Below are 121896 nucleotides of genomic sequence, written 5' to 3'. Positions count from 1 at the left end.
GGAGGCTTGCAAGCCGAAGAACACCATCCCAACCGTGAAGCACGGGGGTGGCAGCATCATGTTGTGGGAGTGCTTTGCTGCAGGAGGGACTGGTGCACTTCACAAAATAGATGCTATCATGAGGAACTAAAATGATGTGGATATATCGAAGCAACATCTCAAGACATCAGTCAGGAAGTTAAAGCTTGGTCGCAAATGGGTCTTCCAAATGGACAATGTCCCCAAGCATACTTCCAAAGTTGTGGCAAAATGGCTTAAGGACAACAAAGTCAAGGTATTGGAGTGGCCATCGCAGAGCCCTGACCTCAATCCTATAGAAAATGTGTGGGCATAACTGAAAAAGCGTGTGAGAGCAAGGAGGCCTACAACCTGACTCAGTTACAGCAGCACGGTCAGGAGGAATGGGACAAAATTCACCCAACTTATTGTGGGAAGCTTGTGGAAGGCTATTCGAAACGTCTGACCCAAGTTAAATAATATAAAGGCAATGCTTCCAAATACTAATTGAGTGTATGTAAACTTCTGACCCACTGAGAATATGAAGAAAGAAAGCAAATCTGAAATGAAGAATTATCTCTACTATTATTCTGACATTTCACATTCTTAAAATAAAATGGTGATCCAAACTGACCTAAGACAGTGAATTTTTACTCTGATTAAATGTCAGGAATTGTGAAAAACTGATATTAAATGTATTTGGCTAAGGTGTATGTAAACTTCCGACTTCAACTGTACATCCACAGGTACACCTCCAATTGACTCAAATTATGTCAATTAGCCTATCAGAAGCTTCTAAAGCCATGACATCATTTTCTGGAATTTTCCAAGCTGTTTAAAGGCACAGTCAACTTAGTGTATGTAAACTTCTAAGAGAACCTGGCTTGAATTAACTGCTTAACCCATGAAGTTGCATTATATGCTAATTAATTATCCTTCAATGACCATTTAATTTACCTGATTTATTGATCAATCGTTGTGATGATATTGTGTAAACTGTCACTTCTGTTTTCACTTTGTCCCCCCACAGTCTGAAATTGCATTTTTGTCCCCACCAGTTTTATCATTGGAATGTGATTTTTTAAAAACGCAAAAGTGTGCTTTAGGACCATGCAGACACCTCCGAGCAGTCGGATAGGCTGTTTGGAGTGTTTATCCGACCAGATAAAAAATATAAAAAATAAGCAACAAGGCACGAGGGTGTGTGATACAGTATATGGCCAATATACCACGGCTAAAGGCTGTTCTTAGGCGTGACGCCTAAGAACAATAAGGTGCCTCATTGCTATTATAAACTGGTTACCAATGTAATTAGAGCAGTAAAAATAAATGTTTTGTCATACCCGTGTTATACAATATACCATGGCTGTCAGCCAACCAGCATTCAGGGATAGAACTATCCAGTTTATAATTCATATATATATGCCCCCCCCCCCCCCCCCCCCCCCACACACACTTCTTAAACCAAATTTGCGCCTCTGTGGGCACTATTTTTTATCAGGGCTTCTGGTTTAAAGTGTAGTGCACTATATAGGGAACACATCTAACCCATAAACATGGCTGTGAGTGTGGCATGTCTGGGTTTAAAGTTACACTTATTTTAAATAAAATAATAACATTTGCTATCCCTTCTCTCCGTCTCTCTTTTCTCTCTATCTCTCTTCTAATTCTCCGACCCACTACCATCCAACCACAACATGTCAATTTAATATAGTAGGCTAACCTAATATAGTAGGCCCATCGTTGAATACACAACTGCATCAGAGTGGAGAGGAAATTATATAAAAATTGGGCTTGTTTTTACTGTGATAAGGAAACCTATTCCCTCAGTTTAGAGAATTCAATGTCATCTACCTCGCGCTCCTGGCTAGAGAGATGCCAATGATTGTGATGCTCGCGATTCCGATGCCACACTGGATGTTACATCGGAGGAAACAAGAGAAAAGGAGTTGGAGGACAATAACGTGTCGGGGGGTGTGGCAGTGATGGAGAGCAGCGGGATCAGGAGGGATGGAAAAGGAGGTGGGATTTGCAAACCGGATAGCGCGGTGACATCATCTTGGAAAAATGTGTGTGCGCGAGTGTCTGCGAAACAACGGTATCAGACAGCGCGTGTGACCGGGAACGACAACCGAGAGAGAGAGAGAGAGAGAGAGAGAGAGAGAGAGAGAGAGAGTAAAGAAAAGGCGTTTCCATCAACGAACCGGCAAAACTGTGTATCCAGACAACCGGACGGACGGATAGAACTTGCCTGGAACAAAAACAAACCACTTATCCACACTAGCCAATAGAATTTCGCCATAACAATTGCTTTTGTAATCGCTTTTATATGTTTATAAAATAAAATCCATCACTAGACGGCGTCCCAGAGCTGACAACATCCTAAACCAACTAGCCTACATTCTGGATAGAGGAGCTGACTGAAGAAGCCGATTTTGCAGCGAGATTGTGCGTCAATCGAATACAAATCACATTTTGATAACTGGTAGAGAAGTGAACACTATCTCACCCACAGAACAGGGCATCTCTCTTCGCGGACTCATAGCCTACACAAAGCCCGGGGTAAGCCAACACATGCTTTTAATATCCTGGCTTCACTCACTATTTGTATGGGAGGTTATAATGTTGGCGTGTCATTGTATGCGAGTGTGTTTTTTCAGTTTTTGCTTTTTGAATTTGTCATTATTCAATGATATAATAATGGTTGTATGCTACTACTTGATTTATCATTATTTTGGCACCATCATCAGAGAATTCCGTTACATGATGAACCATAAACCCTACTTCCATAACATGTATAGTTTTGTGTTTCAAAACACTTGATATGACTTTCGTTTGGTTGTTGGGTTGTCTTTTGTCTTGGATGATAACCCACTTCCCAACAAGTGAACGATGCCGGCAATGAATGATGGGACGTTGCTCAGGAAGGGAACCCGACTTGAATGAACTGCTTAACCCATGAATTTGCATTATAGGCGAATGCCTTATCCTTCAAGGACCATTTCATTTACTCGATGTATTGATTCATCGTTATGATGATATTGTGTAAACTGTCACTTCTGCTTTCTCAATGTTGCTGTGTAGCCTAATCCCATTCGTTTTTTTTACATTGACATCCCTAACCACTTTATCTGGAATGTTCTGTGGCGTTCAATATCGGAGAGTGGTTCAACAATAGCTTAATAATCGATGCTGTTAAACAACCTGTGACCTAGCTAATGTGTCGGTGTTTATGCCGTGCCTCATCATGACTGTGAATAATGGACATGAGGAAAATGTTGAGCACATATCATCCTTAATCCCGACCGCTGCGCCGAGCCCAGCATCACCATGCACGAATGTGTGCACGAGTGAGCAATTGGGGGAAAGCGAACGACCATATAGACTGCTTGTTGAAAACTACTGTTAGGCTATACTGTAATGAATCAGGTTGATGATTGAGACAACAATGGTGTTATTAGTGACAGTACTATAATTAAATCATAATAATAATGGTAATAATTAATATTGCCATTATTGTTGGTTAATTACTAATGCATTACTAATATATTGTCATCAAAATATTGTTTTTAGTCTATTTCCTTGTCCTTTTTGTCAGTGATTTGGTGTACAATAACCCTTGCACTACTAGGCTACAAGAGCTGGAGCTGTATCAAGCGTCTCAGAGGAGGATCGGATCTAAAATCAGTTTAGCCTTTTAAACAGTGTAAACTGTGTTAGGCACAGGGTGACAGCTGCCACTGCATGCATTTCCTGTCACTGCCTTTTCTCTCACAAGTTACATTCCAAATATACCAAGGACCACTTCCACAAGTCTCTTGATCTGTGTGCAGTGCGCACACAATGGTTGTGTAAACTTTTTTAAACAACCAAACCCATAAAAAAACATTGGTTGTATGTCAGTCGATGTATTAAACACGTTGTATATCTGTTGTACAAACGGAGTGTGTACTAGTCCAACAATAGTCAGAGGACTTGGCTAAAAACACCGATTCGGCACCAGACTATATTTACATTGTTTCAAGTCATTCTGTAGGAAGATACAACGACTACAACTGTCACACTAAGAAAGATACTCTGCTCTGTGCTATTTAAAAAAGGACCCGTTCGTTTTTGTGCTGGAGGTTTTGAAATAGTTTGTCTTCCCGAAAACCCCTTTGTGTTGACTCAGAGACTGGCGAAACACTCGACCGCATACATTCCCACAGACACAGACAGGACGTAGCCAAGGGGGAAGCACATTTCTGCTGTGCTGAACAGTTTTGTCCGCCGAGCAAAAAAAATACAAAATCGATATATCAAATGGGAGAGCCATTCCGGCCCGGCAGAGAGAGAAAGACAGAGAGAGAGAGAGAGAGAGAGAGAGAGAGAGAGAGAGAGGGGAGAGGATCATTAAACCAAAAAGCAAGCTGTCTCAATGTCCTCTACCGCCCACGTCCAAGACACACACTCCGCTGTTCTCTTGACTCCCTTATCAGAGCAGAACTTTCTTTACTGTGGCCGTTGAGCATTTTCCGACTGAGTCAATTGTGGAACCAGGAATGTCTCGCTCTGTACCTGAAGCAAAGGGAACTATCGCATGAAATGCTTTGTCATGTTACGATGTAAGACATGTCATTTAAGCAGTGTTTCTGTGTTGAGGTCTGCAGTCTCAGCACGTATTTTGGAAACGCCAGTAAGGGAGTCGGGATGTGCTTTTGAAAATCTCCGGAATATTTACACGTTCTTCTCACTCAGTTCCAGATGTAGAGGAAACTATGCCTTCAAGGGTGGGTGCTGTGTTCCATCATTGAGCTGTCGGTGGTGTGTTGTGTTGAAGTTGAACCCTGTAGGTAACTTTGGGAGTTTGGAATTGGAACGCCTTCCAAAAATCTTTCAAACCATGGTTCTGGAACATTATGTCACGAATGCACACACACACACACACACATGAATGCACACACACACACACACACACACAAATCCCCCCCCCCCCACCCCCTCTCTCTCTCGCTGTCTCTTTCACAAGGTCAACCATCCACTGTCTGGCAGCCCAGTGGTGTGGTTGAGAGGAGGGCTTAAGCCTCACCCAGCTCTAAGCTGGGTCGGCACAAAAAACCTGATTAACCCATCCCAACAGTTGCTATGCTGCAGCGCTTCCATGCAGTCAGCGCCCTGGTACAAAGTAGTGGACTATACAGTATAGGAAATAGGGTGCCATTTGGGACACAGCCCATATGTAGGCTACACTATTCCTGGATTGTTATGGATTATGGAATCTTCCTGGAATCGCTTGCGCGCTCACACACACACACACACACACACACACACATCCAGCAGCCCCCCCCCCCAATCCCCCCTCCTATATGTAATCCACTCTCTGCTTCCAGATGAAAAGTCTCAATAGCCGTGATTTGATTTGATATGACTTGATTCGATTGGACTGCTGTGTTTGGAGAAGGATGATTGAGTGCACAGATGGAGGTATTGTGTGTGTGTGTGTCTGTCTGTGTGTGTGTGTGTGTGTGTGTGTGTGTGTGTAGTGATATCGTTGTGTGCCACAGAAAGAGGCACCTCTAACTCTTCATCTTTGTTTTTCTCTTTCTCTTTCTGTCTCACTCTTTACTGTAGATGCTAGCATGTCCGTCTGCCTGTCTCTCTGTTTGTCTGCCTCTCTTTCTGTCTGCCTGTCTCCCTCTCTCTCTCTCTCGCTCACCATCTGTCTATCTCTATCATGTTTGTCTGTCTGTCCTCCCTATTAATTTCTCCTTCTACCCACTACATTTTTGGTAGATTCCTCATACAGATGTAAGATCTTCATTTGATCACTCTTTTGTTGCAGAGAATGTTCCTGCACAGCAGCAAACACAAACTTGTAGTGTATTCAAAGGTTAGAAAGGCTTTTAAAGTTTGTAATTTCCACTTTAAAATGTCAGACTTGATTTTCCATAATGAAAAACGTATCAACCCCTACAACATTTTCCATTAATTATAATCCACATAATAATTCACATTTCCTGTTGCTGCAGGATTATTGTCCTGCTGTAGAATACTGGCTCAAATTAAGATCCTACATCTGTACCTTCAGTCTGATCAGTCCAGCTGTGTGTGTGTTGGTTTTCTCTGCCTCTCCTCCTGGCCGTATCTGTGGTGGGTATGGTGGCCTGTGTGTGTCATTCAGTACCAGCAGTCAATTGTTCTGTATCTTACTACACACATCCAATCAATCAGAATAAACCAAATTACAAGACAGTCAAAATAAAACTACATTACTTATTGGGAAACGACAGTACACCGTGGCAAATTATTTGACCATGGTTACTAATCAAAACCTTAGAAAAACCTTGACAAGGTACAGTGAGCACGGCCTTGCCATTGAGAAGGGTAGACACAGGAAAAACCTGGCTCCCTATAGAGGAAAGGCTATGCAACCACTGCACAACAGCAGAACCCGAGACAGAGCTGCATTTCCTGACAAAATGTCAAAAATATGAAACAATTAGAGTGTCACTTCCCCAGATTTCAAACTCTTATTCAAGGTTATAAAGATCTCTCTGATGAGAATATATTTCCCATCCTGTTGGGGGAGGATGCAGAGAGCTGTGGCTTGGCATCGCGTGACATTGCTGCTTGACATAAAATGAGGGACCGTGTCTGAGAGACCGAACAACGTGCACATGTCCTTTATGCCATTGTTAAATTAATGGTTATTTTGACCCTTGATTATTGTTGTTATTGTTGTCCCATTAACAATATGGATTCTTATTTTAATTATGTTAATATTGTAAATCTCCAAAGTAAGCTTTGGCAATATGTACATTGTTACGTCATGCCAATGAAGCAAATTGAATTGAAATTTAAAGAGAGAGATGAAGTCTGCATCTCTAGGCAGTGAGTCTGGTCTGTGCCTGTTGCTCTGCCTCTTCATCTGCTGTTGAGATGATCAAGTGGGATAGACAGGGTAGAGAGAGGGAGTGAGACAGTGCGACACAGAGAGAGAGGGAGAGATAGAGAGAGCGAGTGTGAGAGAGAGCGAGAGAGAGCGTGAGTTTGCCCATGCCAACCACTATGTAACCAAGGAGCCAGTGTGTGTGCTGTCAGATGGAAAGAAAGAGAGGTGGATGGATGGATGGAAGTGGGTGAATGTTACCATATCTCCAAACCTGGGTGCTGTTAAGAGATTTGTATTCCCCAAAAGAGCACACACACACACACACACAAACAAAATCCCAAAGTATTTTGTTTTCAATCCTTTCTATCCCTTGTCTTTCTCTCCGTTATTTTTGCTCAGTAAGACATGAATCTAGCCATCCATCCAGCCATTTGGGTTTTGGCCAGGCAGGGACTCTCCATCAGTTAAGGTTTGCACAGACACACAAGCTTCATATTTCATCAGTTTAACCTTCTATAAAGCTAAGGTGAAAAAAGACTTCCATTACTTCGTGGCTGGTTGTGAAGCTCAGTGCCAGATAACAATGTTAACTTGATTCCCCCGGCTTTGACATACACTATAACACAATAAAAAGACAGGCAGAGACACGCTCGGTTGGTGCGTGTGTGCTCGCATGCGTTCGTGCATGCATGTGTGTCCATACGCACGTCCGTGTGTGTGTGTGTGTGTGTGTGTCAGTGTGTGCATGCATATGGGTTTGACCTTGTGCTGTGCTGTTGCTTATGTAATCCACATGAAGATACCTAATCAAACCAAATGTTATTGGTCGCACACACCTATTTTGCAGATGTTATTCCAGGTGTAGCGAAACGCTTGTGTTCCTAGCTCCAACCGTGCAGTAACATCTAACAATACACAACTAGGGCTGTGGCGGTCGCGAAATCTCATCGACCGTTGATTGACAAGCAAATAACTGTCAGCCTCATGGTAATTGACCGTTAATTAACATAAACACATTTAGCATCACCTGGCTTCCACACATAGCCTACAAGACACTGATGCTGACCTTTGGAACATCTACATTTAAAAAAAGATGAATAAAATCCATGTAATATAGCCCACACCACAATAAATCCATCATTTATTAAAGACAGGTCAAAAGATGCGTGATATGAATAAAAATAATAGCATTCTCTGAGTTGTCCTCATGTTAGGTCCTGATCTGTCTGTGCCAAATGGTTGTGGGCTACACTAGTTCATTTAGCAGACAAGATTTGCTTAGAATTGCGTGGCATTATTTTATAGTATGAAGAATACAATTGAACCAAGCTGAATGAAATAGAATACAATCTCCAAACGATTTGAGGGAGTGCGCACATGCGGCTATTCTGTGTTGAGAAGTTGACAAATAAATATTCCTAGAGCTATTAATGTAACTTTAGTTGTTCTACAAACGTTGCGCTGTATGTTTAGATTTGTAATACATTGTAAGGCTGCATGATGCGACTCTAATGATGATTTGAAAACATTGCTTAAAAGGCATGAGCTCTGCTTTGTTTTGTTTTTTTTGCACAGGCTGTACACACTACATCAGTCACTCATTCACAATTTGACAAGCACTTGATAATGCCTAGAATTTCACGGCGGCATCCCCTTTGTGTGGCCGTAATGCATCCCCCCAAAAATCCATGCCTTTTGCGGCCAGGGGCCGTTGTGCCCTTCTCCCTGAGTGCTGCGCGCTCCTTCATGTGATTGGGTCTTTCTCACAGGCTACAAGTGAAGACAGACACATCGGGACGCAGCTGCGTGCGCCCTTATCCAATTCCGAGGTACATATTGAAGATATTGTAAGAACTGTTCATCAGCCAACAAGATGAGAAGGCCAAACGAACAGCAAAAGCACTAGTCTATGTCAAGCTACTATCCCCCGTAGTACAAAGGTCGGCCTATTCTATTCTGTGCGAGAAATTAAATATTCCAAACATAGTCTGGGACAATTGTGGGATGCGATAGATCCCAAATTAATTTAACCACTAGCATCAAAACATTTTTTACGTAATGTGGCTGATGCAACAGATCAGAACATTTAGCTTAAAATGTTGATAAACTATCAAGCTATTTCTTCACATTATAAGCGCAGCAATGCACACATGGTATAGTAGGTTATAAGAGCAAATGTTCCATTAGTGGAAAACACAATTTTTAAAAGTGACCGCAAATGCAATTATGCATGTAATGCTTTTATTATAAAGGTGCATTTTTATGGTGAAAATGATCTTCCCCAAACTTGAAACTCAGGCGCTGCTTTTATATGCCAGTTAGGCTCTACACCCCTTGTAAAGCGGATTAATGTGCTTCATTTTAAGAAGTTTAGTTGCGATACGCTACATGAGGTGTGCGAATATGATTAGAACAAGTTGCCAAAAAAAGGCATTGTTTCTTATGCCGGGCATCGTTCACAAGTGGTAACATATAATTCACAAGTGACAGGCTAATATTGCCACCCATCAGACGATTCTTGATTTAATCTTGCCTTTACATATACTAACTAATATATGTGTGAAATTTTGTTTTGATTTTGAATGTACCTTTATCATGCACCTGTATGGAAACCTGTATGGAAACAGGGCAGTGGAAAACATACATGTTTGCACTCTATGCACTCTATGCACTTAAACAGCGAATGGAGGACGCTTTTCCCTGTGGTTTATTTTCATGCCAGCCAGGTAGCTGTTGTAAATTTAAGCAATGTGCCTAATATTAGGAAAGTTGAGAAATAAATATAGAGGCCATCACTCTGTTTTCTCGCCCAGTTGCATAGCCTATTGAAGTGTTGGGCAACATGAGCTCATTGGCTCTTGTGAAGTGTTTGATTAGATTTTCGAATACATTTGCATTGATGCCAGAGTGATTAAAGGGACAATAGATTGCTGAGTACCAGGCAGTTAGCAAGTTTGGTAGGCTACTAATGACCATCAGCAGCTCTGTAATTACCGTGACTAAACGGTCACGTGGAATTTAACTGCCTTCATGACTCGTGACCGCCGGTGTGGCAGTAATATGGTCACCGCAGCAGCCCTATACACAACAATACACACAAATCTAAAAAGTAATAGAATGGATTGAAGAAATATATATATATATATATATATATATATATATATATATATATATATATATATATATAACTATGTGATGGGATTTATACGCAATATGGAGAGTATATGGATATGTATGTAGTATGTAGTATGTATATATGTAGTATATCTGAAGAATAGGATATGTACAGCAATAGTTAAGTAGCATGGACTTGACTAGAGCACAGTATATACACATGAAGTGGGTAAAACAGTATGTAAACATTATATAAAGTGACCAGTGTTCCATGACTATGTACATAGGGCAGCAGCATGGTAGAGTAACCGGGTGGTAGCTGTCTTGTGACAGTGACTTAAGTTCAGGGCAGGGTACTGGGTGGGGGCCGTCTAGTGGTGACTATTTAACGGTCTGATGGTCTTGAGATAGAAGCTGTTTTTCAGTCTCTCGGTCCCAGCTTTGATGCACCTCTACTGACCTCACCTTCTGGATGGTAGCTGGGTGAACAGGCCATGGCTCGGCTGGGTGCGGTCCTTGAAGATCGTCTTGGCCTTCCTGTGACACCAGATGTTGTAGATGTCCTGGAGGGCAGACAGCGTGCCCCCGTTGATGTGTTGGGCAGACCACACCACCATCTGGAGAGCCCTGCAGTCATTGATGGTGCAGCTGCCGTGCCAGGCGGTGATACAGCCCGACAGGATGCTCTCAATGGTGCATCTGTAAAAGTTTGTGAGGGCCAAGCCAAATTTGTTCAGCCTCCTGAGGTTGAAGAGGCGCTGTTGCGCCTTCTTCACAACACTGTCTGTGTGGGTGGACCATTTCAGATTGTCAGTGATGTGTACGCCAAGGAACCTGCAGCTTTTCACCTTCTCCACTGTGGCCCCGTCGATGTGGATGGGGTCGTGCTCCTTCAGCTGTCTCCTGAAGTCCACGATCAGCTCTTTTGTGTTGTTGACGTTGAGGGAGAGGTTATTTTCCTGGCATCACTCCGCCAGGGCCCTCACCTCCTCCCTGTAGGCTGTCTCGTCGTTGTTGGTAATCAGGCCTACCACTGTTGTGTCGTCTCTTTCCTTATCCTATAGGTACTGCATTTTCTTTGCAGGAACATTTGCAGCACCAAATGAGTGATCAAATTAAGATCCTACATCGAGGCACTTTCTCAGACATGTTACATTGTGTTGACTGTGTGTTATGTCATGTGTTTGGACAAGTGTTTTTATTCCGTAAAGCCAGTTAATAATATTGGTTACTAAAACACATGTGCAGAAGGATTAGTGTATATACCACGAGCTCAGTCCCTGTCAGCTTATCAACAGCTGCCGTTTGTCTGTTACACTGGAAATACACACACGCACACACACTCGCACGCACACGCACACACACATACACACAGAGAGAGAGAGACATACACACACACACAGTTTACTTCCCATTGAATGTGGGCCAAAGTCCTGATTATAGTCACCCTGCTCAGCTCTGCTGTCTGAAAATAACCCAGCGACAGGATGGAAGGAAAATGGCCGACATTTTGTATTGGGGATTTATTTGGCTAATTAAATAAATCAGAGGGAGGAAAGGACAGCGGCTTTGACTTTGACATTGTATTATCTCCTGTTTGTTTTGACGAGAATAACAAAAGCCTCCTACTTTAAGTACCGTAGAGATGAAAACAGTGGAAAAAAGAGAGGGAAAGATACTGCAGGAAAAAAGGGGGAGAAAAGGGGAAGCTGAAGAGTGATGGTGAGGGTTCAAGCACTTTGCGAGATGCCCAAACGGTTCCTGAACGAGGGCTGGGCCAGATGAGTGTGTGTGGGGAGGGGGAAGGCACCTGTTTGTGTCTTTATTTCAGGCTGTTTTCCCATGATTCTGAGTCAGCCGTAACGTGTTGCGAAACAAGGGATAACGGGCTATTTGCTGCAAGACCTGACCCCAGTTCAGCAGACGTCAAGGTTTCAGGTGTCAGCTGGTGGTTATGTAATGACATCCTGTATGTTCTATACCCAACAAATCCAGGGTCGCTTTTGATTCTCGGCTCCTAATGGGTAACCTGATCCTATAGGTCTGTATGGTTAGGGGCAAGCGGGTGTGGTTCCTTGACAATCATTTATTCTTAAAACGAGAGGCCGCCTGGATCTTCAATTGAAAGGCTCTTGCTCCCTTCGGTCTCAACGTAGAGTTTTGATCTGAAGCCATTCTTGTGATTGTTGTGTTTTTGCTACCCATTGCAAATAATATTTTGTAGGCCTATATAGCCATATTGTATCTATGATCGTATGTTATCCATTCATGCTTTTTTGTATCTTCTATTTATGTCTGTAAATCAACCAATGAAGTCAAAGCCAGGATTGCAGACACCTGTGTGTGTGTGTGTGTGTGTGTGTGTGTGTGTGTGTGTGTGTGTGTGTGTGTGTGTGTGTGTGTGTGTGTGTGTGTGTGTGTGTGTGTGTGTGTGTGTGTGTGTGTGTGTGTGTGTGTGTGTGTGTGTCCTTTCAAACTATATAAACTAGTGACTAGTGTTTGTCGTTATACCTTAATGAAGACAGTTTGGCAATAAAATGATTGTCGGCCACTACAGCCAGGCGTGTTACACTGCTTTACTTTTCTTTCAGAGGGGAAGGAGGGAAGAAAGGAGGGATAGGGGAAGGAGGGAGGGAAAGGAGTGCATCTTTTCAGAAGAGGCGGGGAAGGAGGGGAAAGGAGGAGCGTGTCTGAGTCATCTACAGTTACAGACATCCTCGGAAAAGAGAGGGAGAGACCAAACGAGAGGAGAGCAGGAGGCTTGGGCGGTATACACCATATACCATATATCGGGGGTATTTGGAAAATACCGTCAATACCGTTGAAACTATTTCTTTGAGGTTTTTCAATAAAATAAAATATTTGTCGCTACTTTTTAAGTTATTACCTGCAGTCAACTTGTGCAATACGTTAGGAATACATTATGAAGCTTACCGCAGTTCCCCAGAACAGTTGAGCCAGTCACATGTTTGTTTGTAAGTAGCACAATGGGAGAAAGCGGGAGCTGGTGAGTCCACAGCATTCGATATCTATCGGCAAGTCTCTGTTGTGCGGCGCACATAAGGTGATGAAGTTACACTTGTACGCAATTCACTACTAAATGTTTGCCATCAGATATCTTATAATTGCTTTCTGCCTGAAGTCACAGAGTTCTGGATGAGTTATCTGTACAGCTGCCATTTTTTCCCTCTGCTTCCTACTAGCATTTTTCTTCTTCTTCTCACATCGGCTCCGTGTACACATGTACACACCTTCGGAAAAGCATGCATCACATCTTTGTTCATTTGCATAATTTCTCTCGTTCACTTTCGCTTGGCAATGTCCACGCTCACCAACAATGACATTCGTTAGCTACTAGCTATGCTTGTATAACTTTATGGGCTGGATTTTCCTGTCTTTGCAATTAGTTTGTTTATTTTCGCTGGTTAGAATTTAGGTAACGGTGATTTTGCTATTAGTTTGTGCTAAATTTGTTTGTGTTCTGGTAATAGAGGCCCAATGGCCTTTTCTTGAGGTTGTAGCGCCCCCTTGTGTGCTATGCCGGTAATACTGTAAATCCTGGGAAATGGAAAAGTACAGTATGACGATATGACAATCTGGATACTGCCCAAGCCTAGAGAGGAGGAAGTTATCATTCAAGTCATGGCAGTCACTCTTACCCATTGGCTTAAAGGGGATAGTGTCACTCAGATCTGATGATGTCAATGTGGGGAAAGATAGGTGACCTCACCTTATCTTCCCTTCTTTGTGGTATATATTTATACTATAATAGCTGTATTTGAGCCACTGACCACCCCTCCCATGCCCTTCTAGTTCATCTACATCTATATTGTAATAGCTCAAACCCACACTTAGCGTTTCAGTCTGTGTGTATATAAGCAGTATGTTGCAGAGATAAACAATCAATTAGAGAATGACTTCACTCCCAAGCAGCATCACTGTGTGATTATACACTTTACAGCATGATTCACATGAGTGTGTGTTTGTGTGTGTGTGTGTACTTGCCTGTGCACACTTTGCTATTTTCCATTAGCGGAACCAGCAGCAGTGAAGAGGAGGAGGAAGAAGTAATATGATTCAGAGAAAATTAAACTCAGTCAATCATCCAATCCTCATCTTCCTGTGTGTGCGTGTGAACTGGATTCCTGGAGCAAGATTGGAGGACATTACCAGAGGCAATTTTAAGGGGCACTTGGTCTAGCGAAGATACAGCGCCCTATGGGGTGTGAATGTAACAGTAATGGTCATGTTGTACACTCTCACGCTAAACCAACCAATGGAGAGAAGTAAAGGGATACTTCAGGATTTTGGCAATGAATCCCTTTATCTACTTCCCCAGAGTCAGATGAACTTGTGGATAAAATGTTTGTCTCTGCATGCAGTTTGAAGGAAGCTGCTAACTAGCATTAGCGCAACTGCTAAGTAGCGTTAGCACAGTGACTCAAAGTCTATGGTAACTGCAAGCATTGGCTTGCAAAACTAACAATAACTTCCATCATACTGGATGCAGATCCGTAAAAATGGCATCCGTGAGTTCATCCGACTCCGGGGTAGTAGATAAAGGGCTTCAATAACAAAATCCTAAAGTATCCCTTTAATATGTTTTGGCATGGGATACATCTTTTGGACAAACGTGTAGCATGTTACAAACGGTACCTCATATGATGCAAGAGCTAGCACAACCATTCGACCTGGACAGGGTCAACACACATACACAGCATTTTTCCAGTCTAAGTGTTCTTCATTTTCTTCATTAAGCATTCGTGCTTAACCGTGTGAGTGGATTTGTGCACCTGTTTGCATATTGCAGTGTGTGTATTTGAATGTGTAGGAGGCTGCAATATTGGTTGTGTGTTAGGCTGTTGACAGCAGTGTGAATGTTATGTTGTTGATTTTCACCCTGTGTGAGGTTGTCAGCCAAGCTATAGCACTCTTTCTTTCTTCCTTTCTCTCTCTCTCTCTCTCTCTCTCTCTCTCTCTCTCTCTCTCCTTCTCTCAATTCAATCTAAGGGCTTTATTGGCATGGGAAACATTATTAACATTGCCAAAGCAAGTGAGGTAGATGATAAACAAAAGTGAAATAAACAATACGAACATTGTTTGTAATGTTTACAAATACAGTAAACATTACAATAAAGAACATGAGCTGGCGCACACCCAGAACAATCATTTTGTGTGGAGGAGCTGACTAACGGCGAATAAACTATAAACGACATCAAATAAAGAGAGTCACACACTCCATATATCAACTCCCAGTCATTTATTGGGTAAATCACCAACGTTTCGGCATCACCGTGCCTTCCTCGGGGTAACGTCATGAATACTCAAAAGAGGTTATGTAGACACACAGTGCAATTAGTGCAACCAATGACAGTAGTGAGGGGTGTGTCATAATGATGAAGTTAATTACAATGAATTGAGTGAAACTGTTAAAAAAATTATAGTTTATGGCATATTAAATATATTAGGCTATTGTTATCATGTGGAAACGTAATTTAATGTTGTACATAATATTAGCATCAACATACATTATTGTTTAATTCAATTTCACATATTTAACTGTTTCCTATTTCATTTCATATTTGTTACATGTAATCTTTTGGTTCAGCCCTAATGCATAATACGCTTCGTCAATAGGGTGAACATATTAGGTGTACGCCGAAAAGCTGTAGAAAGGTTATATACATTCATAAGACTTTAAAAAAAGTTCATAAAAGAGAGAATTGTACATAAGAAGGGCCTGAGATCAAAGTTAATATTCAGACCACTCGGGGTCAATGTTTTTAGATCGGATCTCCAGTAAAGCCTCCCTAGGGTCAATGTTTTTAGATCGGATCTCCAGTAAAGTCTCCCTGGGGTCAATGTTTTTAGATCGGATCTCCAGTAAAGCCTCCCTGGGGTCAATGTTTTTAGATCGGATCTCCAGTAAAGCCTCCCTGGGGTCAATGTTTTTAGATCGGATCTCCAGTAAGCCTCCCTGGGGTCAGTGTTTTTAGATCGGATCTCCAGTAAAGCCTCCCTGGGGTCAATGTTTTTAGATCGGATCTCCAGTAAAGCCTCCCTGGGGTCAATGTTTTTAGATCGGATCTCCAGTAAAGTCTCCCTGGGGTCAATGTTTTTAGATCGCATCTCCAGTAAGCCTCCTTTTGTAGTATTAGGATCTCGATGTTACCTCCTCTCCTTGGTAGAGCAACATGTTCAATGCCTGTGTATTTGAGGGAGGAGATGGGATGGTTAGCTTCAACAAAGTGAGCTGATACTGGAGAGTCAATGTTCTTACACCTGATTGAGCTACGGTGTTCAGCTATGCGTTGTTTTAATTGTCTTTTCGTTTATCCTACGTAGGCTTTTCCACATGAACAGGTGGTGAGATGCATTACTCCCTTGGTCTTGCATGAGATGACACCCCTAACAGGGATTTTTCCCGACCTGCACGTGGGTGTCTGAAGAAGGATGTTTTTATAGTGCTACTGCACTTTGCGCATGAGCCACATTTGTAGTTCCCATTTGGAAAGGGAAATGAGGGATACCTAGTCAATTGCACATCTGAATGCATTCAACTGAGACGTCTCTTCCAGATTTAACCCAATGGGTGTCAAGAGTGTCTGAGTGCAGAAGACGGTTGCGTTGTTTTTCTTTGGTTGAGTTTTAAGTAATTCCTCTCTTGATTTTTTTAGATATTTACATCATTGCAGCATCGAGAGTTTTGTAGCCTCTCATTTTTTTGAGCATTGCTGTCAAAATCTGTCTGGAGGACACAGATTCGTTTAACCTTGCATAACTGGCTGGATGGTAGTTCATTCTCGAGGGGAAGGGGATGCATACTATCCACACATAGCAAGGTATTTGCGATCTGTGGGCTTTGTGTATAAGTCTGTGTGTAATGCATCACTCTATTCGATCATCCATAAGTCCAGGCAGTTTATTTTTCTCTCATCAGTCTGCATGGTGAGTTTGAGTTATTCAGAGCTCTCGTTTAGTAGAGTTTGGAATTAATTTAGTTCCTGCTGACTTCCTTCCCAGAGCACAAAGACATCATCTATGTATCTCTTCCATAGGAGGATTTTAGAAAGTAGGGTGTGTGTCTCTGTTTTGTAAAGGAGTGCTTCCTAAAATTGTCCCACATACAGGTTTGCATAGTTGGGGGAAAGTAAACATTGCACCCACAAAAGTTCCAAAAGAATAAAGACATTGCAAATGTCATATTATGTGCAAATAGTTCAAGTACAAAAGGGAAAATAAATAAACGTAAATATGGGTTGTATTTTCAATTATGTTTGTTCTTCACTGGTTTCCCTTTTCTTGTGGCAACAGGTCACAAATCTTGCTGCTGATATGGGATTGTTTTCGAATTCTTTGTGGGTCTGTGTAATCTGAGGGAAATATGTGTCTCTAATATGGTCATACATTTGGCAGGAGGTTAGGAAGTACAGCTCAGTTTCCACCTCATTTTGTGGGCAGTGTGCACATAGCCTGTCTGCCTATGGCGGCCTTTCTCAATAGCAAAGCTATGCTCACTGAGTCTGTACATAGTCAAAGCTTTCCTTAAGTTTGGGTCAGTCACAGTGGTAAGGTATTCTGCCACTGTGTACTCTCTGTTTAGGGCCAAATAGCATTCTAGTGTGCTCTGTTTTTTTGTTAATACTTTCCAATGTGTCAAGTAATTATCTTTTTGTTTTCTCATAATTTGGTTGGGTCTAATTGTGTTGCTGTCCTGGGGCTGGGTGGGGTGTGTTTGTGTTTGTGAACAGAGCCCCAGGACCAGCTGTAGTTCATTCAATCTAACTGGAGAATCCAGTGGGTTCTGGTAGTCTTTAATAGTTGATTCTAAGATTTGTATTTGATCATGTATGTTTTTTCTGTTTGTTCCACACATCTCCGTTTTGGATTTAGAAAACTCTTTGTGCTGTTGATTGTTCAGTGGTTTCCAATTTTCCCAGAAGGGGTTAGGGTCAATGGATTCTTCAATTATATCCAGCTGATTTCTGATGAGCTGTCCCTTCTTTTTCTGTCGTGTGTTTATGTTTTGTTTTAGTTGTTTTAGATTGATGGGGGGGGGGGGGGGGAAACAATTTAATCCATTTTAGGATACGGCTGTAACGGTGAACAAGATGTGGAAAAACTGAACGAGTCTGAATACTTTCCGAATGCACTGTTTGTTTCCAATGCCAACAAAGTCCCTTTGAATTTAACTGAGAGGGTGTGGAGGGAGAAGGAGAGGGAGGAGAGGGAGGAGAGGGAGGAGAGGGAGGAGAGGGAAACAGAAGAGGTGTTGGAAGAGCGGGAAGGTGATGAAAGGAATGAAAGAATGAACCTCCTTTAACACTTGTCGGAGGTTTGACGTCATCCAAGTCTTACCTAAGACTAGTGTGTGTGTGTGTGTGTGTGTGTGTGTGTGTGTCCTGTCTAAGACTAGGCTGTGTACCCAGCCCTCAGTAAAGCGAGGAAGAATTGGATTTAAGTCTCCTATAAATTCAGACAAAGCTGAATCATTGTGTTCACATCCATTCACTCATACACTCAAGTTACGCAATCCTGAAACACACACCACACACACAATTACACATGCACACCTGCACATGCTGATGAATACTAAGAAATACTCCTGTTGATGCTGGATGATCATTGACCTCCACTCTGTTGACTTGATGACCTTTTAACCTTAACTCAATGTGGCTCCAGGAAATGAGTGTCTCTTGACATTTGAGAGCTGATTAAAAACATGTATAGCATGTGACAAGTGCTCACTACTCTCTTTCATTAGGCCACACGCAAAATACCCAATATTCTCTGCTTCTCTGTTCTCCATTGTATCTTGCTCTCTCTCTCTCTCTCTCTCTCTCTCTCTCTCTCTCTCTTTCTCTCTCTCTCTCTCTGTTCAAAAGCTTGGGGTCACTTAGAAATGTCCTTGTTTTTGAAAGAAAAGCACATTTTTTGTCCATTAAAATAACACAGAATTGATCAGAAAAACAGTGTAGACATTGTTAATGTTGTAAATGACTTTTGTAGCTGGAAACGGCTGATTTTTTTATGTAATATCTACATAGCCGTACAGAGGCCAATTATCAGCAACCATCACTCCTGTGTTCCAATGGCACGCTGTTTTAGCTAATCCAAGTGTATCATTTTAAAAGGCTAATTGATCATTAGAAAACCCTTTTGCAATTATGTTAGCACAGATGATAACTGTTGTCCTGATTAAAGAAGCAATAAAACTGTCCTTCTTTAGATTAGTTGAGTATCTGGAGCATCAGCATCCGTGGGTTTGATTACAGGCTCAAAATGTCCAGAAATGGTATGAAACTCATCAGTCTATTCTTGTTCTGAGAAATTAAGGCTATTCCATGCGAGAAATTGCCAAGAAATGTAAGATCACGTACAACGCTGTGTACTACTCCCTTCACAGAACAGTGCAAACTGTCTCTTACCAGAATAGAAAGAGGAGTGGGAGGCCCCGGTGCACAACTGAGCAAGAGGACAAGTGCATTAGAGTGTCTAGTTTGAGAACAGATGCCTCACAAGTCCTCAACTGGCAGCTTCATTAAATAATACCAGCAAAACACCTGTCTCGACGTCAACAGTGAAGAGGCGACTCCGGGATGCTGTCCTTCTAGGCAGAGTTGCAAAGAAAAAGCCATATCAGACTGGCCAATAAAAATGAAAGATTAAGAAGCTGCCAGTTGAGGACTTGTGAGGAGTCTGTTTCTTAAACGAGACACTCTAATGTACTTGTCCTCTTGCTCAGTTGTGCACCGGAGCCTCCCACTCCTCTTTCTATTCTGGTTAGGGCCAGTTTGCGCTTTTCTGTAACGGGAGTAGTACACAGCATTGTACGAGATCTTCAGTTTCTTGGCAATTTCTCGCATGGAATAGCCTTCATTTCTCAGAACAAGAATAGACTGACGAGTTTCAGAAGAAAGTTATTTGTTTCTGGCCATTTTGAGCCTGTAATCGAACCCACAAATGCTGATGCTCCAGATACTCAACTAATCTAAAGAAGGACAGTTTTATTGCAACAGTTTTCAGCTGTGCTAACATAATTACAAAAGGGTTTTATAATGACCAATTAGCCTTTTTAAATGATAAACTTGGAGTAGCTAACACAATGTGCCATTGGAACACAGGAGTGATGTAAATGGGCCTCTGTACGCCTATGTAGATATTCCATTAAAAAAATCAGCCGTTTCCAGCTACAATAGTCATTTACAACATTAACAATGTCTACACTGTATTTCTGATCAATTTGATGTTATTTTAATGGACCAAAAAAATGCTTTTCTTTCAAAAACAAGGACATTTCTAAGTGACCCCAAACTTTTGAACGGTAGTGTATATCTCTCTTACCCTCCGGCATCTCTCCTCTTGTCTCCTTGATTCCTGTGTGTTCATCTCCCACTCCCACACCCCATTAGGCAGCATCCCAAATGGCACCCTTTTCCCTACATATTGCACTACCTTTGACTAGAGCTCTGGTCAAAAGTAGTGCACTATAAAGAGAATAGGGTGCCATTTGGTATGCAGCCTAGGAGCTACCAGACATAACCCCAGACTTGTCTGGTTTACTTGATTATAAAAGACCTATCAACATGTCTATCTGAGCAGGCTTAAGGGCAAGATGTCCTCAAAATGTCTGTGTCTGTGTGTCTGTCAGTGTGTGTGTCTGTCTTCTCTCGCTCTCTCAATCTCTCTCTCAATCTCCATCTCTCTCTCCATCTAGCTCTCATTAGCAGTAGTAGTCTAAGGTGTCACATTGTCACTTGGGTGGCTCTGGATCTAGCTCTGTCTGTCCCTAATTAGTGCAGTAGTTGTCAGTTATTTTTATTCTCTGTTGATAGAAGAAAACGTTGCTGTTATGTGTTGACTCATAATGGAGACAGAGGGTGAGAGAAGAAAATAAAGGAGGAAAGGAAGCGAAAGAAGGAAAGACGGGAGTAAAGATATATTTTTTGACATTTGGTTCGCAACCGGATGTCTTGAGAATGACGTCATAAACACATGATTCACACACACTCACGCGGCAGTGAAAACTCACGAATGATTAAGTGGGGCAAACGCTTACACTTCTCTCTCTCCCACTCACACACACAGAGAGAGAGAGAGAGAGAGAGAGAGAGAGAGAGAGAGAGAGACACACACACACACACACACCCTTCCTTTTACCAACACATTTATCCTTCTCCGTTTCTCTCTCCACTTCTACCTCTTTCTCTCTCGTTCTCTTCCACCTCCCTCTCTCTCTCTGTCAGTCTCTCTCCCTTTCCCTGCACCCAGAGGCAGAAGGATATTTTTATCTAGCGTAACGCGGAGCCACTAATAAGGCATTATAATACTGAAATACATTTGGATTAGATTTCATACTACAGCACTATAGTACTCCATTCCATGTATGTCAACCAACATTCACAGTCACAGACACATACACACACATACTTCACATAAAGATTATAATGATAAAAATACTAATCTTCCATCACACATATTCTGCCACATTATTACTGTAATATTATCTGACATTTTTTGAGGGGGAAATGGTTTCGGGTTATCTTTGTGTGCATTTATTGAATTGTTTCTGTACTCCCTCTGAAAAAAAGGACAAAACTACACTTGAACCAAATATAAAAGCATCATGTAGGGTGTTGGTCCGATGTTTCATGAGCTGAAATAAAAGATCCCAGAAATGTTCCATGCGCACAAAAAAGCTTGTTTCTCTCAATTTTGTGCACAAATAGGTTTTACATCCCTGTTACTGAGCATTTCTCCTTTGCCAAGATAATCCATCCACCTGACAGGTGTGGCATATCAAGAAGATGATTAAACAGCATGATCATTACACAGGTGCACCTTGTGCTGTGGACAATAAAAGGCCACTCTGAAATGTGCAGTTTTGTCACATAACACAATGCCACAGATGTCTTAAATGTTGAGGGAGCGTGCAATTGGCATACTGAATGCAAGAATGTCAACCAGAGCTGTTGCCAGAGAATTTCATGTTAATTTCTCTAACATAACATGCCTCCAATGTCGTTTTAGAGAATTTGGCAGTATGTCCAACCGGCCTCACAACCGCAGACTGGCCGGTTTGCTGATGTCAACATTGTGAACAGAGTGCCCCATGGTGGCGGTGGGATTATGGTGTGGGCTGGTATAAACTACAGACAACAAACACAATTGCATTTTATCAATGTCAATTTGAATGCACAAAAATACCGTGATGAGATCCTGAGGCCCATTTTTTTAAGGTATCTGTGACCAACAGATACATATCTGTATTTCCAGTCATGTGAAATCCATAGATTAGGGCCTCATTTATTTATTTCAATTGACTGATTTCCACATATGAACTGTAACTCAGTAAAAGCAAAGAAATTGTTGCATGTTGAGTCCATATTTTTGTTCAGTATAAATAAAAAGTTGGTCACAACAAAGTTACATTTGTTGCAGTGAATTTTGGGATAGAAGTGATGTGCATGGTGTTTTGTTTTTTTCTTCCTCCAGACAGTCTCTGCCTGATGCAATACATTGTCATCTAGGACAGATAAACAGAGAGGGGTGGGGGGGGGGAGGTAGAGACAGGGAGAGCGAGAGAGAGAGAGAGGGGGGGGGAGAGGGGGGAGAGAGAGACAGAGGCAAGAGGGGGGAGAGAGAGACAGAGGCAAGAGGGGGGAGAGAGAGACAGAGGCAAGAGGGGGGAGAGAGAGACAGAGGCAAGAGGGGGGAGAGAGAGACGGAGGCAAGAGGGGGGAGAGAGAGACAGAGGCAAGAGAGGGGGAGAGAGAGACAGAGGCAAGAGGGGGGAGAGAGAGACAGAGACATGGGGGAGAGAGAGACAAGGAGAGAGAGAGAGATAAGGGGGAGAAAGTGAGAGAGGAAGAGGAAGAGAGAGAAAGACCCCACAGAGCCCCAGGACAGCAACACAATTAGACCCAACCAAATCATGAGAAAACAATAAGATAATTACTAGATAATTAGCCTATGTGTATTCAATAGGTGCTTTTGATTTGGCAGTGATGCTATAGCTCAATGCTAGTCCCTCACAATGCAAGTGAACGTCAGCATGATTCTTTGTTAGAAGGAGGCTATTGTGAATGCACTACACAAAACACAATCATTTAAACAAATTCCACTGTGCACTATATATGCTATGCCTTCAGTCTAAATGCTAGGAATTCATGCAATTTATGACGCTAGCTAATACTAACCTGCACTTTTTGCTTCTAATTTGCAACTATTCATAATCCTCCTGATGCTATCTACTCGCGTTAGCCGCTAATGCTACCATAAACTTTAGTGGCTTACAGCTACTAAGCAGTTCTTAATGACTTCTAATTTGAGTGTTTACCAGGTGCGGAAGACTACTTATGTTGTTGTTTAGCCCTCCGAACACGGGATTATTTAGAGGATTAAAGAATGACTGAAGACCTGGCTATTCGTCTCCTTAAAATGTGTGTGTGTTTGTAATCCCGATATAAGGTACTACTATGGGTCCTGGTCAAAAGTAGTGCACTACATAGGGAATAGGATGCCATTTGGGACACAGAGACTCTGTGTGTCTGTGGGTCATTCCGCCGAATCGGTGCCATTTCCATGTTGTAACTTTTCAAAATTAAACTTCATTCTTTATCTTTTTTTCAGCACTGTATCTAATAGCACACATGTTTAACTATTCTCAGTCCTGTTACCAAAACTCTTACAACTGTTTCAATATCAATTAAAAGTCATGCCAACTAGTTCATTTTCCCCTCAATAAAGTGGTTATTTTAAAGGTAATAATTGGTTACATGTTCAAAAAATATATATCTGTAGCTAAAACGTCAACATATGCAGGTGAAATGTATTTCTTTTTAAAACACAAAGCCATTTTTTTTAAGGGAGACCCCAACCTAAATTTGATCAAAAATCTATCATGTGATTCATCAAACAATTGTTTAAATGATGGACCAAACATAATTGAAAAATAAGTGGTTTATCTTTATTTTTTAAATAAAAAACAATTAAATAACAGCTATGAACATTGGGTCACAGGAATGAGCGCTGAGTAACAGGAATGAGCGCTGAGTAACAGGAATGAGCGCTGAGTAACAGGAATGAGCGCTGAGTAACAGGAATGAGCGCTGAGTAACAGGAATGAGCGCTGAGTAACAGGAATGAGTGCTGAGTAAGAGGAATGAGCACTGAGTAACAGGAATGAGCACTGAGTAACAGGAATGAGCGCTGAGTAACAGGAATGAGCGCTGAGTAACAGGAATGAGCGCTGAGTAACAGGAATGAGTGCTGAGCAACAGGAATGAGCACTGAGTAACAGGAATGAGCACTGAGTAACAGGAATGAGCGCTGAGTAACAGGAATGAGCACTGAGTAACAGGAATGAGCGCTGAGTAACAGGAATGAGCACTGAGTAACAGGAATGAGCACTGAGTAACAGGAATGAGCGCTGAGTAACAGGAATGAGCGCTGAGTAACAGGAATGAGCACTGAGTAACAGGAATGAGCGCTGAGTAACAGGAATGAGCGCTGAGTAACAGGAATGAGCACTGAGTAACAGGAATGAGCGCTGAGTAACAGGAATGAGCACTGAGTAACAGGAATGAGCGCTGAGTAACAGGAATGAGCGCTGAGTAACAGGAATGAGCGCTGAGTAACAGGAATGAGCGCTGAGTAACAGGAATGAGCACTGAGTAACAGGAATGAGCACTGAGTAACAGGAATGAGCGCTGAGTAACAGGAATGAGCACTGAGTAACAGGAATGAGCGCTGAGTAACAGGAATGAGCGCTGAGTAACAGGAATGAGCGCTGAGTAACAGGAATGAGCTCTGAGTAACAGGAATGAGTGCTGAGTAACAGGAATGAGCGCTGAGTAACAGGAATGAGCGCTGAGTAACAGGAATGAGCGCTGAGTAACAGGAATGAGCGCTGAGTAACAGGAATGAGCACTGAGTAACAGGAATGAGCGCTGAGTAACAGGAATGAGCGCTGAGTAACAGGAATGAGCACTGAGTAACAGGAATGAGCACTGAGTAACAGGAATGAGCACTGAGTAATAGGAATGAGCACTGAGTAACAGGAATGAGCACTGAGTAACAGGAATGAGCACTGAGTAACAGGAATGAGCACTGAGTAACAGGAATGAGCACTGAGTAACAGGAATGAGCACTGAGTAACAGGAATGAGTGCTGAGTAACAGGAATGAGTGCTGGTGTGTGTGAGAATAACTGGATTTCCTTAAATTAAACAAAGATAAAACAGAGGTCATTATATTTGGCAAAAAAAAGATCTTAGTCTAAATAGCAACATAAAAGCAGTAACAATTGTGTGTGCGTGCTTTCGCATGAGTGTGTGTGCGTGCTTTCGCATGAGTGTGTGTGAGTGCTTTCGCATGAGTGTGTGTGCGTGCTTTTGCATGAGTGTGTGTGCGTGTGCGTGCTTTTGCATGAGTGTGTGTGCGTGGTTTTGCATGAGTGTGTGTGAGTGCTTTCGCATGAGTGTGTGTGCGTGCTTTTGCATGAGTGTGTGTGCGTGCTTTCGCATGAGTGTGTGTGAGTGCTTTCGCATGAGTGTGTGTGCGTGCTTTTGCATGAGTGTGTGTGCGTGCTTTCGCATGAGTGTGTGTGCGTGCTTTTGCATGAGTGTGTGTGCGTGCTTTCGCATGAGTGTGTGTGCGTGCTTTTGCATGAGTGTGTGTGAGTGCTTTCGCATGAGTGTGTGTGCGTGCTTTCGCATGAGTGTGTGTGCGTGCTTTCGCATGAGTGTGTGTGAGTGCTTTCGCATGAGTGTGTGTGCGTGCTTTCGCATGAGTGTGTGTGCGTGCTTTTGCATGAGTGTGTGTGAGTGCTTTCGCATGAGTGTGTGTGCGTGCATTTGCATGAGTGTGTGTGAGTGCTTTCGCATGAGTGTGTGTGCGTGCTTTCGCATGAGTGTGTGTGCGTGCTTTTGCATGAGTGTGTGTGAGTGCTTTCGCATGAGTGTGTGTGCGTGCATTTGCATGAGTGTGTGTGCGTGCTTTCGCATGAGTGTGTGTGCGTGCTTTTGCATGAGTGTGTGTGAGTGCTTTCGCATGAGTGTGTGTGCGTGCTTTTGCATGAGTGTGTGTGCGTGCTTTTGCATGAGTGTGTGTGCATGTATGTGAGTGCGTGCTTGTGTGTGCGGGGTGGGGTGGGCGGTGGAGAGAGAGAGAGAGAAAGAGAGAGAAGGTGTGAGTATCGCTCCTCCCCCTGCAGCATGTGTGTCTGGCTCCTGCCTCTGCACAGTATGGGTTCTCCATCTTCCTCTACAAAAGGCAAGACAGACAACAAATACAAAAAGCTGATCATCTCCACATTGACGACCAGTACCTAATATTAACCTGAAAATACTATTCTTCTGCATATAAAACACAACATTCACTTGCAAGCACGACATGCAATTGCATTTCATATAGAATTGCAAAAAAAATGAATGAACAAAAACTTGCCTTTTCTTAGAAAAGTTTGGCACTAGAGCTAACTCTCATCCTGACCTGGAAGTGCTTGGCTCTGGATTATCAGCTCTGTCTGGTGAAAGCCGGGGGGCTCTCTGGAGGTGTGGTGAAGTGCTTTAGGGCTACTTTCCTGGACTTGATCCTGTCGTAAGTCTCTCTCCACTTCCTGCCTGATGCTATGTCCTCCCAGTATTTCTGCTGTTCTTTTTTGAAGTATCTCTCTCTCCTCTCTGGACACGGCATCGCGTCGAACGCGAGAGCGCCCCTGCTTCTCCGCAGCGCTTAGTCGGGCTGGCTCCCTGTAAGTAATGTGTTCACGTTGTAAAACAGAAAGCACCTTCAGTAATTCCAACTGTAAAACTTAAAATCAAGAGAATAGTATTAATCAATGTATATACCAGATACACATTTCAAATGGCTATTTCATTCAAACATCAGTCCTGTTACCGTTCATATTTAGCCTGAGTTTTCAGCATAGCATTAGCAAATGCATGAAATGTAGCCACGTGGCATCAATGCTAATAGCATGAGAACATTTAGCACCTTCAAGTGGTTTACCAAAACTATCTTTAAAAAAAAAATTATATGAAATAATTTAGGTAACAGGACTTCTCGGTCATACTTACAATATGATAAAAACGAATACAGAAGCAGAGTGAGAGAACTTACTTTTGGTCTTCCCATGGCCTTCAGGAGACTCAAATGATGCTACTTCCTGTTGATCATGTAACTTGTGGAATGTCCCAAATTTTTAGAGGGGGGGGATGTGTCAGGTTAACAGGACTGAGTGAAAACCTGGGGACACGACTAAAATGTGTATTTTAACTAACATCTTGTGAATTTCTGAAGGATTCTAATCATTATATTTCATGGTTAAGTGTAGTGAGAGTGGGGGACGGGTTAAAATCCTATTTTGTCAGTGTTCTGGGTAGTTTTTATTAAGGTTTTACATGGTGTGTCTTCAAATTGCAATTAGGACAAAGTGCAGGACACTTATATAATGTATTATACAGATACTTTTCATGCATATTTATGCATGTAATGTCCTGGAGACCGGAAAGGGCACCGATTCGGCCCCATGGCCCCTGTATTGTCAGTGAACTGTTCACCCCTTGGCCGTTTTCCACTAACCTATTTACCCCATCCCTCCATCTCTCTGTCATTCTATCCCTCCCTCTCTCTTTCAATCTCAAATGTACGCTCCCCTTCTGCCCTCTGATACTGATATTTGGCAGTGTTCTCTCTCTCTCCCCCCCCCCCCTCTCTGTCTCTCTTTCTCTCCCCCTGTCTATCACTCTCTCTTTCTATTTCTCTTTCTCGCTCTCGTTATCTCTCTCTTCTTCTCTCTTTCGCTCTCTCGCTCTCTCTCTCTCTCTCTATCCCTCTGTTTGGTTTAGAATCTGACCAGCTGGTCTGGTCTGGAGGCTGAGAGTGCATCCCAAATAGCACCCCATTCCCTTTACAGTAAGGCGATTGCCATTTATATTAAACCAGGCGGAGCCCGCAAAAGAGAAGTACACAAATACAACACAGTACACATTCACAGACAAGCTCACTGATGAATACACACAGAACCAGTAGATTATTGGATACTTTCAGGCACACGTACACATATCAGTAAGACATTATACATATACAGTGCATTCAGAAAGTATTCAGACCACTTGACTTTTTCCACATTTTGTTACGTTACAGCCTTATTTCAAAATGGATACAGTTGTTGTTTTTCCTCATCAATCTACACACATTACCCCATAATGACACTCACAGCTGGGTTACCACGACAACCGTGCATGACACCGTAAGCCCAATGAAACCTTTGGAAAGGTAGTAAACATAAGGAAGGGAAGGTGGAGAGAGAGAAATGGAGAGAGGGTGAGAGAGAGAGAGAGAGAGAGAGATAAATAGAGAGAGGGTGAGAGAGAAAGAGAGGGCGGAGGAAGAAGAGAAAGGTGGTGGGAGTTACAAAGAGGTTATAGGAGTAAGGAAAGGAAGGAGGTAGGGGGAGGGGACAGGCGGGCTAAAGGAAGGAAATGAGGAAGGAAAGAGAGGGATGACAAGGATCTCATTGTTGTACTCAGAGGGGTAGTTATCTGCAAAAGGAAGGAAACACAGCACTGTGTGTTGGTGTACTACTGCATGCTAAGTACATCAGAGGAGGCTGGTGGGAGGAGCTATTGGAGGACGGGCTCATTGTAAAGACTGGAATGGGATGAATGGAATGGTATCAAACACACATATGGAAACCACGTTTGACTCCGTTCCAAATAATCCATTGCAGCCAATACAATGAGCCTGTCCTCCTATAGCTCCTCCCACCAGCCTCCTCTGATTTAAATTGTTCTCTCATCCTCTGTCTCTCTTTTTCTCTCTCTCTTTCTCTCTCCCTCTTACTCCCTCCCATCTCTGTGTGTGCGTGTGTGAGGAGAAAGCTAGTTGGTCTGTTTGTTGGATTTCTCCCATGGTTTCTGTTTGACCTTTGATCCCTTGTCTTATACAACAGCTACCGCTCTGCTGTGCCAGCCGGCCGTGGGCATCAGTATGCCCGACACACCCACACACCCACCCACAGACACACACATACACAGACACTTTGCTCAAAGTCTTACACATCCTGCTGTGGATACCCTGTATGGATTCAGAAATACACAGTACCAGTCAAAAGGTTGGACACACCTACTCATTCAAGGGTTTTTCATTATTTTTACTATTTTCTACATTGTAGAATAATAGTGAAGACATCAAAACTATGAAATAACACTTATGGAATCATGTAGTAACCAAAAAAGTGTTAAACAAATTAAAATCTATTTTAGATTTTAGATTCTTCGAAGTAGCCACCCTTTGCCTTGATGACAGCTTTGCACACTCTTTGCATTCTCTCCACCAGCTTTAGGAGGAAGTCACCTGGAGTGCTTTTCCAACAGGTTTGAAGGAGTTCCCACATATGCTGAGCACTTGTTGGCTGCTTTTTCTTCACTCTGCGGTCCAACTCATCCCAAACCATCTCAATTGGGTTGAGGTCAGATGATTGCTGAGGGCAGGTCATCTGATGCAGCACTCCATCACTCTCCTTCTTGGTAAAATAGCCCTACACAGCCTGGAGGTGTGTTGGGTCATTGTCTAGTTGAAAAATAAATGATAGTCCCACTAAGTGCAAACCAGATGGGATGGCATATCGCTGCAGAATGCTGTGGTAGCCATGCTGTTTAAGTGTGCCTTGAATTCTAAATATATCACCGACAGTGTCAACAGCAAAGCATCCCCACACATCACACCTCCTCCTCCATGCTTCACGGTGGAAATCACACATGCGGAGATCATCCGTTCACCTACTCTGCGTTTCACAAAGACACGGCGGTCTCAAATTTGGACTCATCAGACGAAAGGACCGATTTCCACCGATCTAATGTCCATTGCTCGTGTTTCTTGGTCCAAGCAAGTCTCTTATTTTTATTGGTGTCCTTAAATGGTGGTTTCTTTGCAGCATTTCAATCATGAAGGCCTGATTCACACAGTCTCCTCTGAACAGTTGATTTTGAGATGTGTCTGTTACTTATTTGGGCTGCAATCTGATGTGCAGCTAATTGCCGATTTCTGAGGCTGGTAACTCTAATGAACTTAACCTCTGCAGTAAAGGTAACTCTGGGTCTTCCTTTCCTGTGGCGGTCCTCATGAGAGCCAGTTTCATCATAGTGCTTGATGGTTTTTGCGACTGCACTTGAAGAAACTTTCAAAGTTCTTGACATTTTCCAGACTGACTGACCTTCATGTCTTAAAATAATGACAGACTGTCATTAGTCTTTGCTTATTTGACCTGTTCTTGCCATAATATGGACTTTTATGAAATAGGGCCATCTTCTGTATACCACCCCTACCTTGTCACAACACAACTGATTGGCTCAAATGCATTAAGAAGGAAATAAATTCCACAAATTACATTTCAACAAGGCGCACCTGTTAATTGAAATGCATTCCAGGTGTCTACCTCATTAAGCTGGTTGAGAGAATGCCAAGAGTGTGCAAAGCTGTCCTCAAGGCAAAGGGTGGCTACTTTGAAGAATCTTAAATATAAAATAAATGTTGATTTGTTTATCACTTTTTTGGTTACTACATGATTACATATGTGGTATTATGTATTTACTATTATTCTACAATGTAGAAAATAGTAAAAATTAAGTAAAACCCTTGAATGAGTAGGTGTGTCCACACTTTTGACTGGTGCTGTAGATAGACCATGAATTGAGATTGGCGATTCAGAGATACTGTGCTGACTACTGGGTTGAAGTGTCTGTTAGTAATGAGGTCGATAATGTGTGTGTGCATTTGTGTTTATTTGTGTGTGTGTGTGTGTGTGTGTGTGTGTGTGTGTGTGTGTGTGTGTGTGTGTGTGTGTGTGTGTGTGTGTGTCACAGAAGGTTGGTGGCACCTTAATTGGGGAGGACGGGCTCACGGTAATGGCTGGAGCGGAATAGGTGGAATGGTATCAAATACAGTCGTGGCCAAAAGTATTGAGAATGACACAAATTTTAATTTCCACAAAGTTTACTGCTTCAGGTTCTTTAGATATTTTTGTTAGGTGTTACTATGGAATACTGAAGTATAATTACAAGCATTTCATAAGTGTCAAAGGCTTTTGTTGACAATTTCATGGGGTTGATGCAGTGGAGTCAATATTTGCAGTGTTGACCCTTCTTTTTCAAGACCTCTGCAATCCGCCCTGGCATGCTGTCAATTAAGGCAGCCCATTCTTGCATAATCAATGCTTGGAGTTTGTCAGAATTTGTGGGTTTTTGTTTGTCCACCCACCTCTTAAGGATTGACCACAAGTTCTCAATGGGATTAAGGTCTGGAGAGTTTCCTGGCCATGGACCCAAAATATCGATGTTTTGTTCCCCAAGCCACTTAGTTATCACTTTGGCCTTATGGCAAGGTGCTCCATCATGCTGGAAAAGGCATTGTTTGCCACCAAACTGTTCCTGGATTGTTGGGAGAAGTTGCTCTCGGAGGATGTGTTGGTACCATTCTTTATTCATGGCTGTGTTCTTAGACAAAATTGTGAGTGAGCCCACTCCCTTGGCTGAGAAGCAACCCCAGACATGAATGGTCTCAGGATGCTTTACTGTTGGCATGATACAGGACTGATAGTAGCGCTCACCTTGTCTTCTCCCGACAAGCTTTTTTCCGGATTCCCCAAACAATCGGAAAGGGGATTCATCAGAGAAAATGACTTTATCCCAGTCCTCAGCAGTCCAATCCCTGTACCTTTTGCAGAATATCAGTCTGTCCCTGATGTTGTTCCTGGAGAGAAGTGGCTTCTTTGCTGCCCTTCTTGACACCAGGCCATCCTCCAAAAGTCTTCGCCTCACTGTGCGTGCAGATGCACTCACACCTGCCTGCTGCCAAGCTCTGTACTGATGGTTCCCTGATCCCGCAGCTGAATCAACTTTAGGAGACAGTCCTGGCGCTTGCTGGACTTTCTTGGGCGCCCTGAAGCCTTCTTCACAACAATTGAACCGCTCTCCTTGAAGTTCTTGTCACGGCTGGCTGAAGGACTGAACCAAGGTGTAGCATGGTAAGCGTACATTTGAACTTTATTTAAAAATGACGCCGGCAAAACGAAGAACAAAGCTTTGGGCTATGTGCCCTGAACAACTACAAAGTTAACTTCACACAAATCAGGTGGGGGAAAGGGTACCTAAGTATGGTTCTCAATCAGAGACAATGATAGACAGCTGTCCCTGATTGGCCATACCAGGCCAAGACATAGAAATACAAAACATAGAAAAAAGGACATAGAATGCCCACCGTAGTCACACCCTGGCCTAACCAAAATAGAGAATACAAAGCCTCTCTATGGCCAGGGCGTGACAATTCTTGATGATCCGATAAATGGTTGATTTAGGTGCAATCTTACTGGCAGCAATATCCTTGCCTGTGAAGCCCTTTTGTGCAAAGCAATGATGACGGCACGTGTTTCCTTGCAGGTAACCATAGTTGACAGAGGAAGAACAATGATTCCAAGCACCACCCTCCTTTTGAAGCTTCCAGTCTGTTATTTGAACTCAATCAGCATGACAGAGGGATCTCCAGCCTTGTCCTCGTCAACACTTACACCTGTGTTAACAAGAGAATCACTGACATGATGTCAGCTGGTCCTTTTGTGGCAGGGCTGAAATGCAGTGGACATATTTTGGGGGGATTCAGTTCATTTACTGTACATGGCAAAGAGGGACTTTGCAATTAATTGCAATTCTTCTGATCACTCTTCATAACATTCTGGAGTATATGCAAATTGCCATCATACAAACTGAGGCAGCAGACCGTTCAAATTAATATTTGTGTCATTCTCAAAACTTTTGGCCACGACTGTACATCAAACATGTGGTTTCCATGTGTTTGTTGCCATTCCATTTGGTCTGTTCCAGCCATTATTATAAGTCATCCTCCCCTCAGCAGCCTTTACTGGTGTGTGTGTGTGTTTCTCCACTGAGACAGTGGTGTGGAATGCAGCTGCAGTAGCTAATACCAGATGGATAGTTCTCCAGAAACTCACTCTTCAAAGAGCAGCAGTGGAGGCCTCCCAATTTATGTACCTCGCCCACGCACACAGACACACACACAAATGGAGCACTGCATGCAGACACACACGTTTTCTCTTCTCCTTCGGGAGAATGGTAGAGAAGCGGTGGATTACAACTTTGTTGCAAAGTGTCTGTGTGTGTGTGTGCGTGTACCCTCACTATCATTCTGTTCAGAGAGGAAAGGCACATTTAGATATTGTCAAGGCCCTATGGGAGGTTAGACTATCAGAAGGCCAGCTGTCTTTGCCTGCGTCTCAAGTGGCACCCCATTCCCTACATAGGGCACTACTTTTGGTTCTGGTCTACAAAGGGAATAGGGTGCCATTTGGGACACGTCCTTTGTGTTTCCTTTTGTTGTGTGTATGATACAAAGATCACATTACCAGACAATGTTATGAAGGGGAGAGGAAGGAAGAAAGAAGAAAGGGTCAAGGAAAGGAAACAGTGAAGAGGACAGAGACAGAGAGAGGGGGTAGAGAGAAAATGATACAAAGAAAGATAGAGAGAGAGAGAAGAGATACCTAGACAGAAGGGGTAGAGAGAGAAAAAGCGGGAACAGCAGGAGGTAGAGAGAGAAAAACATCATCGTTATGTGGTGGTTAATTTCCTTACTATCAAATGAGGAGAGACAAACTTATCACACAAGTCAGAGTTATACTTAAACTAAATCTTTATTCACTTATTAATAAGGGAGCAGGTCAATACAACACACACATGTAAAGTGAATCGATTGAGTTCTCTAAGTTAATGATGGCTGGTTGACGAATCACACTCAGATGATTCATTGAGAGCCCAGAGACAAAAGTACAAAGGTCTTTATAGCCAACATATAGCCAACACATCTCTTCAGGCTACATGACAAACAACAGATGTATGGAATGGGTCCCAAGGTTAAGAATTGTATGAAGGATACTTATAATTCACAGTAGACACTATCTGCTGTAAAAACAGTTATCTTTGTGTAGAGACCAAGGTCTGGCCCTGGGGTCATCTCTCCCTGGTACCTTATAGAACAGAAACATTAACTCATGCTCTGGAGCGCGGTATCACCCAAAGACATCGTAAATCTTCCAAAGGCCCATCCTCAGTAGAACACATGAGGGTTCTAACAACTCCTTATTCTGTTGCATAAAACAACCATTTGATGCAATTACAGCATTATAGCGTAATCTTGTCATTTCTCCACCATAGTTACAATAACGATGTACTGTACATATTAAAAATAAGACAACTATTTATACACACACAGACACAGACACATACCAATATACATACGGTACATAGCCAATTATTTCCCTTGAATGAGGAAATGGGCCAGTGGCCTACATTCCCTGGCACTTTGCTATGCTTCGTCTCTCTCCAGATTAGTGTTCACTCTCTCTGCTTTCAGCCACTCCCTTTCTCCTCAACTCCCTCTTCCTCTCTTCTACCCATGCCTATGTGCTGGCCGGTATTTACACTCAGGGGGACCGGTCTCTCTCTTTTCTTTATCTGTCTCTTCTCCCTTTTCCTTTTCTCCTCTCTCCCCACGCGCTCTCTTTCTCTCTCTCCATGCGTCTCTCTCACTCCTCACTCCTCCCTATCTCTCTCTCTTTGTCTCTTTCTCTCTCTCATCCCTCTCTTTTCTCCACGCATGCCCGTCCTACTGCCGACAATCTTTTTACACTGATGCTAGCTGACAGCACACACACTGGCTCAGTGGTTACACATCAGTTTGCATGGCCAAATACTCTCTCTCTCTCTCTCTCTCTCCCTAACGCCTTCTTTATTCCCCGAACACAGTCCTACTGTAGGGGAAATGGGTTTGGAGGGAAAGGGAACATATTGGTTTTAAAGACTGGTTGGATGGAGCTTTAAATCCTGTCGCTGAGCAGGAAGGCAGTTGAAAGGCAGGGATGAGAGGGAGAGATGATCAGAGTTGGAGTGGAGGAAAGGAGGAGAGGAGTAGAGTAGAGGCGGTTGGAAGGCAGGGAGAATGTGAGGGAGGTAGAGTGTCAGAGGCTATAGATGTGGGAGAGATTTAAAAAAAATAAAATAAAACGTGTGGAGAAAGAGAGGAAAGGAGGAGAGGAGAGGGGGATGGCGTGCCCTGAAGGGTGGTGCTTCACCTGTGGTGAGATCGCATCTTAATTTGGTGTGCGGGTGGGCGCATGCATGCATTCATATGACAATGCTATGCTTAATTCAAATCAAATTGTATTTGTCACATGCTTCGTAAACAACAGATGTAGACTTACAGTGAAATGCTTACTTACGCGCCCTTCCCAACAATATGGAGAAATTATATAAAAATAATAACACAGGGAATAAATACACAATGAGTAACAGTAATTTAGCTATATACTCGGGGTACTAGTACCGAGTCGATGTGCAAGGGTACGAAGTAATTGAGGTAAGTATAACGTGACTAGGCAACAAGATAGATAATCAACAGCAGCAGCGTATGAGATGAGTCAAAATAGTTAGTGCAAAAAGGGTCAATGAAGATAGTTAAATAGTTAACCAATAGCTACCGGAATAACTATTTAGCAGCCTTATGGCTTAGGGGTGTTCAGCGTCCTGTTGGTTCCAGACTTGGTGCATCGGTACCGCTTGCCGTGCGGTAGCAGAGAAAACAGTCTATGACTTGGGTGGCTGTAATCTTTGACAATTTTAGGGCCTCCCTCTGACACTGCCTGCTAAAGAAGTCCTGAATGACAGGGAGTTCGGCCCCAGAGATGTACTGGGCCGCACGTACTACCCTCTGTAGGGCCTTGCAGTCGGATGCCGAGCAGTTGCCATACTAAGCGGTGATGAAGCCAGATTCTCTCAATGGTGCAGCTGTAGAACTTTTTGAGGATCTGAGGGCCCATGCCAAACCTTTTTAAATCATTTTTATTTAACCTTTATTTGACTCTCAATGTCGTCTGTGATCAGGCCAAGCACGTCATGTCGTCAGCAAACTTAATGATGATGTTGGCGTTGTGCAAGACCACGAAGTTGTTAGTTAACAGGGAGTACAGGCGGGTACTAAGCACACACCCCTGAGGGACCCCCGTGTTGAGGGTCAGCATGGCAGATGTGTTGTTGCCTACCCTCACCACCTGGGGGTGGCCTGTCAGGATGTCCAGAATCCAGCTGCAGAGGGAGGTGTTCAGTCCCACGGTCCTGAGCTTAGTGATGAGCTTGGAGGGAACTATGGTGTTGAACGCTAAGCTATAGTCAATGAACAGCATTCTCACATAGGTGTTTCTCTTGCCCAGGTGGCAGAGGGCAGTGTGGAGTGCAATATATATTGCATCATCTGTGGATCTGTTGGGGCAGTATGTGAATTGGAGCTGCTCCAGTGTGTCTGGGATGATGGTGTTGATGTGAGCCATGACCAGCCTTTCAAAGCATTTCAAGGCTACAGATAGTCATTTAGACAGAATACCTTGGCGTTCTTGGACACAGGGACTATGGTGTTCAGCTTGAAACATGTATGTATTACAGACTGGGTCAGGGAGAGGTTGAAAATGTCAGTGAAGACTCTTGCCAGCTGGTCAGCGCTTGCTCTGAGTACATGTCCTGGTAATCCGTCTGGCCCCGCGGCCTTGTGAATGTTAACCTGTTTAATGGTCTCACTCACATAGGCTATGGAGAGTGAGATCACACAGTCGTCCAGAACAGCTGGTACTCTCATGCATGTTTCAGTTTTGCTTGCCTAAAAGCCAGTATAGAAGGAATTTAGCTTGTCTGGTACAGTGGTTCCTCCTTTAAAAGTTGTGAACTTAAACCGTGGGACTTTGATGTACCCAGCGTCACGGCTTCATTGCTCCAGACCACCACAAGGGGGAGTTAGAGCACTCACTATGCATTTGTGTCCCAAGGTTTTTATATGACCAATCATATCGAGTGGTGTGACTTTCTTCAGCAATGATGGCTGACAAAACATTACGGGGGAAGCTAATGTCAGTAATTATAGCATCATAACGAGTCAAGCAAAACATTTACAATTGAGAGGAATATGTTAGTTAATGTAGAGACAAACGATTGTGCATATTTTTTGTCATAAAGTTAATTTACGAAAATCGCTATTTAGCAAGGTTTTTTTTCAGTCATATCCAATCCAGGTGTATCAAACTCCATTATTTGAATGATGCTGTGTATGCATGAATGTATTACAAATATACACTTCAACAGTGTTTACCACTCCTGCTCCTGGGACATCAATGATTACACATTGTAACTATTCAATAGACTAGAAACATGATTTAAGTAAAGGCTGATTTGTAATTCATATATACAGATTAAAAAACAGTACATCCTGCCAGTACGCCCACAAGCGTGCTGAATGACACGTGGAAGAGAGAGAAGAACGAGATGGGAGTAACAATCCAGGCTAATGCTTTGAGACCGACATAATAATGTAATGAAACAAGCAGGGAGCAGGTTTTGAACCCTCAACATTCTAGCCCGAAATCCAGCACGCTATCGACTGTGCCCAAATGTATTAATTGGGGTTGGGGACGATTGTGGCTAAAAACACTTTATCAATTGGAATCTTTTACGTGGAAAGGGGGGGGGGGGGGTATTATTATTAGTTTTTCACAAGCTAGCAGGATGGGCTATTAGCTGAACAATAGACTATTCAACCTTTACTAAAGAATTTTCTAATAAATGAACTAGGTGTGAACCTCCCTCCCCAACTTGAGCTAGGTGTGAACCCACCCTCTTCTCCCCAACTTGCAACAAATCATTTGTATCTATCTTTCCACATCTACCTACACACGGTTAATGTTCTCCAAAAATATATATATATACTGCATCTCGGTGCAAGAGGCTTTAGTACAGTCCCTTGTTCGAATTCAGGCTGTATCACATCCGACTGTGATTGGGAGTGCCATAGGGCGGCGCCCAAGTGGCCCAGCGTCATCAGGGTTTGGCCAGGGTAGGCCTTCATTGTAGATAAGAATTTGTTCTTCCCTGACTTGCCTAGTTAAATAAAGGTTACATTTAAAAAAACAAAAACTGCCGGCTACCGCAGCACAATCAATAGGAGGTGAACAGTGGCTGGTGCTGAAAATATAGCTAACTTGTTATGCAAGTGTTGCACACCAACACACCAACAAACCTACACCAGTCGAGCAATTCATTTCAACAATAATCTTCATTAGAATTTGACTTTACAAACAACAAGAGGGCTTAATTGGAGTCTATTTCTTCGGAGTCTAGAACTATATAAAATAACTTAACTGAGTGAGGTAGGCCATGAGGCTTAAGCGCCTAATAGAAGTAGGATTTTTGTTATTAGGCCTACTTACAATTGCAACTGGTCAAAAATGTAGCATCCTACATAAAACAATCATTTCAAGAAAAAAAGTCTGCACGTTCGAAATAAAACAATGTAACTGATAATTAAAAGTGCACATTTGTAAATCCCAAACTCTAAAAGTAATTGGAAAGGTACAAATTATGTGTGACACAATAAAGAATGTAAACAAGATGCTGTGTTTTTAGTTACAGAAGTGATGGAGGCGTTTTGAAAACAGGTTTTCAAACAATTGTTTTTCACAACTGTGTCAGGTGTAGTCCACCATGTAAATGTTTCCTATTAGCAGGACAATATACTTCTTATAACCCGGTTACTGTTGGGGAAATCCCTCAACTTGAAATGTGTTTGATGCTTAAGTACTCTGAAGTGTTACATTTATAACGCAAAACAGCAAAACAACAGCTTTTGTTAATAAAATAAAATAACGAGAAAAAAGAAATGCGGATGTTTATATAAATTACATTTTAGTCGCACTTCCACCCAGCTCCACGACCACAGATAAAACCTTGCTGAGATGTTCAATGCATTTGTTGTATCGTTCATTTCTCTAGCCAAAACATCTTGATGGCCTTGACCAGTTCATCTGTGCTTGTCGGCTTGGCAGAGTTACTGATGAATGTTTTCAGTTGATGCCAAACAAGTTCGATCTGGTTTAAATCAGGAGATCTACATGTAGAGATGAAAAAACACATGTTTAGATATACTGTAGGCCTACCAAAGGTGTTGTAGGTCTTTTATTTATTTATTTGTATTTAACCTTTATTTTACTACATAAAGGTCTACAAACTCCGCTGGCATCATGACCCAGTTTATGCCCTCATTTGCAATGTAAACCCGGGCGGCAGTGTGTTTTGGGTCATTGTCTGCAATTGGAGAGGAAAAAAATAAATTTAGCCTAACAACCAAAATGTTGTCAAATAATAGAAATATACATGTAAATAGGCCTAAACCTAACAAAATATTGCTAAAATCCTACCGATATGTACCCAGAAACAGCTCTCTGACATAGGGTCCAGCATATCTCTTGTTGATTACAAAGAAATCTCGACCCATGATACCTGAAAAAGAAGGCAAGAGTGAATTATTGTGAATTACACATAACAGTCCGTGAGGTGTAGGCTACAATATTTGATGTACCTTTTGCTTTGTAAATAGCCAAACTTACCATCAAAAATCAAATCTGGGCCTGGTCCCTGGCGAGAAATTGCCCCGCACGCATTGAGTTTGAGCTGATGCTTGGGACTCGGCTTCCTTGATCTTCCTTTTTTTCTTTAGCAATTTTGAGCACTGCTCAACGGCCACGGTTGATTAGTCTGTGAAGGTGACATTATCGAATGTCTCGCCAGCTTTGATCCATGCCCTGGCTTGCAGGACGCAAAGTTCTTTGTTTTGTCAGACAAATCATTGGGTCGAAACTACAGAACAGTACAAAACAAGCGAGCACACATGGTTAATGTTTTGATCATTTAAAAAAAAATATATATATATATATATATATATATATATATATATATAAAACATTTCTTACCTTGCCTTTCCATAAGTCCACGCAAGTTTCTTCAACTGTCTTCTGACTGTAATTAGTGTGATGTTTCCTCCTTTCCTCACCCCGCCCAAAACCCTTAAACCAGTTACCATTCAAAAACGAGCTGTTATTCTAAAAGAAATGACATTGCGACCAAAGAGACAAAATGGACATCGTTTACATCAAGCCAGCTTCTTTTTATGGTGCTACCCGTTCCAGGGTTAGGACTGTAACCACCAGAGGACTTGAAAACCATACGTGGAGTTCAGTGGACAAAGGGCTGGACAACGGGCCACACCGGAAAAAAAAACGGATGGTTGCCAAGAAAGCGGTTAGTTAAGCTAAATTCTTAAAATGTGTACACCGCATTTGTGTGTTGGAGTCACTTTTAATTCTTAATTGATCTACCGTTTTTATCGTAGGCCACTGTAATCGAAGAGGGCTCAGGGCGGTACCATTCTGCTCATCTGATGAAGGTGCTCATGGGTGAGATTCAAACATTGAAGACCGAGATCGAGTCATTGAAGGCAAACCATCAGGAAGAGAAACATTCTCTGAGGGCAAAGATACGGTCGACAGCTGATGCATTGGTCCAGAGCCAGGCGGTTTTGGCGAAGAGTCACTACTCATTAGCGGAGAGTCAGGCGGCATTGGCGGAGAGTCAGGTGTAGAATGACGCATTGAAAAGGGCGAGGGACGAGATGGAGTCCCAATCCATGCCAGGCACACCTGTGAGCTCTGGAACTCCACCTCCACCTGTTTTACTACAGTATGTATTGTAGACTGCACAGTAGCCTAATAAAACAAATAAACACATTTTGTTCATAAAATAATGATACAAATATTTAAAACGCAGATGTTTATTTAGTTATGGATCCATAACGAATTACTATGGGAAGAAATATCACTGATTTACAGAAATATTGGAACAAAGTTGTCTAATGAAGGCAAACAATTTAGAATCCTCCAATCCTGTAGCCTACTCCCAACGTCACGTTGTACAGCGCCATATTTTCCATCCATCCTAACGGAAACCCAGAGGATTTCGTTTTTCTCTGAATAGAAACACCATAATATTAATCAAATTAATTAAGCCACATTTCTTAAAATGACTCCCAAATACTATGTTATTACAAAAAAGGTTTTAAATTATCTGGTAATGCCAATACGGAATACTATCAAATGCTTCTCAATGATGCCCTCTGGTGGTCAAACTAGCAATAACTTAAAGTAACAGAAAAAATGGCTGACAATTAAATGACGTGCCACAGAATGCTGAATTGCAACAGTATTGCAACAGTTAAAGGGTCGTGTCATACTGCAGCACACGCAAGGTGTGCTGCAGTATGACACGACCCTTTAACTGTTGCAATCCATGCCTTCTGGTTGGGATATGTACGTACGGTCACTGTGGGGACAACATCATTGATGCACTTATTAATGAAGCCGGTGACTGATGTGGTAAACTCCTCAATGTTATCCAATGAATCCCTGAACATTTCAGTCTGTGCTAGCGAAACAGTCCTGTAGCTTAGTATCACCTTCATCAGAAGCTTTCCAGGTGAAGCTGAGAGAATCCTAAAAGCTGCCCTCAAGGCAAAGGGTGGCTACTTTGAAGAATCTCAAATATAAATTATATTTAGATTTTCTTAACACTTTTTTGGTTACTACATGATTCCATATGTGTTATTTCATAGTTTTGATGTATTCACTATTATTCTACAATGTAGAAAATAGTAAAAAATAAAGAAAAACCCTGGAATGAGTAGGTGTCCAAACTTTTGACAAGTACTGTATTTAGTGTAATACATAGGATAGAATGGTATATGTACAGCAATAGTTAAATAGGATAGGCCATGACTAGAATACATTATATACATATAAAGTGAGTTAAAAGGTATGTAAACATTATTAAAAAAGACCAGTGTTACATGACTGTGTACAGTGCATTCGGAAAGTATTCAGACCACATGATATTTTCCACAATTTGTTACGTTACATGCTTATTCTAAAATGGATTAACTTGTTTTTTCCCACCTCATCAATCTACACACAAACTGATATCACATTTACATAAGTATTCAGACCCTTTATTCAGTACTTTGTTGAAGCACCTTTGGCAGCGATTACAGCCTCAAATCCTCTTGGGTATAACACTACCAGTATAACAAAACTGTTTGACATAAAAAAACACCGTAAACAAATAAATAATGTTTATTAATGATGAAATGATGAATAATATTAATAACATTCCACCCATGAGGCCACTGGGTAATTTGACTGCATGAAAGAGCTACACCGTATTGTTGTAGAACAGAGAACAGACAGACTTAGCCAGTGAAATAGTGCATCGCTGTTAGTTTCAGACATAATGTATTGTTATTTTTTAAACTCCAAGTTGGATGCAATGGCCCAATTGATTCCCAAGTCAACTCAAACCGCTGATGAATTTGAATTAGACACCGAGCCTAAGTTAGGAATTACTCATGAATCAAGAATCATTCATCAGATTTGACAGAAACCAACACCAAATATACAGTAGTATAACCAAATAATAGTCTTATTTTCATTTAAGCTGACCACAAGTCCGGTGCATAGTAGTTTGGACGGAGTAGGTCTGTGTTTAGACGTTAGCCCAGCAGGGATCACCAGGGTGCATCAACACAGAACAGAGATGTGCTGTGACACCGTGCAGAGAGGCTTGATGTCCCCTGTCGTTTCCTGTGTCCTGTCGTTGTTTTGGGGTGGGTGTTTGTTTATGTTTGTTTTGGGTAGCGTCACAAGACGGGACAGTTTACGGTCACCTCCAAAATGATTGACACCCTTGATAAAGATCAGCGAACATGACTGTATAAAATAAATCATACAAATACTGAGCTATATTGTATGCTCAGAAAATATGGAAAATTATATCATTTTATGCAAATATAATTGGCCAGAGAAAGAGATTTTGTTTAACAAGTCATCATTTTGTATCTTAAAAAGATAGGTGTCAAAATTATGGGCACCTCTAAAGATTCTTATCGATAAAATCAAACAAAATCCAATCTGTATTAACGGTTAACTTTTTCATCTCAGCTTAAAGGGGCAATCAGCAGTTGCTACATTGATTTTTGGACGTACAAATTGATGATATGTACCCAATGATTCTTGAAGAATATAACTTGTAAATTCCTCATGAGTTTAGTTCAACTGTCGTACCCCATCAGAACCCAAAATACAGCGCATTCGGAAAGTATTCAGCTCTGGACTTTTTCCACATTTTGTTACATTAGAACCGTATTCTAAAATGTATTAAATACATGTTTTTCCTCATAAATCTACACACAATACCCGAATAATGGCAAAACTAAAACAGGTTTTTAGTATTCAGACCCTTTGCTATGAGACTCGAAATTGAGCTCAGGTGCATCCTCTTTCCATTGATCATCCTTGAGCTGTTTCTACAACTTGAAAGGAGTCCACCTGTGGTAAATTAAATTGATTGGACATGATTTTGAAAGGCACACACCTGTCTATATAAGGTCCGACAGTTGACAGTGCATGTCAGAGCAAAAACCAAGCCATGAGGTTGAAGGAATTGTCCGTAGAGCTCCCAAACAAGATTGTGTCGAGGCACAGATCTGGGGAAGGGTACCAAAACATTTCTGCAGCATTGAAGGTCCCCAAGAATACAGTGGCCTCCATCATTCTTAAATGGAAGACATTTGGAACCACCAAGACTCTTCCTTGAGCTGGCCACCTGGCCAAACTGAGCAATCGGGGGAGAAGGGCCTTGGTCAGGGAGGCGACCAAGAACCTGATGATCACTCTGACAGAGCTCAAGTGTTCCTCTGTGGAGGTGGTAGAACCTTCCAGAAGACAACCATCTCTGCAGGACTCCACCAATCAGGTCTTCATGGTAGATTGGCCAGACGGAAGCCACTCCTCAGTAAAAGGCACCTGTAGTCCGCTTGGCAGCTCGCTTGGAGTTTGCCAAAAGGCAGCTAAAGGATTCTCAGACCACAAGATTCTCTGGTCTGATGAAACCAAGATTGAACTCTTTGGCCTGAATGCCAAGCATCACGTCTGGAGGAAACCAGGCACCGCTCATCATCTGGCCAATACCATCCCTACGGTGAAGCATGATGGTGGCAGCATCATGCTGTGGGGATGGGAGAGTAGTCAGGATCAAAGTGAAGTTGAACAGAGCAAAGTACAGAGAGAATCTTGATGAAAACCTTCTCCAGAGTGCTTCACCTTCCAACAGGACAACGACCCTAAGCACACATCCTAGACAACGCAGGAGTGGCTTCGGAACAGGTCTCTGAATGTCCTTGAGGGGCCCAGCCAGAGCCCCGACTTGAACATCTCAGGAGAGACCTATAATAAAGCGGTGCAGCGACAATCCCAATCTAACCTGGCAGAGGATCTACAGAGAAGAATTGGAGAAAATCCCCAAATACAGGTGTGCCAAGCTTGTAGCGTCATACCCAAGAAGACCGAGTAAAGGATCTGAATACTTATGTAAATGTGATATTTCCGTTTTTCATTTTTTATAAATTTGCAAAAAATGTGTAGAAACATCTCAACATGATCAATAGAAACAGGATGCACCTCAGCTCAATTTCGAGTCTCATAGCAAAGGGTCTGTAAATAAAGTATTTCTGTTTTTTAGATTTAATAAATGTGCCAAAATGTCAAAACTGTTTTTGCTTTGTCATTCTGGGATATTGTGTGTAGATTTTTGACGGGGGAAAAAGGATTTCATCCATTTTAGAATAAGGCTGTAACGTAACAAAATGTGGAAAAAGTCAAGTGGTCTGAATACTTTCCAAATGCACTGTATAAGCTTGTTTTACTAAAATGTTTGTAAACAAAGTAAGTGTATAAAAAATATATATATATACATAGCCTGACATGGTTAAACCTATAATTGTAATATCCTGGATGGTCAGTCCTTGCACCCATAGCTCTGTGAAATTAATTTGAGAGTGGTTACATTTTTCCAGCCCCATTCCTTAGCTTTTTACTGAAACGTGGCGGAAAGGATGCTTAATTATTGTTTCTATTGCTGATTTCCGCTTTAAGGAACTGTATTGTTGCCTTCCATGGCTTCCTGTTTCACTGGGATATAAAATGAGGTAATACGCATGTAAAAATCCATTTGTCATCCATCACCATTGTGAAAGGCAAGGAAACGAAAAGAGACAAATGGTTGTGGATTTTCATAAATCAGGCAAAGGGTAAAAACTTTTTTTTTTAAACGTCAACAAAAAAAAGATACCGCAATTAGGGCAGTAATTAAGATGCTTAAAACCACTGGAAGTGTGGTAAACTTCCCTGGTAAAGGACGCATTTGTATCTTGTCCCACATATACTGAGGAAGATGGTTCGGGAGGCAAGTAAAAATTCAAGGGCCACAGTTGGAGAATAACAGAACCTGGTGGCATCTTGGGGTCACCAAGATTCCAAAACTACAATTAGACGCCACCCCCATGCCAATAGGCTCTTTGGAAGAGTTGCTAGGGGGAAAAAAGCCTGTTAAGCACAACAACAAATGTAAACACCTGGAGTTTGCGAAGCGGCATTGGCACTTGGATTGAAACCGGTGCTATGGTCAGATGAGACAAAAAATAGGGCTCTATGGCCACGCAAACCAGCGGGGGGTTTTGGCATTTAAAGAACAATTCATATGTAGAAAAGGACCTCATAGCTACTATAACATATGGTGATGAATCATTGATGTTATGGGGCTTTTTTGCTTGCATTGGTCCTGGGGCACTTGTTAAGGTCAATGGCATCATGAACTTTACCCATTACCAGGACATTTCAGCCGAAAACCTGGTTGCCTCTGCTTGGAAGGCTGAAACTTGGCCTCAAGTGGGTCTTCCAGCAAGACAAAGACCCCAAGCACACATCAAAATCCACAAAGAAATGGTGATTTGACAACAAAAACAACATTTTGAAAATGGCCATGCCAGTCTCCGGACTTGAACCCATTGAAAACCTGTGGTTTGAATTGAAGAGGGCAGTCCGTATGCGTACACTGAAGGATATCAAGGATTTGGAAATATTCTGTATGGCGGAATGGTCTAAGATTCCTCCCAGTGTGTTCTCCAATCTCAAAAACATTATATACTGTCAAAAGTCTAAGTGCCATTATCCTAGCAAAGGGAGGTTGCACAAAGCATTGAAACCAGTGGTGTCAATCATTTTGACACCTATCAATCTGAGATAAAAAATGATTACTTGTTCAACAAAATCTCTTTCTCTAAACAATTTGATTAGGATAACATAATAGAACTGTCCAGGTTTTTGAGCATACAATATAGCTCAGAATTTATATGATCTATTTGAGACAGTATTTTTTACTCATCTTTATCAAGGGTGCCAATCATTTTTACGAGGTGACTGTAACACTGTAGTCGAGAGGAAAAGTGGGGCTGGCATGGAGGGATTGAGTTTCGAAAAGTTACCGGAGAAGTGAGGTTTAATAGTGAGTGAGAGATTCAAGAGAACGACCGATAGAGAGACAACAAAGCAGGCATAGAGATACTGAAAGTGAGAGGGAGGGAGGGAGGGAGCCATGTCATCATGCCCTGTGAAACAAAATAGGGGCAAAATAGTGTAAGGGGGAGAGAGAGGCAGACAGAGAGCAACACATAACAGAGGAAGCGGGGGTAAAGAGAGCGTGAGAGAGAGAGGCAGATTAGACAAAAGGAGATAACACAGGTCGATTGAGAGGGAGAGATAGCGGTAGAGAGAGCGAGAGAGAGAAATGGAGGTATTTTATTCCCTTCCTAAATCCCTGTCATTTTTGTGATTTTTGCAGCTCACTGTAACGTGGTTGTCATGGTTACATGTAAAGATCGCATTTTAGCCTGGTCAAGCTTTGAAGCACATGCCCCCCCCCCCCCCACACACACACACACACACACACACACCATGGTTAAAGCAGAGATAGTTTAATGGTGGTGTCAGGATTTGGCCAGGGTTGTTTTGGTCACTAGATGCCCCCAGTGTGCTTTTTGACCCTTTTGTTTTCCCTTGTTTCCAGTTATTATTTGCACCTGTGCCTTGTTTCCCTTGATTGTATTTAAACCCTTAATTTTCCTCAGTTCTTTGCTCTGTGTTTGAATGTTAGCACCCAGCCCCAGTGATGCTGTGAACATGTGTTGCTCCAGTTGGACTCTCTTGTGGTACTCTGTTTTTGTTCTCGTTTATTTATTTTTGATTATCTTTTGAGGCTTTTTTCTGCTGTACCTACCACCTTGTGGATTTACCTTTTTGCCGTGGAGGATTACCTTTGTTCTCTTGGAATTACTTTTGACGTTGTAGATTTTTATTTTTGCCTGAACTTTCCTTTTACTTTATTAAAACACCGTCTCAAGTACTGCTGTGTCTGCCTCATCTTCTGGGTTCTGCCGACTATTATGGGCTCAGTTTGCTAAGTGACTGTTTCTCACACCGGCGACCCGGGTTCGTAACCGGGTCCTGACAGGTGCGGTTTAAGTAAAAAAATATATTCGTCATGGAGCTGTCAAACAGTGAGCCTGTGTGTTAGTCTGTGTTGACATTAGTCAGACATTGTCACATTGGCACCATGTTGTCACATTCAAAAGCTCAACACTCTACTCTTTCTCTGTCTCTCTATCCCGCTAGCCCGCGCTCTCTCTTTTTCCTTCTCTCGCACCAGGAGCTTCTGGGGTAGAGTGGAACTTTCCCTGGTCGCTAGGAAACAGTCTCCGAGCTGAAAGAAAAAGCAGGGCCTGGTCTCCATGGCAACCTCAGCAGTGTGAAGAGTGAATGGAGTTTGGGTAGTGGTGGTAGTAGTAGTGGTGTGTGTGTGCATGTGTGTGTGTGGGCAATAAAGGGGAGGTTGGTGATTATTCTTACAACAGTGTAGTGTCTGTGTCGGTGTGTATGGTGCCGCCTGTTTAGCCAGACAGTGACGGGCCCCCCACTCAGACACACACACACAAATTCACACACACAAATGAACCATACAGGTCCCTTAGTTCTATTTGACGAGCACACCCCTCACTCACCCAGCAATAGAGAATAGGCATCCAAAGGTCGAGTAGCTATTGGAATAGAGTGATGGTGCTAGAGAGAGAGAGAGAGAGCGAAATAAAGGGAAAGTGAGGGGGAGGGGAGTCAGAGAGAAAGAGAACGGGGGACCGTGAGAGGGAGAGAGAGAGGAGAATACTCAATCGCTCTCACTTTACCCCCTCTTGCATGGCTCACAGTGAGAAATATGGCTCAACAGGTGTGTGAGGCATGTTTTTACCCTCATAGTTTGGCCGCTGTATCCTTCAGCTCGATGACAATTGTGTGTGTGTGTGTGCTTGACAGCGTGTGTCTGCGTGCCTGCCTGTGTGTTTGCACACATGTACAGTTGAAGTCGGAAGTTTACATACACTTAGGTTGTAGTCATTAAAAATAGTTTTCAACAACTCCACACATTTCTTGTTAACAAACTATAGTTTTGGCAAGTCGGTTAGGACATCTACTTTGTGCATGACACGTAATTTTTCCAACAACTGTTTACAGACATATTATTTCACTTATAATTCACTGTATCACAATTCCAGTGGATCAGAAGTTTACATACACTAAGTTGATTGTGCCTTTAAACAGCTTGGAAAATTCCAGAAAATGATGTCATGGCTATAGAAGCTTCTGATAGGCTAATCATTTGAGTCAATTGGAGGTGTACCTGTGGATGTATTTCAAGGCCTACCTTCAAACTCAGTGCCTCTTTGCTTGACATGATGGGAAAATCAAAAGAAATCAGCCAAGACCTCAGAAAGAAATTCTAGACCTCCACACGTCTGGTTCGTCCTTGGGAGCAATTTCCAAACGCCTGAAGGTACCACGCACAAACAATAGTACGCAAGTATAAACACCATGAGATCACGCAGCCGTCATACCGCTCAGGAAGGAGACGTGTTCTGTCTCCTAGAGATTAACCACACTTTGGTGCGAAATGTGCAAATCAATCCCAGAACAACAGCAAAGGACCTTGTGAAGATGCTGGAGGAAACCAGTACAAACGTATCTATATCCACAGTAAAACGAGTCCTATATCGACATAACCTGAAAGGCCGCTCCGCAAGGAAGAAGCCACTGCTCCAAAACCGCCATAAAAAAGCCAGACTACGGTTTGCAACTGCACATAGGGACAAAGATCGTACTTTTTGGAGAAATGTCCTCTGGTCTGATGAAACAAAAATAGAACTGTTCGGCCATAATGACCATTGTTATGTCTGGAGGAAAAAGGGGGAGGCTTGCAAGCCGAAGAACACCATCCCAACCGTGAAGCACGGGGGTGGCAGCATCATGTTGTGGGGGTGCTTTGCTGCAGGAGGGACTGGTGCACTTCACAAAATAGATGCCATCATGAGGCAGGAAAATGATGTGGATATATTGAAGCAACATCTCAAGACATCAGTCAGGAAGTTAAAGCTTGGTCGCAAATGGGTCTTCCAAATGGACAATGACCCCAAGCATACTTCCAAAGGTGTGGCAAAATGGCTTAAGGACAACAAAGTCAAGGTATTGGAGTGGCCGTCACAAAGCCCTGACCTCAATCCTATAGAAAATGTGTGGGCAGAACTGAAAAAGCGTGTGCGAGCAAGGAGGCCTACAAACCTGACAGTTACACCAGCTCTGTCAGGAGGAATGGGCCAAAATTCACCCAACTTATTGTGGGGAGCTGGTGGAAGGCTACCCGAAACGTTTGACCAAAGTTAAACAATTTAAAGGCCATGCTATCAAATACTAATTGAGTGTATGTAAACATCTGACCCACTGAGAATGTGATGAAAGAAATAAAAGCTGAAATAAATCATTCTCTCTACTATTATTCTGACATTTCACATTCTTAAAATAAAGTGTTGATCCCAACTGACCTAAGACAGTTTTACTAGGATTAAATGTCAGGAATTGTGAAAAACTGAGTTTAAATGTATTTGGCTAAGGTGTATGTAAACATCCAACTTCAACTGTATGTGTGAGAACAGTAGGTCTTGTTGGTGAGGTGGATAATAGCACAGTGGCATTGCTCTCTAGTCAAATGAACAGTCTATATGGTGTGCTCGGCTCTAGAGCAGCCAGAACTGGGTTCAAATACTATTTAGAATCTATTCCAAAACTCCAATAACTTTGCTCTTGCCTGCCTAGTGTCAGATGGGTGGGGATTACAGATGTGAGACTATTCTCTTGGTCCATGAAGCCAGTTAAGCTCAATGAAGCACATATAAAGTATTTGAAATGACTTTGAATACTGTTGGAACCCGTTTTGCTTGGGGCTAGGCCAGATGGCTGCCAGGGGGTAGATTTAGGAGTTTACTCACGGGGGAGAGGGGCTGCCTGGGCTAGGCTGGCGTTCTTGTCCCCCCTCTCCACCCTCCTTACACTGGGATAGAGGGGTGGAGGGAGTGAGAGAGAGAGAGGGAGGTAGAGAGACAGAAGATACCAGCAGACGTTCTCTCCCACCTTCACCCTCCACACACTGGGATAGAGGGAGGGAGGGATGGGTGGAGGGAGAGAGACAGAGAGCAGCAGACAAAAGCATGTTTGTGTTCATGAGAATGTGAGGGAGACAGTGGCCCTACTATGTGTGGAAGCAGTGTCAGCCTCGTCCTAGAGAACGAGGGGGGGGGGGGGGGGGGGTTAAGAAAGAGGGAGAGGGAGGTAGGAGGCATGGAGAGAAAGAGAGATGGAGAGTAGAGACAGCGAGTGAGATGGGGAGAAAAAGAGAGCGATAAGGGGGAGAGAAATAGACTAGAAAGTAATAGAATAGATAATCTGTCTCGTGTTGTATTTCTCCACACACACAAAAGCAGGGCTGGTTTATTGTGTTGCAATAGAGAGACCATTTAGGGTTACAGGGAAAGGCAGAGAGGGCAGACAGACAGACAGACAGACAGACAGACAGATTGACGCACGCACTCACACTCATCTGAACAAACACACACACACACCTGCACTGCATTCCATTTTCCATTCACCCGGGGCTAGGAGTGTATTCTCCCACGCAACACTCTCTCTTTATTGACTAAAAGCTGCTTTGAATTGAGGGGAGATGAATGTGACATTTAAAGTAATGACTATGTGTGGCTGGAGGGATGGGGTGCGAGTGGTGGCGTCAGGGCCAGTAAAACACACTGTTGTTATATTGCTCTCCCTTAGTCACAGATCTAGGTTCATTTCACCCACACCCTATCATAACCTTCATAATTTAAGGGAAAATGACACAAACTGACCGCATAACAGTGTCTGTCAGGACGCTGATGCGCGCACACACACACACCATTGGGTCTGTATATGGATCACTGCCCTCTCCTGGTAGAAGAGAGTATGGCACTTCTAGTATTTAGGTCATGCCTGAGCCTTGTTAATCATACATACACATCAGTGGAGCTGGTGGGAGGAGCTGTAGGAGGAAGGGCTCATTGTAATGGCTGGAATGGAATTGATGGAACGGAGTCAAACCTCTGGTTTCCATGTGTTTGATGTGTTTGATACCGTTCCATTTATTCCAGTCCAGCCATTACAATGGGCCCGTCCTCCTATAGCTCCGCTCACCAGCCTCCTCTGATACACATATGCGCACACACACACACACACACACACACACACACACAAGTCGCGTTCGGAGAGATCCACCAATAATTATTATTCTCCTTTTCAAGGCAAGACAGCTGTAAGTGTGTGCAGTGTGCAGTGTGCAGTTTTATTGTAGGTAGATGCCATTGTACAAGAGCACACACACACACATACAGTACACACACACACTCACACACACACAGGAAACACTTGAAAAACACTCAGTTACTGTCACACTGCTACTCAAAACTCGATCACCCACATCAAATACACTCTTTCATAAAGAGGCTAATCTCATCAGGTGCATTGTCACATCGGCACCACAGTGTCACTCAACAGCTAAATATTGTCATATTAACAGTCACGGACGCATACAGTGTATTGATGTGTATTGATGTGTATTGATGTTTGTGTGGCTTAGTAGTAAGTATAGCCACGTTCCAGCCTCCCATCTACAGAGTTGCCTGACTTTACCGGAGAGATCCAATAGAATAGAAGGACTGCTTCTGTGCTCCCCATTTATCTTACTCTTCTATTCTCTATCTCCCATTCTCTCTCATATTTCTATTTCTCTCTCTCTCTATCTACATATCTATCTCGCTCTCTCTTTCCCCCTCTCTCTCTATATATCTATCTCACTCTCTTTCTCTCGTTTTCTCTCTGGCTCCCTCTCTAGAGCGGTGTTTCCCCGAACCACAGATGTAGGATCAGATTACACAACCCAAACCTTAACCATTAGGGAGTTGGAAATACAACTGGCTGTAGGACAGTGGTTAGGGGTAATGTCTAGAGAAAAGAAGATTTACACACTAAAGAAATGTAGCCACACGCTCATACTTTGATGCAAAGTATGTGTTTAAGGTTCACTGTTTCAAAATTAGCTAACAGCTCTCTCTCTTCTCTCTTTCCCTTCCTGCCCTCCCTTCTCCTCCCTCCCTCAGACCATGTCGGAGTACAGCTCTTTGCTCAGTGACCTGTCTGAGAACATCACCAACGAGGACTTGGACCAACTCAAGTCAGCCTGCAAGGAGGACATCACAGAGGACCAGAGCAACACAATCACCTCCTCCAAGGAGTGGTTCAACTACCTGGAGAAAAACGAAAAGCTGGCACAGGGTGAGAGAGGGAGAATTTTCCAGGTTTCCCAGATCAACATTTGGGAAAGGAAGGGAGGAGGAGGAGGAAGGGAGGGAGAGATGGAGGGGAGTGTAGGGCCCTATAAAATCTGTTGTATTTTTTTGCCTGATTCTGTTTAGTTTTTCCCCCAAACTCCACAACAATGCTTAAACCACATCAGGAGACCACTTTTGAGGTCTGGGGAAAAAAATCGAAGGAATTTAGATTTTGGGGTGTAGTTACCCTTTAATTCATGTGTACACCAGCCAGAGACCGTTGTTTTGTTAGTAAAGCTTCTGTAGTGTTCACCTGATTGCAGAGTTTGCTAATCAAATGGCCACAGGATTGATGCAAATAATCCTGATATCATTCTGCCAGATAGGCATAAGGCTAAATTGTAGTTTAATTGAGAAGATTTTTTGGGAAACCTTTTCATCTCTACCAGAAGATGTTATCATTAGCATCATCATCGCTAGCGGCTACACAAAGTATATGCGTGCACCGCACACATGCACACAGACTTCGGCGTTCCTGTGCCCTTTCAGGAAGTTGCAGGAAAGTACGAACCACTGATGCATTTTGTTCATGTCTTGTGATTTACTTGGGTGAATTCATACCTTTTCAAACAAGTTCAATACATGTAGTTGATTTCCTACTTAAGGTCAATACATTTTGGAACATGGTTGAATTCCGTTTCAATGGGACTCCGTCAACGTTCTCTAAAACACCGATTTTTATAGGGCTCTAGGAGTGGAGAGTGACCAGGAGAAGAATGACAAACTGGCACAGTGTGAGAGACGCAGAGCGAGAGGAAGGGGACGGAGGAGAGGGAGGGATGGAGGGTTGTTTCATGGCGCAAACGAGCGAAGATCTTATAACGCTTCAAATTGAATCCCTTTCATATTACAATTAGTATTCTTGCACAGGTCTTTGCTGTTTTGCACCTCAAAAATATCACCCGATGTTGCCCTTCTTATAGACAACCTGTCGTACATCGAGCACATCTTTGAGATCTCACGACGACCAGACCTGCTGACCCGGGTCATTGAGTATCGCACCACCGTACTCAAGATCTCTGAGGACGACGAGATCGACACCAAGCTCACACGCATCCCCTCTGCCAAGAAATACAAAGGTGTGTGTGTGTGTGTGTGTGTGTGTGTGTGTGTGTGTGTGTGTGTGTGTGTGTGTGTGTGTGTGTGTGTGCGTGTGCGTGTGTGTGACACCAAGCACACACGCATTCCCTCTGCCAAAAAACATTCAACTTTTACTGAGACCCTTTTTTCTTTCTCTTTCTCTCTCCTCAGATATCATTCGCCAACCCTCTGAAGACGAGATCATCAAGTTGGCCCCTCCCCCTAAAAAAGTGTGAGGTCATCACCCCTGATCTTTGCACTTTGACCCCTGGCACTCCAACCATCTCGACCCCCCCCCTCCCCACCCCCGTTCCACTAACAGACACCACATGACACAGAGACTAGCAGCCCCTCTCCAATTAACCAATCAGATCGCCACGATGCTTCGCTGCCACATCTGCCGCGATCGCCTCTTCCCTGACTGAAGGAGGAGGAGAAGACGAGCTCAAGATGAGAGAAAGATGGAGAGAACAAAAAAGAGAAAGAAAGAAAGACAGAGCCAAAGCTAAAATCCTATCCCTCTTTGTTAAAAGAAGTGTGGGTTAGTTTGTGTTCCTGTAACACTGTTTTTAGAAAATGTGTGTACGTGTGTGCGTGAGTGAGTGAGTGTGAGTGAGTGAGTGAGTGAGTGAGTGAGTGAGTGAGTGAGTGAGTGTGAGTGAGCGAGTGAGTGAGTGAGTGTGAGTGAGTGAGTGAGTGAGTGAGTGAGTGAGTGAGTGTGAGAGAACCGTTCCAGTTCGACCTAGATGTTGCAGGAAAAGCACCATTATATCAGATCCAGTAGTTACATCTCCTGTGTTGGGTCATTAGGATGAACCTGTTGTCATTAGTTACATACTGTAGATGTGCAACCATATTATTCAGTCAATCTTGCAGTGCACTTGAATTGCTATATCACTAAGGGGCAAATCCTAACTTCAGTCCAATGTTCACTTAGTCATGCATTGGGATACTAAGTGAAAATGTGACTTAAGTGGAAGTTAGAATTCCACTTAACTTAGCATTATGCATTGCTTTATCAGAGTTGAGCAAGAAGACACCTATAATACAGGTGTCATATTCCCTTTATTCAAAACTTGGATGACATCAGATCATTGGATTTTAAAAAGTATTTTGTTAGATAGTCTTAAAAAAAAAGCCAATATTTGCCTTTAGACCAGCCATAGCATGGAATTATCAAAGAAGAAAATGTTATGATATTAAGTTTATGTATTCGGTAATTCAACGTTAATCAAATGCCATCGCTTAAACAGTCACACTTATTTACCCTCATTGTGATTTTACACAGAGATTCAATGCTCCTTTGCTGCGAAATCTTATTATAAAAACACACCTTATTGTAAAAACGTATACAAAATTATTATATTGATCAACTTAAAACACTTTATGAAGCAGTATATGAACTATATGATGTGAAAAAAAGTCAACAATATATTGTATATCCTTATAAAATATATTTAAATGTTTTTTTATGTAGCTAATATAGTGCTTCATGTGGTGTTGATCAATATAATATTTTTGTGTATGTTTTATCATACGCTTTTACAATAAGGTTTACCTATAAACGTAACTATTTTACTCGACAACAACAGCAACAAAAAATGTTTATTGGACAGTTACTTTACTTTAGTGGCAGGGCTACTAGACAATTTTCTCCAGTGCCAAGTCAGACACATGAGATGGTAGCCTATGATTAAAAAAGTAAGCTATTTCATCTAACATATCAAGGAAATGCAGGATGGATATTTTGATGTGCAACCTGTCAAAATAGGATCCAGAATTATCCGATAGATTATTGGCTCTTCAGAAAATTTGCCGATATCTATGTGCATATTGGCGTATAAACTATTATTCACCACCTGAGGAAGTGGGAACTCAAAACACTTAGCCATGGAGGCTAATTGATTAATCTATCAGTAAATGCAGGCTAATGTTCTACCAAAACCTTTCCAGCGCTAGACTAGGCTACTTGATGTAAAGCCTATTCACTGCAAATGGCGCACTTGGCTCCGCTACGCGGGTGCATCAAAACCATACTTACTACAGCCTACTGCGGTTGTAAAGTAGGGCCCGTGAACTCAATATTAAGAGGTACATGATATACTCACAGAAAGCTGTGACTCTCCTCTCTGTAACTAAAATAACAGTAGTTGCTTGTTTTTTTCTCGCAATAGCCTTTTGAGCAACAGTCATATACTTGTGCTTCTCCGAATGCATTTCTTCCTCCTCTGTGCGCAAACAGTGGGGAGATGGAGTGAGAGTCAGCAGCCGACAAACGAAACGGGGACAGGGCAAATATTTTCATAAGTAGGAATCAACATAATGTATAGGCTATTACAGTTGACACAATAATGGTTTTAGAACAATCTACATGAACGTTCTGTATCAAAATCACAGAAAAGGACCGACGTAAGTCAAAATGTTTCGGTAAGAGGAAAGCAATGTCGGTGTGGGCAATTTTCGGTTTGTCGTCCCATCTTCAAAATATATAAACATTTGTCTTTCTGCTCAGACAATGCCACTCGGAATTCCAGCCGAATAGTTTTTCAGGACGTAAAACAACTGACCAATCACAGAGCAGGGAAGACGAGTGCTTCTGAAAGGAAATGTAAGGAAAGAACAAAATGGCAGAAAGAAAAAAAACAGGCTCAATATCATGAAAACAAAGTAGAATATATAAATCAATGATATACAGTCAATTGTTCATTCATCTCCTTTGTGAAATGCCCAAGTACTGCATGAGTCATCAATAAACACACAACAGTCAACTACACTCTGAATAATCTCATCCCTAATCCCTAACGCATTTTTGAGCTGTCTCAGCCATTGTACAACAATAAATAAAAAAACAAGACTGTTGATTCAAATGAAATAATTACTCATTTACGTATATTTACACTGTGTTTCATCCCTACGAAGAAGCCTTAGCAGAATTGGTGTATGGGACAACTAATGTGTCAAATGTGAAAAAGTATGTGTGCAAGTGTGGTTGCACCCGCACACCAGTGGAGACTTGCTGAGGGGAGGACGACTCATAATAATGGCCAGATTGGAGTGAATAGAATGGCATCAAACACGTTGACTCCATCATAGTCCGTTCCAGACATTACCGTGAGCCGTCCTCCCCTCAGCAACCTCCACTGCCGCACACATCAAGTTCAGTCTCACTCGTAAAGAAGGGGACTTATATTGTAAGTTTGCTGAGCACTTCGCGAGTGGTCCGTGTAGATGTCTGCTAACCTAAAGGGTCTAGGCAGGGACAGTGATCACCTGTGTGTGAGCTTAAGGCTCCCGAGGTTTCCTGAGCCGAATGGAACCCTTTCTGATGTCCTAAGAGCTCAGAAAGACTTACACACAGACCTTTCGATAATTGTATAGTCACAGCACAATGGCCACCACTTTCTCTGAAAAAAAACAACAAAAAAACACTTTTCTCTCCTATAACCCCTACCCTCACCTCTCCCCCCATTCCCTCTTTCCCTCCCCCCAGTGCCAATGACCAAGCCTTTTATTTCGATCACAGATTTTGTGATCTGTTTTTGTATTGCTCGCCGTTTATCGTAGTGTTGGAACTGATTTGTATCCTATGCATCTAACTTTATTTGTCATATACGCCTCCGCATTATGTAGACCAGGGCCTGTATTCACAAAGCGTCTCAGAAAAGGAGCCCTGATCTAAGATCAGGTCCCCCCCCCCCGCCCCTGTTTATATAATTGTATTCATTATGATCAAAAAGGCTAAACTGATCCTAGATCAGCACTCCGAGTCAAAGACTCTTCATGCATACCGAACTAAGTCAAAAATTGTATTGTAAGTATGTTCAGAGCATTTGTATTAAGGTGAACAGCCAAGCAAGTCACCCTTTCAAAGCCAGCAGCCCTTTATAGTGAAGCGGTGGCTGCTGCTAACAAACCCTGTGCTGAAATGTGTTATTTGATCCGAGATATGTTGCTAGGGGCAGCATTAAAGTATGGTTATAATCAGGGTTCGGTTAACCTGATCCTGGATCTGTTGCTAGGGAGAAAGGAATACAGTATTGCAGGCAACGACACTCAGTTGTACTTAACCGCTATGATCTGTGGGTGCAGGTCGACAGGGTAGGTAGGTAGGTAGGTAGGTACGTGCTCGTCTTGCTGGGGAGTTTGCGACAGACGACCATTGTAGATCCTCTTAGGCCTATTATCGCACTAACCACTTACAGAGTTCTGGAGATAAACATAGGAATTGTCCTTACTGTAAAACTTTGGGGGGGAAATGTTTTTTTTGTTTTTTTATAAATTCTTTGGTGTAGATTCTTATGAGGATCACAAGGGAGGTGTTTTCTTGTTTGTTTTTGTCTTGTTTTTGTTTTGCGTGTTGTTGTTGTTTTTTTCATGCTTACAGTATGTAGGGAATTGTGAATCTCGGTGTTTGTGTACAAGTGACAATTTTTTCAAGTCAGAATTCCATTACAGGTCATGGACTGTGTCATGTTAGCATTTGTGTGGTAGAATATCAGTAGAGAAATGGATAAACCTTACACACATACACACACAAACACTCATAATGCACCAATTAACAAATTAATAATATAAATCAATGGCCAGATACCAATAAGGATCAATCTTCACTTTACAACATTCAAATGATTCTCATGTCTAAACACATATGTGTTTGGTTATCCATGTTTGTTTGGTTGTAGCTACTGTATATACATATTTCTATATTTCAGCTCACACCCAGAAAAATCATTGAAGCGAAGTTGCCATATTCGTTACTAAGAATGCAAACCCCCTTTCCTGTGAAAAGGTAGAATGACAACCCCTTTTCATTCCACCATACCCTTTTTCTCTCTTCCCCCCCTTTTACCCTTTGTCTTCCACCGCCCCCCCCCCCCCCCCCCCATGAATCAGCCTATCTATCAAGTGTTCTATATCTATGGTAAAACTCTCAATAGGGTCCAACCCATGGCGCTCGGTGTGGATTTTATATATTTCTTATTGGTTAGAAGTCACGTGTATGACATCGCTGTGCTTTTTATGTGGCCATTGGCACAAATAATAACAACATATCACTCACAAATGATGTCAATTTGGAATTCCGTGTACCAATTACATATCAAGTTACAAAAGAATGCTGCAAAAAAAATGTGTATTAAAAAAATCATAAAATCGAAGTAAAAAATAAACATAGCCTATATGACAAATAGATATGTAACAATATAACCAAGACATACGTAGACCTAAAATTATACTGAACATTTTAAAATGTAAGACAAAGCTAACCGTTATAGAGAGCTCATCAAACTACAATTCAAATTCAAACTATTCAAGCTACAGGAGTTTTGACTTTTCCCTTTATCCCTTCGTTTACATTCAATATACTGAAGTTATGATTGAAGGGATTTGACAGTAGTTCATTTTCCTATGTTTACTTTTCAATTTTTGGGGGGGATTAGGTTGTACATATATATGATGAATTTATATCAATATGTTGGTTTCGTAATGGATTAATTTATTTTATGCCAATGTATTGTTTGTTTTTGTATTTTTTAAGTATTCTGATATGTTCACTAAACGGGGTAAAAACGTGTCACTTATCTGATATTAAATAAGGATTGATCAGAGACCACACTTCAATTTAGATTTTAATCTCTGTATCTCTATCCATGTTTTTATCTTTAAATATGGAGTTAGGGGTTGCGTTGTTTTTATTAAGTTAGGAGATACAACCGTCCTTCCTTAAAAAAAAACAGATTGTATTCTATTATTGTATTTAATTTGTCTTCTTATCGTTGGATGTATTTTACAACACACACGCAAACTACACAAACTGTTACCCAGACAGTTGCTAAATTGCAACAGGATATCCATTGTGATTATCTCTTCACGTCATTTGTTGTTGTTTTTCATTGTGGTTGTTTTTATTGGATTATTGTCTTTGTTTTTGATAGAGATGCTTTTGTTTGTTGTGCCGTGAAATGTAACTATCTGAAGGCAGGCCGCTGGGTAGAAAAGTCTCACTCAGAAGAGTTTGTTCTGTTCATTTTCTTGTCTTTTTTTTTTCTAGCTATGGAAAAAAAAGTGTTGATTTTCAGTTGTGACCCCATGGATAGAGAGGTAGAGGAGGGATGCATTTGGAGTCAGTGCAGTGTAGCAGTAGATGAAAACCCAGGCCCAAATTACACTAATTGTAAATCAAATCATTTCCCTGAGACTAACAACTTGCTAAGTTTATCGGTTTTAACACATTTCAACTGGTTAGCTGCTCACAATTCCAACAGTGTTAACATAGTATGTGAACCTGCATTGTGATTTCCTTTATCTAAGGTAGATTGAATTTGGGGCCTGAGTTGGATTTGAAGTGGCTGGTGAACTATAAATTACAAAGGTCTTTAAAGAATAAGTTAATTTTTATACAACTTAATGTTTGATGGTTCCTTATCCATTACAGTTTGTCCTGGCTCATTGACTACGTTCAGGGTAAGGAACCATCCAACATTAGGAAGCAAAATGACAAACTTATCCTTTAAGGTGTTGAATGTTTCAGGACTCACACATGATGCTGTATAGTAGGCTAGAGAGGTTGTGTTGAGTATTTTTATGTGGAGTTTTGTGTGCTTGGAAAGAAGTTAGTGAGGTTGGGGATTTTGAATGTCTGAAGTTGGAAGATATTTGTACAGCAGAAACAACATTGACAAACATATATATTTTCACGTTCATTGCGTGACAGAAAGAGTGAAAGAGCAAAAATCAATTTAAATTGTGACCATGCATTTTTAAAGCCTGACTATTCAACCTTCTAGCACTAAATAGCAAAATGTGACGTGACAATTTTCAAATAAACATTTACATTCATATGCACAAGAAGCAAGCTTTCACACCATATAGTAAAAGTGCCAACTTTATAGTTTAGTTGCAAAACCGCTAGGGAGGCGGATGGGAGACTTGACAAATCCTGATGCTTGTATGTGCTGTTAACATGACAGAATAATAAAAACAAGTGTACAGTATGTGTACTGAACAATCTCTCAAGAGGCTGCGTCCCGAATTCCACACTGGCGTACTATTTAGAATGCAGCAGTATGAATGCTAGGGTGGATATCGGGATGGAGACTCTTTATTTTAGACGGAAGTTGAAGGCCGTTTTTGGCGGCTGTAAGAAGCCCTTTTAAGTGTGTGTTTTTGCAGTAGAGACTAGCTAGCAACATTTGTTGTGCCGTGTTTTAAGGTGCTCTGCGAGAGGTGAGTTCAACAATGCGAATGTTTGCTAACAGAAGCTAACACGTTCCATTTGGTTTGTGCCAGCTGCAAACGTTTGCTAACATTAACAGACTAAAAAGGTAGTGTGCAGCAAACATAATAAGAGTCTGTTTTGGGTCGAAACTTTTTTTTTAAAGTGGCTATTTGCGGCTTCACTGTTACAGTTTTGAATGTTTATTGCTCAACTGAGATTATTCCTAGGTATTCTAACATTGTTGAACTCCCCTCAGGTCGGTGTCGGGGCCACATATTTAGAGAGTTTGGACATTGTGTTTCTATAATGCACTTATATTCCATATGGCAGCCATGTTAGCTTCCCATTATTACACTGGCAATATCGAGTTCATTGAATTCTTGACATTTTAAACAATGCTATATCTAACTGAACATCTAGAATTACAATTACAATCCAAACGCTCATCATGAATGGATAAATGGAATACTTGAAAGCACTATGCGTTCTAACGGTTGGCCGAACTCTAAATATATGGCGCTGGTCAGTGTTAATCATCGTAACTGCAGTGGTGTGGTCCCGTCAACGTGAGTAGAGGTCATCATCGTAAGGTCACGAGTCATGACGTTCCTGTGCTTGGTTAAGGATAGACTAGGGTCTATGTCCTAATAATATCGCCTTTCTTCTGAAGTGTACACTGGTCACTACTTCCCACACATACGTGAATGCATTCTATGTAGCTAGGTATGGGCCAGCTAGAGGGAGTTTCCACCATATTTCGTATAACAGCTATTTCCTTTCAAAGCAGCGAAGGGAAGTGTACAAGTGCACACTTTGAGTGGAAGGATAGGTAATTGGGATGTAGCCTAGATATAGGCATCTAACCGTTTGATTTTAACATGAAGGAGCTTTAGATTTCCGGCGGAATTCCACCAGGGGTTTAAAGCAGGCAAGAAGTAGCCTATCTAAATACATTATCATTTCCCCCTATTCATAATTTTGACCCTCAGAAGTGAAGAAAAGTAAGAGAAGGTATATCTTAATGGATCACTGCATATCATATCTGGGTGTTGGAAAGTGTTGTATTTCTGATCCTGTTTAAATATGACATCACAGACTGAGACTGACTTCACTGAGCCACAACACAATAGGCTATGTTCTTAGTGAGTAAGTTCAAAAGTATTAGTCAACCTGCGGTACCTTGCATACTGTAGTACTCATAAGCATAACGGAACCACAACCTCTCTGTGGTAACAAAACGTTTGATAAATGCAGGTCAAAGGTCAGGTTTCCTCTGATTAGCCAATGAAATGGTCTCAATCTTACCAAAATGACAGGATGTTGCATCAGTCTGAAGGAGTGGCTTGTCTTGAAGCTCTGTTCTCACCATGTGGTAAAGAGGATGGCCGCATTCCAAACTGACTAGATAGCAGACATCTTCCAGATCTCACGACTGGATAGGTGTTTAACAATTAACTAACCACATCATATGATGGCAATTTAATGCCGTACTGTGTACTCAAAGACGTAGCATAGAACCATTGGTTGATACAATTCAATGCCTGCAATGTACTCGGCCTGGAAAGCAACCTATTACAACTACATCCACACCTTGCATTGTTATCATATCTCCCACTGGATGCCATAGGCTATATGCTGTTAGATTTTATTAGAATTCTTATTTTACAGGACCAAGAAAAGAAAAAAGGATTTATGACAGCAACAAATAAATAAATCAAATATAAGGTATTACAATATGTATTAAAATAAATACCGACCTTCAGATGTGGCTTTTGTCCTGATTTACATGAGACTAAACTGAAATGATGCCATTTTGTCATTGTGCTAAAATTATTATAAATATTATATTATATATTAAAATATATTTGCTAACCTACTGATTTGTCTTGAGTGATCTTTTCTTTCCTAGTCAATTGGCTAGATTTCCAAGCAATTCAATACAGTTTAATACCTCAGTAACGTTCAACCAGATATTATCAACCAGCAATTGTCCGTGATTTTTGTGGGAGATGTCGCCACTTTTCTCATTTGATGTTGGCTAATCTGTTGCAGATTGGTGAAATTCCTGAGCAGTTTCCTTCCTCTCCGGCAACTGAATTAGGAAGGACACCTGTATCTTTGTAGTGACTGGGTGTACTGATACGCCCATCCAAAGATTATAAGGCTCAATCAAGCTAGTTGTCTTGACTACTTTCTTATGTCATTCTCGCTGGCAACAAAAGTTTTTGAAAAGTGTTGATAGAGGACAGAATGCGGTCGTACAATTAAATAATTGGTCTTTACAGTGCCTTCGGAAAGTATTCAGACCCCTTGACTTATTCCACATTTTGTGACATGACAGCCTTATTCTAAAATGGATAAAAATATATACAAATCCTCAGCAATCTACACACAATACCCCATGACGAAGCAAAAACAAGTTTTTAGACATTTTTACAACTATTAAACATAAAAAACAGGACTACCTTATTTACATAATTATTCAGACGCTTTGCTATGAGACTTGAACTTGAGCTGAAGTTCATCCTGTTTCCGTTGATCACCCTTGAGATGTTTATACAACTTGATTGGAGTCCACTTGTGGTGAATTCAATTGATTGGACATGATTTGGAAAGGATACACACCTGTCTACATAAGGTCCCACAGTTGACAGTGCATGTCAGAGCAAAAACAAAGCCTTGAGGTTGAAGGAATTGTCCGTATAGCTCCGAGACAGGATTGTGTCGAGGTACAGATCTGGGGAAGGGTAACAAAACATTTCTGCAGCATTTAAGGTCCCCTTGAACACAGTTGCCTCCATCATTCTTAAATTGAAGAAGATTGGAACCACCAAGACTCTTCCTAGAGCTGGCCCCCAGCCAAACTGAGTCATTGGGGGGGATGGGCCTTGGTCAGGGAGGTGACCAAGAACCTGATGGTCACGCTAACAGAGCTCTAGATTTCCTCTGTGGAGATGGGAGAACCTTCCATAAGGACAACCATCTCAGCAGCACTCTACCAATCAGGCCTTTATGGTAGAGTGGCCAGACGGAAGCCACTTCTCAGTAAAAGGCACATGACAGTCCGCTTGGAGTTTGCCAAAAGGCAAATAAAGACTCTTAGAACATGAGAAACAAGATTCTCTGCTCTGATAAAACCAAGATTGAACTCTTTGGTCTGAATGCCAAGTGTCACGTCTGGAGGAAACCTGGCACCATCTCTACGGTGAAGCATGGTGGTGGCAGCCATCATGCTGTGTGGATGTTTTTCAGCTGCAGAGACTGGGAGACTAGTCAGGATCGAGGCAAAGATGAACGGAGCATAGTAAAAGAGAGATCATTGATGAAAACCTGCTCCAGAGCTCTCACTACCTAAAAATGTGGGAAGGTTCATCTTCCAACACGATAACAACCATAAGCACACAGCCAAGACAATACAGGAGAGGCTTTTGGGAACTCAAGTCTCCTTGAGTGCCAGAAAATGGACTTGAACCCAATCAAACATCTCTGGAGAAACCTGAAAGTAGTGGTGCAGCAACGCTCCCCATCCAACCTGACATACCTTGAGAGGATATGCAGAGAAGATTTGGAGAAACTCCCAACATACAGGTGTGCCTTGCTTGTAGCGTCATACCCAAGAAGACTCAAGGCTGTAATTGCGGTCAACGGTGCTGAGTAAACTGAACTGTCAGTTCTGCAGCCTTGTTAAATGCTGACAAAAGTGCATATGATGCCAAAAAGCGATACACTTTCCTACCAGATCATCAGGTCAGTGAAGTGTGATGGGTCAGCAACATTAAGTTAGGGAATTTTACAATAACCCACGTAACTAGTAGAGAGTAAGTAAAAATCATGATGTACAAGACACCTGTCTGACTTGTGCCTGTCTGAGTGGACTGATCCATTGTGGAGGTCATGGGGGTGGTACAGTCCATCAGTCTAAGGGTGATTTCACATATAGTCCTCTTTAAAATAAGCGATCTCAGTCCTCAAGAAAGTGAACTGGGTTAAAACAAAAAACAATTGCAAAATAACTCAGTTTCTCTTTGTGTTCACACTGCCCTTGCATTTGAATGAGGACTCTTCTGCAAGTTCACTTCACCTATTTTGTGGACCTAGTCCTCTTTGCATTCACATTGCCATGTTTAGAAAGGAACCAAGATTTTTTTGTAACATGCATTCTGGGTTTTTACAAAGTGTAGGACAAGCCATTCAATCAGAATGTGTTATCGGACAGCCTGCTTAAATATACCTGCTTACCTTTTGGATTGCATTTAATTCAAATATGAGACATAATAATTGTAATCAGAAGACACTATTAACATCTACATAGCAATAGAATAACTGCAGAATAAATAATGCTGTAATTTAAACTTGTACGCCCAAGGTAGGCTACTGCCCTTTTAAGAGCTAGAATAGATGTTGTACCCTTTCTGTGCATCCTTGACAATCGCTATTCAATATCCAAGAACAGTTCACATTGTTTCCCGCGAACCTGAACATCATAATCTTCTCTCTTTTGTGTCACCAATGTGAGGGTTTATGGGAGGGGAAATGGTGTTGCAGTAGTCTAATGTATTGCGGGAATAATGACAAGTGAACCTCGGGAGCTTTGCTTTCACGTTGCCCTAAAAAAGGTAACCCGGACTGCGAATTTCAAGCGAAGCGAACTCAGACCCCCTCTCGAAATAGTCTCTGTTCGGTTAGCTTCAGGGGCTCTTTTGAGGGGGTCTGAGTTCCTTTGGAGTGTTCACATTGCACAAAAAAATAAAGCGAACCGCACTAGCTGAAAGGGATATAGTGTGAAAACACCCTAAGACATTTGCTACTGATAATGGTGCAAACACAAATACAAATAATATTATTTTAGAACAATTGCTTTTTCTCCTGCATTGGATAGTGGTCGCTGTCCGGGGTTCTGAATCACATCAGTGCGCTGTTGAATTTGCGCCTTTCCCTAACCATGTTGCTGTATGCATAATAGCAAAGTTAACCAGTATATTGGTGTTGAGAAGAATGCGGCAGAGGCAGCAGCGGATTTAGGAGACAAGAAAACAGCAATTGACTTAATTGTAAAAGAAAATCGAGGTGAGAGGAAACCCCAACTTAACTGTTAAATATGCCTGGCTTGTCACGCCCTGGCCTAAGTTATCTTTGTTTTCTTTATTATTTTGGTTAGGTCAGGGTGTGACATGGGGGATTTATGTGTTTTGCCTGGTCTAGGGGTTTTTGTATGTTTATGGGGCTGTTTCCTTTCTAGGTAGTTTGTAGGTCTATGGTTGCCTAGATAGGTTCTTAATTAGAGGCTGCTGTCTATCGTTGTCTCTGATTGGGAACCATATTTAGGCAGCCATATTCTGTGGGCACTTTGTGGGTGGTTGTTTCCTGTCTTTGTGTTCTCTGCACCAGATAGGACTGTTTCGGATTTGCCACGTTTGTTGTTTTGTAATTGTGTTCATGTTAAGTTTCTCTTATTATTAAACACCATGAACTCTAACTACGCTGCATTTTGGTCCTCCTCTCCTTCGAAGGAAGAAAGCCGTTACACTACCTTTATAAAGCATCCATATATGTCTACAGAAATAAGACAGATCCTGCTTCTGTTGCATGTTTTGACTGTTTGTTTAATAGACTATTGGTTACGTGACCACCAAGACCAGCCTCTCTGCTATTATTTATAATTTATTCAGTGTTTACATTTTTTACAATAATAATAATAATAACCCTGCTTTTTCCTTGATCTCCTTATTTTTATTATTACTATTATTATTATATTCATTATGATCATCATTATAATAATAGGTAATAGGTCATTATCATTAGTAGGCTTAGTTTAGCAGGCTTGTTTAACCACCATCGAGCTGTAGGCCTAAGAGCACATCCTGTTTAGTCTTATTAATACCATAACTTAATTAGGCCTATTTTTCAATACTTATATAGGCTACTGTATCAATCAATAATGTATTTGTTCTTGTCATCACACAGCATAGGAGTCATTCATGATTTGAAATTCAATCAAGCATTTTAGTTTAAAAAACAACAACAAAGCAACCATTTATTAACTGGCGTAAACAATACATAGGCCTAAACTGTTCCATTTCTGAAATTGCATTCATGAATGTGCCAAATCCTTTCAGCCAATTTGTATCTTTAATATATGTCAGGCAAACAAGTTCCCTACCTTCACCCTTTTCCACATGCCTCCTCCATTTTTGTAGTCATGCTGCTATCAGTTTGTTGTAAGTTTGGATTGAGCAGACATTCCCATATATTTTCAATAGGTGCATATGTGACATAACTCCGTTTCTATTCATAATAACATTCATAAATCTAATTTAAAAAATGTCATTTTTTCCATAGAGAATGTTTTATATTAATCAGCATATTTGAGTTAAACCATAACATTTGTTACAATATTTTTTCTATCTTTTCTGGAGGATAAAACTGAAATTGTAACCACCTTTGTATGGCTTGTTTAAGAAAGGGTGATGCTTAAAAAAAACATTTTCAATTAGTTGGAAATGAGAAGTAATAAAGGCAAAAGGGCCATTTTGAACAAAGGATGAGGCTTTTTTAATAATCTACTGGATAACCATTTTGGGTTTAAGAATAACTTATGTAAGAGTGAAGCTTTTAGTGAGAGGTTTAAAGCTTTAATATATAATAATTCTAGCCACCCAAACTCATATTCATTTTATAAATAGGCACTTTTAATTTTGTCTGGCTTAGCATTCCAAATAAAAGGAAATCTTTTTTGTTCAAGTGATTTAAAAATTGAGTTGTCGGGAGTAGGTAGTGCCATTAGTAAGTAAGTAAACTGTGATAGGACCAAAGAGTTTATCAATGTGATTTTCCCATAAATAGACAAGTATTTACCTCTCCATGGTTGTAGAATAGAATCTACAGTATTTTTTTGTAAACTTTCCATTGAAATTGATTGTGGTAAGTTCATTTAAAAAAATTGAAATGTGAATACCAAGTATGTCTAATTTACCCATTTTATTGGTCAACTACAAGGTAGTATAAACACTGTGTCTTTTAATGATCCGATACGTAATATGGTACACTTGTCATTATTAGGTTTTAGTCCAGAGGCTAGAAAAGTGATCAAGATCTTCAATGAGACTGTGCAGGGATCCAGATTGCAGACTTAAGAAAAAACTTGAGTCATTGGCATACATTGACACTTGTTTTTATCCCCTGGATTTCTAACCCCTTGATGTTTTTGTTGAATCTGATTTTAATAGCTAGCATTTCAATGGCCATACTAAATAGAAATGGAGACAATGGACAGCCTTGTTTAACTGCTCTTAAAATATCAATACTTTCTGAGAAGTAACCAATATATACTATTTTACATATGGGGTTGCTGTACATAACTTTAACCCATTGTATAAGAGATTCACTGAAATTATAGTAATCCAGGCATTTATAGATCAATTCTAGTCCTACTTTATCAAACAACTTTTCAAAATCTGCTATGAAGACCAGGCCTGGTATCTTTGATGTTTCATAATGTTCAATTGTTTCAACTAATTGTCGTATATTATCTCCAATGTATCATCCATGTAGAAAACCTGTATGATCAGGATGAACAATATCTCAAATCAAATCAAATCAAAGTTTATTTGTCACGTGCGCCAAATACAACAGGTTACAGTGAAATGCTTACTTACAGGATCAAACCAATGGTGTGAAAAAAAAGGTGTGTGTGTGTGTGTAGGTAAGAAAAGAAACAAAACAACAGTAAAGAGGCATTTGAAAAAAGAGTAGCAAGGCCTGTTAGTCAGGCTTATTGAGGTAGTATGTACATGTAGGTATCGTTAAAGTGACTATGCATATATGATGAACAGAGAGTAGCAGCAGCGTAAAAGAAGGGTTGGGGGGCACACAATGCAAATAGTCCGGGTAACCATTTGGTTACCTGTTCAGGAGTCTTATGGCTTGGGGTTAAAAACTGTTGAGAAGCCTTTTTATCCTAGACTTGGCACTCTGGTACCGCTTGCCATGCGGTAGTAGAGAGAACAGTCTATTACTGGGGTGGCTGGGGTCTTTGACAATTTTTAGGGCCTTCCTCTGACACCTCCTGGTGTAGAGGTCCTGGATGGTAGGCAGCTTTGCCCCAGTGATGTACTGGGCCGTACGCACTACCCTCTGTAGTGCCTTGTGGTCAGAGGCCGAGCAATTGCTGTACCAGGCAGTGATGCAACCGGTCAGAACGCTCTCAATGTTGTAGCTGTAGAACCTTTTGAGGATCTCAGGACCCATGCCAAATATATTTTGTTTCCTGAGGGGGAATAGGCTTTGTCGTGCCCTCTTCACGACTGTCTTGGTGTGTTTGGACCAATCTAGTTTGTTGTTGATGTGAACACCAAGGAATTTGAAGCTCTCAACCTGCTCCACTACAGCCCCGTCAATGAGAATAGGGACGTGCTCGGTGCTCCTTTTTCTGTTGTCCACAATCATCTCCTTAGTCTTGGTTACGTTGAGGGATAGGTTGTTATTCTGGCACCACCCGGCCAGGTCTCTGACCTTCTCCCTATAGGCTGTCTCGTCGTTGTTGGTGATCAGGCCATTGTTGTGTCATCAGCAAACTTAATGAGGGTGTTGGGGTCGTGCCTGGCCATGCAGTTGTGGGTGAACAGGGAGTACAGGAGGGGACTGAGCACGCACCCCTGGGGAGCTCTAGTGTTGAGGATCAGCGTGGCAGATGTGCTGCTACCTACCCTCACCCAGCTCGCGGCTGTGCTTCCCTTTGTAGTCTGTAATAGTTTGCAAGCCCTGCCACATCCGACGAGCGTCGGAGCCAGTGTAGTATGATTCAATCTTAGTCCTGTATTGACGCTTTGCCTGCTTGATGGTTCGTCGCAGGGCACAGCGGGATTTCTTTGTAAGCTTCCGGGTTAGAGTCCCACACCTTGAAAGCGGCAGCTCTACCCTTTAGCTCAGTGCGAATGTTGCCTGTAATCCATGGCTTCTGGTTGGGGTATGTACGTACAGTCACTGTGGGGACGACGTCCTCAATGCACTTATTGATAAAGCCAGTGACTGATGTGGTGTATTCCTTCAACGTCATCGGAAGAATCCCGGAACATGTTCCTGGCTGTGATAGCAAAGCAGTCCTGTAGTTTAGCATCTGCTTCATCTGACAATTTTTTTATAGACCGATCTGGTAAAACCTTTTTGATTCTATGTGCTGTGCATTTCGCCAGGATTTTTGCATCACAACATTGAAGTGTAAGAGGCCTCCTGTTTTTTTAAATGGAAAGGAAATATGGGCAGTCCCATGATGACACAATTCAATACTGCCATCTGCCACATTCAAAGCCCTGTAGGTCTATTGCATATCTTTGAGGGTGCTTTTTAAGAGAACTAACCAAATAGCATGGAAAACAGAAGAAAAAAACAAACGATAATAGATCATATTAATAGAAATTATAACAGCACAATCTTTTAAATGCATGCTCATATTTAGAAAGTCCTAGCAAGGCTATAAGCATATCAGCCCAGCCTGCTCAGTTCATTGGATCCAATTGTTTGAAAAATGTTTGAAAAATTAAGAGAAACAACCTATATATTTCGCAAGACTAGATCTTTATGTCCATTACATTTAAGACATAATTCATGTAGTCCTCATTATATCCTGTTTTATTCTGACAAAAAAAGGAAGGAAAAAGGAACATAGATTTTAACGGCCGCTAATGACTGCCAGTAAAAATGTGTCTTAGTCATCACACTACCCATAAAGGAATACCTAAGTTTAACTTACAATCGACACAGCCATCACCGAAACGGTGAGAGCCCATTGTAAAATCAATTGTATCTACCTGTTCGTCCGTCATCATGATTACATTTCACGAACACCTTGAACTTTTCCTCTGTTGACTGATAGTTTTCATTTATCCTCCTTTATTCCAATTCTAACAATATTATCAGTCATACTTCTGCACTTTAGATCAAGTAATTCGGCTTTCATTGTTTTATCATACAGTAGCCTCTCTGTAGTGTATTTTAGGGAGTCCACGGTAGTTTTCAACTTCTTATTTCCGCTCGTATTTCTTTCATAATTTTATTACTGTTATATATTCCTGTTTTTAGGGCCTCAACCTCCCCCAGTAGCACAAGCAATAGATCCATTTTTTTTAAACTCCTCAGTCATGCTTGTAAGCAATGCTCTATCTTCTTGAGACATGGTTACAAATAAATGTACCCCTCCGATGTTACATTTTCAGTTTCACTCAAAGAAAGGTCTTGTTCTCTTCGATGTATCTGATTCTTTTTCAAGCAGATCAAAATGATGATCAGTAAATAGTTCCAAGGTTCTCTATATTATCTAGAATGTTTGTTTCTCAGTTATCAGCTAATCCTCCATTTTTATGATTAATGGGACAAGCTGTGCCTACTACGCTGCCACCTGCGACGTCATCAACTACCTCAACCATTTGTGTGCCATAATTATTTCATCAAACAGTTCGCTCAGTGTATACAGTTGATTTGATTAAAACACATAAGATTGTCTACATGTGGAAAAATACACGTTTTTCAATTCCAACCTACTGATTGGTCGAAGGGAACATGCAATTCTCGATCTACCAAAAGATTTTTATTCAGGGACAGCCCTAGTTCCTACAACAATTGCAGAACTGATCATGTCAAAAGAGGTACTCAACATTCAAAAGAGGTACTCATAACAATGAAACCACTTAAACTTGAATAACATTTCCATTGACAAATATGACATATTTTAGATCATGCCACCAAATATGCTAATGAGCCCCTGCCAGCACATTGCCCCACAGTAACTGAATGCATCGATGCTTGTCGCCCTGCTTTTAGCAAGTCATGGCCACGTGACTCACCGTCTTGTAGGAGCGATCCAAATAAACTGTCCGTGTGTGTAATATATGTTTAGTTAATACAATTATTGAATTTGTGACTAAGATTTCATCACATGAAAAAGTAGTTAGGCTTGTGCACTGTCCCATTTTTACTTCAGACTGGCACTTTGTGGCCCTGATCCAGAGAGTGTGCCAAGCCCATCTTGGAGAAACGTCTGGCGAAGAGAGCTGTCACTGTCGAGGGCTACAGTGCTGGCCGAAAGCCCCAGATGAGGGAGCTCTACATGGGACCTCTGAATGCAAGCTGCACCAGAGGCATGCACCCTATGGGCAGGATGCCTCTGTGTGGGTGTCACTGAGTAGGATGATACACCATTTCATGGGTGCACAATCCATAGGTAAGGTTGTAGGGCTACAGTGCAATAAGAATGTCAATACGGATAAAAGGCTGACTGGGGAGGTGATTTCCCACAGTCAAGTCTCGCAATAAGAGCTATGATGCTAATATTTGTATAAACTCTTCAGAATTGTGTTCTGTGGGTGTCACTGAGTAGACTGATACCCCATATCATGTGTGCACAATTCATAGGTAAGGCTGTTATGTGCATATAAGTATGCCCCCAATGCAATTCTGAAGTCTTAATATATCCACAGTGCGGTGTAGCTTTCTTGGGGGTCAAATTAGATCATTATTGTCTTTTGTTGAATTGATATAACATTCCAACCATATGTAGCATTATCGAGTCCAAATGACGTGATTCCACTATTTGTATTGATTTGCATTAGTTTCATTTCAGAACTTTTATCTTGAAGGCCAACCGTTGATTCCACTACTATTTCACATCGGTAGGGCGTTCCAGCCTTCTCACTAGGTACGTACTTTCTCACATCCGGGAAAGAGTCTTCTTTTTTTCATTCTCTTCATTTTCTGAGAGAGGATTATTTGTTATTGTATATGCATTTAGTGGATGTTACAGGGAGAAAATAACACAGGTTGAGATATGTCAAAATAAGGCTGCATTTGGAGAAAGTAAACTAGCACTCGACGTCCTGTTGTGAATTACAGTTGAACCAGACAGAAGCAGGCAGCTGACGTCATTATCCATTTGAACTGTATCGGACGAAAATGGCCACGTTAAAACAACAAGGTGAGTGTTATGCCGATACTCTTCTGTGAGGTAGGGCTACTCTTGTTATTTCATTGTAGGGCGACTGTATGTGCATTAAAAAGTGTGCGCATAAATAAATACACCAGGCACAGACAGAAGAGCCTTGCTTTCTTCCTATGTTCCTGCCTTGAAGGGAGTTTTTGTAGCCAAGTAACTTGCTTCCGCACCAGCATTGCTTGCTCTTTGGAGTTTTAGATAGGCTACCCAATCTGTAAAGCACTTTATGCCAACTGCTGATGTAAAAAGGGCTTTTATAAAGTACATTTGATGTACTATGTAAAGAACTGAGTACAAACATGAATTTCCACAAAGGTGGTTGACTTCCCAGAAGTGTGTCTAAAGCTATGTGAAGATAAATCAAATCACATTTTATTGGTCACATATACATGTTTAAATTAAGAAATAAATAAATATTTAGATGAGCAATGTCAGGAGTCCGGAGTGTTGACACACTCCGGACTCCTGACATTGCTCATCTAAATATATATATATATATGTGTGTGTGTGTGTTGAACACCCCTTCAAATTAGTGGATTCGGCTATTTCAGCCACACCCATTGCTGACAGGTGTATAAAATCAGGCACACAGCAATACAATCTCCATAGACAAACATTGGCAGTAGAATGGCTTTGCTGAAGAGCTCAGTGACTTTCAACTTTGCACCGTCATAGGATGCCACCTTTCCAACAAGTCAGTTTGTCAAATGTCTGCCTTGCTAGAGCTGCCCCGGTCAACTGTAAGTGCTGTTACTGTGAAGTGGAAACTGTTATGTGTAAGGCTTGGATGCCACCTGCTGGTATGGTGCTTAACTGTTAGGTTATAGACCGGATACCATTGTTCTACAAGCGGGATATGGAAGTTGATACACTCTGGCGAATGCACTGTTGGCTTCTTCAATTAAACATGGTGTCAGAAGTGGTCTAAACGAAATAACATATTTCAACCAGGCAGGTGCGACACGAAAGTCAGAAGTAGCGATATACAAAATGCCTTACCTTTGATGATCTTCTTCTGTTGGCACGCCAAAAGGTCCCAGTTACATCACAAATGGTCCTTTTGTTCGATAATGTCCTTCTTTATATCCATAAAAATGCAGTTTAGCTGGCGCGCTTCAGTCAATAATCCACCCAGTTTCCCTCCATCAAAATGCATACAAAATGATTCCCAAACGTTACTAATAAACTTTTCCAAACAAGTCAAACAGCGTTTATAATCCAACCTTAGGTACCCTAATACGTAAATAAACGATACAATTTAAGATGGAGAATCGTTGTCGTCTTTACCGGAGAAAAATACCAAAGAACGCACTCTGATTCACACGCTTGGAAACACTACAGCAAAAATGGGAGCCACCTAGAAAAACTACAATTTCTGGCTCATTTTTCCAAAAACCAGCCTGAAACGCTTTCTAAAGACTGTTGACATTAGTGGAAGCCATAGGAACTGCAATCTGGGAAGATTTAGCCTTATAATAAAAGTGACAGCCATTGAAAAATAGTGATAGGCTGACATTTTTTTGTTGTTGGGGGGGGGGTTTGTCCTTGGGGTTTCGCCTGCCACATCAGTTCTGTTATACTCACATTCTTTTTAACAGTTTTAGAAACTTTAGTATTTTCTATCCAAATATACCAATTATATGCATATCCTAGCTTCTGGGCCTGAGTAACAGGCAGTTTACTTTGGCCACGTTTTTCATCCGGATGTGAAAATACTGCCCCCTACCCAAGAGAGGTTAACCAAAGAACAGCTGCTGAGCGCATATTATGACGTTTTCAACGTTCCAGTGGAGTCTGTGCCAGGAGATGTCCCAATTTGCACCCCACTCCGGTACTGCTTGCCGTGTGGTAGCAGAGAGAACAGTCTGATTAGGGTGGCTGGAGTCTTTGACAATTTTTAGGGCTTTTGACACCGCCTGGTATAGAGGCCCTGGATGGCAGGAAGCTTGACTCCAGTGATGTACTGGGTCGTACGCACTACCCTTTGTAGTGCATTGCAGTTGGAGGCAGAGCAGTTGCCATACCAGGCAGTGATGCAACCTGTCAGGATGCTCTCCATGGTGCAGCTGTAGAACCTTTTGAGGATCTGAGGAGTGTTGCCAAATCTTTTCAGTCTCCTGAGGGGGGGAATAGGTTTTGTCGTGCCCTCTTCACAACTGTCTTGGTGTGGTTGGACTAGAGGTCGACCGATTATGATTTTGCAACGCCGATACCGATTATTGGAGGACCCAAAAAAAGCAGATACCGATTAATCGGCCAATTTTATTTATTTATTTCTAATAATGACAATTACAACAATACTTAATGAACACTTATTTTAACTTAATATAATACATCAATACAATCAATTTAGCCTCAAATAAATAATGAAACATGTTCAATTTGGTTTAAATAATGCAAAAACAAAGTGTTGGAGAAGAAAGTAAAAGTGCAATATGTGCCATGTAAAAAAAACTAACGTTTAAGTTCATTGCTCAGAACATAAGAACATATGAAAGCTGATGGTTCCTTTTAACATGAGTCTTCAATATTCCCAGGTAAGAAGTTTTAGGTTGGCCTCCCGGGTGGCGCAGTGGTCTAAGGCACTGCATCGCGGCCCTTGCTGTGCCACCAGAGATTCTGGGTTCGAGCCCAGGCTCTGTCGCAGCCGGCCGCGATTGGGCGACAGCACAATTGGCACAACGTCGTCCGGGTTAGGGAGGGTTTGGCCAGCAGGGATATCCTTGTCTCATCGCGCACTAGTGACTCCTGTGGCGGGCTGGGAGCAGTGGACGCTGACCAGGTCACCAGGTGTACGGTGATTCCTCCGACACATTGGTGCGGCTGGCTTCCGGGTTGGATGTGCATTGTGTTAAGAAGCAGTGCAGCTAGGTTGGGTTGTGTTTCGGAGGACACATGGCTCTCGACCTTCACCTCTACCGAGTCCGTACGGGAGTTACAGTGATGAGACAAGACTGTAATTACTACCAATTGGATACCACGAAATTGGGGAGAAAAAAAGGGAGTAAACTAATAATTTTAAAAATAAGTTTTAGGTTGTAGTTATTATAGGACTCTCTATACCATTTGTATTTCATATAACTTTGACTATTGGATGTTCTTATAGGCACTTTAGTATTGCCAGTGTAACAGTATAGATTCCGTCCCTCTCCTCGCCCCTACCTGGGCTCGAACAAGGAACACATCGACAACAGTCACCCTCGAAGCATCGTTACCCATCCCTCCACAAAAAACACGGCCCTGGTGCTGCCTACCACCACTCAGACTGCTCTATCAAATCATAGACTTAATTATAACATAATAACACACAGAAATACGAGTCTTACGTCATTTATATGGTCAAATCCGGAAACTATAATTTCGAAAACTAAACGTGGGTACCCGGCTGAAAAGTCCCACCGGCACACTTTTTTGGTTACTACATGATTCCATGTGTTATTTCATAGTTTTGATGTCTTCACTATTATTCTACGATGTAGAAAATAGTAAAAATAAACAAAAACCCTGGAATAACTAGGTGTCCAAACTTTTGACTAGTACTGTATTTAGTGCAATACATAGGATAGAATGGTATATGTACAGCAATAGTTAAATAGGATAGGCCTTGACTAGAATACATTATATACATATAAAGTGGGTTAAAAGGTATGTAAACATTATTAAAAAGACCAGTGTTACATGACTGTGTACAGTGCTTTCGGAAAGTATTCAGACCACATGATATTTTCCACAATTTGTTACGTTACATGCTTATTCTAAAATGGATTAACTTGTTTTTTCCCACCTCATCAATCTACACACAAACTGATATCACATTTACATAAGTATTCAGACCCTTTACTCAGTACTTTGTTGAAGCACCTTTGGCAGCGATTACAGCCTCAAATCTTCTTGGGTATAACACTACTAGCTTGGCACACCTGTATTTGGTGAGTTTCTCCCATTCTTGTCTGCAGATCCTCTCAAGCTCTGTCAGGCTGGATGGGGAGCGTCGCTGCACAGCTATTTTCAGGTCTCTCCAGAGATGTTCGATCGGGTTTAAGTCCAGGCTCTGGCTGGGCCACTCAAGGACTTTCAGAGTCCTCATGCATTGTCTTGGCTGTGTGCTTAGGGTCGTTGTCCTGTTGGAAGGTAAACCTTTGCCCCAGTCTGAGGTCCTGAGCGCTCTGGAGCAGGTTTTCCATCAAGGATCTCTCTGTACTTTTCTCTGTTAATCTTTCCCTCGATTCTGACTAGTCTCCCAGTCCCTGCTACTGAAAAACATCCCCACAGTATGATGCTGCCACCACCATGCTTCACTGTAGGGATGGTGCCAGGTTTTCTCCAGATGTGACGTTTGGCATTCAGGCCAAAGAGTTCAATCTTGGGTTCATCAGACCAGAGAACTTGTTTCTCATGGTCAGAGTCCTTTAGGTGCCTTTTGGCAGACTCCAGGCGGGCTGTCATGTGCCTTTTACTGAGGAGTGGCTTCCGTCTGGCCATTCTACCATAAAGGCCTGATTGATGGAGTGCTGCAAAGATGGTTGTCCTTCTGGAAGGTACTTGGTCACCTCCCTGACCAAGGCCCTTCTCCCCTGATTTCTCAGTTTGGCTGTGTGGCCAGCTCTAAGAAGAGTCTTGGTGTTTCCAAACTTCTTCCATTTAAGACTAATGGAGGCCACTGTATTCTTGGGGACCTTCAATGCTGCAGAAACGTTTTGGTACACTTCCCCCCCAGATCTGTGTCTCAATACAATCCTATCACAGATGTGGGACCGTTTATATAGACTGGTGTGTGCCTTTCCAAATAATGTCAAATCATTTGAATTTACTACAGCTGGACTCCAAGTTGTAGAAACATCTCAACGATGATCAATGGAAACAGGATGTACCTGAGCTCAATTTCGAGTCTCACAGCAAAGGGTCTGAATACATATGTAAATAAGGTATTTCTGTTAATTTTGTATAAATGTACTAACATTTTAAAAACCTGTTTTTGCTTTGTCATTACGGGGTATCGTGTGGAGATTTGATTATAATAAGACTGTAACGTAACAAAATGTGGAAAAAGTCAAGGGGTCTGAATACTTTCCAAACGCACTGTATATAGGGCAACAGCCTCTAAGGTGCAAGGTTGAGTAACCGGGTGGTAGCTGGCTAGTGACAGTGACTAAAGTTCAGGGCAGGGCGCTGTACTGGGTGAAGGCCGGCTAGTGGTGACTATTTGAAAGTCTGATGGCTTTGAGATAGTTGTTTTATCAGCTTAAGATGGCAGCCCCCCCCCCCCCCATTTCAGCTTTGATGCACCTGTACTGACCACCCCGCTACCATCCAGAAAGCGAGAACAGGCCATGGCTCGGGTGGCTGAGGTCCTTGTTGAAAATAAAGCTAATCAAATGATAATGTGCTTAAAGTATCTGGATAGTCCATTTCTTTTGGGTTTATTCATTATTCATGGATGGGTTCATTCCTAAAATCACTCTCTTACTTGATAGATACATGCATTGTCTGGTTATTTAATTCATTTACTTATTTATTTATTATGTGACTTGTCTTCAGATACTCTGATGGAATGCTTGAGTTGCAGCCATCTTAAGGTGAGAAGACAAAATGTTGATATTATGAAGAATCTACTTATTCTACTCTTATTCTGCTCATAACTGTTGTTGCAATAATTTTCAAATATTTTTGAAAGATTAATCTGAAGGTTTTACCATATTTGGTTGGCTCAATCCTAAACAGACCGCAGAAATGTGGATTGCGCTTGAGCCGTTAGTGTCTACAGAAAATGAGATTTCAATCTACAGGTAAACACCTTGGACTTAATTTCGCCTCTACCTCAATAATTAGCATCTGTCACAAACAAATCCTGATCAACAGAGGATTTAGTAATTCAGTTTATTTATTATTTTGGTTACCTAATTTGCATTCCCTTCTTCCAGACTTGAATCTATCGCAGGACGCTATGAGTGCACAATATCAGGGCTGCGCTGGGTATGTGAGAGCAAAGTCACACTTCTGTACCACTTCAGCTCTTGGGATCCTCACAGGGCAGTGCTACAAAGCATGGGGTACAGGCAAGCAGGCCCCCTACTGGACATCAAAATCATTGAAGGAAAACTGAAAGAAGTGCATCTGCCACATTTTGCCTGTTTTGGTGCACGTATGGATATCAGCAATACTGAACAAGACATTGTTTTATTTACCTGGGAATTCTCAATACATATTAAAATAAATGTTTTAATCAAACTGATAATGTTCTGGTTTCTGTCCATTTTAGGGGTTGGAGATCGTTATGATCCCGCTATAAAGCAGAAAGTGAGAGTTCTTCATGTAGAAGGCCGTGGTGTGTCCATAGAACAAGTGGATAAGGTCACCCGCTTCCACGTCAAGATTCTCCATCCATCTTTCTCTCTGAGAGGTGTTATCCTGCAGGCATTAGGGTGTTCCGTGCACTGTGACTTGCAGATCTACCGAGCCAGGACAGCACACCTCACGCTACATGCTTATCTGATGCCATGTGATCCTGCACTAACACAGGTTATAAAGGCTAACTCTCTTCCTCATTGTTACTTCCATATACGGTATTTATTCAACCAGGATGGTCCCCAGCAACAATTTCCATTGACTTTAAAAAAAAAAAAATCGAAACACTCCAGATCAGACAAACGTAAAACAATCAGGCACCCTGATCAAAGCGTTAGCCAAGACGTGTTGGTGTATTTTAATGACTTAGCCCACACATTTTAAAGGTTTATCAACTTTCAAACCCACACATGTGCCTGGACTTGGATTTTTTTATGACATTTAGCACCCATGTTATAGTTTTTTTCTTGTCAAACAATGTTGAGAACAAATGGTAATTGGAAGTATACACTGCAATAGACAGTGATGGATATGTTTGCTTGTTCTACAGGCAGTGGAGAAACAGGAGAAGTGTCATGGATCCACAAGGATCCTAACACCAAGACCAGAGAAGTCCCAATGGTTGACTAGTGATTTCTACCTCACAACATCCTGTCCTTCTGATGTTAACCCTCGTGTACGGTTTGAACTTGTATAGAACATTAATGAAATCCAAAACATTGCACATTCCCAGAACCCCCCTCCCCCCCCAAGAATGACTAATTTCAAGAAACTATGTTCCATGTCTGTTAGTCTAACACTATCTATCTATCTATTGTCTCAGAGATTGGAGCTCGCACATGTTGACCCACCAAACTTCTTTGAGGTGTTTATAAGAGACGCAGATTTAGACTTCAGTCTGAACCTAAGCTGTAAAAGTCGTAAACAAACCATATGGAACCACGAAATACGAGCAGGTCAGAAAAGATCCATTGGCTTAGTAACCATAAATGTCAAATATAGTTTAATGCCGGGATTCCTCAGGCGAGTTGCATGCTGCACGACAGACAATTCGCTTTTAAAAGGCATATTCCTTTACATTCACGGTAAACACTGCTGATATCAGCTCAGTCGTAAACTATATTAAAAAGTCAACTGTAATGCACTTGCCAATACTGCGCCTTTGATTGAATCCCGTCCTAGAAATGTGTTTAAGGGTCATAAGTAAAGGCAAACTAATTGTATCAGTTTCCTTTATAGCTGAATACAGGGGTTCCATCTTGACCTCAGACCAGCACTTTGTGGACCTCCACCAGACAGCCCTGATTGACAGAGTGAGCCAAGTCGGTCCCATCTTGGACAGACTCCTGAAGAGTGGAGTCATCACTGCTGATGGCTACAGTGACGTGATAGCTGAAAGAAATAACCAGAAGAAGATGAGGGCGCTCTTTGATGGGCCCTTAAAAGGGTGTGGCCCCGAATGCAAAGATCGGTTCTTAGAGATCCTGACAGAGCTGGAGCCATACCTAATCAATCACCTGAAGCTGGAATGATGAGCTAGGTTGGTGAAAGGGGGGCATTTGAAATGTATTTTTGGGGGAAAGAGCATGAATGATGTCAGTTACACTTTGTTTTATTTCTTTATATCATTCCTTTTATTTCTACATGTACAGTTGGAAGTCGGAAGTTTACATAAACGAGTTTTAATGACTCCAACATAAGTCTTTCAACCACTCCACAAATTCCTTGCCAAAACTATAGGCTACTTTGTCCAACAATTGTTTACAGACAGATTATTTCACTTATAATTCACTGTATCACAATTCCAGTGGGTCAGAAGTTGACATACACTAAATTGACTGTGCCTTTAAACAGCTTGGAAAGTTCCCGAAAATTATGTCATGGCTTTAGAAGCTTCTGATAGGCTAATTGATATCATGAGTCAATTGGAGGTGTACCCATGAATGTATTTCAAGGCCTACCTTCAAACTCAGTGCCTCTTTGCCTGACATCATTGGAAAATCAAAAGAAATCAGCCTTGAGATGAATTGGTTCATCCTTGGGATAAATTTCCAAGCGCCTGAAGGAACCACGTTCATCTGTACAAAAATTGTACGCAAGTATAAACACCATGGGACCACGCAGCCGTCATACTGCTCAGGAAGGAGATGCGTTCTGTCTCCTAGAGATGAACGTACTTTGGTGCGAAAAGTGCAACTCAATCCCAGAACAACAGCAAAGGACCTTGTGAAGATGCTGGAGGAAACAGGTACAAAAGTATCTATATCCACAGTAAAACGTGTCCTATATCGACATAACCTGAAAGGCCGCTCAGCAAGGAAGAGGCCACTGCTCCAAAACCGCCATAAAAAAGCCAGACTACGGTTTGCAACTGCACATGGGGACAAAGATCGTACTTTTTGGAGAAATGTCCTCTGGTCTGATGAAACAAAAATAGAACTGTTTTGCCATAATGACCATTGTTATGTTTGGAGGAAAAAGGGGGAGACTTGCAAGCCGAAGAACACCATCCCAACCGTGAAGCACGGGGTGGCAGCATCATGTTGTGGGGGTGCTTTTCTGCAGGAGGGACTGGTGCACTTCACAAAATAGATGGCATCATAAGGAATGAAAATTAGGTGGAAATATTTAAGTAACATCTCAAAACATCAGTCAGGAAGTTAAAGCTTGGTCTCAAATGGGTCTTCCAAATGGACAATGACCCCAAGCATACTTCCAAAGTTGCGGCAAAATGGCTTAAGGACAACAAAGTCAAGCTATTGGAGTGGCCATCACAACACCTTGACATCAATCCTACTGAAAAAGTGTGTGCAAGCAAGGAGGCCTACAAACCTGACTCAGTTACACCAGCTCTGTCAGGAGGAATGGACCAAAATTCACCCAACTAATTGTGGGAAGCTTGTGGAAGGCTAACAAGTTAAACAATTAAAAAGGCTATGCTACCAAATACTAATTGAGTGTATGTAAACTTCTGACCCACTGGGAATGTGATGAAATAAATAAAAGCTGAAATAAATCTACTATTATTCTGACATTTCACATTCTTAAAATAAAGTGGTGATCCTAACTGACCTAAGACAGGGAATTTTTACTCAGATTAAATGTCAGGAATTGTATTTGGCTAAGGTGTATGTAAACTTCTGACTTCAACTGTAAATATACAGGGGCACAACTTTGGTTTTAGAAGTAGGGGGTACATAACCTGGGGGGGGGGGGGTTCTCCATCAAATGTTTTGGGCATCTAAAGCTCATTTCCGGCATTTCTACACAATGTAATATGACCCTTTTGAGGTTACTGTTATTGTAGATGCATTCCAGTTATATTTAAACACTTCTAATAATAATCATGAATAATGATGTGTGAGAAAGTCAAAACGCACAAATATCACACCCTCGCAAAAATGCGGACCTCCCCTGTTGTAATGGTGAGGTTAGCCTTGTCTTGGGGGTATGATATGTGTGTGTCGAAACCTTCTCACTCATTATTCTCCGTAATCATAGTATCATCCACATTAATCAAGAAGTGTTTAGAAACATTCTATTCTTATTTACAATAAAGGTGACTTAAATGACACAATACATTATTTACCATTAATTTGTACTGGGCACAAAATAATCTGAGAAACAACCAAAACTGACATCAATTGCATCCAACAAATTTGTAGATTCACCAGCTTGATGTACTCATTGTGTGCTATGAATGTGGGACCAAATACTTAACTTGTGAATTTGTCCCAATACCTTTGCTCCCCTAAAATGGGGGACTATGTACAAAAAAATGCTGTAATTTCTAAACAATTCACCCAATATGTATGAAAATATCCTAAAATTAAAGCTGACAGTCTGCACTTTAAGTTCATAGTAATTGTTTGATTTAAACTCGCATACAGAGAGTACTTAAGTACTTTTCACAGACCGTCATGGGGCTGCAGAAAGGTTGCTAGATCAAATCCCCGAGCTGACAAGTTACAAATCTGTCATTCTGCCCCTGAACAAGGCAGTTAACCCACTGTTCCTAGGCTGTCATTGTAAATAAGAATTTGTTCTTATTAACTGACTTGCCTAGTTAAATAAAGGTTACATTTAAAAAATAATAATAATAATTATACTATGGAATTGTTTCTAGTCACCACCAGATGGCAGTATATCGCCACAATCTCATGAAAGAAATACTATTAAAATCTAATTTTATTGGTCACAAACATTTAGCAGAATTTTTTGCGGGTGTAGTGAAATGCTTATTCATCACTACCTTACAGGTTCTACTCAATACATTGTTTCACTAATTTACATGAGTGTTAAGTCAGTACTGACGATTTTGTAATTTGAGTAGTGATGAGCACAGTGGCACGGGGCGACCGCACAATTTCGGGGGGAATAGTGACATTTGCGCGATCGGTTTTCTATCACTCATTTACACATCACGTCAAAGATATGTCACCGTGTGGGACTGGATCAAATAACGTTGTCAGAGTGGGCGCCCTGATTCTATTTTATGAGCTGGGCAGGTCTCCCACTCAAAAGTACGAGATGGGGAGGGGGTAGGTTGACCTCAGGTCTCCCCACTGGAAGCCCGATGGAGGAGAGGGGGAATCTATCAAACAGCGCACATCAAACTTTGTACAGTACTAATGCAATTAGTAAAATTAGTCACACTACCAAATAAACCACAATTCATTCATAATAGTGTGAATATATAGATTCAGACATAGTTGCATTTTTTTTCTGGTTTGTGCAAAATCATTAAGAATAATATTAATCCAGTCTGCACACCACCAAGGTGAATTGGTTTAGTCTTGACTCTTGGTTGACATTGTTGGGGGATGGGTAATGTATTGATGCTCGAGTGCCAAACCAACACACATGTTTTCGTATGTTTGAAATGTTATGATTATTTTTGTGTTCCAAATGTCTAAATAAAAATTACAGTTAGTGCAGAATGGTGCCTTTTTTGTTGTTGGTGGGGGGGGGGGGGGGGGGGGGGGGGGGCAGGCGTCCTGTGAATGAGTCGATTGGCAAAAAAAAAGCAAATGGTCGAGGGACAGCTATTGGGGAACTGTGGGGGGGATCTTGGAGGGTTCGGGCTTCACAAGATTGTGATCATGAAAAAGGAAACTGACATTTTATATCACTATCATGCACACGCACCCTCACACATAAGGATGGCTCTGTTGCGGAAAGACATGTTTGAGAGTGTCTTGATGCTGCTGTATTGTTTGTCCTTCATGTTCTAATACTTTACCCATTCCTTGTTTTTTGTAACAAATAATTATAAAATAACATTTTTTTAAAGCCCTGGAGGTTGTTGCTGAGAGAAAGTCTCAATGTAGAACTGGCACCAGCGCAGGGTGCAGCATTGTATTACTAATGCCCTAGACAATAGAAAGTACTGTGCCGCCTTGTTCATAGATTTGTCTAAAGGTTTTGACACTGTAGACCATGCAATACTTTCAGGTAAGCTGTCGTTAATAGGACTGGGATCAGATGCCTGTCGTTGATTTCATGACTATCTAAAAGGATAAAGTCAGCCTGTTAGTGGCGGCATCCAGTCGGAGCAATTGGAGTTGTCAGCATGTAAGGCAAGGCGCGTCTTTTTCCCAACGCAGTTAAGCCATAACCATGCGTTCTACTACGCTCCAATTGGCTAGCTAGCGTTGTCTCACTCACAGGCAATCAGCGAAGAGACAGTGGTACCTTCCGAGGTATGGATGGAAAGTGTAATTTTACAGTTAGCTGCCTACAGGAATGCAGGCCTATTATTATCATCATGTTTGGTAACATTTTCCCATGTATTTATTTTCAGAGTTTCAATTGCTTCACAGTTGTAAATGTCTCAGAACTCTGCTGAATTCCCTCAATTGAAGGTCAGTTAACCTAGACTACTTAACGTTACAAGCTCGGTATTTGAAGTTATATTATCATTAGTAGTCTCAGGTAAAAGCACATGCTTATTATTGATACTTTCTCAAATATTTATTAGCTAATCATTCATTTCTTAAATATTTATTAGCTAATCATTCAGTCGAATACGCTATGCCATTGAATCCGTCTTTGAGCGTTAAGGGACGTTAATGGCTAGCTCGGTCCATGACATTATGTTATTATATTTTTCAATCTTGTACAAGGGCAAATGTTATTAATCAGCAACTGAAATGTCACGCTACGTGATATTCACCTCCGGATTTGGAGACTTGTAGAACACCCCTCAATCTGGGTTTGGCAGATGCCAGGAGACGCTACCTGCCCCAATGCATAGTGCCAACTAAAGTTTGGTGGAGGAATAATGGTCTGTGGCTGACCTCAACCCCACCAAACACCTTTGGGATGAATTGGAACGCCGTCAGAGCCACACCTAATCAACTACACCAGTGCCCGACCTCACTAATGCTTGTGGCTGAATGGAAGCAAGTCCCAGCAGCAACGTTCCAACATCATGGACCAACTCCATATTAATGCCCATGATTTTGGAATGAGATGTTTGATGGTGTCCACATACTTTGTCAGGTAGCGTTTTACAGTTGATGTTCCCCAAATGTCCAAGTATAAGTTACTGTAACTGCTACATGATAAGCAATTTCATGTAGCAAGTAACCTAGCTGCATATATCTTAGTCAAACTCATAAAATGTTTTACCTATAGGCTACAGTCATTCTATACTGAACAAAAATATAAACATGTAAAGTGCTGGTCCCATGTTTCATGAGCTGAAATAAAAGATCCCAGAAGTTTTCCATATGCACAAAAAGCTTATTTTAAGGTTTACATCCCTGTTAGTAAGCATTTATCCTTCGCCAAGATAACCCATCCACCAGAAGCTGATTAAACAGCATGATCATTACACAGGTGCACCTTGTGCTGGGGGCAACAAAAGGAAACAAAAATGTGCAGTTTTGTCACACAACACAATGCAACAGATGTCTCAAGTTGAGGGAGCGTGCAATCGGCATGCTGACTGTAGGAATGTCCACCAGAGCTGTTGGCAGATAATGAATTGAATGTTAATTTCTCTACCATAAGCCTTCTCCAAATTCATTTTAGGGAATTTGGAATTCCAATGTCCAAATGGCCCCATATCCACAGGCCATGTGTAACCTCGCCAGCCCAGGACCTCCACATCCGGCTTTTTCACCTGTGGGATTGTCACCATTGGTGGTCTGAAAGAAGCCAATGAAATGTAATAACAGCACAATGCATTTATTTATCTTTATAACATTCATGCAGAATTGATTGGCTGGATAGAACGACAACTAAATTGCTCAAAATCACCCGTATGAAAATCCCTGAAAAATATACTATTTTGTCAAATGATATTTACAAACATTCACTGTCAACTTTCGTAACAATGTGAAGAAAAAACAGATCCCATGCAAGACACAAAAGCCATGATGTACCACCATGTTATTTGCAGAACTTATTTGCAAATAGATAGCCATACAAAATGTCTAAAATAGCACACGTTATCGATTGCTACAGTCATTAGAAGTAGACCTGCAAATGTTTCTCCGAACTGCAAGTCATGAAACATGGGTCGTATTCATTAGTATGCACCATTTCAAAACGTTTTGCAACGGGAAAGGAGAACAAGGGCTTCTTATTGGACAAGTCCTGGTCCATCCTTCCCAGTTTTCTTGTTTGGTGCCTAAGGAATAGGACCGTGGGTGTGCAAATGATTACAAACATATACTGCATTATATTGTGCATTATTAAACAGATTGATAAACATTATCTCAACTTATCTGACAAATTGCGAACAGCTTTTGAAGAACACACCCACGCTTTACACATCTACCCGTCTGTCAAGTCTCCTTTGTTTTCTTTCTACAATCAATCTTCTGTATAAATTCACATAAGTCAGAATTCAGTCAAGACATGCACTCACGTGTCTAGTTACACAAACCCCTAAATGCTAGCCTGGTCCCAGATTTGTTTTTGCCATCTTGCTAATCCCTATGGTTATAAATATTGAACTCAAGGATACCTAGATGTACTAAATTAGTTGTGAATTATTGTGGTTTGAAATTCATATCTGCAGGTAAGTGCAATACCTTTTAATTATTTATATAATATTAATTATCCAGTGCACTCAAATAATAAACACAGTATAACAATGCACCATGCGTTCAACCAGAGAATACAAAATAAAATGTAGCTTTCACTGTATTCGGAAAGTATTCAGACCCCTTGACTTTTTCCACATTTTGTTACATTAGCCTTATTCTAAAATGTATTAAATTATGTATTTTTAATACAACTGTATTAAACTAAAAACAAGCCTACTTTATTTACATAAGTATTCAGACCCTTTGCTATTAGACTCACAATTGAGCTCAGGTCCATCCTGTTTCCATTGATCATCCTTGAGATGTTTCTACAACTTGATTGGACGTGATTTGGAAAGCCACACACCTGTCAATATAAGGTGCCACAGTTGACAGTGCATGTCAGCAAAAACCAAACCATGAGGTCGAAGGAATTGGAACACAGTGGCCTTCATCATTCTTAAATGGAAGACGTTTGTAACCACCAAGACCCTTCCAAGAGCTGGCCGCCCGGCCAAACTGAGCAATCGGGGGAGAAGGGCCTTGGTCAGGGAGGTGACCAAGAACCCGATGGTCACTCTGACAGAGTTTGAGCGTTCCTCTGTGGAGATGGGAGAACCTTCCAGAAGGACAACCATCTCTGCACCACTCCACCAATCAGGCCTTTATGGTAGAGTGGCCAGACGGAAGCCACTCCTCAGTAAAACGCACATGACAGTCCGCTTGGAGTTTGCCAAAAGACAACAAAAGACTCTCAGACCCTGAGAAAAAATATTATTTGGTCTGATGAAACCAAAGATTGAACTCTTTGGCCTGAATGCCAAGCATCACATCTGGAGGAAACCTTGCACCCTCCCTCGGTGAAGCATGGTGGTGGCAGCATCATGCTGTGGGGATGTTTTTCCATCGGCAGGGACTGGAAGATTGGTCAGGATCGAAGGAAAGATGAACGGAGCAAAGTATAGAGAGATCCCTGATGAAAACCTGCTCCAGAGCCCCCAGGACCTCAGACTGGGGCGAAGGTTAACCTTCCAACAGGACAACGACTCTAAGCACACAGTCAAGACAACGCAGGAGTGGCTTCGGGACAAGTCTCAATGTCCTTGAGTGGCCCAGCCAGAGCTCGGACTTGAACCCGATCAAACATCTATAGAGAGACGCTCCCCATCCAACATGACAGAGCTTGAAAGGCCTTGCAGAGACAATTGGGAAAAACTCCCCAAATACAGGTGTGCCAAGCTTGTAACGTAATACCCAAGCAGACTCGAGGCTGTAATCGCTGCCATAGGTGCTTCAACAAAGTACCGAGTTAAGGGTCTGAATACATAAGTAAATGTGATTTCAGTTTTTTTTTATACATTTGCTAAAATGTCTAAACTTGTTTTTGCTTTATAATTATGGGGTATTTTGTGTAAATTGATTTTGGGGGAAAAAAACAAATTTAATACATTACAGCCTTATTCTAAAAATGTAACAAAATATGGAAAAAGTTGAGGGGTATCTGAATCCTTACCCGAATGCACTATATACTAGACCAGGTCCTGTATTCATAAAGCGTCTCAGAGTAGGATTTCAGATCTAGGAACAGGTTCCCCCTGTCAATATTAACTTATTCATTATGATCTAAAAAGGCAAAACTCCTACACTGAGGTGTTTTATGACTATGGCCCCAGACCTGGGTCTAAAAACCATTTTAAATCATTTCAAATACTGTACTTGATTGAGTTTGCCTAGTTTAATGAAAGCAATGGAGTATATCTAAAACTGCAAACCCCACCCATCTGGCACACCAGTCAGGTTAGGAACAAGTGCTTTGGTCAAAAAATAAAACAGTTTGAGGTTAGAATTAGAAACCCAGTGTTTAGCTATAACAGTATAGTCTTGAACTACAAAAATATAGTCTTCATCCCAAATGGCACCCTACTGCCTAAATCAGGGCTATTCAACTGGTGGCCTGCGGGCCAGATCCGGCCCGTTTATTTATTTAGACTGGCCCTTTGATCAATTGTGAAAATCCGACATTCAGTGCCAAAATGACAAGCACTATCGTTTCTAGCACCTATGTGACATTTGGATTCTTCTTTCTTTATATGAGTTTGGCTCTAGCATTTGAACGGTTTAAGGGAACAAATACTTTTTGACCCCATTTCTGAAAGCTAAGCACACTTCTGTTTCCCTCTCTGATGCCCACGAGGACTTGCTAGAGGAAGTGTGACAAAAAAAACGCACCAAATGACTGAGGGAAATAAATTCAAAGCATACTGGAATTTGGCATTACCGGACTTGACATATGTGTTATTTTTTTAGATACTTTGTTTTCAGAATTTAAAATGACCTAATTACTTTTAAGTACTTTACTGGTGTGTGGTTTTATTTTTTAAACAGTTCTTCCTTAAACTAAACGCATGTAGAAAATGTCTGCCCCCCCTGCAATTAACCTTTTTTACATCTGTAAGAATATAGTTGAATAGCCCTGGCCTAAATAGTGTACAACATTTGACCAAAGCCTGGTCAAAAGTAGTGCACTATATATGAAATATGGTTCCATGCACCCATAAACATCTCCTCTTCGAAACATTGATGTAGAATGTATAATATTTTAAAGGTTTCCCAAAATGGTTGGGAAAATCCTAAATTCAAAGTAACATTTTTACATAGTCAAATATTGATGTCAGTGGGAGGCTATGAGAGACAGTTTGACTTAAATGGAAGAATGGATTTGACAATTCACCACATAGTCATTTCATCAGTTCGAATAAATCTCCTCTTCATCTTCCTCACCGTAGAGTTCGTCTGCTGACTCGAGGTCGTGTATACCCTCCTCTTCCTCGCTCATTTCCTCCTCTTGTTCATCTCCATCACTGCCATCCTCCTCGTCGTCATCTTCATCCTCCTCTCCTCCGGTGTCCGGCTCTTCCCTGACTGAAGGACCTGGTAGAAGACAAAACCTTTAAAACTAGAATCTAGAGCCACTGTTCACCCTCAATGCCTTTTGTGTATATTTTGTTGATGAAACGGAAGAGCAGCGTTTGGCAGCGTTGTTAATTAAATTTCACAATACATATTCTGCTGTTCAATCGCAACATTTGTTGTTGTTTCAAGTAACTTCTTTGTTGTAATATCCCAAACGGATCTGGCAGTTTCACCAAATACAGATTCTAGCTTTAAGAGAACAATACTTTGTCGATTTGTCGTCACTGGGACACAAATGTGTGTGTATGTGTGTGAGTGTGTGAGAGTGTTGCACAGTATACTGGTATCGCAGTACCAAAATGTCATGATACCAACATTTTTAAATAGCTTAGTAGTTTCATATGATAACACCAACTTTTTCAGCCCTACTAATCTAAAGAACCCGCTGGCGCCTGTTATAAAATGTTTATAAAGTCCGCTGTTTAGTTACATTTTTGACGGGCAGGGATGGAGACCATGATCAGTCTTCTGTTGTTACATTTGTACATTGGAGCAGCACGCAAAGCAATGCAATCTTGATACATTGTATATAATTTCATCCCTAGTATAACCAAGAGCACAGGCCAGTCTGAGTACAGGCTTTGCAAGTTCGCTATCAAGCAGCAGTGCCAGAGAGGAAAAACAGCAAAGGAAAGTGCTTGCTCTAGCTCAAACAACAACAAAAATTAGCCTTTTTCTTTTTCCAGCACGATTTTTATATTATTTCACAAACCATGTCAAGGCCATTTTAAACTAATCCCAGAATGCTAATTATTGGTTTGATAACAAACAATGTTGTTCAGTCATGTTACCTAGCTAACTAAAAACATATTTGGGGAACCTATTTGATTTTTTTAATTCAATGCAGTCTGGTATTAGAACGGTAGTCCCTACCTGCAAAAGCAGGGTGTCTGCGGAAAGCTGTGTATCTTGGCTATTGATCGGTGCCTTCAAATCTTTCGTGTGACTTACTACCATATATGGGCAAATTAATTTATAAGGGCAGGCCCAGCTGATGACCTCATTTCAAGATGGCTGATATCTACATTCCAGGTAGATTAGTGAAGCATAAACGAAATAAACACAGAATACGTTGATACACACCGAACGCCGGGACTCCACAGATCATGGGGATATCTTATTTGTCTGCCTGTGACCTACCGTTTTTGATCACCAGCCCCGAAAGTCAAAATGTATATATTTTACACAACGTTTTCCCCAAACATCTTACAAGTTAAGCTTCAATTTCGTCTGTGTTTGAGCTACAACTACATGGGGGGTATCTAGCCTATTGCCAATGTTATCTGATATATGACTTAATAGCAACATTGAATGTCACCGAGTGACTATATCAAAAATATGATGTTGCCTGCTTATGCGCTGTAGGCATCCATTACACAAGGGATTGGCTACAATGGCACCTTGACAGTCCTATAACCAATGATATGCAGTTTACCTGGGTGGGACAAAGCAAGACCTAGAACCTTTTATGCGTAATGCGAACTAGTGCTACCTGGTCCAGAGACGAGACACACTGAGCACGCTACATTACATTGGAAACATATTTCATCGCTTTAGCATAAAAGATGGCTTCTCAAGGAGAAAAAAAAGGGGAAATTAAGAATATCGAACAGGAACCTAAAAAGGCAGCAGCTATGAATAAGTATACCGACATAGAAGCTTTGACTAAAACGGGAGTGATTTGGACATTGAGGATTTCGACTCGGCCGACGAAGATTGCTTTCTAGAAGGATTGGATCCACTGTTAGATCTGTAAGTAAATTATTTATGACTTTATATAAACTCAGCAGAAAAAGAAACGTCCTCTCAACTGCATTAATTTAATACAAACTTAACATGTGTAAATATTTGCATGAACAAAACAAGATTCAACAACTGAGACAAACTGAACAAGTTCCACAGACATGTGACTAACAGAAATGGAATAATTTGTCGCTGAACAAAGGGGGGGGGTCACCAGCTGCATTAATTACTGCAGTGCATCTCCTACTCATGGACTGCACCAGATTTGCCTGTTCTTGCCGTGAGATATTACCCCACTCATCCACCAAGGCACCTGCAAGTTCCCGAACATTTCTGGGGGGGAATGGCCCTAGGCCTCACCCTCCGATCCAACCGGTTCCAGACGTGCTCAATGGGATTGAGATCCGGGCTCTTCGCTGGCCATGGCAGAACACTGACATTTCTGTCTTGCAGGAAATCACACATAGAACGAGCAGAATGGCTGGTGGCATTGTCATGCTGAAGGGTCATGTCAGGATGAACCTACAGGAAGTGTACCACATGAGGGAGGAGGATGTCTTCCCTGTAATGCACAGCGGTGAGATTGCATGCAATGACAACAAACTCAGTCCAATGATGCTGTGATACACCGCCCCAGACCACGACGGACCCTCCACCTCCAAATTGATCTTGCTCCAGAGTACAGGTCTCGGTGTAACGCTCATTCCTTCGACGATAAACACGAATCCACGATAAACGCGAATCCGACCATCACCCCTGGTGAGACAAAACCGCGACTCGTCAGTGAAGAGCACTTTTTGCCAGTCCTGTCTGGTCCAGTGATGGTGGGTTTGTGCCCATAGGCGACATTGTTGCCGGTGATGTCTGGTGAGGACCTGCCTTACAACAGACCTACAAGCCCTCAGTCCAGCCTCTCTCAGCCTATTGTGGACAGTCAGAGCACTGATGGAGGGATTGTGCGTTCCTGGTCTAACTCGGGCAGTTGTTGTTGCCATCCTGTACTTGTCCCACAGGTGTGATGTTCGGATGTACCGATCCTGTGCAGGTGTTGTACACGTGGTCTGCAACTGGGAGGACGATCAGCTGTCCGTCCTGTCTTGCTGTCTTACAGTACGGATATTGCAATTTATTGCCCTGGCCACATCTGCAGTCCTTATGCCTCCTTGCAGCATGCCTAAGGCACGTTCACACAAATGAGCAGGGACCCTGGGCATCTTTCTATTGGTGTTTTTCAGAGTCAGTAGAAGGGCCTTTTTAGTGTCCTAAGTTAAGTTTTTATAACTGTGACCTTAATTGCCTACCGTCTGTAAGCTGTTAGTGTCTTAACTGTTCCACACGTGCATGTTCATTAATTGTTTATGGCACATTGAACAAGCATGGGGAAATAGTGTTTAAACCCTTTACAATGAAGATCTGTGAAGTTCTTTGGATCTCTCTGTGAAGTTATTTATATGCGGTCTCATCGTTGTCGGTAATCAGGCCTACCACTGTTGTGTCGTCAGCAAACTTAATGATGGTGTTGGAGTTGTGTTTGTCCACGCAGTCGTGGGTGAACAGGGAGTACAGGAGGGAACTAGGCACAAACCCGAGGGGCCCCAATGTTGAGGATCAGCATAGCAGGCGTGTTTGTTGCCTACCCTTACCACCTGGGGTGGCCCATCAGGAAGTCCAGGATTCCAGTTGCAGAGGGAGGTGTTTAGTCCCAGGGTCCTTAGTGATGAGCTTTGTGGGCACTATGGTGTTGAACGCTGAGCTGTAGTCAATGAACAGAAATCTCACATAGAAGTTCCTTTTGTCCTGGTGGGAAAGGGCAGTATGGAGTGCGATTGCGTCATCTGTGAATCTGTTGGGGGGTGGTATGCAAATTGGAGTGGGTCTAGGGTATGTGGGAGAATGCTGTTGATGTGAGCCATGACCAGCCTTTCAAAGCACTTCATAGCTACCGACGGGAGTGCTACAGGGCGGTAATCATTTAGGCAGGTTACCTTCGCTTCCGTGGGTACAGGCACTATGGTAGTCTGCTTGAAACATGTAGGTTTTACAGACTCGGTCAGGGAGAGGTTGAAAATGTCAATGAAGACACTTGCCAGTTGGTCCGCGCATGCTTTGAGTACACGTCCTGGTAATCCGTCTGGCCCCGCAGCTTTGTGAATGTTGACCTGTTTAAAGGTCTTGCTTACATCGGCTACCGAGAGCGTTATCAAAGTCGTCCAGAACAGCTGGTGCACTCATGCATGCTTCAGTGATGCTTACCACTATCCTCTGGTTGCATGTGAAACGCAGGTAGAAATGAGGTTAAACGGATTTAAGTTTCTCTGCATTAAAGTCCTCCGCCACTAGGAGCGCCACTTTCGGATGAGCATTTTCATATTTGCTTCTGGCCTTATACAGATGGTTGAGTACACTCTTAGTGCCAGCATCGGTTTTTGGTGGTAAATAGACAGCTACAAATAATATAGATGAAAAATCGTAGTAGATAGTGTGGTCTACAGCTTATCATAAGGTACTCTACCTCAGGCGAAAAATACCTTGAGACTTCTTCAATATTAAACATCACGCACCAGCTGTTATTGACAAATAGACACACACCCCTGCCCCTCGTCTTACCAGAGGTAGCTTCTCTGGCCTGCTGGTGCATGGAAAATCCCGCCAGCTCTATATTATCCATGTCGTCGTTCAGCCATGACTCGGTGAAACATAAGATATTACAGTTAATGTCCCGTTGGTAGTATAATCTTGATCGTAGGTCATCCATTTTATTTTCCTATGGCTGCACGTTGGCCAATAGAACAGATGGCAGTGGGAGTTTACTCACTCGCCTACGAATTCTCAGAAGGCAGCCCAACCTCTGCCCCCTTTTTCTCAGTCTTTTCTTCATGCAAATGACAGGGATTTGTGCCCATTCCCGAGGAAGCAGTATATCCTTCCCGTCGGACTCGTTGAAGAAAAAGGGGGTGTATGTTTGTGGTTCTCACCTCTGCCTCCAAAGTGTTACTGTTTGCATTGTGTGTGTGCTTCACACCTATGTAAGTCACTGTACATATACAGTTTAGGCTTGGTGTTTTTACTTGAGTCAACTGTAATTCTGTGTGTCTTACAACAATATATCCCTAGATTTTATTCATCAGGATATGGATGCAGAGGATTTGGATGATGACGTTTGAGAGCCACCCCTCCCCAGCAAGCTCTTTGTGCTAGCTAATTCAGCCTCTGCCTACACGTGGAACCTTTTCATCTATGAAGGCAAGGCGATCACACCCACTAGAAAGGGCCTTAGTTATGACTGTTATGCAGCTGATGGACTTCTCCTTACTTGGCAGTGGGTAACAAGCTATTTGTGGACAATTTATATACTAGACATCTTGAAAAAGCAATTAGGGGCTTGTAGCATTCGTGGGGAAACCAATTCTAAGGTAAACGACATGACAAACAAAGCGAGAGGGGGTCCATACTAACAAGCTGCTTTTTGTGAAATGGAGGGACACTAGAGAAGTGACCATGCTCACCACACAGCATAAGGCATTCAAAAAACGACCATGTCTAGAGGAGGGTGAAAAATGCCAAAGGGAATGGGTGAGGAAGAATGTCCCCATTGCTGTTTCTGTGAAGGACTATGTCAGCATGGGGGGTGGCGACTTGCTGATGCTCTGATAGGCTACTACCAGATCCTCCACAAGACCGGGAAGTGGTACAATACTTTTTTTTAACCAGTTTGTGGACATGGCGACAGTAAATGCCTTCATTCTCCACAAGCAGATTGCCAAAGTAAATGGTCAAAGCCCTCTCTCCCTGTTCGCCTTCCAAGAGAAGCTGGTGTTAGAAATGGCTGAATTTGGGGCCCAAAGCAACCTCACAACCATCACAATGACACAGGTCAAACGTTTTCTGTAAGTCTTCACAAGGTTTTCACACACTGTTGCTGGTATTTTGGCCCATTCCTCCATGCAGATCTCCTCTAGAGCAGTGATGTTTTGGGGCTGTTGCTGGGCAACACGGACTTTCAACTCCCTCCAAAGATTTTATATGGGGTTGAGATCTGGAGACTGGCTAGGCCACTCCAGGACCTTAAAATGCTTCTTACGAAGCCACTCCTTTGTTGCCCGGGCGGTGTGTTTGGGATCATTGTCATGCTGAAAGACCCAGCCACGTTTCATCTACAATACCCTTGCTGATGGAAGGAGGTTTTCACTCAAAATCTCACGATACATGGCCCCATTCATTCTTTCCTTTACACGGATCAGTCGTCCTGGTCCCTTTGCAGAAAAACAGCCCCAAACTCAGCATTCTTTGTCCTCGAAACACGACAAGTTTTTACCAAAAAGTTATATTTTGGTTTCATCTGACCATATGACATTTTCCCAACCTTCTTCTGGATCATCCAAATGCTCCCTGACAAACTTCAGACGGGCCTGGACATGTACTGGCTTAAGCAGGGGGACACGTCTGGCACTGCAGGATTTGAGTCCCTGGCGGCGTAGTGTGTTACTGATGGTAGGTTTTGTTACTTTGGTCCCAGCTCTCTGCAGGTCATTCACTAGGTCCCCCCGTGTGGTTCTGGGATTTTTGCTCACCATTCTTGTGATCATTTTGACCCCACGGGGTGAGATCTTGCGTGGAGCCCCAGATCGAGGGAGATTATCAGTGGTCTTGTATGTCTTCCATTTCCTAATAATTGCTCCCACAGTTGATTTCTTCAAACCAAGCTGCTTACCTATTGCAGATTCAGTCTTCCCAGCCTGGTGCAGGTCTACAATTTTGTTTCTGGTGTCTTTGGTCTTGGCCATAGTGGAGTTTGGAGTGTGACTGTTTGAGGTTGTGGACAGGTGTCTTTTATACTGATAACAAGTTCAAACAGGTGCCATTAATACAGGTAATGAGTGGAGGACAGAGGAGCCTCTTAAAGAAGAAGTTACAGGTCTGTGAGAGCCAGAAATCTTGCTTGTTTGTAGGTGACCAAATACTTATTTTCCACCATAATTTGCAAATAAATTCATTAAAAACCCTACAATGTGATTTTCTGGATTTTTTTTCTCATTTTGTCTGTCATAGTTGAAGTGTACCTATGATGAAAATTACAGGCCTCTCTCATCTTTTTAAGTGGGAGAACTTGCACAATTGGTGGCTGACTAAATACTTTTTTGCCCCACTGTATATGCAACTTTGGAGAAGTTTAGGTAACTTGGAATCATCCCGTGACCACACCTGACACCACTTACTAAAACATCTGCCCATTCCTAGTTGTTAGGTCTATCAATTCCTTTTTAATGATATTGTTCACATGTTGTGGAAGCCATCTGATGTGTTTCCAGCTCATCGGTTATTTTGCGTGTGCTTGTTCTTGTGTATTCTGATCAAGCACACACAAAATGTATTCTGATCATTTCCTCATAATCTTCCAGTCTCCTTTCCAAATTTACCAAGTTTTTACATGTCAGAATCATGTAATTACACATGAATAGCAGTAACTTTTGGGTATGTCTATTTAGGCGGAAATCACATTTTGCCATTACATTTAAGAGGTTAACTTGACAGCAAATTTGATTGGCTCGGGAAGGAAAAGGGTCTTCAAAAGGTAGGATTCATATAGGCCTAACTATATAAAAAAAAATCTATCATTTGCTGGTGTTCCTTACATTCTGTTTGGTGCCTAACGTTTTTAAAGTTGGGAGTAGTGCGTGTGTGTGTGTGTTTGTGGAAGAGAGAGTGGTGTGTGTGTTAATGAGAGAGGGAGACTGTGTGTGAGGGAGGGTCTGTGTCCATTCCTCCACCCAAATCACAGGTAGGCCTTTGCAAATATGAGCAAATAAGCCATTCGATGCAGTATTCTATTAAATACAGTGAACAGTGTGAATTAATATGTGTAGGCCTCCCGAGTGGTGCAGCAGTCTTAGGCATTGCATCGCAGTGCTAGCGGCGTCACTACAGATCCGGGTTCGATACCTGGCTGTGTCGCAGCCGGCCGCGATCGGGAGACCAATGAGGCGGCGCACAATTGGCTCAGCGTCGTCCGAGTTAGGGAAGGGTTTGGCCGGCGGGATATCCTTGTCCCATCGCTTTCTAGCGACTCCTGTGACAGGCTGGGCGCATGCACACTGACACGGTCGCCAGGTGTACAGAGTTCCCTCCGACACATTGGTGCAGCGAGCAGTGTGTCAAGAAGTAGTGCGGTTTGGCAGGTCGCATTTCTGAGGACGCATGGCTTTCGACCTTCGCCTCCTCCGAGTCTGTACGGGAGTTGCAGCGATGGGACAAGACTGACTACCAAATGGATATAACAAAATTGGGGAAAAGGTACAATAAAAAATCCATATGTGTTGCATTGAGTGAAAGTGTGAATATCAGTGACAGGTTGTGTGTGTAGCACATGCGCATAACGTTCAGAAGACAGTAACAAGTGTCCGGGGGACGGGGCGAAAAGTACCCTGGGACACTGAGTTGTTACCCCGTGGTATCGAGATAATACTTGGCCTGGTATCATGACAACACTAGTGCATGAATCACAAATTCAAAATCTATTCAAATTATTCTAAACTTCCAAAACCCTGGTTCCTTTATCGCACGCGCACACACACCTCTTTCTTTCTCCCCACTCACTCACGCACACATGCAAATACGTCTGTTACTCACAGATATCGTCGATGAATTGAGAGATGCAGGAGCGTACATTAGTGAGGAAGTCATCCTGCTTAACCTCCAGGGCCTCGGCCAGGCCTTCAGTGTCCACACCAACATACTCTGGGTAGAAGAGGGGCTTCTTCAACTGCCTGCAGAAACTGGAACACATGCATTGCAAATTGCACGTCACCCATAGACAGGATGAGAGACGCACTGCAAATGGCATTTCACCCATAGACAAGAGACACACAATACATATAATATTACACCCCACACAGACAGACACATTTCAGGTGTACAGTGCCTTCAGAGAGTATTTATACTACTCGACCTAGTCCATCTTTAGTTGTGTTACAGCCTGAATATAAAGTTGATTAAATACATTTCTCACCCATCTACACACAAAACCTAATAATGACAAAGTGAAAACCTGTTTCTAGAAAATGTATTGAAAATGAAATACAGAAATATGTAATTTACATAAGTATTAACACCCCTGAGTCAATACTTTGTAAAGCACCTTTGGCAGCGATTACAGATGCGAGTCTTTAAGGGTAAGCCTAAGAGCTTTCCACATCTGGATTGTGTAACATTTGCCTATTATTATTTTCAAAATTCTTCAAGCTCTGTCAAATTGGTTGTTGATCATTGCTAGACAACCATTTTCAGGTCTTGCTATAGATTTTCCAATTAGATTTAAGTCAAAACTGTAACTTGGCCTCTTGAGAACATTCACTGTCTTCTTGGTAAGCAACTCCATTGTATATTTGGCTTTGAGTTTAAGGTTATTGTCCTGCTGAAAGGTGAATTAATCTCCCAGTGTCTGGTGGAAAGCAACCAGGTTTTCCTCTAGGATTTTGCCTGTGCTTAGCTTCACTCCATTTATTTTTAATCCTGAAAATCTTCCCAGTCCTTAACGATTACAACCATACCCATAACATGATGCAGCCACCACTATGCTTGAGAGTGGTACTCAGTAATGTGTTGTATTGGATTTGCCCCAAACATAACACTTTGTATTCTGGACAAAGAGTTAATTGCTTTGCAACATTTTTTGCCGTATTACTTTAGTGCCTTTTTGAAAACAGGATGCATGTTTTGAAATATATTTATTCTGTACAGGCTTCCTTTTCCCTCTGTCAATTAGGTTAGTATTGTAGAGTAAGTACAATGTCCAATATCCAACCTTAGTTCTCCTATCACAGTATTAAACTCTATAACTGTTTCAAAGTCACCATTGGCCTCATGGTGAAATCCCTGAGCGTCCTTTCTCTCCATCAACTAAATTAGGAAGGACGCCTGTAACTTTGTAGTGACTGGGTGTATTGATACACCAACCAAAGTCTAATTAATAACTTCACCATGCTCAAAGGGATATTCAATGTCTGTTTTTTTTAACCATCTACCAACAGGTGCCCTTTGTGAAGCATTGGAAAACCTTCCTGGTCTTTGTGGTTGAATCTGTGTTTGAAATTCAGTGATCGACTGAGGGACCATACAGATACAGTGCCCTCCGTAATTATTGGGACAGAGACAACATTTTTGTTGTTTTGGCTCTGTACTGCAGCACATCACTTTCAGGTTAAAGTGCAGAATCTCAGCTTTAATTTCAGGGTATTTTCATCCATCTCAGGTGAACCGTTTAGAAATTATAGCACTTTGTGTACATAGGGACTATTTCTGGGGACCAAAACTACAGGTACAAATTCACTTGTGTATTGAAGTAGTCAAAAGTTCAGTATTTGGTCCCATATTCCTAGCACCCAATGATATCAATATTGTGACTCTACTTGCTTGTGACTCTACTCTACATCAAACTTGTTGGCTGTATTCAAATACAAAGTGCTGGAGTACAGAGCCAAAACAACATAAAATGTGTCACTGTTACAAAAAATGAAGGAGGACACTAATTGTATGTGTGGGGTACAGAGATGAGGTAGTCATTCAAAAATCATGTTAAACAATAGTATTGCACACAGAGTAGTCCATACAACTTACAGTGCGTTCGGAAAGTATTCAGACCCCTTGACTTTTTCCACTTTGTTACGTTACAGCCTTATTCTAAAATTGATTCAATTGTTTTTTTCCCCTCAATTGACACACAATACCCCATAATGACTAAGCAAACACAGGTTATTAGTATTTTTGCAAATGCATAAAACTAAACTGAAATTTCACATAAGTATTCAGACCCTTTACTCAGTACTTTGTTGAAGTACCTTTGGCAGCGATTACAGCCTCAAATCTTCGCTACAAGCTTGGCACACCTGTATTTGGGGAGTTTCTCCCATTCTTCTCTGTGGATCCTCTCGTGCTCCATCAGGTTGGATGGGGAGCGTCACTGCACTGCTATTTTCAGGTCTCTCCAGAGATGTTTGATTGGGTTCAAGTCCGAGCTCTTGCTAGGCCACTCAATTAAATTCAGAGACTTGTCCCAAAGCCACTCCTGCATTGTCTGGCTGTGTGTTTAGGGTTGTTGTCCTGTTAGAAGGTAAACCGTCGCCCCCAGTCGGAGGTCCTGAGTGCTCTGGAGCAGTTTTCATCAAGGATATCTCTGTACTTTGCTCTGCTCATCTTTCCCTGGATAGTCTCCCAGTCCCTGCCGCTGAAAAATATCCCCACAGCATGATGCTGCCACCACCATGCTTCGCCGTAGGGATGGTGCCAGGTTTCCTCCAGACGTGATGCTTGGAATTCAGGCCAAAGAGTTCAATCTTGGTTTCATCAGACCAGAGAATCTTGTTTCCCATGGGTTGAGAGTCTTTAGGTGCCTTTTGGCAAACTCCAAGTGGGCTGTCATGTGCCTTTTACTGAGGAGTAGCTTCTGCCTGGACACTACCATTAAGGCCTGATTGGTGGAGTGGTGCAGAGATGGTTGTCCTTCTGGAAGGTTCTCCCAACGCCACAGTGGAGCTCTGTCAGAGTGACCATCGGGTTCTAGGTCACCTCCCTAGCCAAGACCCTTCTCCTCTGATTGCTCAGTTTGGCCGGGCAGCCAGCTGTAGGAAGTGTCTTGGTTGTTCCAAACTTCTTCCATTTAAGAATGGAGGCCACTGTGTTCTTGGGTACCTTCAATGCTGCAAAAATGTTTTGGTACCCTTCCCCAGGTCTGTGCTTCGACACAATCCTGTCTCGGAGCTCTACGGACAAATGCATTGACCTCATGACTTGGTTTTTGCTCTGACATGCACTGTCAACTGTGGGACCTTATATAGATAGACGGGTATATCCCTTTCCATATCATGTCCAATCAATTGAATTAACCACAGGTGGACTCCAATGAAGTTGTATAAACATCTCAAGGATGATCCGTGGAAACATGATGCACCTGAGCTCAATTTCGAGTCTCATAGCAAAGGGTCTGAATACTTATGTAAATGTAATATTTCCATTTTTTTATTATGGGGTATTGTGTCAATTATTGAGGATTTTTTATTTATTTAATAGATTTTAGAATAAGGTTGTAACGTAACAAAATGTGGAAAAAGTCAAGGGGTCTGAATACTTTCCGAATGCACTTTATTATGTGACTTGTTAAGCAGATGTTTACTCCTGAACTTATTTAGGCTTTCCATAACAGAGGTTGAATACCTATTGACAAAAGACATTTAAGATTTTCATTAATTTGTAAAAATGTCTAAAAACATAATTCCACCTTAACATTATGGGGTACTGTGTGTAGGCCAGTGACAGAATACATTTGAGATTCAGGCTGTAACATCAAAATATGGAAAAAGTCAAGGGGTGGAATACTTTGAAGGCACTGTAACATACAACAATAACTTACTTTTTGCTTGATGATTTGTATGCCTAAACAGCAAATCAGAGAAAAGGATTAACATTTATTAGTTCCAGAAAACAGAACGAAAAATTAACTATTTAGGGACAGCAAGAGATTTTCCTGACCATGTGACTTTTTGTTGTGGTCAGTGAACAGCATCAACCACTTATGTACTATCCTTCATGATTTCAAATGCATATCCACCTGTTCATGTACAGTTGCACCCAAATATATTGAAACCCTTGAAATTTTCATAAATAATTTCCTTTTCTGAAATAAGTTAAAAAATAAAATTGATCTCCACACCCTCGTCATTGGACAATTTTAATTTAGAAAATAAAGACTAATGGCATGGACAAAATTGTTGCCACCCCTGACTTAGTACTTGGTTGCACAGACTTTGGCCAAGATAACTGCCAACAAACGCTTAATGTAGCCATATGAGCTTGCTGCACCTTTTTACTGGTAATTTGGCCCACTCTCAGCAGCAAACTGCTCAAATTCTTCAATGTTTGAGGGGTACCCTCCACTAACTCCTGTTTTCAGCTCTCACCATAGGTTTTGGATGCTATTCAGATCTAGACTCATTGCTGACCACTCCAGAACTGCTTCTTGAACCTTTGATGTGTGTTTGAGTTTGTCGTCCTACTGAAAAATCCACAACCTGCAACAGACACAGTTTTTGGAGTCTGGGTTGAACATTGCACTCCAAAGCACCTTGATAATCTGTTGTTTTCATGTCTTGCACACATTCAAGGCATCCAGTGGCAGAAGTAGCAAAGCAATCCAACAGCATTGTCGAACGTACCCCATGTTTGATTGTGGGGTGTTCTTTTCTTTGAATAGATGTGGTAAAGAGGTCAATGGAACGCAGACCATGGGGGATAGCAGGATGCCGGATTGGCGCACATTCAACAAATCTGATCTATTCAATGAAAAGAACACTCGCACTACAATCTAAAATGAGGAGGCTTGATAATGCTGTGGAGGTTGCTTTGCTGCCTCTGGTACTGGGGGCCTTGAACATGCGCAAAGCATCTTGAAATCAGCAGAGGTCTTCTTTGAAGATTGTGGGTCTTTCAGTAGGACAACAAGCCCTAACACACATCAAAAAGCACCCAGGGATGGTTCAAGAGATGCTGGCCAGCGAAGAGTCCAGATCTGAATCACATCCAAAATGTGGCAAGATCTGAAAACAGCAGTTGGTGGAGGGCAACATTGAAGAATTAGAGCATGTTTGCTGCTTAAAAAGTGGGCCAAATTGCCAGTAGGAAGGTACAGTTTGCTCATTGATGGCTACAAGAAGCATGTATCTGCAGTTATCTTGGCCAAAGTACTAGCTCAGGGGTGGCAATTTTGTCTTTATTTTCTAAATTAAAACTGTAAACTTATGTTAACAAAAATAAAATTGGTCCTGCAATGTTGAAAATCCAACAACGTGTGGTGACCAAAACTGTTTGAAATTTCAACTTATTTTAGAAGAAATTAGGAATTATTTAAGAAAAGTGTAAAGGTGCCAATATATTTGGCCGCAACTGTATATCCATTGTTTGGCTGAATATATTATAATTTAAAAACATTTTGTTAAATGAAAACAATCAAATGAAAAACCACACACTGACCTCTAGGAAGCGGAAGGGGTCGTTCTCCTGGGCGAGGTTCTGGATTCTGCTGTGGACATCCTGCAGACGAGCGTGGTCCTGGGTCACCTTGGCTATGTTCCGCTGGATGTTGGGGCCACACTCGCTCTCTTGGGAGCAGGTACAGTCCCTTAAGGCTGTGAGGAAGCCCTCCAGGTGGACCTGTAACTCCTCCCCCACCATCATGATCCGCTGGTCCGAGTCCTCCAGGAACTTCTGCACAGAGAGAGAGAAAGAGGGTTGAGCGATGGGGGCAGGGGAGTGCGTGCGTGTGTTTAACCAGAGAAATCCAACTAATCAGTGTCCAAAGTTTCTCTTCGTCTGCCACTAAAGTAAAATGCATGAAAATATACAACTCTGTGAACAAACAAATACATGACATCTTACATTACGATAAGAGTCCGGGTCGGTACTCAGAAAGTGTCTCAGAATAGGAGTGCCGATCTAGGATCAGGTCCCCCCCGTCCATATAATCATATTCATTCAGTCTACAAGACAAAACATATCCTGGATCAGCACTCTCACCTTGTTAATTTGTTCCTCCACTTTCTGCTCCTGGAGAGTTTTTTCTGCTTTGCTCAACTTCCTGTCCACCTTCTGTAGCTGGGTCTCCAGAATGCCCTGAGGGACCAGAGAGAGGGGGAGAAACCGGGGAGGAGTTTGGGGGGAGAAGAGAGAGTGTGTGTTAGGGGGAAGAGAGAGAGTTAGGGGGAAGAGAAATAGAGACAGGGGGAGAACCAGTGTTACCTACATTCACTATGACAAGACTATAGTGAGGGTAAATGGTGAAAGGAAAATGTCTCCCTTTCTCTCATTGGTTCAGACAAGTCATTTCTGGAAATGGGTTGAACAAGTCATTCAAACAGCGAGATCACAAGTTATGATGAGTCCTAAATGACACGCTACTTTATAGTTTACTACTTTTGAACAGAGCCCTATGGGATAGCTTTCTTCCCACTATAGGGAATAGGGTGCCATTTGGGACTCACCCATTGTCTCATTCGCTCAACCATGTCAGACTAGTGACAACAATAAAATGATATTCACCTGCGTTCTAGACTCAATAGCCTATCTGTGGCAGCCTAGTCTAGATCTGTGTGTGTGTGGTTCACTGTTGAGTGTGTGTGTGTTTACCTTTTGTTTGATTGAAAGTAATTGGGGGTATATTCTTCTTGCTTGGGAGTGTGTTCTAGCAGAGCTTTTACAGACCTGCCAACCCTGTCCAACTTTTTAGAGTACCAGAAGCGCGTGGCAAATTGGAAATTCAACCGAATTGGGGTTCTCTTTCCCCCGCACGCTCATGCTGTTTGTGAGTATGACCGCAATTACAGAATTGTACCAAATCAAGTCTATAAAAGGTTAGAATACTTTCTTGACATTATTCCATTTACACATATGGTAAAAGTCACTAACAAGATGTAATTAGAAAGAACACAAAGGGTCTTTATTCTTGGAGTTCTTATTTTATTAAACAAATAAGTTAATTGTTTAGGTACAAAATGTACCAGCGTCTTATCCGCAATACCCTTTTTATTTAAAAACTCTGATATGATAAGAACAACAAATGTTTGAAGCAGAGCAGAGCATCGGTATCAAATAAACATATTATTCATAATAAAAACTAAAATGCTATGATAGGAAACAGTGGGTGAGAACAAATCTTCTGGAGACCTTCAAATGTTCAGGAAATAATAGCTTTATGCAGCAGGGCATCAGGGTAGACTTCTCTGTGGCAAACAGTTCCTCTGGCAATCATTGAATCCTTCTTGGTAACGAGGGCACTCAGCATGTCTGTACTGAGGGAGGCTTTGTACTGGGTTTTGTTCTTGGAAACAAGACTGAATATTCATTAGCAGTCTGCATTGCAGTGGAATATAACCAATATCCCCAGCATCACATCCGAAAGTTGGGAGTAGACCAGGCTGCCCCCCCCCCCCCCCTTTTTCCATTGTGCCGATTTCTCTCCAGGTCTGATCTGTGCGCATGTTGACCAGACTCAAAAGGTTGTTGCCTGATCCACAGAGGCTCCCTCAGGAATAATGCAAGGAAAGCGGGCCATGAAAAAGTTGAGGGATGAGAACTTAGCAGTCTGCCTGTTGGCAATGTCAGCGACCACTGCATGCTGGAGGAGCACATCTCCAAATGGAAATTTCAGCAACATGTAGTCTTCTGCAGAGGAAAATACGTTTCTGACATCTGCATAGAAGGTCTTCAGAAACAGGTTGCCTTGGCCCCCAAATTCAGTCTCTATAGTAGAGGAACGCTTGTCACCTCTCAAACAGAGCCAATCACTAAGGCCAGCTCACAAGTATTGGCTTTTTAGACACGGTTCCTAATTAACACCAAAAGGAAAATAATTTTGAAAACATATAAACAAAAATAAATGATTGCATCGACAGACCGCAAACTGGCTACACAGAGTAGAAGTAGGCTACCGCAAAGGGAATCTGAACGCTGTCACTAGAAGAGTCCGGTGTTTCAGCCTATGTAAAAGGTGCCTATTGGATTTCTTTGCTGCGCAAACATCATTTCAGATTTTCGAAATGTATATAATCTCCAATCTAGTGCAAAGGCATTTTAGAAGCATTGCCGCTATAGCTAATACCGGACACTCATGCATTCTTCATCGCGCAGTCTTCTAAACTCCCCACTCCATTTAATGCCAAGATGTTTGGATTTACTTTTGATTATACTTTTGTAATGCTTTTTGTGACGTGGATCATAATTACAGTTACAGTCTATCAGGATGCATGATCCTCGTAATGTTACGTGGGAAAATACAACTAATGGGACGCAGAATTAAATGTATATCACACTTTCTTTCACTAGCAAATGCGAGTGAACTGCTGGCACTTTAGAGCCCACTGAATGACCATCTCATGTTCGCTAAAGTTAGCTTGAAATAATTAGTGTTGACCTTTCCACAACACACGGAGTCAAAAAGAGATTTGTCCGCGTGTTTACGTACAGCTGACAGTCGGCAAACTCAGCATCACAACAAACAGGAGAGGCAGACACGGGGTAGCTACGTCGAATAATGATGTATTGATCTCCATGTCCGTTGACACAAACTCCGTACATGTCTGTGTGTTGCAGCTCAAGAATCGGGATGTTAGATTTACTCAGTGGATTTAGTTTTTATAAAAAATATTTTAAAAACATGTAAAAACAAAAATCAGGCCTTATTCATTTCTGCGTACTTTTAACTCGGATCTCGTACCTGAGTACATGCGTACAGAGAATTGTGTACAGAGAATTGCGTAGTTGGTACGCAAAATGAGTGCATTTTGGCAGGTCTGCTTTTACCTTCAGATCTTTCATGGTGTTCTTTGGTTTTTGGAGTGCTACATTTAGGCATGTACATCACCCTCCTGACTAGTAGACCAACCAACAGAGGCCTCTTAACGTTACCGCTCTTCCTACAATCATTGTCATTTAGGTTCCAACTCTAGAGCCTTTACCTTCAGACCCTTCATGGTGTTCTTCAGGGTCTTGATGGTGTGTCCGGCGTGGCCCCCCTCTATGGTACAGGCATTACAGACACACATCCTGTCGTCCATGCAGTAGTAGCGGTACATCTCATCATGTTCGGGACACTTCCTCTTCCTCAGGTCTCCCAGGGGCTCGGTCAGGGGGTGCTCCCTAAATGCAGGTAGCTCCAGGTGGGGCTTCACATGCTCCTGACATGGACAAAATTAAGAAAAAAAGTAATGTTTGAAAATAAATACAGTGCCTTGCGAAAGTATTCGGCCCCCTTGAACTTTGCGACCTTTTGCCACATTTCAGGCTTCAAACATAAAGATATAAAACTGTATTTTTTTGTGAAGAATCAACAACAAGTGGGACACAATCATGAAGTGGAACGACATTTATTGGATATTTCAAACCTTTTTAACAAATCAAAAACTGAAAAATTGGGCGTGCAAAATTATTCAGCCCCCTTAAGTTAATACTTTGTAGCGCCACCTTTTGCTGCGATTACAGCTGTAAGTCGCTTGGGGTATGTCTCTATCAGTTTTGCACATCGAGAGACTGAAATTTTTTCCCATTCCTCCTTGCAAAACAGCTCGAGCTCAGTGAGGTTGGATGGAGAGCATTTGTGAACAGCAGTTTTCAGTTCTTTCCACAGATTCTCGATTGGATTCAGGTCTGGACTTTGACTTGGCCATTCTAACACCTGGATATGTTTATTTTTGAACCATTCCATTGTAGATTTTGCTTTATGTTTTGGATCATTGTCTTGTTGGAAGACAAATCTCCGTCCCAGTCTCAGGTCTTTTGCAGACTCCATCAGGTTTTCTTCCAGAATGGTCCTGTATTTGGCTCCATCCATCTTCCCATCAATTTTAACCATCTTCCCTGTCCTTGCTGAAGAAAAGCAGGCCCAAACCATGATGCTGCCACCACCATGTTTGACAGTGGGGATGGTGTGTTCAGGGTGATGAGCTGTGTTGCTTTTACGCCAAACATAACGTTTTGCATTGTTGCCAAAAAGTTCAATTTTGGTTTCATCTGACCAGAGCACCTTCTTCCACATGTTTGGTGTGTCTCCCAGGTGGCCGGCACAGCCAGAAGAGAACTGGCCATCCCACATATGCTCTCTCTAATTCTCTCTTTCTTTCTCTCTCTCGGAGGACCTGAGCCCTAGGACCATGCCCCAGGTATACCTGACATGATGACTCCTTGCTGTCCCCAGTCCACCTGACTGTGCTGCTGCTCCAGTTTCAACTGTTCTGCCTTATTACTATTCGACCATGCTGGTCATTTATGAACATTTGAACATCTTGGCCATGTTCTGTTATAATCTCCACCCGGCACAGCCAGAAGAGGACTGGCCACCCCACATAGCCTGGTTCCTCTCTAGGTTTCTTCCTAGGTTTTGGCCTTTCTAGGGAGTTTTTCCTAGCCACCGTGCTTCTACACCTGCATTTCTTGCTGTTTGGGGTTTTAGGCTGGGTTTCTGTACAGCACTTTGGGATATCAGCTGATGTACGAAGGGCTATATAAATAAATTTGATTTGTGGCAAACTTTAAACAACACTTTTTATGGATATCTTTAAGAAATGGCTTTCTTCTTGCCACTCTTCCATAAAGGCCAGATTTGTGCAATATACGACTGATTGTTGTCCTATGGACAGAGTCTCCCACCTCAGCTGTAGATCTCTGCAGTTCATCCAGAGTGATCATGGGCCTCTTGGCTGCATCTCTGATCAGTCTTCTCCTTGTATGAGCTGAAAGTTTAGAGGGACGGCCAGGTCTTGGTAGATTTGCAGTGGTCTGATACTCCTTCCATTTCAATATTATCGCTTGCACAGTGCTCCTTGGGATGTTTAAAGCTTGGGAAATCTTTTTGTATCCAAATCCGGCTTTAAACTTCTTCACAACAGTATCTCGGACCTGCCTGGTGTGTTCCTTGTTCTTCATGATGCTCTCTGCGCTTTTAACGGACCTCTGAGACTATCACAGTGCAGGGGCATTTATACGGAGACTTGATTACACACAGGTGAATTGTATTTATCATCATTAGTCATTTAGGTCAACATTGGATCATTCAGAGATCCTCACTGAACTTCTGGAGAGAGTTTGCTGCACTGAAACTAAAGGGGCTGAATAATTTTGCACGCCCAATTTTTCAATTTTTGATTTGTTAAAAAGGTTTGAAATATCCAATAAATGTCGTTCCACTTCATGATTGTGTCCCACTTGTTGTTGATTCTTCACAAAAAAATACAGTTTTATATATTTATGTTTGAAGCCTGAAATGTGGCAAAAGGTCGCAAAGTTCAAGGGGGCCGAATACTTTCGCAAGGCACTGTATATATTTGGGAGGCACTATTTGTCAATCAATCATCAGGGGAGTTTTGTAAGACCAACGCAAACGTGGCCAAAGACATGACTGAAACAGGAACAACTTTTCCGTAATTCTAAAGCAAGAGATCACAAATGAAAGTGATTCATGAGACCTCTCTAACCAATTCAATTGTACACAGTCTATGTTTTAAGTTTGTGTGTGTGATATGGGGGTATAGAAAAGTTTGACATTTATAAAGAAAAACTTTTATTAACAATCGCAGCAGTGTAAAGTACTTAAGTAAAAATACTTTAAAGTACTACTTAAGTGGTTTTTTGGGGTATCTGTACTTTACTATTTATATTTGACAACTTTTACTTCACTACATTCCTAAAGAAAAGAATGTACTTTTTACTCCATACATTTCCCCTGAGACCTAAAAGTGCTCGTTACGTTTTGAATGCTTAGCAGGACAGGAAAATGGTCAAATTCACACACCTATCAAGAGAGCATCCCTGGTCATCCCTACTGCCTCTGATCTGGGGGAATTCACTAAACACAAACGCATCTTTTGTAAATTATGTCAGAGTTTTAGAGTGTGCCCCTGGCTATCGGTAAATAAAATAAAAACAAGACAACGGTGCTCTCTGTTTTGCTTTATATAAGTATTTTACTGGGTGACTCACTTTTACTTGAGTAACTTTCTATTAAGGTATCTATTATTTTACTCAAGTATGACAATTGGGTACTTTTTCACCAATGAATCACAGCTCTGTTGACACTGCCATGTTGATATGAGCCTTGCTGTTGAAAAACTACTAGCGTCCGACTTTCGGTTGTCGCAGATGTAGCTCCACAGACTTCACTCGCCAACTTTCGTCTACATTCAGCTTAGTTAGCCTTAGTGCTCGAAAACACCCAATGTGTTGAGAATACTGGTGCTGCGCAAAAACGTAGACTTAGATAGCAGAATAATGTTGGAATATTTCTGCTCCACAGTGCTTTACCAAGGGTGCCACACTAACATATTTGGAATTATGGGTGCTGAATAGCAATATTCCATGTATCTTTACCTGACACATGGACACCTCGCATTTCAGACACGTCTTCACCGCAAACACCACCTCTCCTCCAGCCCCGGGAGCTCCAGGTTCCCCTTTCCCCGCCTCGCTAATGTCCCCTGGGCGGCAGTAGTCACAGGGCACGGACACAGGGGTCTTGGCTGTTGCCGGGGGGCCACCATCTGGTTGTTGTGGTCTTGACAACGCTGCCTGGACATCATAGTGACAGCACAGAGAAAGGACAAGGAATAGAGTACGCTGTGTTTTGTGGTAGACCTATAGGCTATGAATCAGTAGAGTAAGCTATTGTCTAGATTAATTATCCTAAAACTAAGGTCATCATCAGTGACAGTCCTATAAAATAGCAAAAATATATCAAATTAATGGCATTCGGTAATCACGATTAATCAACATTTTTGAATTTGCTCAAATTTGGCCATAAATAAATATTCTTCCATTTCAAACAGTGCATTGAATTACAGGCATATTATGCTTGATTGTAAGGGACGTAAAACACAAAATGATCTACATCAGAATGTTTTAATAGCATTTCTCACCACAGACAAAGTCACTGGAACATACAGCTTATTAATTAATGGTCCCAGTGTTTAAGTAGGCCTATTCCCCCTCATTAATGTTATTGAAGTGTAATTCGCGCACAGCACATACTCTGTGCTGCAGGGCGGTGGACCCCTAGGGACAGGATGGGGTGATCCAGCTATATTGTATGCAAGTAAAAAGAGCACTACAGTACTATTAGGCCTGTGATCTGAATTACAGTGCCCTCCATAATTATTGGGAAGTCATTTATTTTTCGGCTCAATACACCAAGTTTGGAAATACAACAATGACTATGAAGTCAAAGTAAGTACTGTCAGGTTTAATTGTAGGGTATTTCGATCCATATCAGGTGAACCGTTTAAAAATTACAGCACTTTTTGTATATCATCCCCCCATTTTAGGGGAACAAAAGTAATTCAGACACCCTGCCAGGTTATGTCCTCCCCTCTTCTAAAACAAAAGTTACGCCCCTGGTTCCATATGGTGAAGCTGTTATTCAATAGGTTTCTATGAGCTAATAGCAATAAGGCCAAAAATATTTTTTAATCAAATAATTAGATGTATTTTTTTTCCCCAAGGGGTCGTAAAATTCAAAAAGCAAAATGATCCTTGGTAAGACGAGCTTAAAACAATTCCATATAGCTTAGTAGAACCCCCCCCCCTCCGGCTTAGACTCTTATGGGTTAAAAAGGGTCAATGCGGAAACACGTACACTTAAAAGGTTTCATGCGGTGAACAAATGGAGACGCAATTAACGACGTCAAAAAGAATTACGCCGATAAACATCACTCATTAACTTTGACAATCCTACTATAAACTGATCAACTTCACTTTTCTGCTTTTACCACAACTTCTATGACCAAGCGCCATATGTATCAAGCGTCTCAGAGTAGGTGTGCTGATCCAAGATTGAAAAGGTAAAACTGATCCTAGATCAGCACTACTACTCAGACGCTTTGTGAAAATGGCCCCAGACCACACATACCTGTCCCCGGAGGCGGTAGTCGTCGGCGATGTTGGCCAGCTTGAAGTTCTTCTGCGAGGCTGCGGAGCAGCGGTGGCTCTCGCGACACTCTGGGCAACGGAAGCGACCTCGCTCTGCCTGGCGTTTGAGGCGGCGGACGCAGAGGAGGCAGAAGTTGTGGCCGCAAGGCAGCAGGTGGGGGTCCCGGAACAGGTCCAAGCACACGGGACAGGTGAGCTCATCTTCAAGAACAGTGGACTGATCCATGGAGGTAGCCATGATGGGAAGGTGGGGGAGGCTGAGCTGGGGGAGGGGAAGGGAGCTGAGCTGATGTGAGAGGGGGAAGAGCCAAGGTATGTGTGGTTTGGTCACAGTTGCTGTAGAGAAAAATTCAACGTTGATAGGAGTTTATGTCCCTCTAATATAAAACATGGTTATTGGAGTATTTCGAGGTGATCAGATAAGTAGTAACACATTTGGCAATTTAAAACATAACTAGATTTAAACTTTTATCTTCTCATTTCCAATAAACACTGTAGATGTTGGATGAAAAGTGTAAGAGATGAGTCACCCAGCTCTGAACTTGCTGACAAAACCTAAAATTCAAAAGGTAATTTGTGGTCGTAGTTGAATATCTGCTGGGGTGTATTCATTAGGTTGATGTTGCAAAAGGTTTTGCAACTGAAACCGTTTACTCCAAACGGAAAAGATTTTACCTTGGAAAACCAGTGACTATTGGACAAATGAATGTTCGTCCCTCCAGGTTTCGTTCGGTTTGTTTCTGTTTGCCATGAACAGTAAACGGTTTCATTGCAAGACGTAACGAACAGGGATGGAAATTAAGCTAGCCTCCTAGCCCGTGGCTACTTTTCAGACAGGACTAGAACAGTAGAAAATGTGCAATCGCTAGCCCACCGGCTAATGAATATTTGTATTTTCAAATATTGCATGACAAAAGAAATTGGCCAGTTTCAATTCCGATAGTAGCCTCATAACTCACCATTTCATAAAGTGCATTCGTTAAGTATTCAGACCCTTGAATTTTACAGAATGTTACGTTACAGCCTATTTCTAAAATGTATTAAATCGTTTTCCCTCATCCATCTACACACAATACCCCATAATTACCAAGCCAAAAACAGGGTTTTAGAAATGTTTGCTGATTTATAAAAAAAATATATATCTTAGAGGTCGACCGATTAATCAGAATAGCTGATTAATTGGGGCCGATTTCAAGTTTTCATAACAATCGGAAATCGGTATTTTTGGACACCGATTTGGCCAATTTTTTATTTTTACACCTTTACTCAACTAGGCAAGTCAGTTAAGAACACATTTTTATTTTCAATGAAGGCCTAGGAACGGTGGGTTAACTGCCTTGTTCAGGTGCACAAAGACAGATTTTTACCTTGGTAGCTCGGGGATTCAATCTTGCAACCTTACAATTAACTAGTCCAACGCTCTAACCACCTGCCTGGGTAAGTTGCTAGCTAGCATTAAACTTATCTTATAAAAAACAATCAATCATAATCACTAGTTAACCTAATAATATCATCAACCATGTGTAGTTATCTAGCGGGTCCTGCGTTGCATATAATCGATGCGGTGCGCATTCGCGAAAAAGGACTGTCGTTGCTCGAACGTGTACCTAACCATAAACATCAATGCTTTTCTTAAAATCAATAGACAAGTATATATTTTTAAACCTGCATATTTAGTTAATATTGCCTGCTGACATGAATTTGTTTGTGTCACTTCTCTTGCAACAGAGTCAGGGTATATGCAGCAGTTTGGGCCACCTGGCTCGTTGCGAACTGTGTGAAGACGATTTCTTCCTAACAAAGACAGCCAACTTCGCCAAACGGGGGATGATTTAACAAAAGCACATTTGTGAAAAAAGCACAATCGTTGCACGACTGTGCCTAACCATAACTAGGCAAGTCAGTTAAGAACACATTCTTATTTTCAATTATGGCCTAGGAACGATGGGTTAACTGCCTCGTTCAGGGGCAGAAAGAGATTTTCACCTTGTCAGCTCGGGGGATCCAATCTTGCAACCTTACAGTGAACTAGTCCAACACAGTAACGACCTGCCTCTCTCTCGTAGCATTAAACTTATCTTATAAAAAACAATCAATCATAAGCACTAATTAACTACACATGGTTGATGATATTACTAGATATTATCTAGCGTGTCCTGTGTTGCATATAATCTGACTGAGCATACAAGCATACAAGTATCTAACTGAGCGGTGGTAGGCAGAAGCAGGCGTGTAAACATTCATTCAAACAGCACATTCATGCGTTTTGCCAGCAGCTCTTCATTGTGCGTCAAGCATTGCGCTGTTTATGACTTCAAGCCTATCAACTCCCGAGATGAGGCTGGTGTAACCGAAGTGAAATGGCTAGCTAGTTAGCGCACGCTAATAGCGTTTCAAACATCACTCGCTCTGAGCCTTCTAGTAGTTGTTCCCCTTGCTCTGCATGGGTAACGCTGCTTTGATGGTGGTTGTTGTCGTTGTGTTGCTGGTTCGAGCCCAGTGAGGAGCGAGGAGAGGGACAGAAGCTATACTGTTACACTGGCAATACTAAAGTGGCTATAAGAACATCCAATAGTCAAAGGTTAATGAAATACAAATGGTATAGAGGGAAATAGTCATTTTATCCATATAATAACTACAACCTAAAACTTCTTACCTGGGAATATTGAAAACTCATGTTAAAAGGAACCACCAGCTTTCATATGTTCTCATGTTCTGAGCAAGGAACTGAAACGTTAGCTTTCTTACATGGCACATATTGCACTTTTACTTTCTTCTCCAACACTTTGTTTTTGCATTATTTAAACCAAATTGAACATGTTTCATTATTTACTTGAGGCTAAATTGATTTTATTGATGTATTATATTAAGTTAAAATAAGTGTTCATTCAGTATTGTTGTAATTGTCATTATTACAAATAAAAAAATTGGCCAATTAATCGGTATCGTCTTTATTTGGTCCTCCAATAATCGGTATCGGTGTTGAAAAATCATAATTGGTCGACCTCTATACCTTATTTACATAAGTATTTAGACCCTTTGTATGAGACTCAAAATTGAGCTCAGGTGCATCCTGTTTCCATTGATCATCCTTGAGATGTTTCTACAACTTGATTGGAGTCCACCTGTGGTAAACTGAATTGAAGGTCCCCAAAAACACAGTTGCCTCCATCATTCTTAAATGGAAGAAGTTTGTAAACACCAAGACTCTTCCTAGAGTTGGCATCGTGGTCAAACTGAGCAATTGGGGAAGAAGGGCCTTGGTCAGGGAGATGACCAAGAACCTGATGGTCACTATGACAGAGCTCCTTTGTGGAGACGGGAGAACCTTTCAGAAGGCCAACCATCTCTGCACCAATCAGGCCTTTATGGTAGAGTGGCCAGACGGAAGCCACTCTTCAGTAAAAGACACATGACAGCCCGCTTAAGAGTTTGACAAAAGGCAACTAAAGGACTTGCAGACCATGATAAACAAGATTATCTGGTCTGATGAAACCAAGATTGAACTCTTTGGCCTTAATGCCAAGCATCACATCTGGAGAAAACCTGGCACCCTCCCAACAGTGAAGCATGGTGGTGGCACCATCATGCTGTGGGGAAGTTTATCCATCGGCATGGACTGGGAGACTAGTCAGGATCGAGGAAAAGATTAATGGAGCAAAGTACAGAGGGATCCTTGATTAAATTCTGCTCCAGAGCACTCAGGACCTCAGACAGGTTCACCTTCCAACAGGACAACGACCCTAAGCACACAACCAAGGAGTGGATTTGTGAAAAGTCTCTGAATGTCCTTGGGTGGCCCAGTCAGATCCCAGACTTGAACCTTTATCTAACAACTCTGGAGACCTGAAAATAGCTGTGTAGAGAGAGACGCTCCCCATCCAACCTGACAGCGCTTAAGAGAATCTGAAAGGACTGGGAGAAACTCCCCAAATACTGGTGTGCCAAGCTTGTAGCGTCACACCCAAGAAGACTCGAGGCTGTAATCACTGCCAAAGGTGCTTCAACAAAGTACTGAGTAGTAAAGGGTCTGAATACTTATGTAAATAACATGTTTTATTTTTTATAAATTTGCTAAAATGTCTCAACCTTTTTTGGGTTTGTCATTATTGAGTGTGTAGATTGAAGGGAGGGGGGGGGGGGTAATACATTTTAGAATAAGGCTGTAACGTAACAAAATGTGGAGTAGGTCAAGGCGTCTGAATACTTTCCGAAGAATGCACCGTACATGACATCTCCCTTTCTTTAGATGCACTGTAGCTAGCTAACTCTTTCATCGTCAACGATACTGGAGACATCTAGCTACGTCTTGTATGCAAGTGCAATGGCTCAAAACAAAAGCAGCTGAGTTCAAATCTATTTATATGATAAATAGAATACGCTGACCTACATGGAATGTTGTAGTTCAGAGCGCTAACGTTAGCTATCTAGCTAAAGTTAATTAATTAGCTAGCTATCATAGGTGGCATAATAGTGGCGCTAGGCGTTGACAATACAAACATTGCCGCACATACCTTACGTCTATTACAGAGGACACCGTAATTCACAAATTCTTATTTAGCCTGTCCCATTCCTTGCCATACCGGTATCTCCAATGAACATGATTCAGGCACTTACAATTGTTCTTCGACCATTCTTACCAGGGAACCGAAAGTGAACTCTCTCGTGACCTCGTGACGCTGTGGGCACGCTGATAGGGTCACGTGACTAGAATGCGCGCGTGAAACGTTTTTGTATTATTTTGTATTAAAAACAATATATGTACAATTTGCATATTTAAATGGTTGTATGCATTTTGTTGCCAAGAAATAGCTTCAAATCAGTCCAGAACACAGCATTATGCAAACTACAAAATAAGTGTCAAATGGATTCCGTTTCTAGTTCACTGGTTAACATCAGGTATACATTTAGAAATCAAGCTATTACACGGGTATAATCTATGGATAATCTCATAATAATGGCTGGAATGGAGCAAATTGAATGGCATCAAACACATGGAAACCATGTAGTTTGATGTTGATACCTTTCCAACTATTCTGCTCCAGCCATTACAACGTGCCAGTCCTCCCCAATTAAGGTGCCACCAGCCTCCTGTGGTGTGTATTTATGCGTTTATCCTCAATTTATAGCAGGCAGACAAATTTTATATTATGCACATTGATAGCAAATGTCCTTGTGTTTTATCATAGTAGCAGGCAGCAGTAATCTAAATGATCAGACCAAAAACATGCAGGAAAAGTGATCATGTGAAATTATGAAGCGAGTGGACGGAAAAATACAGCTCCATCTAATCAGAGCAGCTAGATCAGCGTGCAGCCCGCCCTTCTCTTTACAGACAGGTAGACTAGCCAGTTGAGTTATTTAGACCATGTAGAACCTTGCACATGGCTGACAAATGAGAAAGATGTATGCTGGCACCTGAGAAATCTATTTTTTTTTAGATTAGGGATAATTACCAAAAATGAAAATCGAAATGTATTGGTCACATACACATGTTTAGCAGATGTTAATGCGAGTGTTGCTTAATGCTTGTGCTTCTAGTTCCGACAGTACAGTAATATGTAACAAGTAATCTCAATTTCCCAACATCTACCTAATACACACAAATCTAAAAGGGGTGAATGAGAATATGTACATATAAATATATGGATGAGCGATGGCCAAGTGGCATAGGCAAGGTGCAATAGATGGTATAATATACAGTATATACATATGATATGAGTAATGTAAGATATGTAGACATTATTAAAGTGGCATTGTTTAAAGTGACTAGTGATCCATTTATTAAAGTGGCCAGTGATTGGGTCCCAATGTAGGCAGAAGCCTCTCTGAGTTAGTGATAGCTGTTTAGCAGTCAGATGGCCTTGAGCTGTTTTTCAGTCTCTCGGTCCCAGCTTTGATGCACCTGTACTTACCTCGCCTTCTGGATGGTAGTGGTGAACAGGCAGTGGCTGGGGTGGTTGTTGTCCTTGAGGATCTTTTTGGCCTTCCCATCGATGTGGATGGGGGGGATGCTGTTTCCTGAAGTCCACAATCATCTCCTTTGTTATGTTGACATTGAGTGAGGTTGTTTTCCTGACACCACTCTCCGAGTGCCCTCACTTCCTCCCTGTACGCTGTCTCGTCGTTATTGGTAATCAAGCCCACTACTGTTGTGTCGTATGAAAACTTGATGATTGAGTTGGTAGGCATGCATTGTCACGCAGTCGTGGGTGAACAGGGAGTACAGGAGGGGGCTGAGCATGTACCCTCGTGGGCCCCCATTGTTGAGGGTCAGCGAAGAGGAGATGTTATTACCTACCTTCACCACCAGGGGGCAGACCGTCAGAAAGTCCAGGACAGGACCCAATTGCACAGGGCGAGGTTGAGACCTTGTAGGGTGCTATGGTGTTGAATGCTGGGTTGTAGTCAATGCACAGCATTCTTACATAGGTATTCCTCTTGTCCAGATGGGATAGGGCAGTGTGATGGCGATTGCATCGTCTATGGACCTGTTGGTATGCAAACTGAAGTGAGTCTAGGGTGGCCGGTAAGGTGGAGGTGATATGATCCTTGACTAGTCTCTCAAAGCACTTCATGATGACAGAAGTGAGTGCTGCTTACTGGTACATCCTGTTTCAGTTTTTGCCTATAAGACGGTTGGAGCAAGATGGCGTCATGGTCGGATTTGCCGGAGGGAGCACGGGGGAGGGCTTTGTATGTATCGCGGAAGTTAGAGTAGCAGTGTTCGAGTTTATTACCCCCGCGAATACTACAATCAATATGCTGATAGCCTTGTTCTCAAATTTGCTTTGTTAAAATCCCCTACTACAATAAATGCAGCCTCAGTATATATGGTTTCCAGTTTACATAGAGTCCAGTGAAGTTCCTTGAGGGCCGTCGTGATGTCTGCTTGAGAGGGAATGTACATAGCAGTGACAATAACTGATGAGAATTTTCTTGGGAGGTAATATGGCCGGCATTTGATTGTAAGGAATTCTAAGTCGGGTGAGCAGAAGGACTTGAGTTCCTGGATGTTGTTATGTGCAACTGTGTGCAACTGGGTACTGGACTTCCTGACGGGCCGCCCCCAGGTGGTGAGGGTAGTTAACATCTCCACCCCTCTGATCCTTAACACTGGGGCCCCACAAGGGTGCGTTCTGTTCCCTCTCCTGTACTCCCTGTTCACCCACGACTGCGTGGACATGCACGCCTCCAACTCAATCATCAAGTTTGCGGACGACACTACAGTGGTAGGCTTGATTACCAATAACGACGAGACGGCCTACAGGGAGGAGGTGAGGGCCCTCGGAGTGTGGTGTCAGGAAAATAACCTCACACTCAACGTCAACTAAACAAAGGAGATGATTGTGGACTTCAGGAAACAGCAAAGGGAGGACCCCCCTATCCACATCGACGGGACAGTAGTGGAGAGGGTAGTAAGTTTTAAGTTCCTCGGCGTACACATCACGGACAAACTGAATTGGTCCACTCACACAGACAGCGTTGTGAAGAAGGCGCAGCAGCGCCTCTTCAACCTCAGGAGGCAGAGGAAATTCGGCTTGTCACCAAAGCACTCACAAACTTCTACAGATGCACAATCGAGAGCATCCTGTTGGGCTGTATCACCGCCTGGTACGGCAACTGCTCCGCCCACAACCGTAAGGCTCTCCAGAGGGTAGTGAGGTCTGCACAACGCATCACCGGGGGCAAACTACCTGCCCTCCAGGACACCTACACCACCCGATGTCACAGGAAGGCCATAAAGATCATCAAGGACAACAACCACCCGAGCCACTGCCTGTTCACCCGCTATCATCCAGAAGGCGAGGTCAGTACAGGTGCATCAAAGCAGGGACCGAGAGACTGAAAAATAGCTTCTATCTCAAGGCCATCAGACTGTTAAACAGCCACCACTAACATTGAGTGGCTGCTGCCAACATACTGACTCAACTCCAGCCACTTTAATAATGGAAATTGGTGTAAAAATGTATCACTAGCTACTTTAAACAATGCCACTTACTATAATGTTTACATACCCTACATTACTCATCTCATATGTATATACTGTACTAATTTAAACTGCTGCATCTACTGCATCTTGCCATCTTTATCTTCATGTATCACTAGCCACTTTAAACTATGCCACTTTATGTTTATTTACCCTACATTACTCATCTCATATGTTTATACTGTACTCTATACCATCTACTGCATCTTGCCTATGCCGGTCTGTACCATCACTCATTCATTTTTCTTTATGTACATATTCTTTATCCCTTTACACTTGTAGTAGTTGTGGAATTGTTAGGTTAGATCACCAGTTGGTTATTACTTCATTGTCGGAACTAGAACCTCAAGCATTTCACTACACTCGCATTAACATCTGCTAACCATGTGTATGTGACAAATAACATTTGATTTGATTTGATTACACCATTGTTAATCATGAAGTATACAGTCGTGGCCAAAAGTTTTGAGAATGACACAAATATTAATTTCCACAAAGTTTACTGCTTCAGTGTCTTTAGATATTTTTGTTAGATGTTACTATGGAATACTGAAGTATAATTACAAGCATTTCATACGTGTCAAAGGCTTTTATTGACAATTACATGGAGTTGATGCATAGAGTCAATATTTGCAATGTTGACCCTTCTTTTTCAAGACCTCTGCAATCCACCCTGGCATGCTGTCAATTAACTTCTGGGCCACATCCTGACTGATGTCAGCCCATTCTTGTATAATCAATGCTTGTAGTTTGACAGAATTTGTGGGTTTTTGTTTGTCCACCCACCTCTTGAGGATTGACCACAAATTCTCAATGGGATTAAGTTTCCTGGCCATGGACCCAAAATATTGATGTTTTGTTCACCGATCCACTTAGTTATAACTTTTGCCTTATGGCAAGGTGTTCCATTCCTCCTTTTGAAGCTTCCAGTCTGTTATTTGAACTCAATCAGCATGGCAGATTGATCTCCAGCCTTGTCCTCGTCAACATTCACACCTGTGTTAACAAGAGAATCACTGACATGATGCCAGCTGGTCCTTTTGTGGCAGGGCTGAAATGCAGTGAAAATGTTTAGGGAGGATTCAGTTCATTTGCATGGCAAAGAGGGACTTTGCAATTAATTAATTAATTAATTAATTAATTAATTAATTGCAATTCATCTGATCACTCTTCATAACATTCTGAAGTATATGCAAATTGCCATCATACAAACTGAGGCAGCAGACTGTGAAAATTAATATTTGTGTCATTCTCAAAACTTTTGGCCATGACTGTACACCCCTGCCCTTCCTCTTCCCAGAGAGGTGTTAATCTCTGTCGGCGTGATGCATGGAGAAGCCCGGTGGCTGAACCGATTCCGACAACCTATCCCGAGTCGGTTTCTTTAGCCTTTACCACTCTTTTCATGCCGTTTCGGCATGAATATATTTTTGCGCCTATCTCAGTTAACTAATTAATTGTGGTGGCT

The 121896-nt window shown here is 41.9% G+C and overlaps 4 protein-coding genes across 9 annotated transcripts; 2 read left to right on the top strand and 2 right to left on the bottom strand.

Annotated features, from left to right (window-relative positions):
* Window positions 1-1893: 1893 nt before the first annotated feature.
* pea15 (proliferation and apoptosis adaptor protein 15) lies at window positions 1894-62777 on the top strand. The gene is made up of 4 exons (XM_036957819.2): window positions 1894-2559; window positions 52375-52549; window positions 53529-53684; window positions 53857-62777. The coding sequence occupies exons 2-4, from the start codon at window positions 52378-52380 to the stop codon at window positions 53919-53921; spliced, it is 393 nt and encodes a 130-aa protein (XP_036813714.1). The 5' UTR covers window positions 1894-2559; window positions 52375-52377; the 3' UTR covers window positions 53922-62777.
* LOC118942929 (uncharacterized) lies at window positions 23930-26614 on the bottom strand. The gene is made up of 2 exons (XM_090214468.1): window positions 26476-26614; window positions 23930-26247 (listed from the first exon to the last, which is right to left on the bottom strand). Exon 2 carries the CDS (start codon window positions 26239-26241, stop codon window positions 25261-25263), a length of 981 nt encoding a protein of 326 aa, XP_090070594.1. The 5' UTR covers window positions 26242-26247; window positions 26476-26614; the 3' UTR covers window positions 23930-25260.
* Window positions 62778-71705: 8928 nt separating the features above from the next.
* Window positions 71706-84166, top strand: LOC110500402 (NACHT, LRR and PYD domains-containing protein 1 homolog). Its single transcript, XM_021577760.3, has 10 exons — window positions 71706-72116; window positions 72516-72590; window positions 72785-72866; window positions 78423-78460; window positions 78606-78670; window positions 78806-79026; window positions 79144-79403; window positions 79780-79905; window positions 80053-80185; window positions 80469-84166. Exons 3-10 carry the CDS (start codon window positions 72845-72847, stop codon window positions 80759-80761), a joined length of 1158 nt encoding a protein of 385 aa, XP_021433435.1. The 5' UTR covers window positions 71706-72116; window positions 72516-72590; window positions 72785-72844; the 3' UTR covers window positions 80762-84166.
* Window positions 84167-86407: 2241 nt separating this feature from the next.
* On the bottom strand, window positions 86408-117127 carry LOC110500400 (E3 ubiquitin/ISG15 ligase TRIM25). Of its 6 annotated transcripts, none has more exons than XM_021577758.3 (9): window positions 117056-117127; window positions 112419-112774; window positions 110885-111082; window positions 107482-107700; window positions 104546-104641; window positions 104003-104236; window positions 102387-102409; window positions 98612-98757; window positions 86408-90199 (listed from the first exon to the last, which is right to left on the bottom strand). In XM_021577758.3, exons 2-9 carry the CDS (start codon window positions 112674-112676, stop codon window positions 90015-90017), a joined length of 1359 nt encoding a protein of 452 aa, XP_021433433.3. In that variant the 5' UTR covers window positions 112677-112774; window positions 117056-117127; the 3' UTR covers window positions 86408-90014. The 6 variants fall into 6 exon arrangements, with proteins under 6 accessions (XP_021433433.3, XP_021433434.3, XP_021433432.3 ...); XM_021577759.3 differs by having other exon boundaries at window positions 112419-112724; window positions 117079-117124; XM_021577757.3 differs by having other exon boundaries at window positions 112419-112724; window positions 116953-117119.
* Between the last annotated feature and the right edge of the window lie 4769 nt (window positions 117128-121896).

This window comes from Oncorhynchus mykiss, chromosome 21 (assembly GCF_057628025.1).
Source record: "Oncorhynchus mykiss isolate SJ-2025 chromosome 21, ASM5762802v1, whole genome shotgun sequence".
Lineage (NCBI taxonomy): Eukaryota > Metazoa > Chordata > Actinopteri > Salmoniformes > Salmonidae > Oncorhynchus > Oncorhynchus mykiss.
Note: the sequence above shows the minus strand (reverse complement) of the source record. Positions and strands in the feature narration are given on the sequence as shown.

Excerpts from the sequence above, each read along its gene's own strand:
- pea15 (XM_036957819.2), top strand. The coding sequence starts at position 52,378 with ATGTCGGAGTACAGCTCTTTGCTCAGTGACCTGTCTGAGAACATCACC. Across the intron at positions 52,550-53,528 it reads AAACGAAAAGCTGGCACAGG|ACAACCTGTCGTACATCGAG; the intron begins GTGAGAGAGGGA and ends CCCTTCTTATAG. Across the intron at positions 53,685-53,856 it reads CTCTGCCAAGAAATACAAAG|ATATCATTCGCCAACCCTCT; the intron begins GTGTGTGTGTGT and ends CTCTCTCCTCAG.
- LOC110500400 (XM_021577758.3), bottom strand. The coding sequence starts at position 112,676 with ATGGCTACCTCCATGGATCAGTCCACTGTTCTTGAAGATGAGCTCACC. Across the intron at positions 107,701-110,884 it reads GCGAGGTGTCCATGTGTCAG|GAGCATGTGAAGCCCCACCT; the intron begins GTAAAGATACAT and ends TGTCCATGTCAG. Across the intron at positions 98,758-102,386 it reads TACAAATCATCAAGCAAAAA|TTTCTGCAGGCAGTTGAAGA; the intron begins GTAAGTTATTGT and ends CATGTGTTCCAG.
- LOC110500402 (XM_021577760.3), top strand. The coding sequence starts at position 72,845 with ATGGCCACGTTAAAACAACAAG. Across the intron at positions 79,404-79,779 it reads GTGATCCTGCACTAACACAG|GCAGTGGAGAAACAGGAGAA; the intron begins GTTATAAAGGCT and ends CTTGTTCTACAG. Across the intron at positions 79,906-80,052 it reads CTTCTGATGTTAACCCTCGT|AGATTGGAGCTCGCACATGT; the intron begins GTACGGTTTGAA and ends CTATTGTCTCAG.
- LOC118942929 (XM_090214468.1), bottom strand. The coding sequence starts at position 26,241 with ATGGAGAACCCATACTGTGCAGAGGCAGGAGCCAGACACACATGCTGC.